Source organism: Dermacentor silvarum, chromosome 1 (assembly GCF_013339745.2).
Source record: "Dermacentor silvarum isolate Dsil-2018 chromosome 1, BIME_Dsil_1.4, whole genome shotgun sequence".
Lineage (NCBI taxonomy): Eukaryota > Metazoa > Arthropoda > Arachnida > Ixodida > Ixodidae > Dermacentor > Dermacentor silvarum.
The window spans coordinates 283,057,537-283,201,715 of record NC_051154.1 but is presented as its reverse complement, the minus strand read 5'-3'; the positions used below and the strand labels follow the sequence as shown (position 1 = coordinate 283,201,715).

Genomic DNA, 144,179 nt, shown 5'->3' with positions numbered 1-144,179 from the left:
TAAAACTTTTCTCAAGGTAACATTATAAGAAGTGATACCCAAACCAAACAAGATCTAAAACAGAGTAACAAAGCACCAGGGGCCGAATTCATAAAGCTTTTCGATCGTAAGTGCTGCACCATATTGGCTGACACCTGCTTCTGCGAACAGCTTTAGCGTGAGAACGTTTTTGTGAATCCGGCCCCAGTATGTAGCATACAGTAGTTACCATGAGCCTAAAAGAAAGAGATTTTGAAATTAAAGGCGTGTAAAATTGTTATACATTACCAGGAATTTGGGACATCGCCGAACAGCGCCTCTAGCGGCCACCTCTGAAAACATACGCGTTTTCTACGGGAGAGCGTCGTTTTTTTCCAAATAACTAATCATAGAAGCCATGTTTTAAAATATTCCCGTGGAAATAGGCTCTTGGCGCTTAGCCCGAAATAACATGCAAGTGGTACCATTACTTACGGCAGAAAACTAGTTCCAAATTGCGGGCGAAGTTTCAGTTATGGGAGTCTATTGAAAAGCCAAAATTTTGGAGGCTTTTTTGGCAAGTAAAAAGCAATTTGCGATGAACCTATTGCATTGACTGACGTATTCCTGGGGATTTATGAACTTCAATGATTTATCAACTTCAATGAATCAGCTTTCAGCTAGTTGCAGCAGCAGCTCTTGAAATGGCAAAGAAGTCGTTCCAAAATCGCAGTTTTCATAACAAGGTCGCGGAATTTATTGTGGTACATATATAAAGCTAGTTTTCGCCAACAGCAGCATTTCGAAGCGGTAGCCGAGCGTGTTGAGCGACCACAGATCAAGATCACTGATAACCAGGATCGTGAGTTCGCAGGTTCGAGGCCAGCTCTGCCGCGGTTCTTCTTATCACTTTGTCGCTGCTTAGTTTGGCAGTTTTCCACCCGATGGCATATTCCGAAATGCAGGACATTTGGTTACGGTTCTTGTTTAGTTTCTTTCTACTGTACCAACGTCTTCCTAAAACAATATCTGGCTGGTTTAGAGAACATGCGAACGTGTTTCCAATCATCTTTTGCACTTTAGGTATATTTAATTTTGAAAAATAAACCCAGGTAACGTGTTTTGAAAGTACATTTCTTTCTTAAAGTGGATATTTATGAAGACATTACTAAGAAATATTTTGCCTTTTCAGCTACGTCTTGGGAAAGGCGTGTTTTGTGCAACTCTTGTGCGGCTTGAAACGTGCCACAAAAATAAATAGCGCCCAGTGTGTGCAATTAAAAGACACAGAAGTAGAAAAGTTGGCTGCAGCCCCAGACGTAGTATATTTACAAAGGAATGCAGTTGAAGCTATTTGACTGAGTGTATTTGCATTATATCAAAGGAGAATTTTTGCGTATACCTGACCTTCAGTGCAAATGAAGGCTATCCGAATTAATGCACAAGCTTGTTTGCTTAGTACAAACCAGTACCTCGAAACATAAACATTCTACCCTCAATATGCAGCGCACGTGTCCTATCATTTGAACCATTCCCATATACCTTCACAAAATTCCAGAAATACTAAAAGTCTTCATATCCTTTTACCCTTTACCACAACTTACGCAGAGGAGTATTGGAAATTATGCGAAAAGACTCTGGGACGTGTTAATGTAGCCTGTCGTGTAAAAATAGAGAACGACTCCAATCACAGACCACACCCTTTTTGAATTATGCCCACAAAGTTGTGCAAGAAGACACTGTTTTCGGCTACAATTACCGAAGTTGCCATATAGCATTCTGCTGTTCTGTTCTTGACTAACTCTATTGCTGAATCAGGTCACAGCACCATGATATGATTACTGGTGCAATTCTTTAGTAATTATGTGCGAATATTCTCCTACCATAAATTTAACGTGTTTGAATAACTGAAGAAACATGAGAAAGGACCATGACGGTTTGCAGAAATGTTCCTTTATTATAATCGTTTATGACCCATATCGGTACGGTCGTTTTGTCATGATCACGCCAGCGTGCACTGAGCATCATTTATCATTTTGTCTACTGCCTATAAATAAAATACAAAAGTGTCGTTCCTTGTGTGTGAGTAGCACAATGGCAGTTGAACCTTGACATGGTCCTACTAAGCCAAACCTTCCCTTTTCTGCCATGGTGCCACAGGACATGTCAATTTCACACTTGATTTTGGCCCCTTCAGTTTCCTAGAAAGCATAGGGAGGTACACAAGACGAATAGGCGAAATTTTGAAGTAGTCCTGAGATTTCAGTAAAATTTCATAGGCAATGTTATTATCCTTTATTTGTTTACAATTTTATTACACCTCATTGGTGATAATAATGACACTACATAGTAGTTCAATTCTTATACTTAATACATCATGTCTGAGGTGGCTGTCCTGAAAATTAACCAGATGTAAGCATTGCATGACGTTGCCTGGAAGGCCATTCATTAAAAAATATGTGCAGAATAAAGAAAATACAAGTGTTCAATGGCACCGTCACCGTCAAAAGTTTACGCGGCCGAGATTCTGCCAATAAGTTCATTTTCAACGCAGCTACGCCCACAGCCTGTAAAAGTATGCAAAACTTTTGTTTACTCTTGACTAGTATACGCTGTAAATCCGAATGCCACGATGCGTGCCTCAGGTGTAGAAATATAATATTTTTTCAGCTTGAGGCATGCGAAAGCTTTGGACGCTGACTATACGTTCTGAAGGCCAGGCTGCTTTTTAGCTTATACGTGATGACAAGCGCCGAGCTCTTGATGATGGAATATTAGAGCGTAGAATTGTAGAACTTGTGCAAGGTCAGGTGACTTCACGACGCAAACCTAGCGATAGAAGCTCAGCATGCTTTTTGTTTATTAACACTGATGATAAATGAATAGTCAGAGTAAATTAATGTTACTGCCCGTTTCTGGACAGACTCGAGTGTAATGCATACGTTCTATATCACTGAAGGTTCCATGCTAATTCCATACAGGGCATTCATATTCTAATTTTGGCCTGTCTTACGCCTACCGAATCTTTAGCAATGAGAAGAGGTAGGCAATTGCTTCTTGGGATGTAGCCGAGGCCATGGTAGATGTGATTAGTAATGCGGTATATGTGAGTAGGCTGACGGGATTACATGAAGTACGCCAACGTACCTAGGTTAAGTCACGGTGGAAATTACAGAGCCCTTTATTGTATTTATGTTGAAGTCATGTGAGAGTGTCTCTGCTAAAAAGTTATAAGTTTAATATCACGACTGAATAGCCTTCTGTTAAGCTGTTGGTAAAAATACTCTGTACGAAGTTCAATTGTGGTTTAAACTGCAACGTTATCAGCGTTTCCAAAAGAAAGCGACTACAAGTCCATCTTTCTCGGGCGTTCATTTCACCTAGGGTACCACTGCCTGACTCCTGACCTTTATATATTTAAATCTGCCCCGATGACGTTAGTTACGTTGCGGAAAAAATAAATACCCTTTCTAAAGAATGAGCCATCACATGCTTCGCGACCAAGCACGGTAGGTTGGCGCAAGTCGTCATGTGTGATCACGATAAGAACGACCACCCGTCGTTAAAAATGACTTGTCACTCCCCGGTTTTTCTTTTTTTTTGTCAAGGACGCGACAAACCCGTAGAAGGGTAATCCCGACTTTGGCATGATGCTTGAGACTTTTCTGGTTCCGGACGAGCGCGTTCTTTGTGTATAATTCAGGCGCCTGGCATCGAAAGGCTTACACCTTTAAACAGCGAAAGGCTTTCACAGTCACTTCGGTAGCTCCACGGAAAACGCGGAAAATCAGTCCACTTTCAGCATAAGCGCTCTGACCCAAGACACATATTTGCGAGAAAGGAGCTCCATTATTACCCATAGCGAGAAATGTATCCACAAATTACACCTCATTATATCGATGTGTTTATGAGCCGCACTCTGGTGCCTGTATTCTGTATTATGACAAAAAATATAGTTTGTGCAGTGTCAGTAGCCTAAACGTAAAACAGGAAATTGGGGTCATCACAAAGACTGTCATATATCATAAATTGCAAGAAAAAAAACTAAAACTGTACTTCATAATACTCGCAATGCAAACTTTGATGCATGTGATTCATTTCAATTTCCTATCTGTTCCGACCCGCCGTGGTTTCTGAGTGGCTATGGTGTTGGGTTGCTGAGCACGAGGTCGCGGGATCGAATCCCGGCCACGGCGGCCGCATTTCGATGGGGGCGAAATGTGAAAACACCCGTGTACTTAAATGTAGGTGCACGGTAAAGAACCCCAGGTGGTCCAAATTATTCCGAAGTCCCTAACTACGGCGTGCCTGATAATCAGATCGTGGTTTTGGCACGTAAAAGCCGATAATTTAATTAAAATTTTGAAACCTAGATGTTGCTAATCGTAGTGTTTAGGGGAAATAAACATGCACTCTTAGCGCGCGCAGATACTTCGCCGGTTTCTAGCGAGGGGAGCTTCGCGCCGTGACACAGCAGACCCCTTCAAGCATTGACAGTGCAGCATGCTGCCGGCCGAAATATACGGGCGGTGGGGTGAAACTCGGATGTGGCAGGGGCTGCCGTTGCAACGCGAGGATAATTGGATGTGACGGACGTTCGCGCCGAAAATTAAAAGATTGTTGATAATAAAGCGACAGCTGTGCACTATGACGTAGCCAAACATGGCGGGTTTTATTGGTGGATCATGAACGCTATCACAGAGAAGGTTTACTGCAAAGCGTTATATGGCGGGCAGAGGCGCGGTGGGGTTTAAAGCGATAGCCCTGTGGCGGCCCATGGGCAAAAAAATTGTACCTTAAGTATCCTTACGTGATTTGAATGCGAAAGCATTATGACTCCTCTTAGCCATTGCCAATAAAGACTTCTTAAGTATTACAACCTGTTTGCGATCCTTCCTTCGCTTTCTTTTCTCTGCGTTCATTAATCACCAGACCACAACCATTCAGAACTCATCGCCAAGTAGGTACGAGTTGATATGGTGATCCACTTTAATCCACCTTAACCAAATTTAATTCCAGTTTACTTCAGCTTAATTCACTTGACTCCACCTTAAGTCACCCTTCTCTAACTTGTAACTTTATTTCACTTCACTGTAATTCACCTTAATTCACAATAACTACCAATAATTACTACTAATTAACGTCGTCATACCATTTACTATCTTCTCTATTACTACTGATTTCATTCAAGACGCTGATGAAGTCACATTGACTTTTGATACCACTCGTTGTGGATGACGCCGGCTTTTCTGCCTCATGGCTCATGTAATGCTTTCGCATTAATGACTACTGTAGACGACAACGGTCCGTCTGTACGGCGCAGAGTAAACAGCTTTCCCACTTTCATTGCGATTTGCGCAGCCCCGGTGCGCAGCGTCCCGTCATGCTCAGAGTTGCTGCAGATAGTTCTTGCGCGGCGACGAGGGGGACCGTGTATACTGCTCGAGTGCACGCGATAGGAGTGAGACCGCTGCTCCGGCCTTAGCGGCCAGATGTTCTTCCTGACGCCGTGGTGGGAACGCGCCTTTGCCGATACGGATGGCACAATAGCTGAAGCAAGTGGTATACCGGCGTTGTTTCCGCCATGTTCTCTGCTCTGTACCGAGTAGAACGACTTATATCGCTTGTCACGGCGGACAGCGGCGGTGCCGGTGGCGCGAGGAAAAGAGAGGCCCTGCGTATTCAGGTGCACTATCCATCACCAGTACACGGGAGCCCAAGCCCAGAGTCCACTAAAGTTTCTTAAGAGATTTAATAGTGGAGAATGTGGTTTATGGTAAATGAAAAAAATAATCACGATAAGTAAGCCAAAGAATGTTGATTCCACTGTCAATCTGCATCAAATCGACAAATTTAACACATGAAAACTTTTCTATAATCGCAATGGAACATTCGCATCACTTATGCTAAAACACTGCGTTGGATCTCATGTAAAGCTGTCATTGTTGTGGTACTTTCTCTATAATAATTATTTATTAATAATGTAATAGTAGTAGCAGTAGGGGTAGTAGTAGCAGTAGCAGCACTGATGGGACTTCAGACCACCCCCCCCCTCCCCCCCGAAATTATTTCGTGCTGGCATGAACCGCCGACCAGAACAACCACCGGCGCCGGGAATAATTCTGGATTTTGTCCACAATGTCCTTTTCACGCTCGAAAACAGATTTCGGCACGCACATTGCGAACTCGGGCTGGATTTCGTCGCAACGCCCTTGGCACCTGAACTCGCATAACGCAAGGAGCCCCATCCGAGCACAAACTTTCAAGGGTTTTTCGATAGCGAGCGGGCGCGTTGCGGCATTTCGCAGCGGCCGCGGAATCTACGGAGCGCATGGAATTCAATTCCGAAACTTTATGGGTATAAAGTTCTCATAAACTTATGACGCGAAAGGTGCACTCACATTTCCAAAGGCGTGCTTTAGATTTTCAATTCTGGAACTTTATGGGTTTAATGTTCTTATAAACTTGAGCTAACTGCGCGCACTGGAGCCCTCGTGTCCAAGCCGTTTCAGAAATGGAAGGCCGCGCTCGCAATCTTCCACACCAGAACAACCACCACACAACAACACACACGAAAATACTAAATATGACCGTGACTGCCAGCTGGCAGCTGATAATTTTCACCAAACATTTTCAGGAAGGGCGCCCGATGTGATCAATCAGGTGGACCAGGGCAGGCAAAGTGAAATAAGAGAACACAGAAGAAAGTTAACGATTGAGGCGGTTCTTTTTTTGCGGACGACAAGGTCTGGCTCTCCGTGGCCATAGGGACAGTGGTCCTATGGATTTAAGCAAATCCCCTCTGAAAATATTGGTATTTTCAGAGCGCTTCTTCATTTGCGATCTGATTGTGGAGCTAGATATCTGAAGAACCATTTGGATGTTGCCCCAGTAATACCTCGCATTTGAGCCCAGATGTACAAAACCAAATTATAGAAATTTGTGGTGAAATTATCAAAGAAAGCCTAGATGCAAAAGTAAATGGTGCAGGCCGCTTCTCCATATTTGCTGACGAAACGACGGATATTTCCGGTATCCAACAGTTTACTGTTCGTGCAAGGTACCTAAACAAGGATGCCAACGAGATCGAAGGAGTACTTTTAGGTTTTAGCACCGGAAAAGATGCCCTCTCTCAATTGCGACTGCAGGTTCTATGTAAATGTGTAGAAACGGCTTCAGATTCTAGCCACCGTTCCAGTGACCACTTCAAGCGCAGATAGTATATTTTTAACATGAGATTAGAAAAACTACTTGCGCTCTACAATGTCTGAGGAACACATGGTTAGGCAGGCAAAGTAAAATACGAGAAAACAGAAGAAAGTTAACGGCCTATTTTTGAGGCGGTTCTTTTTTGCGGACGACAAGGTCTGGCTCGACAAGGATGCCGACATCCACAGGGACGTCGGCATCAACGTGTCCGAAGTCATTGACCGCTTCACTAAACTTCCCCGCCGAGTGAAGTTTGTCCTTTAGATTGGGAAGCGGCAAAAATCAATGCAAGTAAAGGTTCTGTTCCTTCAGGTCCATAAACGCGTAATTATGAAAACGTATGACTGTTCATTAGTTTGTAAAACCGCAGAAATTATCGCCGTTTATTCAAACAGGTAGCATCATAATCAAAGCTATCGTGTGAAAACGAAAATTACGAGAACATCAATAACCAATTTTTACCGACCTTGTTTATTGAAAGCCGGCCCTCGCGGCGCTTCCCAACAAACACACTCGGATATTGGGTAGTTTAACTTGCCGCATCATCTGTGGCTTTCGTTTGGTCTTTTCTTTCCTTTTTAGCTACCCGCTTTTACTTCTGTTTTGAGCCGAAGCAATACCCTTCCTTAATTTTGGGTGCAGAAAATTTGTCGCCGCTCTGCAGGCAGTTAAATTACACACTTTCGTACTGATTTTTGCATTATTCCTATATTATCTACCCATATGGCGCTGTCGCGACCGCCGCATGGCCCAAGTACATATCACGAGTTCCTTTCAGACACAGCGCAAAAAAGTACGCACAACACACACGAAGACACGACAGACGCGGACGAGCGCTACTACCAACCGTTTATTTCAGTCAACAAACCCTCCGATTTATAAGGCGAACCACGTACACCAGTGTCACGCCCCTTTCCCATGCAAGGTGATAAAAAGGAATCTAAAAAAGTTAACAGTACTATGTCCCTCAGGTAACAGAGTTCAAATAGTTCAGTTCGGCACTGTGCAAAAGAATTGACGCTTCGCTTATACAAATATCTGAGTTCATGTGGATGTAGAATATGCTTCTAGAGCCACTCGAGCCGTGTAGTTTGTTGATTTGCCTAGGATAGTGGTCTCATAAAATCGTGCCTACCACACGTAAACCACACGTAATGATGTGGGCAACCAAATGTGCATACCTGTCCTCTTTTTTTCTTAACGTTTAGCGCATGCTGCCCTGAGCCGGTCGTTTATGCACCGTTCGGTTTGGCCGATGTACACCTTCCCGCACAACAAGGGGACGGAGTATACCACTGCCTGTCGCACACCCCACGAAGCGGCTATCTTGGCTTGTTTGGCAACCTTCTTTCCTGTCACCGCAAATTCGAGGGCAGAGCCTGGATAGCTTATTAGGAGCCGTGAAGACCACATGAATACGCTGCCTGTTCGCGACCTTCTTCAGGTTGTGCGAGACCTGATGCATATAACTCATGGCTACGGGTGTCGCCATCCATCGCTGGGTCGCAGCCCTTTCCGCTCCAGCTCTGTTCTTTACCCTCTGCAGGATAGACTCGGCCACCGGAACAACAAGCAACTGAGGGAATCCCGCTGCTAAAAGGCGACCCAATCTGATTGGGAAAGCTTTGCTGCATTGAATGCGGGCATGACTTACGGAGCGCATCATCCAGACATTGTAATGCGATGCCCCTTTTTACTATTTTAGAGTGGGCAGAGTCAAAAGGCAGGAGACACTTCTTAACCCGTGGGAGGTACTCTCAGCAAACATGGCCTACACTAAATTTTAGCCTGAGATCCAGGAATTGTAACCCCTCAGTTCCAAGCAATTCATGAGTGAAACTCAAACCCTGCCCAGCTTGAATAAAAACATCTAAAATACTCCCAAGGGCAGTGAAACCGTCCTCTTTCTTTAAAAGAATTAAAAAGTCATCGACGTACCGAAGCACTTTGAATACCTTCCCCCCATTAAAAGCCAAATCAAGCGCACTGTCAATTATGTCGCATAGAATCGGAGCCACGCAAGACCCAATACACATTACTCTGCGTTGCAGAAAATGCTGCTCGTTAAAAGCAGTAAATGTTACACTAAGATAAAATTCTAAAAGCGTGAAATTATGAACCGACAAGCAAGCGGAGTTTTGGAAATCGCATTCGCAACTCTGTTCAATGCACTTCCTAACAGCAACTAAAAGCTTATCTTGAGGTACTGAATAAAACAAGTCCTCAACGTCCACAGACAAGCCATAATCTATACTCTCGTTGTGTTTCACATATTCAGCGACTTCTTCAGATTTCCTCACGCGGAAAGGATCAACAACCGTGAGTTACTTAAGGCTCTTCAGTAAAAACTGACTAACCTTCTTTTGCCAAGCCCCCCCCCCCCCTTCGCTCACAATGGTTCTGAAAGGGACATCTGCCTTATGTGTTTTTGCAGAAAAGAAAACCTTCAGACTGTTCCCCTTACTATTTCTAATAGCACTAGCAAGAACATTCAATTCCAAGTCCTTACAAAATTTGATGAACTTAGTCTTAACCCTCACTGCACTTTTTTTAAACAGCCACAAAGTTCTTGTCCACTGCCGCTTGGGTTTTTTCATTGAACATGCCTTTCGGCATCACAACAAATCCACCTTCCTTGTCAGCTTCTAGTAGAACCAAACTGTTCTGCCAAACTGAAAGTAACTATGTTAGACCAACTAGCCCAACAGGCGGTCCTTCTGGAACATATCACGATTTCTGAGATCATAGTTTTGTTCTTGCCGGGATCGTCTGTCTTTCTATGCGTAAAGCTACTACTATGTGTGACTGCGCAACATGTCTATTTGTCTTGTTTGACGCATTACATACAGTGACGTTTACTTAAATACGTAGATTTATTGGATACTTATACATATATTTAAACATCATGTTGCGAGGCTTTGTGTATACAAACAGTGCATTTTGTTACCAGTGACACTTTTGTGCCCTTTATCAACTTGTATCTTCGCACTTGTATATTCCATTCTATTTTCGCAATTCTAATCTACATCTTGCAGAACTCACTGCTGCGACTATATTATCGGTGTAATTACAATACACGACCGGTAACAACTGCTCATGCGCAATCTATTGCAACGAAGGACAGCGCCATTGAGGTTTTTCCCTGGCCGTTGCATATGTACAGTCACGAGCAAAAGTTTGTGGACCAAAGGTATGGTATGATGCTTTATAATATAAAGCTTTATTACGGTCCCTCGGAACGCGCGTCAGCACGTAGCGGGCCGCTCCCACGTCGGTACAGAAAGGCCTAGCCTCTCTGCTGCCACGATTTTATTTTTTTTCCTTCGCAGCCTGGGTATTCCGGCTGAAATCAAGAGCGCAAGCCTACGTGCGCGTGATGGACCAATACAACGTATTAAGCCAATTCGGGGCCGTGCAGCTGCGCTTGAATATATTTAAAATTTTTGCTGATGCCATGGTCTCCAAACTTCTGCTCGCGACTGTACAAAAAAGTAAACAAGGTTCTTTAATGACAAAGATTTATCAAAATATTTGTGCCCAACTTGTTCTTTTCGTGGCCTTTACGTTTTTCGCACCAGCTGTATGCACTGCTTTGCTGGTTTGGAATTCTATTTTATTCTGATGTTATAAAGTTGGTGTGATAATTTCATTGCTTATTAAATAGACAAAAAAACGCGGAAGCATTGATATCAGTTACTTCTGCCACAATTTTTGGGACATACGAACATATTCTTTTATGAAAAAATACATAGTTTACTTGACAGTGGGTAGCATTCGGTAGTTTGTTTGCAGCCTCTAATATACAATGACATTGGCAATGGAAATGCAGTTATTATTGATGTATTTTATCCCTCGACAAATTCTATCGGGAGGAGGCCGCGCTGCAACGTGAGCCCCCCTCTCCGAAAAAAATTTCTGGCTATGCCACTGTGCAGTGAAGCAGGTCTTCGAACACTGACCAGTTACAGATGATTTTCTGCATTGACACCCGTCGCTTACCAAGAACTTATAAAAGGTGTTCGGCTGAAATGTAGCAAATTTTCTATACAAAGCCACTAATTTACTTTGTTCACAGGAACCTCCCTGAGAAAACTGACGTCAATCCGAGCTTTTGTTGACGTGGTTTTACTCTTTGCGGTGTCGGCCATTTTCGTTATGGCGCGGTTTCGCCAAGGTCACTGCCAATGGCACCGAAAATATAGCCATGCACCTAAGGCTTTCGCCTTCGAAAAACAGAAATTCCGTGGCAGTGAACATAACTCGATCAGGCACCTGCACGCAAATGCGCAAAGGACTCGTAAACTGAGGCCAACCGAGATTAAGGGTGTCAATCATGCGAATGCATATCCTGAAACATGCGCCCATCGCGACCATTTAGCAAGCTTACATTATTATTTTAGAATCAGCTTTCGAGAAATGAAGTGACAAAAGGGCATTTTTGCTTTTTTGATTCGATCGGACAAAAAGTTCGACGAGGAAAAGATGGACGGAAAGAGGGGGGGGGGGGGGGCGGAGGCCGCTCTTTCAAGATTCTGCACCCGCTTTCTCGAAGCGGGGCTGAGCCTCTAAACGACTATCAATAGCAGCAAAACTGCTGATTCACAGTAGACTAGCTGGCCGCTCGTCTTATACGCGCGGCGGTTATCAGATCAGTTATTCCTGATTCGCGCTCGTCCATGCTTGACGGTGAAAGCTGTTGGCGTGGTCCTTATTTTTATTTTTATTTTATTGTTACAACGTGTATTCTGTTATCGTCCAGTACACTTCGTGCGTCATCGCGCGAATTTCGAATCTTAAAGGTCCGTACGCCACGTGGTGTAAAAGCTGTGAACTAAAGGCGATGTCCGGAATTGCTGGGGTTGTGACACAGACAAGTTACGTTACATGTTTCTCTACAGCACTAACTAAACCTTATTTTCACATGGCAGTTATTTTTACACCAGCTTAATCCTGTCAGCACACAGTTTTGTGGGCAAAAAAGCAAAAATTGCGCGTATATATCGTCAAATAATTGCTACGAACGCGAAGAGCACGCGCAACGCAAGGGAAACTAACCGCCGTGCGCGACGTGTAAACCAAAATACAACAGCGAAAAAGAAAAACTTCCACACACAGGGGGTCGCAAACCTTATATACCAAGCATCGAAGCGCAAAAAAAAAATATATAGTGCGTATTTTAAACATACACACGGCATATTAAATGTGATTGAATTAGGCAACTTGGGGCATGTTCCCGGCGCCATACATTTACGTCTTCGACCTTCGACGAGTTAACGGCTATTGGTTATAAAGATATGCAGATGGGACACTGATAAAAAAATCCTCATCAAGGCAAAGCACTTGGAAGCGCGCCGCGAGTAACACTTTATGAACGCAAGCGTAGATGAGTCTCAGCTCGTGTGACACAATATGGCGGCGCCAGCGGGGTTGTCTCCACCCTGGACGGCGGCGCTGGGCATCGAGGCACCCTATGCCCGACTACCCGAATTGCGCCACCTACCGTACGCTCAGCGCTATTTCTACATCTGACGCATTGCACAGTACAGTGTACTATTCTAGTACACTGTATTGCACAGAGATGTGTTTGGTTCCTCCATCGCTGGTACCCTTACAGCGGCCCAGCGTTCCCAGCTGCTGTCCCTCTTGGGACATTTCGTTCGTCTTTCGACGTGGGGCAAGCTTCCCTGGGTCGGACTTCAACTGTAGCGCACCACATTGACATTGGCTCTCACCCACCATTGCGACAACGCCCGTATCGCGTTTCTGCCAGCGAACGTCGTGTGATTAACGAGCAAGTCGACGACATGCTTCAGTGTGAAGTAATTCGACCCTCGAAAAGTCCATGGGCTTCTCCTGTCGTCCTTGTTACAAAGAGGGACGGCTCCGTAAGGTTTTGCGTCGATTATCGCCGGCTCAACAAGATCACTCGCAAGGACGTATATCCCCTGCCACGCATAGACGATGCAATTGACTGTCTGCAAGGAGCCGAGTTATTTTCCTCTCTGGATTTGCGCTCCGGGTATTGGCAAGTGCCTATGGAAGAAGTCGATCGGCCGAAAACAGCCTTTATCACGCCCGACGGCTTGTACGAGTTTAACGTCATGCCTTTTGGCCTCTGTAATGCACCCGCGACATTCGAGCGCATTATGGACACAGTTCTGCGAGGCCTAAAGTGGCACACATGTTTGTGCTATCTTGACGACATTGTCGTCTTCGCGCCCGACTTCCCCACGCACCTCGAACGCCTCCGGCGTGTTTTGACGTGTTTATCGAACGCCGGCCTACAATTAAACATAAAGAAGTGCCGATTTGCTGCACGGCAACTCACGATACTTGGCTATGCGTATCCAAGGACGGAATTCTCCCCGACCCTGAGAAACTTCGCGCCGTTGCCGAATTCCCCAAGCCAACGTCCATCAAAGAATTGCGCAGTTTCATCGGTCTATGCTCTTGCTTCAGACGCTTCATTCGGAATTGCGCCGCCATCGTATCGCCCCTCACGAAGCTCCTAGGGAGCACCGGGCTCCTCACCTCGTGGTCATCAGAGTGCGATGAGGCGTTCACGAGTCTTCGTCGTTTGCCGACTTCCCCCCCCCCCCCTTCCCCAATTTTGCGCCACTACGATCCGACGGCCCCTACAGAGGTACACACAGATGCCAGCGGTGTTGGCCTTGGCGCTGTCCTCGCGCAACGCAAGCAAGGGTTCCCCGAGTATGTCGTCGCTTATGCCAGGCGAACGCTTACCAAAGCCGAGAATTACACCGTGACAGAAAAAGAATGTCTCGCGATCATCTGGGCTCTTACTAAGTTCCGGCCATATTTGTATGACCGCCCATTTGATGTCATCACGGACCACCACGTACTATGTTGGCTGGCGTCATTAAAATCCATCCGCCTTGCTTGCACGTTGGGCACTTCGCCTGCAAGACTACGACATCCGCGTACTCTACCGCAGCGGACGACACCACTCGGACGCCGATGCCCTCTCGCGCTCTCCCTTGGCTGACAACAATACACAGTTGCTGTTTGTTGTTGTTGTTTTTTTAGCTGCACCAAATTTTTAAAATGAGAAAAATATATATCTTGTTCACGTTATCTTTACCATTCGAGTGCACCGATTGGCGGCCTCTAGATACAGAGCAATTTCCGCAATTACGTGCGTAATTAGCAAAGTTACGCTAATTAACTTTCTAATTATCATCAATAGGTGACTACAGCTGATGAGTACTTTGAAGCCCGTCCTCGACACTACCTATCCCAACGATCAAATTTTCAATAGCGGAGTTCATGTGAGAGCTAAGCGACCAATTAGTTCCCCCTGGCAGGCTCCTTGAAACCGAAACTGGCCGCAAAAAGCGTCGTTGTCGTCGATGTCGCCGCCCCCCTGCCTTTCGTCACGTCTCCGAGGTACGCGCCGGTCGGGTATTTACATTTGCTAGTAGGTACAGCGTTTGACCACTGGCGCCACGCTGCGCCGCTCGCGCGTACCATGTTTCGAGCCGCCGCCGTTGGAACGGAGGAGGCGTTGACGGAGAAAACGCTGGGCTGGTGGTGACTTAGCCTGCTGTTGGGATCAGTGGTATTATAAACGCATCACTGTTTTGATGATCCAAATATAATCTCACTATCAGGGAGGGAGCAGTCTACCTGACTGGAGCAGTATTTTTTTTTATTTGGGGTGTTGCTACGCTGCGCTCCGCAACACCCCAACGACCACCGCTTCGCGTCGGCGCCCGGCACCACGGCTGCCGCCGTGGCGCCGGGGTTCAAGCGACCGCGCTGGCAAACAGAGAGAGAGAAAAAAAAGGAAAAGCGTGATAAGAAAAAAAATGTCGCCAAAGCGGGTTCGAACCAGCGTACGCAAGATGCCGAAGCGAGCGCCGTAACCACTCAGCCATACAGCCACACTTCGAAGGGTTGCATTCGTGCAAACCATATGATTGCGTTCGAGCGCCCTCGGTGAAAGGAACCACCTAGCACGGCCGCCTGGATCGGCGCGCGCGGCGGGGTTGCTACGGTCGTCCCATTCGACGCGCGCCCCATTGAAAACATGTAATTGAGGAAGTTGCCCCGCGCGCCGTGAGGCGGCGCTGTGTCCCACCCCTCTGCTGACGGCGTCGCGGCCGTGGAGATGCTTGGAGAGATGCACATTTGACATCGTGCACCTGGTGAAGATAGGTTGATTGTTGGCCCAAAGTGGACTGACAGTTGCAAGAAACTGCACGAGAATCAAGGCACGTGGTGATAGATTCTTAAGCCGGCTTTACACAGCGAGGGTGTTTCTTTGTAGCATAATACGATAGAGATGCAGCTAACGCATAGGCAGGGTGTTTATGCGACTTTGTGTGGCGCATTGCATGCGCCTTGAGACGTATTCTGGCGAGTGAGTTGCCGCTGTGCCGAAGCGCTTCCACTGACCATGCTCGTCATTCTTTTCTTGCGCTCGCTGTTCCCTTCAAGAAGAAACGTATTTCATCATCGTGGTCACTGTATGGCTACGTTCTCGGGTCGAGCGCTGTGTTCACAGAAGTCTTCATATACAGAAATCCCGGTGGTAATAATAATTTTGCAGTACATTTTCTCCAGCCTGATGTACCGGCCGAATTAATTATTCGGGGCCCTTGCATGCGCGTCGCATTTACACTGTGAAGTTCCCACGATACATCAGTGGTGCTGAAGCGGCTTTTCCTTCAAGCCTCGAACTACTATATGTTACTTGGAAGTGTTGCTGCTGAAGGCCCTGTGTAACTAGCATATATGCTTTCATATACATTTCACATTGTTGTACCACATTGAATTGAGGCAAGTGATTTGTTTTTATAATCTCGCCTGAAATTCTGCGTGTAATTTACTGTATATTTCAAAAACATGCCGTACTGCTGCGTGCCGTGCTGCAAGTCGAGCACCAAGAAAAAGCTTGGTCTAAGTTTTCACGCATTTCCAGTGGAGGAAACTGGAGCAGTGGAGCTTTAATTTGTCCTCACTTAGAGAGCTGCCCTCTTTTTGCTTGCCAGCTAGGCAAACGAAAAGCATGCATCAGCGATTTCTTCATGAATTGCAAGCAAATTTATAAAGCCCCTACTCTCAAATATTGGCGCAGTCGTTACGGACACAGCGGCTTACCGCAAAAAAACTAATGAGTAACCCACTGAGCCGAAAAGTTCTCCGCGTTTGAAGGAGTACTGCGAGTGCACAAGCGCTGTGTGTTTGCTATCGTGAATAAATTGTAGGTATTGTGAATGTGTTATGCTGGTGATTTCGCCATGCTTCGACATGATTTCGACATGGCATTCAATTATTTACTCATGGCTCAGAAAGTTGCTGAAAAATGTCCGTCCGTGGGTGTCGACTCAGGTAAGCAGCTTGATACTTCGTGCAGCAAGACGCGCGATGAGTTCGCTTATTTAACACGCTTATTTAACACAATAAACACCGCATTCGCATGTACAGATGCAAGACTGCCGCGACTTCAGCTCTCCATTTAAGAGCACCGAGTCATATCTCTCGCTTGCCAAGGCGTATTTTGACAGTCAATTGGTCAAGCTGGGGAAAATGCAAGTCATAAACAAAAGTTTTCAGGCTACGGATTCAAGCAAAAAAAAAATCTTCGTTGCCTCGTCAGTCAGCTGGCATTCCTTCTGGCAGATAGAGCTCGAATGCCTTCTCTCGCGTGCAGGCTTTCCATTGGCATGCTGCGCTTGAGCGCGCGGAAATAATTTTCCCGCAAAACTTTGGCTTACGAGTGTACGCGTTTCGGGCAGCATCATCCTGACAGAGGCTGGAGTGCAAAGAAGAAAAAAAAATAGCGTCAAGGGACATTGGTGCTTTTGTGTGCCTTTTTGTTCGGCACAACTTCTCGCGGTTTCTTATGAAGCGATATTTTCATTATAGCGCGAATTATAGCGCAAATCGTCTCGCGCGCAGCCGTAGCAAGGGAGTTGAGGGGTGGGAGGCGCGCGCCGCGGTGCGGCGAAAGCAGCGGCCACGCCCCTTTCCGCAATTACACCCTCTCCGTCCGAATGGGACGGCCGGAGCAACCCTGCCGCGCGCGTCGATCCAGGCGGCCGTGCTACAGTGTACTACACTCTAGCCGTGCACCTAGAAACGCGGTACGCGTGAGCGGCGCAGCGTGGCGCCAGCGGTCAAACGCTGTACCTACTAGCAAATGTAGTGTTGCGCGCCCGGTCCGGCCTGCGAGCAGCTTGCATTAGCGAGTTTTAGAATAGGGGCCCCAAAAGTTTGGGGCCCCAAAGAGCTTTGCGGGTGTTAGCGTTGGGGCATGCAAGAGCGATGAGTTTTAGAATAGCGCTTTGCGTTTGCGAATACCGTCTTGCGCTTGCAGCGCCACTACGATGTCAAAGAAAAGCTATAATAAATATTAAAATAAACTATATCATTTTATGATAGGAAGAGTAATTTTGACTTTCGTGGTTTTGCGTTTAATTGCAATTAAGGTGTTAATCTATTAGCAGCAAGCGATTTATTGCGGCTAATTTTGAGTAACCAACTTGACGTGCCTTCACCAGCCAAGCTAATCCACGTTAGGCCTACGAGCCATGAAATCGACAATCGAATTCAGAATCAGCGGCGTCTAATGAATCAATCTTCATTACACACGTTAGTTGAGAGAAAGCGATAACCGCAGTCACTTCTCCTAGCTTACTAACTTCACGCGTTACCAAGAATCAAGCCGAGTTTGGTACTCGGAGAGCCGCCGCTTCGATGGGTGCCGCCATGTTTGTTGACGCAAAACTTTTGGGGCTGCTTTTGGGGCTCCCGCTAAATCGGCGAAATAGCGTGCCCAACGCAAAACCCAAACGCAGTTAGCGTCTCGCGCATGCGCAGTGGTGTCGACGCTATTTCTTTGGGGCCCCAAAACGCTTGGGGCCCCTATTCTAAAACTCTCTATTATCTCTTTGCTATCTGCGGCGTTCGCCGTCGACGCTACAGACTGATATGACGCCGTACCTGTAGTATCTAAAAGCCCAAGGAGCGGGGTTCGGGCTACAGCGCAACGTGGCGCCCGACGGAATGACGAAGTAAATTTGGCGGCCCGCCGGCATTGAAGCGTTAGGCCAACGCCGCAAACAGCAAGGAGATAACGCAAGCTGCTCGTTGGCCCGGACCAGCGGTGACGTCGGAGACGTGACGAAAGGCTAGGGGGCGGCGACATCGACGACACAGACGCTCTTCTTGCGGCCAGTTTCAGTTTCAAGCAGCCTGCCAAGGGGAACTAATTGTTCACGTAGCTCCCACATGAACTCCGCTTTTCAAAATTTGATCGTTGGGCTAGGTGGTGTCGAGGACGGGCCCTAAAGTACTCATTTGCTATAGCCACCTATTGTTGATAATTAGAAAGTTAATTAGCGTAACTTCGCTAATTACGCACGTAAGTGCGGAAATTGCTCTGTATCTAGAGGCCGCCAATACGTACACTCGAACGGTAAACATAACGTCACCAAGATTTACATTTTTCTAATTTTAAAAATTAGGTGCAGCTAAAAAAAACACCCTGTATATCTCGGTTGACTGTGTCTTCCATCGACCTTCGCACCATCGCTTCTGAGAAGCGCACAGACCCCTGGATTGCGTCGCTTATAGGCTGGCTCTCTGACCTATCGACCAGGTCAACAACCCGCGCGTTGCGCCGTCAAGCTCACCATTTCGCCATTCGCGACGACCTGCTTCACCGGCGCAATTACAGCTCCGACGGCCGCCAGTGGTTGTTAGTAGTGCCTCGCAGTCTGCGTTCCGATATTTGCGCAGCTTTCCACGCCGATCCCCAGTGTGCCCACTTTGGCGTTTTCAAGACTTACCGGAGCCTTCAACAGTGGTACTACTAGCGAGGGATATACAGCTACGTTCAAAACTTCGTACGCTCTTGTCCCGATTGCAAGAGCCGGAAATCTCCCCGCCTCTCGCCAGCTGGGCTGCAACCTTTACCTTGCCCCACCCGCCCCTTTGGGCGCTTCGGTATAGATTTGTACGGGTCCCTTCACATGACATCGGCTGGAAACCGCTGGGCTATTGTGGCAGTCGACCACCTTGCGCGATACGCTGAAACTGCGGCGCTTCCCGCAGCTACAGCGCGCGACGTTGCCTCCTTCCTGCTTCGTCGATTCATCCTACGTCATGAGCCAGGAGCCACCCCAGGAGCTGCTCAGTGACCGCGGACGTGTCTTCCTCTCCCAAGTAGTTGAAGCTGTTCTCAAAGAGTGCCACGTTGTTCATCGCACAACAACCAACGGCGTACCATCCTCAAACCAATGGACTCACGGAACGATTCAACTGTTCGCTCGGCGACATGCTCTCATTGTACGTCTCCTCAGACCATACGAACTGGGACGCCATTCTGCCCTTCGTCACCGACGCGTACAATACCGCTACGCAAAGCACTACTGGTGTTTCGCCATATTTCTTATTGTACGGCCGGCACCCATCGCACACCATCGACACAATGCTACCATACCGGCCCGACGCATCTGAATGTGCGCCCATTTCTAATACGGTGAGACATGCCGAAGAGTGCCGCGACCTCGCCCGGGCCTTTACCTCAAATGAGTAAGAGCGCCAGAAGTACACTCGCGGTGACACCATCCCTGCGCCCACCTTTCTTCCTGGAGAGCTTCTGTGGCTCTCAATTCCTTCCGCTGCACCTGGTCTGTATTCCAAGTTAATGCCGAAGTATGAAGGTCCCTACCGCATCGTCGAGCGTGCATCACCCGTCAACTATGTGATTGAGCCCGTTGAACCATCTTCGGACGTGCGCCGTCGCGGACGCGACATTGTCAACGTCGAGCGCCTCAAGCCGTATTATGATCCCCTAATAGTGACGAACTGTTAGGTCGCCCGACGGCTCCCTTTTTCGTCCCCAGGGTAATTGTAAGAAGAAGAGGGACGATGCAGTGGGGCATCCTTACCACCGCTGTCTAGTGGGGCAGTCTCTCCAGTGCATCGCTCGGACGACGACGCTCGCGCTCGCGGTTCCCTGAACTGATCGAACGATCAGCCCTAATGCTTACGTGCAATAAACGCCTTTACAAAAGTATCAGCTGGCCGCTTAGGTTGGAGGACAGACGATAAGATTCTCGCTCGCTTTGGAACAACTTGTCTTTTCTTGCTTTTGTTCGCGGTATTCTGCGTTAATTGTGGGTGAGTAAACTTTAGTGAGAGATGTAATATGGGTGAATGAAAGCCTTTTACCAGTAGCGCACCCAGGATCTTTGCCCGGGGGGGGGGGGGGATTTTTTGTGATTGGGGGGGGGGGGGGGGGCAAGCAAATAGTTTCATAATATGCAATTGCCTTGCTTTAGCCAAATGAATCCAACAGCAAATAAAATGCCTTATAATTATAATAATAATGACAGCAAGGATGATGACGATGTTTATTTCTTCAGCGTTTACTCAAAGTAATTTAAGAGTGAATCAATAAACACAAGACAGTGATAGTGTTTTTCTTAATCAGGAAAATTCGACCTCAAGCTACCTCCGGAATTGTAATGACAATGTGAACAGAGCACTGTAGGTACACGTTGGACTGGTGGGGCTGGACGCATATGGGGGGGGGGGGCGTAACTCGGCCTCAGGGAGGGGGGGTTACAACACCAGAAACCTGCCCCCCTCCCGTCGGTGTGCCACTGCATTTTATGTAGATTTTAATTTAATAACGCATTATTTGTGTAGTCGTACCCACGTTTTAGACGAAGCCTTGTTCTCCGTTGGAACGGAGAACATGCTGCGCTGGTGGTGACTAGGCACGACTGTGGCTGCTGCTAAGAGATCGATGCCATTCCTAAATAAACGCATCACTGTTTTGATGATCCAAATATAATCTCACTATCAGGGAGGGAGCAGTCTACCTGACTGGAGCAGTATTTTTTTATTTGGGGTGTTGCTACGCTGCGCCCCGCAACACCCCAACGACCGCCGCTTCGCGTCGGCGTCCGGCACCGCGGCTTCCGCCGCGGCCCCGGGGTTCAACTGACCATGCTGCCAAACAGAGAGGGCAAAAAGCCGTGATACCAAGAAAAAAAGTTTCTAATCAAAGCGAGATTCGAACCCGCGTACGCCTCATCCCGAAGCGAGCGTCGTAACCTCTAGGCCATACAGCCACTTTTTTTCTTTGTTACATGGGAGCAGAATCGGCACTAACACAAGAAACAAGGCGCTACAGGTACATATTCAAAAGTCAGGCAAGCATGTGCACGCGTCCAATAAAGGCATCCAGTCCGGCGCTGTTTCTTGAGCAGCGTACACACTACGAACGTAGGCAGCAGATTCCCGAAAAAACGACCGAGTGCTTTGCGGTGGTTCAGCGTGCCTGTCACACATTCTACTGCGCCATAGATTATGTTGACCAAGTACTATGAACATGTCATATGGTGGGTTACAGGGATCTTTAAAAGGTTAGAAACGAATTGTGTATGGCGTGATGTCCAAATCTTTTTTAAGCGTTCTTTGGAGAATGTGCCAGAAGAACACGGAATCCCTACAATCGACAAAACAGTGATCAATCGTTTCAGCATGTGGACACAAACGGCAGTTTGTAGACCATGGCACGAAACAGACCCTTTTTTCTAACCAGGTTTTGACAGGAAGGGTTGCCGAATGTTAGTTAAAGAAAAAAGTTTTGATCCCTGGAGGAATGATCATTCTACGGACACGCTTAAGTACATCTAAGTAGCAACATTCCAAATAAGGCGCACGATAACGGGGAACAGGAAACAATGTGTCTATCAGTGCAGCAGAAATTTCTTCACGGGATGCAGTGAAAATATAACCCCTTCAGTCACGACGTACACATTTGTGTACGCGACTTATTTTCGCAATTTCTCTGCAGTGGTGTCAATGAATAGATCGCGAACATTAAGCTTATAGTAACTTGAAAATTCCGCTTACCTAACGCACCTCCATTTTATTTCTGAGTGCAATGTGTCACTATAGACGACCGCTTTGGTGAAGGCACTACCGTGTTTGACGGGCTGTTCGACGTGAAGCGGTTTGGTAGCAGCTGTGAAATAACTTTTTTTCCTTTCTAGTAATGCTTGAAGCGAGTAATTAAATTGTGTATGTAATTCGAGCGGTTTACTAAATTTCTTTTATGAAGAAACGTAGTATGACTGACTGATCACTAAGCAGATATTCTATAACTCTATAATTATAATGAGTCATCATAATATGCACAAGGAGTCCTTCCACTACCTAGATTTGCTTTCAATGGAGCATGCAGTACCTTGGCATAAATATTTGTAAATTTCATACATTTATCGAAAGTCTATCATAATTCGTGACTGAAGGGGATAATCCAAGCTAAAGCGAGCTTTAAGAAAGTGAAAGCCTTCAACAACCTCTTTCAAGATGCCCCAAAGAGCAGGTGGTGCATCTCTGACTGATGACAACACAACTATTTCTGGAAGGTAATTCATTAATCGAAGTTGTAACATCTCTCTTAGAAAAGGACTGTTTACGTCACGGAAGAAGAATAACCGTGAGACAAGTTGCCTAAGAAAAAGGTGAACTAGGCCAAGACCACCACTCTCAAGAGGAAGAAAAAGGTTATCACGACGCATGGCTTCAACACGTGAGCTCCATACATAGGTAGCAAACACACGATGGAAATCTTCGAAAGCTTCAGCTCGGCTAAATATGGACAACTGCCGCCCCTGCCAGTTGTTAACCTTACGTTGTACTTCTGCAACTTCCGCTGACCAGTGTGGATTACTATTGCGATATTGAGAGAGGGGTACACCTAAGTACTTAAAGTTTTGCCTTCACTGAACACCTGCAAAGTGAGTTGGCATTGTACACCATAGACCGAACCAAAATCCTACCTCAAGTCGACAGGTCTTGGCGACCGTCTGTAGACTTCGTGCGAAGTGTCAAATGTGCGCGAAACTGTGCTCTCTCTATTTCCTTTCTCTCTCTTTTCATCCCTATAACCCCTTTGCCCAGTACAGGGTAGCAAACCGGACGTGCGTCTTGTTAACCTCCCTGCCTTTCCTCGCTTCTATTTCTCTCTCTCTCTCTCTGAACTCTTCTCAAAGTTCACAGTCGCACCAGAAGCTGAGCAAAACTGCTGCGTTATGGCAAGAGCAGTCCCCACACTTTTCTTGTCAGCGCAGAAGAAGGCTATGTCATCTGCATAGGCAAGTGCCCGGACCTCATTAGATAACAATTTGAACCCGCGAAAGGTATGATCCTTCAAAATTCGTGCACAAAGCGGTTCCAGGTACAAAGGGGAATAATAGAGGAGAGAAGGGACTACCTTGCCTTACCGATGCCCTGAGGTCGATTGATTCAGATAGACAACCATTAACTATTAGCCTTATTGTGCCATTAGCATAACACATGGAGATGCCTTTAAAAAGAATATAACCAATGTTTATGTGCTCTAAAACACTAAACAAGAAGCAGTGGTTAACTTTATCAAATGCTTTTGCCAAATCAACCTGAACTATTGCAACCTGACCCGCACTTTCTGTCACACAGACCGCGCCACGTGGATATTTGTCTGAATTGATCTTCCTCTAATGCCAGATGTTTGATGGTCTCCCACCAATGATCGAATTACTTCTTGAAGGCGACTAGCTAATATCTTAGCAAATATTTTGTAATCCACGTTGCAAAGCGATATGGGGCGATATCCTTCAACTTTCTGCAATTTTGTTGCATCACTGCTTTTTGGGATAAGTACGGTGTGCCCTTGATAGAACGTGGCAGGTAGGTATCCAATCCTGTAAGCTTCTTCATACACTTTAAGCAGAAAGGGAGCCAATATAGAGCAAAAGCACAGATAAAATTCCGCACTCAAACCATCAGGGCCAGGAGTTTTGCCTTTAGTTAGCGAAGCAATTGTCGCTTCCACTTCCTTGATACTTATGTCTCTATCAACGTTGTCGCACTCTTCTTGACTGAGCTGTGGCAGCAACTAAATAAAATTTGCGTTACAGCTTCACTCTTAATTACTTTATGAGACTGAAAAATATTCTCATAATGATCCGTGAACGCTTTCATTATTCTATCCTGGTCATTAACAATCGCTCCGATATACTCTATCTCGAGAACTTGCTTCGACAGAGCATGCCGACGCTCATCACCAAGCGAACGACTACAAGGCTGTTGCTCCAAATAACGACGAGTACCCGCTCGAACTAGTGCACCTCTGTATCTCTCAGTGTCCATTGTCTGCATTTGTACCTTAACGTTGTAAATGTCCGCAATGTACTTGCCAGGATGCAGGCATTCAAGTTCGTGTAGCTTACCTAGCAACTTGCACAACTGTTTATATTTTCCTTTTTTCTCAAAAGACAATATAAGCTTCTTCAATGGCTATCATTTTAACTTCTTGCTTGAATATCTCCCATTGCGCAAAGAGAGATAAAGAACTACGACTTGAAACGTCAATAAGAATTTCCGGGACGCGCTTGAGACAAGACTTATGTAAGAGTAACTGATTATTAATTTTCCATAAATCCCAGTTCATCCGCGAACTTTGACACTGCCGGTTGCCAAAACAAACCGACACCAATGATCACTGAAGAACACAGGGTGCTCATTGTAGCCGTATAGTCTAGGGTAATCATAGATAAATCCGATCAAGCCTTGCATGAGATGTACCTTGAAAATGTGTGTAGCGAAAAGGGACTTTTTCATGATCCCCTACATCAACAAGATGGTAGTCACATGTCATGTCATTCAAAACGTCAACGCTGGTATCATGGCGTTGCCTTGTAGACGACCGATCCTTTCCACTACACACACCATTAAAGTCACCCAAGACAACCAATACACGGTCATTGCGTAAGTGCTGGGTCAATGAGAGAAAGTAGTCCCCTCGGTCACGCGCCTTACTTGGCGCATACACGCAAAGAAACCTCCAAACATGACTATCAATAGTGACATCACACCATACAAGGCGCCCTTCCATATCAGTGCACAGTCCCAACACGCTGCATTGCCGCGTTTTCCTCACAAATATCATGCATCCTCCAGAGACACCAATGGCGTGGCTCACACATACTTCATACTCCGAAAGAAATGGAGGTACAGCAGCGGCTGTGCCATCATCGGATTCAATTTTTGTTTCCTGAACTGCAATAACATCTAACGCTCGGCTGCGCAACAAGTGTAATAACTGATCCTGCCGTCGCTTACTACGTAAGCCACGGGCATTCAGTTTTACAAACGTTAAGGGAAGGGCGCCCGCCATGATTCCATTGCTGAGGCGCAGCGCCTACACGTAGCGCTGCTACCTTTGTTTTGCCTGTCCCATCCCTTTGAGGAGTCGCAGCTGCAGGAACTTCTTGAACTGCAGCGGCATCTGCCCACACAGGGGCTCCATGAAGGGCTTTCCTCGCCTTAGCCGCGGCGACCTTGGGCTCTTTCCCAGAGCACTCCAAATCATCTGCCGGCGCTGGACGCTTCATGGATGTCTCAGTCATTTGAGTATCCTCGGCAGGATGAAGCTGGTCCCGAAATGGTGATGACTCGACCCACGTTGCACAAGGGTCCTTTTCACGGTTGGTCACTGTATGTTCTTCAATAAAATTCGCTGTAGCTGTGTCCGCAGCTGCCGATACTTGCACTTCCTCAGCCCGGTGGTCTTCAGCAGGCGCTTCGCCAGAGGCATCTACGACTTTACTTACATCCATGAGGTGGTTAACGATGGTGTCATCGTCCGCCGGTTTATTGCCACGAAGCTTGTCAGCATACGTACCAACGCATGCCTCTGCGTTATGACCATAACGGTGGCACTTCGCGCAGCGTGGCGTTTTGCACTGTCTTCTTATGTGCCCTACTCTGTTGCATCGAAGGCACGAGGGAGGTCGTCCGGGAATCAAAATAAGCATTGAAGTCCGAAGATCGTCAGAAGATGAGGGATTGAACTGGTGGAGAGGCCTTCTTTGAGCGTTAATTCTACATCGCGATTCGTCATCTGCCAACTGTCCATGCCCTCGCAACGCCACATTTATCTGGTTATGGATTGTACCATGCCATATGGTTGCAATGCCTCAACAATACGCTTCTGTTCAAGGTGAGGAGGAAGCCACAGAAGCTTCATTTTGATGTTCCGGCTTTCTGGGTCGATGACAAGGCACTTCAGTCCTTTGACTAGTAGCTCACCTTTATCGAAGAGCTTCTGCTTGGAAAGGCTGTTGGCACAGGTGACGAGCCACGGATGGCTCATCTGATACTGGCCTGCTCCGAGAATGTCCTTGATATCGAGCACCGAGAGCAGGGCATCACGAAAATCCGGGGCGCGGTACGGTCAACCAGCGAGGTCCGCGTGTAGGAACACTGAGTTTAGAACGGTGTTTCCCGATGGCAAACGAGGAAGAACGATCTTGTAATTACCGGTAACGGCAGACGTTGCAAGAGATCCTCAGCCTAGGGCCGATGCGCTGTTTCCAGCAGAGCACATTTTAAACACGGCCGTCCGAAGCGGCTTCTTCTTCCAGGCCATACAGCCACGCTCTCAAAGCTTGCATTCATACAAACTATATGATTGCGTTCAAGCGCCCTTGGCGAAAGAAACCACCTAGAAACATGGTACGCGCGAGCGGCGCATGGCGGCTCCAGCGGTCGAGCACTATAGGCTTGGGCGCAAATAGAAGCACGCGTGAGCAGGCGCGGATCCAGGGGGGATGTCCGGATGTCCTGACCCCCCCCTCAGATTTCTGCATCGCCCCCTCGCTGACAGGGGGATTGCCCTGTCGCAAAAAAAAATGGCCACCAGGATTCTTCAAAAGTATTTTTCGCAAGTACCAGTGGTATCAGCCATGCAGAAGTAAAGCTAGCTCGCTCACAAGCTTTGTTGTATTCCGTAGGGGTGTGGTGTCGCTAAGTTGCCGTAGTTATTTTTTCTCATGAACACCTTGGACCTCCTGGTGCCTGCCGTGCCTTACTCGTCCCGTCGGTGGTGTCTAATGAACGAGGGGACGTCCCTTTTGCCAAACACGCTGAGGTCCGCTCGAGCGCCTTCGTGCCTCATTAACTTAGTTTCCCTTTGGGGTGTCAACGGTTGCCTTATTGGCTGTCATAGGTTCCGCGACCAACCTGCTTAATGAAAGAGATCTCTTGCTGAAGTGTTCATATATAAATAATAACAACTAATAGCTAAACTAAGAACTACGCATAGGCAACTTTTTTTTAACTGTAGCACTCATTGTGATCCCAGTTACACGTTGACAATATCCAGTACGAGCACAGTGCCGTTCGTACGCTACAAGTTTTTCATTAGAGAGTAATAGTTGAGCGGCTCAGCGGGCCAGCGGGCCCAGCGAACGAGCGGAGACGCCAACTGCGCATGCGCGGCCCGCTGGGACATCCAGCGTGTTCACGGAGCGCGCCGCTCGCCCGCTCATTTCGTCTCTTCAGCGGAGCGTGCGCAGCGGACGAGCGTGCGAGCGTTTTCAAGAAGCGGCAGCGAACGCGAACGTTCTTTTCGCATAATATTTCTTTTCTTTTTTTAATATTTTTCTTTTTTTAATATTTCAAATAATATTCTTTTCGCAGTAACTTCAATTTTATTCGGCAGGTAACGCAGCAAAGTCTCTGCTTGATCGAGAGTAACTTCAACCTTGTTCAACAGATGGCGCAGCAGTACTATCCGCTGAAACGAGCGGGGCGTCGCTCAGCTATTACTCTTCTTTTCATCTTGCGCTCCGCTGTCCCCTCCGCTCCATCGCTGGGCCCGCTGGCCCGCTGAGCCGCTCAACTATTACTCTCTATACATAGTTTGCACGTGCGTCACTTCCGCACCGGTCCGCGAGCCTGTCCGCCATCTTTAGGCACCTGCTGGCCTGCGGAAGCGTGCTGGGGCAGGCTGCGCGCGCTGATGCGTTGTTGATCCGAAGTTCCTTTTCGCGTCGTGATCATGCCAATCTGCGCGATTTTCGGTTGCCGCACAAGAGGTACCACTGCCGCGAAGCCGAGCTACGCAGAACCGGGCGTAGGTCCACACCAAACGTAATAACGTGGCAGTGCGAACGCACAAGAATGCTGTCGGAGAAACGTCGGTGCCTGTGGCTTTCCCGGATAAATCGGAAGGACCTGAACAACGTGCGTGTCGTCACTTTGTTTCGGGCGAGTATATAACACGCCAAAACACTGCACATCACGCATGATCGTAAAAGGGCGGCAGCGAAAGCCCCGTACTGGTTGGTGACCGCCCGCTCCCACACGCATAGTCGCCTTTACCGCTCTGAAAAACGCCCGTGTACTTGTGTTGTAGTGCACGTTAAAGAACTCTGGGCGGTCAAAATTATCCCGGAACCCTCCACTGCCGCGTGTTTCACAATTAGATCGTGATTTTAGCACGGAAAACCCCAATTTTTTTTTAACGGCCTACAAACTGCTTCGCATCGTCATTTCTTGGTATGTGTGCTTCGCTTAGCGATATGCTAAGCAATATTTGAATGTCTGCATGCTTTCAATATAGTGGGCTACTTCTATTTAACGCAACAAAATTCACATGCACGGACATGCACCTAACTTTAAACCAAAACTCGCAGAAAGAAACGAACACACGTTTTGAAGCTTGGGGAAAAAGTGCATATAGGTGAACCATTGTGGCAAGAAAGCTTTCCCTGAATGAAGCAGCACAAAAAATACTGAGATAGTTTTCTCTGCCACACGCCAAGAAACATATATATGCTTTCATTGACTCACCTCGCCGAGGACGATGGTAAGACCCGACGACGGGCGCTTCGCTGCAACCTTCCTCATCCAACCGCTCGTGAAGTAATTGTGCGCCTTCAGCGATTTGTAAGCCTTTATTTCGTTCAGCGTGACGTAGCTCGTGGACGGGACAAGATAATTAATAATATCCACTTACGTCGTGGCCGGGTGTGGTATCCACGCCAACGTGCAGCTAGTATGGGTGCACGCCGTCGCACATTCCGACCTGTTCTTTGTAGCGAGCCCGCGTCGGCCCTACAAGCTCGTCCATGTAGAAAGGGCAAATTCAGGGCTCCGGACTTTTGCCATCGCAAAGCTTTCACGATAGCAAACACGCGGCGCTAACACGTAGAAACGAACGCCGAACACAAACGCAGCGGGCCAGCGGCTAGTAGCGAGGTGCCTAGCGATGGCGGACGGTCGGGGCAGGCGGCGGATATGACGTCACGTGCAAACTATGTATTGTAACTTCGCAGTTTTATTGTCGTACATTAAGCATAGGAGGCTCAAGCTCGCCGGATCCGTTTATCTGAGTGGGCGTTCTCGTGGAGCGGGGCGAAGCCTCGAGCCGCGGCTGCGAAGTGGGGGAGCGTGACGTCAGAGGCCAACGCCAGCGCGCGGGCCTAGGATGACGTCGCGTGGTTAGAGAAATGAGAGCAGATGCGCGCCTTGTGTAAAAAAAAAGGATGACGTCGCGTGGGAAACAAAACATGAAGACGCTGGCTCGTGCTCTCGCCTACTACGCCACATCGTTATTCTTATAGGTGGCGTCTTGAGTCTTCATACGCGGTGATTCGCATATCGCCAACAAGCAGCGTAGTGGTTGCTGCGTTGGAGCGGAGCGTTACGCCCGTATTCAAGAACGATCCTCTAGTCAACACAACACCACGACTCAAGAGAGAAGATGGCACCGCCATCAGTCCACAGAAGTGGTCACTCAGCTTTATGATCATTCACGGGAATTCATGAGAATTGTCGCGTCTTTATTCTCGATTATTCTGCGCATGTACGACAATTGAAATTTGGAGTCTGATATCTCGGAGCACGGACACGCTAGAATAATTCTTCCAACTGATACTGTGTAGAAACTCGACTGTCTCTAAGTTTTCAATACAAACATACCCACTTACTGCAGTCAACAAAAAAATAATTGTTGAATTTTAGTTATTTGGGCTGCTCACAGCGATAATTATCATCTCACTTTGTGCCCCCCTAGCCGCATAACTTATTTGCACAGGTGGTCTTCGCGTGCCTTCCAGTGCCTAACTTTAAGAAAACCATAAAGCTTAGCTTTGAACACCCTGTATTATCAGGCGCAGCCGCCAAGCACATGGCTGTATTCGGTAACGTCCTTTTCCTATAAGCTCGGAGAAACCGATACCTGGCTTCGCTACAGGTCTTCTTCCTCTTTCTGGGGTTTTACGTGCCAAAACCAGTTCTGATTATGAGGCATGCCATAGTGTAAGGCTCCGGATTAATTTTGACCACCTGGGGTTGTTTAACACGGGCGTTTTTGCATTTCGCCTCCATCGAAATGCGGCCGCCGCGGCCGGGATTTGATCCCGCGATCTCTTGCTCAACGCCTGAGCTGACTGAGCCACCACGGAGGGCTACAGGTGTTGCTTTAGCCGTATAAAACGCGGGTTTATCGTGAGGAAAAACGGTAAATTTCGGTAAATAAGAAAGGCTACTATCATCATCATCTTCTTCATTGACAGAAGCTGACCCCCCCCTCCGAAAAAACCTGGATCCGCCCCTGCGCGTGAGGGAGGACTATTGTAACAGGTGAACTTTACGAGCGCGCTTACTGCATACTCCAAGAGCTGCATTGCATTGCAAGTGATAGCTGCGTCAACGCCCGCCGCTATCGATGGGCGCTCTCACGGTGGGCGCTGAAAAAAGGTATTTATTGATAATGATCAAGTAAAATATAGTTGTCTCTTCTTTTCTCGCCATGCCTATATAAAATTTATTGGAATTTTATTTTCGTTGAATGAATCTAACTGCGTCTCGTTTTAATTAAAAAAACGCTTTTTTTCTTTCACAGTGTTTATTCCCTCCAAACATAGTCACGCTTCAATCGCTGCTCCCATAACCAACACTCTTAAATTCTCGTAACGTTGCCCATCACCACCCTTGCTGATGTCGGTGACAATTGGTCCTGAACCGCTTTTCACCCGAAGCTTCGCTCTAGCCACTGTAGCTTCGCGTCCTATGTGGATTGACCTTGGACGCTCCATCCGTAGCCTTCGTACTGCGATCGGGTGCGCTTCTAGTACGATGGAGCCACTCAGCCACCATCTACGAAATTCCGCACGGACGTGGAATTATGCTGCGTTTTGCAGTTTTGCGGCGCCGAAGAGCCACTTGATGCTCTATTCTCGACACGCATGGCGGCTGCACGACCGCCATTATCCGCCATCTTGGCTGTCTCATTGGCTGCCCAGAGGTCACTTGTTTTGAAATTTGTGCCGGGAAACGGAAGTTTTCCAATTTTGCGCTTTCATCAGAATGACGAAACGTGACGTGCATCTGCAAATTTTATCGACTAATACTTTTTTGTGGTCCTTGGCACCTATACTGCGACTTTAGCGCTATAAAAAGAAAGTGGACGGTAGCGTCAGAAGCCCGTGCAAGGCATCTGCAATTTCGCGAATTCGCGAAATTGGTGGGGTTCCAAGATAGCCGGCATGTCAGCTTGTGGATTGGCTGAAGGAATATGCCGTGAAGAGCGTCACAGGAAGGGCCGGTCCGTAAACGTGAATTTGACGTTGCGTTACGTTGCGCTGAGCCGCCATTGCAGAGATTTCCCGCCGTACTATGTGGTGCGACAAGCCGCGCGAATTATGGCAATGAGCGGCCATATGCAATAGCAGTCGAGAGGCATGCGCGTATCGCCGCATTTGCCCTGTCATTTGAGGACACGAAAATCTTTTCTTCACAACGCGTGCTCATAGCATTTGCATCGCTCTAGGGTGGTGTTGGCATTTGTGTTTTGAACCGTCATTTTTATTAAAAACACGTTTATTTGAAATAATATTGGTTGAACACTAACAAACTTTCTGCAACTTTTTACACTTTTCACTACTGCATTTGTATCGAAATCAATATTAATGAGTTTTCCCGACATCAAATTCTATAACAATGGCGCCTTTTTTATTTATAAAATGTTACAGTTTCGCCCTAAGGGCGAAGCAATGAATGCGATAGCAACACAGCAATGTCATACGAAGTAAGCTGAGCGGCTTTGGTAGCAATATGAATTGTAGTAAACATGAGCTGATTAAGTAAGCAGGTGTGCTGCGGCGTAAGTAGACCGACATGAAGAGAGACTCGATGACCACGAGAAGGCGCGTGTGAAACGGTGGTGTTGATGAGAAGCGTTTCCCGTGGGCAGCGCGTGCGAAGGGACACACCTGTAGCGCTGCACTGCCGATCCGGGCAGCATTGCATGTGTAGCGTGCGTTGGAAAATGTGGCCCGACTATTACTAACTGAATGAACAAGCGTGGTGTGAGCGCGCACAAACAAACATGAATAGATCACAGTGAATGACTGCAGACAACGACTGTCAAAACGCTGGCAGCAAGCGCATACGCCACAGCGGGCGAAGGTACGTGCGGTCTATCGCTTCAACGGAAACTGAGCGGCGAATGCACAGCGCGCATACAAAGGTCAGAGCCGTGTGGAGATAAGAGACGGTGCGGGCGAGCGACGAGCGCGGTTGTTGGCAGAGTAAAGGCCAACCTCCATGCAGCGAAGTTTCGCGACGAATTTCACGTGACGAAAAATCCAGCGCGAAGCGCCGTCGCGAATTCATCACACAACACTCCATGCAACCAAGAACCGGCCAACGCCGCCGACCATGCGGTCGACGCAGCCCGCGAGGAGTCATTGTGGCCAGACGAGATAGGCTACGAAAGCGACGTTGGCGAATGAAAGCAGAAGGCAAAACAGCGCCTAAATCAATGTTTTTACACGTAAAATAAGGCGCCTGACCTGAAAAAGTGCGCATAATAAGTGCTCGCTGTTAGTCGGAATCTATTTAGACTGTAACTTTTTTTTTTTTTGCGAATACCGTGACACGTCGGTATTTGGCCGATACTTATCCCTCGTCTGTCACCCTGTGTTTGTTTAAGGCTCTGCGCTCGCGCGCAGCTGAGTTTTTCTCCCGTCAGCTTCCGCCTTCGAGCCTGCCCTGCCATTGAGGAAACACGGAAAGCTATTAGACAGTAGACAGATTTAGTATAGCGTACGCAACTAATAGCGTACGCTATACGCTATAGTACAGCGTACGCTAAACAGCGCACGCTTATTACAGTTTTAGTTGGCCTGCAAGATCTTCCGATCTCAGAGGCCATATGCCATCGTCACGCCTATCTCTCGACTTCACCGACAGGTGGCGCTGACATCTCGAAGGTTTCCTTTGAGATGTCAGCGCAATCTATAGAGATACAGCAGGGGCTTAGGCAGGGGTGCCCTCTGTCACCTCTGTTGTTCATGCTGTATTTACAAGGATTAGAGAAAAAATTAGAGAGGAGCGGACTTGGCTTCAACCTTTCCTATTTCAAGCAGGGAGAATGGATTAAACAGTCATTACCAGGACTGATGTATGCAGATGACATTGTACTTATGGCTGACAGCAAGGAAGACTTGCAGAGATTAATGGACATCTGTGGTAAAGAGGGAGATAGCTTAGGTTTGAAGTTTAGTAAAGAAAAATCGGCAGTCATGACTTTTAATGATAATCAGGGCAGCGAGCATAGAATACAGGAGGTTACGCTGGAGGTGGTGGATAAGTACAAATATCTTGGAGTGTGGATAAACAATGGGGCTGAGTACCTAACGGAACATGAAAAATATGTGACGGCTAAAGGTAGCAGAAATGCAGCTGTGATGAAAAATAGGGCACTGTGGAATTACAATAGGTACGAAGTGGTGAGAGGGATTTGGAAAGCGGTGATGGTCCCTAGTTTGACTTTCGGCAATGCGGTCCTGTGCATGAGATCAGAGGTTCGAGCAAGGTTGGAAGTTAAGCAGCGAGGGGTAGGTAGACTGGCTCTGGGAGCACACGGAAATACACCAAATCAGGGGGTACAGGGTGACATGGGATGGACGTCATTCGAGGGCAGGGAAGCCAGCAGCAAGATAGAATTTGAGGAGCGATTGAGAGAGATGGGAGAAAAGCGGTGGGCAAGGAGAGTTTTCAGTTATTTGTACATGAGGAATGTTGATACAAAATGGAGGAAGCTGACCAGAAAACTGTCAATCAAATATTTGGACTGCAGGAGGGGTGCAGACCAGGAAACAGCGGTTAAGAAAAATGTTAAGGAAACAGAGAGGGGTCTGTGGAAAGCAGGGATGCAGACGAAATCAGCACTGGGCACATACCGAACTTTCAAGCAAGAAATTGCCAAAGAAAATATCTACGATAATTCTAGGGGAAGCTCTTTGTTGTTTGAAGCCAGGACGGGAGTATTGCGGACTAAGATGTACCGAGTCAAGTACCAAGGTATAGACACGTTGTGCTGTGCGTGTGGAGAAGAGGAAACGGCTGAACACCTCATACTTTTCTGTAAGGGGCTTAACCCTACAGTGCAAGGCAACGGGGCTGATTTTTTCAAAGCATTGGGGTTTAGGGACAGTGAAGGCAAAATAGACTTTAAGCGGGTAGAAATAACCAAGCAGAGGTTATCTGATTGGTGGATAAAATTAAGGCAGGGGTGAAATTTCACCCACCACAAAGTACAAATTATGTTAATGGTCATGGCTAGGTGGCGTATGCCACCGCCCGATTTAAAGGGTTCAGCCTCATCCATCCATCCATCCATCCATCCATCCATTCCCTCGTTAGGCTTCGTGTTGTTCGAAACGAGAAGCGATCTCGAAAACTCCACAAGGTTATCCATAATGCACTGTTGTCGAAGCGGCCTGAGACTAAGCGAAAGCCGTTTAGGCAGTCATTTCCTACGAACGAAGCGAATTCTCCAAAATCCACGCCAGATTCAATTCGAAGCGGGAAGCGGGGACCGCCGCCATGTTTTACGTACGTGGCTTGCGAGAAGGTTCTTTTGTCGCTTAAAGGGACACTAAAGAGAAACCGGAAGTTGAGCTTAAATGGTAGATTATCCTTTCACGATCACAGCCATACCATTCTTACTGCAAACAGATGTTTAATAAGCGAGAAAATAGCGAAAAATTGAAGGATAGGTGCTGACGCCCCTTCGAAATTCCCGCACTACACGTTCGTGACGTCGGAGATTACAAATGCAGGTCGGTCGCGATTGGTCGAGAGCAATTTATCGCTGTTAATAAAATTCAAAATGAAATACACCTTAAACGTACATAAACAGCATTTGCCGACTTTTTAAACCGTTTCAAGCGAGGAAGTACAAGTTTAGCACAAAAGTAATTAAATAAGAAAAAATGGCATGGCGATACATGCGGCCGTGATAGTTTCGTAGTTTCGTTTTTGGTCAATGCATTGTCGCGTGCGCCTGTTCCGCTCTACGGTGTTTGGTTGCGTGTTGCGTGGCTCGAAAAACGTTGACTTCGCGGGAAACAGCCAGAAAATGCCTCGTGTGTGTAGTGTTGAGGGCTGTATAAATGGCCCAAGGCGCTTGCTCAGGGGCAGCGGCAGTGTTGACTCGATTGTGTCCTTTCATGTGGTGTCGCGCAGAGAGCCCCGGCTCCCCGGCGTTCGCAATGGCTCAGTGCTCTGCCGATGATAAAACGGCAAAAGAGCCAGAGAAACCGATGGTGTGCTCTCTGCATTTCTCGCCCTCGGATTATGTGTATAATCTTGCCCTCGGAAAGTATCTTGGCGTGCCCCAGAGGCCAGTCTTTTCTCGAGCAGCTGTTCCCTCAATGCAGCAAACTGGCGGCTCGGTGAGTGCTGAATATCATTAAATAAAGCCACAAAATAACCATACCGAGTACGTGCGCAACTTTCAACGCTTGTTCTGTCGGGAACGTCGTCGCCTGGCGGACCGGACGCTTCGTCTTCTGTCGACGAAAACGAAGCTCTGCTTTCCACCGGCGCGGCCGGCGGCTCACCGCCATCGCACGCGGAAACACCTACCGCTCGAGCACGGAGGATCATTTCGCGCTCCGTTTCACTGAATATCGCTGAAATGTAGTCCTGCTTCCCTGGCGAGCTCTTCGTTGCAAGGTTCAGCGGCAGCAACGGGATCCATCGCGGCGAACGCAAACGCAGCGACCATGCATGCAGCCATGATGCATCCAGCCCCTCGGCCGTTTACGCAAGCGGTGACGTATCATGGCGCATTCTGATTCGCTGAGAGCAATGAAATCTGTGACGACACTGCTTCAGCGCCAAATCTGGGGTGAGAAATTGAGGAAGAGATATTTGGTCTTTGTTTACGAATTTCTCAGCTAATAACTCATATTTTTGCCCCCAACAAAAACTGCATGCATTCCTGAAGGTCCCTCTTTTATTCCAGCTGAACTTTCTGTTTCTCTTTAGTGTCCCTTTAAAGTTGCAAGCCGCCCACATGCCGCACCTACGCGGTGCTTCAGCTCGCGTTTTTCTGGGATGTGCCAATGATTTACACCCTGCAAACGTCAATCAAACGTCTTTCCAAAACACGGCGGTAAGCAAGGCATCATGTTGCGGGTATGCATGGGCAGAGCATCACCGGGAAGGGAAGCCTCTAACTACATAGAGTACACAAAACAAGCAGTGACCCATTAACTAGAACATTGAGGCAGAACAACCAACAAGGAGGTGAAACAGCGCTGGAAAACAAGCGTTTGAAACGAAGGTAGGAAATAGCAGAACAGTAACCAAGCGTCAACAACCAAAACTCCCGTCGACGGGCGACCGACGGAGGTCAACCTCTGCGCTGTGGTCCGATTGGTCCACGCTCTCTGCCGCGCGCGACGACTACCGGCGGCGGCGGTTCGCTGGGCGGCGATTATCTGGAGAGAGTGGATCGGCGGCGAACAGTCATTTTTTTGACGTCGGGCTGCGGGCGGCCGTCGCCGAGCGGTCGCCTCCGAAAGTTCGTCGCTTTTTCGCTCCATGGAGGTTGGCCTTAAAAGTGCGCCCCCCCCCCCCCCCCCCGCTCCCTCCGGCGTTGGCTTCCCGCTTCCTTGCTTGCGCGTGGGAGATTGAGTGCGTTCGCTCTCCGTGATAGCGTGCGTCCCCGCATGCTTTCACACTCTCACACTCTCAAGTTCAACAAATGGCCACAGACGGCGAAAAAATCGACCGCGCGGGCGCGGCTAATAAACCAAGCCTAGTGCGTTTTCAAAAAAATTGCCCCAGTGAGTTCCGTCGTCTCCCGCTAGAGGCGCCGTAGTAAGCGCAATTTCAACCTACAAACTTACTCCCACGCTTATCGAAGTGTTATTTTATGACAAAGAGTACACATTTATTATTCCTAATTATACATCCTACTTTTGAGTAGTAACACTATTGTTTTTTTTTGTCATTATAGAGGCAAAATAACGTTCATCATCATCGACCTCCCACGTGACCTCTCGCCTGGATTTAAAATTTTTACCGGTATTTTCGGGACACGGCAAGCACGGATTCATTGGTCGGTGCACTTACGCTGGTTGCTTATTTGTGCTAAAACCACTTTATTACGCTTCGATACCTCGCGTTGTTTAACTACGGGTGAAGTGACGTGTTTGCGAGCTGCGATATAAGCCCGAAAGCTAGGTTTTGATCGTGAACCATGCGGAACAAGTATGCATCGAAACGGGAGCCGGATTCTGCTGCGACTGAGGATGGCAATACCGGTGAGTCGTTTAACATTGCTGCTTGAATCGTTATTTAATACTCGTCTCGTTAATTCACAGGCGGAGACAAGTTAACGAACTAAATCCTGCATTACATATGGGTAGTCGGGACCCTACGTTGCCGTTTCTGAAATAAACCTGTAGTTGCGAGAGCGTCGTCATACACACAATCACGAAAGAAAGAGAGCGATATCGGAACGCGCAGCACGTTTCTCATCTCGTTGTAGCCGTGGCCTTGGGCGACCGAGTAGCCTTATCAATGTTTTTTTTTTTTTTTTTTTCGAGTCCGCCGGCAATTTCTTTCGTCCACAAAACCGATAAACCCTTTGGTAAACTAAAGTGAAAGTACTGAATTTAATGTATTAAACAATTGCACGCATAATAATTAACCCATGTTTTCGTACTTGTTGGTTCCAAGTGTTCTTGCTGTTAAGTTTGGTTTACCTTAGGGCATTTATTTTTGCAGTAGTGGAGCGGTGCATCGCGGTCATGCAGAAAAAGAATGCGTCAGTTGTAATAGATGAAATTCATGTCTTTCATGCGTTCGCTTGTGGAACCAGCAGTGTGAGCTCTTCTAGTGTATAAATGAGCGCAAAAATGTTCTCGTTTGTGATCCTAATAATACTTCAGGTGTTCAAACGCATTGTAGTTAGGCAGACATCAATTTTATGGACAGTATCGAATCCCGGCCACGGCGGCCGCATTTCGATGGGGGCGAAATGCGAAAACACTCGTGTACTTAGATTTAGGTGCACGTTAAAGAACCCCAGGTGGTCTAAATTTCCGGAGTCCCCCACTACGGTGTGCCTCATAATCAGAACTGGTTTTGGCACGTAAAACCCCATAATTTAATTAATTAATTTAATTAATGAGTACCAATATTTGGTTACCTAACATGCTGCTTAAGCTCCCTAAAACAAACAGTGTACATTTACATGTGTTGTGCGGTCAGAAACCATTACAATATATATATATATATATATATATATATATATATATCACAGCTCTTTGCATTTCATATTGTGAAATTGTGTTTTTTCAATTTTTGATGTCAAAATTTCTCTTCCAGACATGAAGTAAAGAGGACGGCACAGTGTAAAGCAACACACTACACACACTAAAGAGAAGCTACTGCCTGTTACAACCAGGTCATCGTGTGGACTTTTGCTGCTATACTACAAGGTAAACAACACCGGGTTCAGAAATAAATATGCTTGATATACGCTGCATTGGCTTGCTAGTCTTGAGATACATTGTCATTTGTTTGTAGCAGATGATATGAATGTTTCTTCATATTTACGGTGCAGCATAATGGATTCAAACATTGAAAGCACTACACGAGTTTGGGTAACCTCTGCTGTATCTCATGTGTTACTGTTCTGCCCCAACAGAGTCTGCACCAAGCACATCTTGGCACTCATCACAGGAGCCCTCATATATCTACACCAACAGGAAGGGGCTGGAGCTGAACTCACAAGGTTCTTACACCACGAACAAAGAAGCGGATCCAGAAGTATTTGGATGAGATACCAAGTCTACGTAGGACTGTATCAAGACTGAAAAGCGCCTCAGCCATCATTCCACCAGCACGCATATTGGCAGAGTCATCCAGGTACCTCAACAAAATAAATTCTTCATGTTCAGATGCACCTGCAACCTCTGAACAAGCATGGACGATGCTGGCCAAAAGAGTTCCATCAGTTTGCCCTTCCTTAATCAGCTTCCTGGCCTTATCAAATTCAATTTGTACCAAGTATATATTTTTCTATGAATGCAAGCTTTTTCATTCCCCATTCTTGCTAGATATCATTCTTCTTCCTTATCCAAACATAAAGGTGAACTGATTCTTTGCTCATACTTAAGGCCCGTCATTGTCTATTAGCATAACATCTTTGTAGCAGTATTCTCTACTGTACGTTGCCATGTTAAATTCCTCTCCTGAAATAGCAGATACGGCATCGGCATGTGTCTTGCATTAAGCTTTGCACCGTGTGCTATGTAGCATTTCACTTTTCTTAATGTTATTGGCCTTCACTGCTTGCAGAGCAGAGTGGCTTGCTGAATGCAAGCTTTCTTATTCCCATATTTAATTCTTGGTCTCATTCAAAACTGCACTTCTTGCTCAATAGCCTGGGTTTTTGTGCAAGCTACACTGAAGTGGTTGATTGCAGAATCTGTTGCAGAAACTTGGTCGTGGTCGCTGTGTTAAGTTTTTCGGATTTGCAGGGCCTGGTAAGTTGCATTGGGAAGCAGTCTCTCGAGGTAAGCACCTGCTCCTGCAGTCCGTACAGCGACATAGACTCCCAATTTACACGCACCGTGATTGGTGCTCCCCATTCCGTCCTTTCCTGCTGCAGCCGTGTGCAAATTTTGCTTGTGGCCTTCGTTGGCCATGATTTGGCGTCAACAGAGAGCAGCATACATGTTTACATGGTCTGAAATTGTATGAAGGTGATAGCCACATGGGTGGAAAGGCCCACAGAAGTGGCTGCTGAAGGTGATGCCTAAGAAACCAACTTGTCCATATTGAGACAAAGTGGGGCACCAAGTGTGATCCACATATTAGCGGCCCCGAAAGAAAAGAAACGTGCAGGCTGGAAAGGAGTTAACGCTAAAATGCTGGGTAGTCGATGTCGCTGTGTTGGCTGCGGCAGTAGATGCATGCGTGAGCCGAATGCTTCGCAATGCAAGTTGCTTATCTTCAACGATGACTGTCGGTGTAAACAGGTGGGATATGCTGCCTAATCGGTTTGCGTTTCTTGTTGTCGCTTGTTACCAGACCACCATGTGCAACGAAGGCAAGCACAAGCACTGTGCCTGTAGTTGGACTGCTGAATGCGCCTAAGTGACCCGTGTACGTCATTCCTCACTGTTACCACGTGGATCTTAGCCAATGTATAGTGTATTGTCTGACCCTTATGCGGTGATTGAATGCGGAATCTCATTTTGCTGTTATCTCACTTGTTTATGGTCGCGGTATTACGTTTCTTGGATGTGACGGCCTGGTCATTTGCATTGGGAAGCAGTCTCTCGAGGTAAGCACCTGCTCCTGCAGTCTGCGCAGCGACATAGACTCCCAATTTATACGCACCGTGCCATGATTTGTGCTCCCCGTTCCGCCCTTTCCTGCTGCAGCCGTGGGCAAATTGTGCTTGTGGGCTTCCTGAGCCGCAATTTGGCATACGTGCTTACATGATCGGAAGCGTATAAAGTTGATAGCCACCTGGGTGGAAAGGCCCGCAAAAGTGGCTGCCGAAGGTGATGCCCACGAAAACGACTTGTGCATATTGAGAGAAAAGGGGGCACCGAGTGTCAGTGACATATTAGCGGCCCCGATAGACAAACATAAATGTGCAGCTTGGAAAGGAGGTAATGCTAAAACGCACGGTAGTCCATGTTGCTGTGTTGGGTGCGGCAGCAGATGCCTGCGTCACCCGATAGCTTCGGTATGTTGCTAATCTTCAACGGTGACTGTCGGTGCAAACATCTGCTTGCGCTGCTGGTTGTCGCACGTTACCGGACCGCCATGTGCGATGACGAAAGTGCGCAGTTTACGAGCTCGCATTTATTGTTTCAGCGTATCTCAACATGCAAGTTTTATTGCTGCTCTTGTACGAGAAGGTGCACTGCTTGTCTTCGACCAATAAAGTCGTACGTCCTGTTCACTCACTTGTGGCTTGTTTGTATGGGCGTCAGTAGAGGCTCTTTGGTCTCCTGGCAATTAGAACGCACAAGCTAAGCGGCAAGGCACGCCGCAACGCCAGCCGGGCGAGCGCGGCGCGTACCAGCGTGCGCGACCGGTAAGAAACGGCCATATTGGATTTTGCACAAAAAAAATACGATTTCCGCTTCCTGTTTGAGCAGCGCCATCTGCCGGGTACCCCAGTGAGTTCCATGCGCTGCCGCTTCTTATTTTCGTACCACTGTGGAAGCTACAGTTTCCCTTCTCTAAAGTTGGTCTTTATTCTATGGCTTCCCCTCGGGCATACGGCGCGCGGCGAAGATTTTATCTATACGGAACCTGACGGCGACGGCAGAAATCCGGTTGAAGTGTCCATATAATTGCTATCGCAATAAAAAGAAATGTACGCAAGGCGAGCGCCTTGAAGTTTCCTCTCGCGGTTTGAATAAGCAGCGGAGTGAACAAGAGATGGCAGTACCGGCGCTTGCGTCGCGCAAGCGGCTGCCTGTGGCGCGCGCAACGCTATCGATGATATTCGGCCGCTTCTCAGCCAGACGAGTCGGGCTGAGTCACTTGCGTTTCACGAGATAGCGATAACGCGGCCTAGAGCGCGGGCTCGCCACCACTGGTACGAGGCTTATGTTGTCTCAAGGTCGAAAGCAAGCGCGTGGGCGCTAATATACGATGACTAATTCCCTTTCCCGAGGACACGCATCCTAGATAATATGAAGCAGACGACAGCTTGTGCGCATGCAGACGACGGAAGCGAGAAACGATTTTGATGGAATTATCGTACGCTTTGAGCAGCTGCTTTATTTTTACTGGGGAGGAAAACTGTTTTGCTATACAAGAACGCTAGGTTCAATGCCTACATTACAGTTTCTTAGGCGAAGCGTCAAATTTGCGTCACGTTACGAAAGCATGGATGGATGGATGGATGGATGGATGGATGGATGGATGGATGCTATGAGCGTCCCCTTTGAAACGGAGTGGTGGGTTGCGCCACCAAGCTCTTTTTATTATTTTGCCTAATGTCCTACCTTTATTTTATTGCGATAGCAATTATATGGACACTTCAACCGGATTTCTGCCGTCATCGTCACCATCGCCGTGAGGTTTCCTATAGATAAAATCTTCGCCGCGCGCCGTATGCCCGAGCGGAAGCGTGCGGGGACGCGCGCTATCACGGAGAGCGAACGCACTCAATCACCCACGCGCAAGCAAGGAAGCAGGAAGCCAGCGCCGGAGGGAGCGCGGGGTGTGTGTGTGGGGGGGGGGGGGGGGGGGGCGCACTTCTACTCTGTGATTTGGTGCAACAGAAGGTCCCTGGACTGATGTACGCAGGCGACATTGTGCTACTAGCGGACAATAAAAAAGATTTACAGATACTTGCGAATATCTGTGGGAACGCAGCGACAAATCTAGGGCTTAAGTTTAGCACAGAGAAATCAGGGATTATGATCTTTAATGAACACACGAGTAACTTCGTGGTGTCAATTCAACAGCAAGTAATACCCATAGTGAAGCAATATAAGTACATCGGCGTACACATAAACGAAGGGAAGAATTACTCAAGCAACCACCAAGATAATCTGAAAATAAAGGGGAAGCGGAATGCAGCAATAATGAAACACAGAGCACTATGGGGCCACAATAAGTATGAGGTGGTGCGTGGAATCTGGAAAGGAGTAATGGTGCCAACGCTAACATTTGCAAATGCCATTATATGCTTAAAATCGGATATATTGGCGGGTTTGGAAGTTAACCAAAGATCAGTAGGCTGGTTGGCTTTGGGAGCACACGGTAATACGACAAATGAGGCAGTGCAGGGTGACATGGGTTGGGCCTCTTTTGAAGTCAGAGAAGCACAGAGCAAAATTAGTTTTTGAAGAAAGGCTCAGGAACATGGATGAAAATAAATGGGCGGCTAAAGTGCACAAGTATCTCTACATGAAAAGCGTGGACACAGAATGGAGGAAGAGGTCAAGGAAGTTGACAACCAAGTACAGGATAATCGAAACTGTAAATAGACAACCAGGGGTCATCAGAAAGAAAGTGAGAGAAATAGAGACCGTGAATTGGATGCAAAGAATGGAAATAAAAAGGACAATGGAGATTTACAAGAATGAGAAGAAAGAAATTAGAAGGGAAAATTTGTACGATAACACAAAGGGCAGTGCCTTGCTATTTGAGGCTCGAGCCGGTTGCCTAAGGACGAAAACATATCGGAACAAATATTCGGAACTAGATGAGACATGTGTATGCTGCAGTAAAGATCCAGAGACCACTCAGCACATCCTAATGGAATGCGACGGGATCCACCCAGCGAGAACCGTAGGTAACGTGCAACTCCCAGAAGCGCTTGGGTTTAAAGTGGAAGGAAACATAAACAGATCAGCCGTAGAGATCAGCAAGAGACGATTAGAGTACTGGTGGAAAAAAGCAGGGAAAAGATGGATACGACCTGATCTCTTAAATAGGCAGCCGTACAAGGTAAATTTTTGAAAAATAAAAATAATGAGAGGTATACAAAAATGATGGATAAAGAACATGTATAATATACCTGATTAAATCAAGCAGGCTAGGTGACTATTTGTCGCCGCCCCGTTTCAAAGGCGATGCCAATAAATAATCATCATCATCAACAACCGCGCGCGTCGCTCGCCCGCACCGTCTCTTATCTCCACACGGCTCTGACCTTTATGCGCCGTGCATTCGCCGCTCAGTTTCCGTTGAAGCGATAGACCGCACGTACCTTCGCCGCTGCGGCGTAGGGGCTCGCTGCCAGCGTTTTGCCAGTCGTTGTCTGCAGTCATTCAGTGTGATCTATTCATGTTTGTTTGTGCGCGCTCAAACCACGCTTGTTCATTCAGTTAGTAATAGTCGGGCCACATTTTCCAACGCACGCTACACATGCAATGCTGCCCGGATCGGCAGTGCAGCGCTACAGGTGTGTCCCTTCGCACGCGCTGCCCACGGGAAGCGCTTCTCATCAACACCACCGTTTCACACGCGCCTTCTCGTGGTCATCGAGTCTCTCTTCATGTCGGTCTACTTACGCCGCAGCACACCTGCTTACTTAATCAGCTCATGTTTACTACAATTCATATTGCTACCAAAGCCGCTCACCTTACTTCGTATGACATTGCTGTGTTGCTATCGCATTCATTGCTTCGCCCTTAGGGCGAAACTGTGACATTTTTTTGAGAAACACACAAATACAAAGAATTCCAGGCATCAACCTTTTTGAACAATTACTGGGAACTCTGTTTCTGTACGTCTCCGTTGTTTGTGGTCTCCCTACTTTTCTGCCACCAAACATCCAACGCCTCTTACTAATCCAACTTTCCAGCTTTATTTGACATTGTGTATTGATGCAGTTTATTTTGAGATGAAGCTTTTGTGAAGAAGTTCTTTTCTAATGTTTTCTTTGAAATTGTGTAAGAAGACCATGCTAAATTTTGTTGTGTTATTGTTTTATTTCTGAAGACATCTGCGTCACATTGAGATGCTCAGCGGCCTGCGTGCCAAACTGTATTTAGGAGCAGAGGCCCCATGTCAGGCTATATAGCCTTTAGCCTCTGCTCCCGATCCTGTAAGAATTCAGGACAAATAAACTTGAATTGAATTGAATTGAATTGAATCCCTACAGCTGACATGTTTACTTTGCCCGTGCTATCCCTGAACCCAAGGACTTCAACGAGGTCAAAGGAGCCTAGACACGCAGCTGGATAGATTTCTTCACATTCCAATAAAACATGTTCCACCGTTTGTCTAGCTTTACCACAGCAAGCACATGCGGCGCCATCCTTGGTGTACTTCGCTTTATAACTGCGCGTTCTAAGGCATCCTGATCGCGCTTCGAAAAGTAAGGAGCTTCCCTTTGAGTTATCATAAATTGTTTCTTTCCTGATTTCCCTTTTTCCTTTGAGGTAGTTAGTCATAGCAGGTTTCTTTTCCATTGCCGCCACCCATAACCTTGGCTCAGCCTCTCTCACTTTGCGTTTGACGTTCTCTGTTGCCATGTTGCTGGCCATACCAGTCACATATTTGCTGGTAAGCTTCCTAGTTCTTTTCCTCCACTGTGAGTCAATGTTTTGCCTGTACAAATACCTGAATACTTTGCACCCCATCTACTTTCTTCCATTTTCCTCAGTCGTTCTTCAAAATAAATTTTACTCTGAGCCTGCCTTGCTTCAAAATTTGTCCAGCCCATATCACACTGCACAGCTTCATTATCTATCCTTGGGGTACAGTGTACTAGAAGAGTTGTAGTGCGCTCACAACGTGGCAGAGCTTGACGCACTTCGTGTCGCTGCTGAAAGGTGGCGCGGTTCGCAGCGTCACCTGAAACTTTCCTACGCGTCGCGGTAAAACAGCTATCGCGTGTTGCTGTTTTCACCGTATAAAAGTGAAATGCACGATGTGCAGCGCACGAAAGTTCTTTTGGTGCACCTTCTCAGTGTGCAGTGAAATAAATTATTGTTGCGGCTGATCTACAGAGGGTTGGCGATGTTTTGAGCCGGAGGCATGGATGAACTAGCCTTGCTATTCATGGCTGTTCTGTTAAAGGCTTGATACGGCCGCTGCAGTCACGGTAGCAACAGGCACTCGAGTTCTTTTCTGCAGCTGATCGATAAAATGGTCAGTGTGGTTTCGCCACAACGACCGCGCATCCGCGTTTCCAGCACCACCGCGCCGAATGTAACCGCCACTTCGTTTTTTTTTCGCAGGTAATTAAGGCGTGCAGTGCCTTAGACATTTTCACGTTGCCCCATCTATTCACGAAATTTAATATTTAGGTATGACTGCTGCACAAGTTAAGCTGGTTACCTGGTTATTTATGTATTAGATCTTTCGTAACATTAATGCGACATGAAATCGAAAGGATGAAAATACCAGGTACACCCGTGAGCAAAAGTATACGGACCACAGAGTCGCCGAAAAAAAACTCAATTTCTGCGCAATTAACATGCATAAACTGAAATTGACGAGTACACTGGAAAGCTCGCAATGCCAAGACGACTGTAGTCCTCAATTTCAAGCTGTATTCGCAGGCAGTTGAAACAAACGGCTTTATCGCGCAATCCCTGGTCCGTATACTTTTGCTCAGGGGTGTACATTTATGCAATAACAATGTTTATTTACAACCAAATAAAGAATGATCCCGGAAGCGCCGGGAGCAGCCGATGAAAACTCCGAATAGCTACTGTCTATAGTGCGCTTCGGCTATTCTTCGCGGGTGCTTCGTCCCTTTCAAACCTTTTCCTTTTGTTCCTGGGCTTCGGTGTCGTCTTCGTCAGGTACTGTGGTAAATTCGGAATAATGGTGGGAACAGCGTTTTCTGATAGCAGTGGCAATTGTCACGAGGAATGCACACATCTTTAGTCCCTAATTATGAATGGCGGTTCGAAGTGTAACTCACACACCCGCAAGATTCCTCCAGTGTCTTATCTGCACGGTTGAGGTTCCTCTCCCATTCCTTTCGCCGTTCTTCATCGCGTGGAACGGTGAGCAAAGACGCCTTTGGTGCACCTTTCACGCGACTGTAGCCAGTTCAGCACTCGGGTGCAAAGCAGTAATTTCGACGGCGGCTAGCCATTCTCACTCACTCAGAGTGCACATTGAGTAAAGCGTCAAGCACAGAGGATACTGCTGAAAACGCCGGCAGGACTTGCAGTCGAGAGCCGACAACGTCGTTATTAAGTGGTTCGTTTTCAGAAAGGAAAGGTTGGCGCTATCTTCTACAGCCCTTGAGGGAGAACGGTCAACGTCGCGATCCAACAGAACGCACTCCATACCAAGCGAGGGAAGTTTTCAGGAGAAACTGGCGGCAGCGCCTCTGGCGGGCGCCGGAACAGTCGACGCTGAGTGCGCTGCGGCGACGCGGCGCAGGGATACGGCAGTGAGCGCACTGCCCCTATAATAGTACACTGTACTTGGGGATACATAAAATCGGGGCCATCAGCGCCATTTTGTAAGCGTCGCGGCTACGTCGCGCCTCGAAGAAAATGGCGGAATGTCCAGAATAGCGGCTATGGATTGCGAATCTTATCATAGCTAGAGTGTACTAGAACTATTGAGTGGCGCGACCGAAGCCGGCGCGCCTTGCATACCGCGTCCCCTTTTTTGGAGAAAGTAGCGGTGGCGCTGGCGTCGCCCACTCTTGAAGCAAGCGGGCGCGCTCCGGCCTGTGATGGCTGTGTGCGTGCGCGCGTGCGAGCTCTGCGGCACATTTGTGACTCAAAAAAAAAAAAAAAAACAGGAGGGGGGGGGGGGGGGGAAGTATCGTTTAAATCGCTGTTATACACCTGGGTGCAAGGCTGGGTACGCTCGCATTGGCCAAGGCCGCAAGGTATCGCTTTTTAAAGCTCCCAGAGATGAAGAGCGACGACTTGCGTGGGAGAGAAATGGGTGCACACTTAATAAGCTCGTCGGCACTGATTGCACTGTGTCCGAGCTTCACTTTTAGCCTCATTTCACCGTGAGAGACTACGGGCACATAACGGAACTGAAGTTCGAGTGCCAAGGATGAAAACAATTCTTCGACCTGACGCGGTGCCGACTATTTTGCTGAAGGTGCCTTGACGATTTCAGACACTCTTTACGGAGACCCACGAAGGAGAGCGCGTTAAAAAAAAATAAAAAAAAACGGAACAAAGCTTAGAAATCTTTAAGTCTGATTTAAAAACAGATATCGCAGTTGTGTGAACTGCATCTGTTAGAGCATCTCGAGCGGTAAAATGTTATATATCAATGTACAGCTTCGAAGAAATATTTACAATGTTGACGAACATTTTGGAAAATTCCTGCTAAGAAATTGTGGATGTCTTTCAGGGCAGTGTATAATACATCAATTTTGCGCACTGCGTATATCCAAGTATACAGATGATTGCAGTATAAAAATTTTTGACATTTTTGTTTAGTACTTAGTTAAATTTGATGCTTGCCTTTTGTTTTAGTTTAACAATATTTGTATAAAAAAGATTGACAGCTTTAATAACCACTCTGCTTCCTACACTTTGATCATTTGAAAGTTTTATTTCAAAAGGCAACAAACCCCATCAAGAACGGTGCAGTGGATGCCGAGCAAATTGATATTTTTTTTTCGCATGCACTTAGGTATAGGAGGTAGGTGTAAGCTTCTTGCAGTTCGAATAAGGATTCTGATTACAGACAATATCTATACCTTCGGCAGAATTGCGACTAAATGAAAAAAAAATTATACAAAAACGTGTGCTCGTTTATTTTTCTCGGGTGAATATACGTTTCACTGTCTAACAAATGTTATCGCTCCGTGCAGGACGCATGTATCGGAAGTTTCTCGAATGTTATCGATGGTTGTATCGGCTGTCTGTTAATTGTCACCGAACCTTGCGTAATCTGATTGCATGTATTTGCGACGCGAATTGTGTAGTATTTTCTGGAAGACACGCTGGCACCAGCGATTACTCTGGAACCTTCGATGATTCATGCGTAGAGAAAGAGTCAAGTATAAAAGCCGACGCGCTCGACCCGCTGATCAGATTTTTAACTGTGTTCGTCGCTATCGTTGTACTTTGAATGTAGCCGGTTTTCCTGGGCACAGGTTCTCCCACTGAAGAGTTAGTTTTGCCATTCATGGTTTTGCTGCTGTATTCTCGACCGTCACTATCACTTGACAATACAGTTATTGCAATATACTGCTCACGCACTCCGCTGTGCTCATTAGAATGCGTCTTGTACAGGAAAATTTATAATTAAGCAGGCAATAAAATGAATGACGGGCATTGATCGCTCCAATAGCAACGTTTGATCCAATTTGCAAGCAGCAGGTTAATAATACGTTTTCTATAATAAGGTTATTGTCGCGCTTCACCAATCATCTTACAATCATTTTGCGCGTCATTAAAAAAAAAAAAAACTCTCCGATCATGCCAGGTGCTCGCCCGGCGCAGAATAATTGTAGCCGGGACAGTAATGTAGTTCAGTTGCGATGAAACATTAATTTCTACGTTCCTTTCGTGGAAACTCTCCGTTTCTGCAAACGCACCGGTAAGCTGCCGCCTGCGAGGCCGGACGACGCTTTCAAGAGTGGTCGACTACAGCGCCGCCGCTACTTTTCCGCACGAAAAGGCCCTCTCCACGGCCGCCGGTCGCGCCACTCAAAATATTCTAGTACACTCTATCATAGCAAAGCTGTGACAACGGCAATAGTTGTGTTCTCAACATCTTGCTCGAGGAAGTTATTATTCTTTTTTTTTTTAGGCGAGGATTTGTTTTGTTGTTTTGTGTGAAGAGAACGCGATCCTGTAGCTTGTACTACGTTTCCAGTAAAGCGTTACAGCGAACTTCAGGAAGTTTGCGTTGAGGTTGTTACTGCTTTCGTGATAACGTTCAGTGTACGCGAGCTGCAACATGCAGTTTCATGTGATAACCGGCGTGTAATGCAGTTTATGATGCGAATGTCGCCGCGGTACTCAATCTTCCTTTGATTAAAGCTGTTATATCGATACATGCGGCGCACAACGAGGAACTACTGCGTATGGTACATCAGCGAAAATCGGTACACCGGAGTTTCAGGTGCTCCCGGGTAACGTCGGTAAATCGTTCTATGTAAGCACAACATATACGCGCCAGCGTGAAAAAAAAAAAAAAAAAAGCCTATGGGGTCGCATAGCGGTACGCCTTCCTTGCGACCTAGACACGCTACCCGTGTAACTAATGCAAATTAGTAGGTGCTCATTTGAAAATGCGTAATTATCAAAGCAATTGCATCTCTTATCAGTGTCTGAAGAAAATTGGCAGTTCAGAGGCGAGCACAGTTTTGATCACTTAAAATGCAGGATACGTCAATTATGGAATAACATGGGAAATTACATTCATAATGCAGTAGCTAAGTTAACGTTAATTTACACAGAAACATTTGTTTTCTTTCATTAGTTTACACAGCACCAATAATTAAGCGACATGTTCGTAGACAGCGGGGAGTAATCAGTTATGGTCAGGCCACGCAGCACTTTACACAAGCCATACCTGCACATGGTGTGCAAATGTGTTTTTATTGTAGTAAGCATATCCTTCAGTTCCTTATTTATCGTTTTTTTCTCTAAGAGAGAAAAAATGAGCCAACTACTGCAATAACTACAGCTAAGCGAAGCAGCAGTCACGTTGCGCAAATCTTGAATGTAAAAGAGATAACAGGAACGCGGGAAAGGTAGGCCACAGATTCGTAGTGCATGCTCGCGATAAAGTACAAAGCTTGATTTTAGGTTCGCTTGACCTCTGGACTGAAAAGAGCGTGCACAGTTTTCGCCTTCGCCGAACGAAAATGTGCAATGAAAAAGTGCGCGCCGGCTGCTCATTTATGCGCATGTACAGCGGCAACAGCTGATCGAGCAAGTCAGTGCACTGCTGCAAGCCATGTGTTAAAGGTGCCAAACTGAGCAGGTTGTAAGTTTTCGGCAATCCTGGCGAGGTCAGCGTGACGTATTCAACTTCGCCGGCCACTGTCTCGCACGCTCCAAACACCGGACTATCTACCCGCGCCTTAACAGTAAATCAAAGCAGCAGAAACGTGCTTGTACTTTTCCAACAATCCAGCAGTGCACGAGTACTTCGGTTCCACGACCAATGGGTTCAATAATACATCGGTGATTTTCATCAGAATCTCGTGCGGGTACGCCGTCACGCCAGAGGTTTGCACACACCGTGCGACTACTTCAGCCTCATTACCCACTCTGCCTTTCTCAGATCGGCTAAAATGATTTGGTAGGCGTAAGCTACTCGCTTTCCTTCCACAAAACTGCGCAAACCGGCATCACACTGCACGAAAACCATCAAACTACAGTGTACTGTACATCAAATACAGCGGTTGCAGCGACGCGGGGACCTCCATGCATCCGCCATGTTGCACAGTGCAGCCAGACGTGGCCAGTTTTCGCAGCGCCCCCTACAGTTCAATTGAGTTGCGAATACCGGCATTCCCATGGATACCACAGCGCAGCAGCGCCAGTTTTTAGAAGCTCTATGGGCATAACCATAGAGCTCAATGGAATTTTCGTACGAAACTCTATGGGCACAGCTACAATCCATCATCATCATCATGGGCACATCATTGATAGCCACTACAGTGTACTAGAAGTACACTGTAAACAGCCACCGTAGAGTCTAGCCATAGCGTGAAACTCTATGAGTCTAGCCACCGTATCATTGATGTCTTCCTTGATTAGTTTTGTGGCTTAGCGAAACAGACTCGCTCCCATCCGAAAAAAGGAATTAAAAATAGAAAAGTAAATAGTAAAAAGTAAAAACATAAAAAGACATTAAAAAACCTTTAACTAAAAGGTTTCTTTAACGGTAGCCATATTATTATGCGTAGAGAGAGGATGGAGCTGTGGGTAGAGCTCCATAATTTCGACTGGACAGCACGGGCGAACAAAGTGCGCTCGATCTACATCTAACTGACATTGGAAATGCGCTTGTCGTTTTAACATGTCTTTTAAAGTCCGTCTTAGCCGCCGTCGAAGACTGCAGTCTCTTCAGAGGCGCATGCAAGCGGGACATCGAGAGCTATAGCTACAAGCTACCTTTCTCACCAGGATGATCCCCGCGAAAAAGGTCGCCGTTCCGTCAGCATCTAGACCGCCGTTACGATGGTCTACCCGCATCCATCAGGAAGCTAACGAACTGTCCGAGAAATACTGGTCCGGGACCAGATTGTCAGTCGGAGGACGCCAGGACCAAGCTTCGACCTCGAGCATGCCACAACACCACCGCCGCCGTGATGCAACATCGCGGCAGCCCGAGTCAGCTAAGCCTACCGTGACTGCTTCGTTGAAAGTGCCTCTGGAAACTTTTCGTTTGCAGGAAAAAATGGTGGCCCTTTTAGAGAATCGCCCGCGTCCGTCCACGAGCCGACCCAATGCGCGGAGCGTCCAGAAACGCAAAAGAACGAACTCCGTGAATTCCCTGAGCGCCTGCGGGAACGAAGGCCAGCGCAAAAGACCGCGTCGTGAGCAAGCGCCGGCACTCGCCAGTGAGTCTGTAAAGCATCGTCGAGGCCGTTCAGATAACGGCCGAGAAAAGAAAAGAAACAAAAGGAGCGTCGGCCGCTCGACAGCTGTCCATCCAAACACTGGTGAAAGCCGGCTAGGGCGTAGCTCCCGCATTAACAACAAACGCAAGCGGCAACGCTCGACGAACGTAGACGCCGAGAGCGTGGCGAGGGCTGGCAAGAGACGACGCGTGTCTAGTCGTGCCGCCGAGCGTACCGTCAGCTGGATGGACAAGCGCAAGGAGGATCGCCATCCTGCAAACAAACAGTCGATGTCGAGCGGGGTACCACGTGCGAAGAGCCGTCGTACCGACGTCACTACCGTGGTACCAGGTGATGTGCCGGTGGCCGAATCAACGCGAAGCAAGGCGCGTGGCGGTCGCAAGAGAACTCATTCATCTGCTAACCTTTCCACCAGGGCTGACAAGCCCGCGCCAAAGAAACAGCGCCGCTCAAGGAATGGACCTACACTGACACGCATGAGCAGGCGTGCACTAGCCGCATCGACACTTAGCAGCCGGCGCAGCGGTCGCAAGCGAATGCATTGGAATGACAGCCTTTCCACAAGGGCCAGCGGTTACAAGCCCACTGCGAAGATGCAACGCCGAGCGAGGAATGGGCATACTAGCTCCGACACGGGAAACGCGAAGGCGGAGCTACGAGCCACGGGACGAAACCGCGAAGAGAGGATTCCGCCGATAAAGTGTGCCAAGAAACGAGGACGAGTTGCGAGGTCGTCGTCGGGAAGTGCTCCAAGCCAGAAGAGGTCCCGGTTTCCCTCAAAATGAGAGCGCATAGCACTGGCACTGCGTACTGGCAAGCATGCCAGGGGAGCCTCCGCAGCATGGAGGCCGATGTGTTTATCAATAAAAGAAGTGAATTGAATCATATTTCAGTAGACAATATTTTCTTGCTTAACATTTAACTATTCACTTGACAACTTGCAGGACCATGTTGGTGACAGCCAAGTTTTGTCCACAATATTGCAAAAAGAAAACCTTCTTGAATGAAGGTTTGCAACACTTGTCAGATAATTTGTTGGCCTGCCTTTTTCCAGTTCAACAAACTGACGATACCAGAGCTATAGACAAAAAAAAAAAAATAGTGGGGATAACTATGATTGAAATAATAATGTATACTTGTAAACTGGCACAATTAAGGTTTTCTATGAGGGTGCACAAGTGCGTTATATGCTTATCTCTAGCTATGAACTGAGCTACGCAAAACTTGCAGCATGCTCCACTCTTATGGCAGCACCTAAACAGAAAATCGCAACACATCTGACTCAGAAACGAGGGTCTTGTATGAAGCACCACGCAGACATTTGTGAATAGTTGTGCAGCCCGCATATCTTCCTGCCATATAGTCTGAAATGGGTGTTCCCTTTAGGAGTGGGCTGTACTGCACATTGCTGATGTTGATGCTTTAACACATATCGCACGCCCACCAGGGGAATTGGCCGCACACTGAGAAATCAAATGACTAGCAAAAACATGTAAAAATAAAAAAATTAAGCAAAGATGATGTGGTATTACAGAAAGAAATGAGAAAATAATAATAATGAAAAGGTCATGCAAATAAAAAAAATTGCAGCACTCACAATTACCGCCAACAATGCAACCAGCTGGATGCTTCAATGAACTAGTAAGATTAGTGCAAATTGCTTTGTGGCTATGACCATACTGTAATTACCATAATGACCATACTGTAAACCATAATTACAAACCATATAACAAGACAGAAAAAAAAGGTCTCTTCAGCATTATAAAATAAGCAAGGATTCTGTGTTCTCTAGACTTTCTGGCAACATGCCACTATCTCCTGAAGCTACCATCCTTCACTCACATAAAGGATGCAGGACAATGCAGCTGTTCGACACACTATTATCAGGTTCATGTACATGAACTTGACATCTCATGTAAATGAGATGGCAGAGTACCTTCATTAATAAAGCCAAAAAATTTCTTTTCTGGAATTTCAATTTGTTTCACAGCTGTTGCCTTACCAAGTTTTTAGTACATTATGCCATTTTACATTTCCTTTGATGTTTTCTAAACGTTTTCTTTCTAAACAGGACCAACAGTCATTTTTTCTAGTTTCATCTGATTCTTGGCCAATCTCCCATAGTGGATGCATGCCATCTTTAGAGAAATACAAAACCTTGCTGAACTCGACGGCCGACTTTAACTTTCACTTGGGTTCTTGGAACAGGATTGGAAGGATTAGAAGTATTTAGCACAATGGGGGTGCACTCAAGCAGATCTATATACCAGAATACTGGAAGGTGTATTCAAGAGCAGCAGCACTGTTGGTATATTTCAATGCTGTGATCAACTACATTGTGCCTGAAGAGTTCTCATTTTACACAACTATATTTTTCAAAAGCAAGGAAAAGGTACAAAACTGATTTCAAGATGATATACATTGCTTGGCTGAAATGCTCACTACCAGCATGGAAAAAAATAAATACCTTCAGAAAATGTTCTACGAGTGGGCCTAGCCAGGTGACGTCGAGTTTACTCGCGTCTATCGTGGACCAAATAAAGTTCACTCACTCACTCAACTTGTGGTATAAATGACTCAGTAATGTTGCTTAGCTGGATAGCACCAACTGTGCTATGATCGCCTTCTTTGTAACCCCTCTTACAGGGAACCAGTGCTGTCCAAGAGGCACTATGGCAGTTTGAGTGTCTCACTAAAGTATGTCCATGCCACCCAATAAGGAAGCAACAAAAATGGTACTGCAATATTTTGAATATGACAGACGCATGCCTGTATCAATGCTTGCCAACACCCCACGTCCAGCCAAGCTCTGTCCATGGGCAAGTGTGTTTGTTCCAAGGATGCCCATTCAGGTCAAACGCTGGACGTGCACATCCCTCAAGTGGTGAATCTGCTAACATGAAATCACAGCCTGTCCAACTAAATACTGTTTCCTCCACCTGCTAGGCTGTGCTACAGTGCTGCTGTTGGCACACAATTTTTAGCACTGGTTGCCCATAGAAAGAATGGGCAAACTGGGAAACCAAATCTGCTGCTTCTGCATAAGATAATCACATGGTGCAGGTACTTACTATTGCATCGAACACAGCTTCTAGTGCATCATTACTCTGCATGTATTGTCAACTGTCTTTGTCTGATGCAGATATCTGCAACGCAATGTCACGCACTTTACCAGGCAGGCTACAACTGCATGACACTAGTGCAGGTACAGTATTGCAGTGTTGTTTCGTGGTTAACTGCCCAAAAGCACGTCTGGTCTACAATCTTTTCTAAGAAGCTTGTCCATGAGAAATACTTTTTGACATTTTTCAACATGTATGGATATGCCAACGTCGTCTTTTAAAGGGCTGGGCTGCAAACAGTTAAGCGCGGTGCTTGTGCATGTGCCGGCAATCCTGTCTACAAACCATCAAACTGCTGCATGACATGAGAAGAACTGAAATCTAAAAAGGAAGCTTGTGCATGCTTCCTCTCAAGGGAGTTCTGCTTATTCAGATTTGCCTATTCGGACACACAGCCTGCAACGTCACTAAACATGGTTTGCGAGTTCGGTAAATCATCTAATGCAGAACGTGCAAAACCACCACTTGAAGTGTGCCGTGTAGCAAACACGAAGAGAAAAAAGCAGGCAGGGCTTGTGACATAAACATGACGTGGTCTCCAGGGGTGTAGCCAGGGGGGGGGGACTGATGGGGCTTCTGCCCCCTCCCAGAATTTTTTCGTGCTGGTATGCACCGCCGACCAAAACAACCACCGCATAACTGGGAATTATTCTGAATTTTGTCTACAATGTCTTTTTCACGCTCGAAAAGACATTTCGGCATGACCATTGCGAACTCTGGCTGGATTTCATGGCAATGCCCTTGCACCTGGAGTCACATAACGCAAGGAGCCCCATCTGAGCACAAACTTTCAGGGCTTTTCGATAGCGAGCGGGCGCATTGTGGCATTTTGCAGCGGCAGCGGAATCTACAGAGCGCATGAATGTCAATTCTGAAACTTTATGGGTATAAAGTTCTGATAAACTTCTGACGCAAAAGGTGCACCGACATTTCCAATGGCGTGCTTTAGATTTTCAATTCTGGCACTTTATGGGTTTAATGTTCTTGTAAAATTTGGCCAACCTGCGCGCACCGGAGCCCTCGTGTCCAAGCCATTCCAGAAATGGAAGCACGCGCTCACGATCTTCCACACACATGACAATACTAAATATCACCATGACTGTCAGCTGGCAGCTGATAATTTTCTCCATATATTTTCAGGAAGCGCGCCCAATGTAATCGATCAGCTGGACCAGGGCAGGCAAAGTCAAATAAGAGAAAACAGTAGAAAATTAACGGCAGTTCTTTTTTGCGGGCGACGAGGTCTGGCTCTCCATGGCCATAGAAACAAACAATGGTCCTATGGATTTAAGCAAAGTCCCCCCGCTGAAAATACTCAAATTTTCAGAGCCCTTCTTCACATGCGAATTGATTGTGGAGATACATATCTGAAGAACCATTTGGAAAATTGACCCAGTAATGCCTCGTATTTAAGCCCAGATGTACAAAACCAAATTACAGAAATTTGTGGTGAAATTATCAAGGAAAGCCTAAATGCAAAAGCAAACGCTGCAGGCTGCTTCTCCATACTTGCTGACGAAACGATGAATGTTGCTGGAATCGAACAGCTTACTGTTTGTGCAAGGTACCTAAACAAGAATGCCAACGACATCGAAGGAGTGTTTTTAGGTTTTAGCACCGGAATAAAAGCCCTCTCTCATTGCGGCTGCAGGTTCTATGTAAATGTGCACAAACTGATGCAGATTCTAATCACTCTTCCAGTGACCACTGTCAGCACAGAGAGAATAATTTTTAATATGAAATTACTAAAAAACTAATTGTGCTTTACAAAGTCTGAGGAATGCATGGCTAGGCTGGCGCTTCTATATGCCCACAGAGACGTCGGCATCAATGTGTCCGAAGTCAGTTTGTCCTTTACATAGTGAAGCCGCAAAAAACAATGCAAGTAAAGAGTTCTGTTCCTTCAGGTCCATAAACTCGTAATTATGAGAACGTATGACTGTTTAGCTTTTAAAACTGCAGAAATTTTCACCGTTTCTTCTAACAGTTAGCATCGTGATCAAAATTATCATGTGAATACGAAAATTACGAGGACATCAATAACCAATTTTGACCGACCTTGCTCATTGAAAGCCCAGCCCATGCGGCGTTTCCCAACAAACACACTCGGATATTGGGTAGTTCAACTTGCCGCATAATCTGTGTCTTTCGTTTGTCCTTTTCTTTCCTTTTTAGCTACCTGCTTTTAATTCTTTTTTGAAACGAAGCAATACCCTTCTTTAATTTTGGGTGCAGAATATTTGCTGCCGCTCTGCAGGCAGTCAAATTACACATTTTTGTACTGATTTCTGCATTATTCCTCTATTATTATACCCATATGGTGCTGTCGCCACCGCCGCACGGCCCAAGTACATATCACGATTTCTGCGATCATAGTTTTGTACTTGACTGGATCGTACGACTGTCTTTCTATGCGTAAAGTTTACTATCTGTGACTGCGCAACATGTTTATTTGTATTGTTTGATGCATTATATACAGCGACGTTTGCTTAAATACGTAGATTTATTTGAGATTTATACGTATATTTAAATATCTTGTTGCGAGGTTTTGTGTATACAAGCAGTGAACTTTGTTTCCAACGACACTTCTTTGCCCTTTATCAAGTTGTTTCTTTGCATTTGTATATTCCATTCTATGTTCGCATTTCTAATGTATATTTTGGAGAACTCCTGCTTTTTATATGTACTCACTGTTGCGACTATAATACCGGTGTAATTACAATACACGACCGGTAACAGCTGCTCCTGCGCAATCTATTGCAACAAAGGACAGCGTTGTTGAGGTTTTTCCCTGGCCTTTGCATATGTACAAAAATCTAAACAAGGTTCTTGAATGACAAACATTCATCAAAATATTTGTCCTCAACTTGTTCTTTTCATGGCCTTTACGTTTTTCATATCAGCTGCATGCACGGATTTGCTGGTTTTGAACTTATGTATTTCTAAGTTCGTGTGATATTTTCTTTACTTAATAGACAATAGAACGCGGAAGCATTGATATCAGTTATTTCTGCCACAATGTTTGGGACAGACGGATATATTCTTTTATAAGAAAATACATAATTTACTTGATAGTTCGTAGCGTTGAATAATTCGTGTGCAGCATCTAATATACAATGGCATTGGCAATGCAGGTATTATTCATGTATTTGATCGCTCGACAAATTCTGTAAGGAGGAGGCCACACTGCAACGTGAGCCCCCCCCCCCCCTGAACAAAATTTCTGGCTACGCCACTGGTGGTCCCTCAGCTGCAGCATAGGAGAAGGCAGGGAAGGAATGTCACTTGTGAACACTAGCTGAGACAAAGGAAGAGTGTCCATGTTGCCACTGACGCCTGCCTTCTGGCAGCATGGTGTTACATTTCACTTTCGTTTACCTCCTTCTCACCAATAATAAAAAGTTCTTGGAGTCAAATGTTCCCTAGACAGCGCTTTACATCTTCGAGTGTACAACCAGACTTTCTAATGGGACCTGGCAAGGGGACTTCTAACAATGATAGAAAATATCAGGGTAAGTCCAAGTGGGAAGTGTCAGAGGAAAGTTTTAAATACAAGTATTATTCAAAAAACAATAGAAGCAGTTGCGATACATGCAAGTGACACTGTAGGTGCTTAAGGGCAGAAAAAGAAACCATTAGGCAACTCAGACACATAGCTTATTTGATTATTATTCAATAAGGAGAAAGCTAGTTTTAATAAATCCTGTTAATAATGCCAAACTGCAAAGCTAACAGGCAGGCAACAATTTTTTAGTTTTGAGAGATCCTGCATTTTATCATTTACTCATATTACTGTGTGGAGAAGATATTGAATAAAACCCAGGGCCATCGGAGCAGTAGTACAAGCACTTACTGCAAGGCCAAAAGGTATATAATGTCTTAACGTGAACAGAAGCTACACAAGCCCAGCTGACCATAGATGTAGCTGAATTACGAGTGGAATTCGCTCAACTGGATGCAAAGCTTGAAAAAAGGAAGACTTCCATAGTGTTAGACGCCTTATCACGGACCATCTACAACAGAAGCAGAGCAGCATGGATAGGTTGATCGGGAAAGTATCGATATGTAAAATCACAGGAGACGGAACAACTAATCTGCTCTTTTTATAGTACTACAAATTCAGGTGTTGGCAACTTGGCAGGGAAGGCGGAGGAACAGATTACAAACATGCAGTTAATAAAGTTAATTTGCTTTGTGTAACCATAGGGCGAGCTCACCGGATAGGAACTTGTCGCGATATTCCTTCAAGGCAAGACAATCGGTACGAGTCAATGCTCATAAATTGAAGGGCTCGAGCTATAATGGGTCACAAGATTTCTCCCACACAGTTCGTGAGAAACAAAGCAAGTTGTGCGATTATGCCGAGCAAAACAGGCAGGTGGGAAGCAAGCGTTACACGTTTGTAAAACATGAAGGCAAAAGCCTGTCACTGCACTGCCTGGTAGTAGGCCAGTGCCATAAGTGCTTTCGCAGAGGGAGGGGCAGACATCGCTGGCATGATAAGTGAAATCGAAGCTAGCTGTGGAAGACGAAAACAAAAAACACGCAAGCAGTGGTATGAACGCGAGGGGCAGTATAGGAACGCTGGCATGATGAGCAGCACCGCAGCCAGCTGTGGTAAAAGACCAAAACAAACTGCGAGAGCAGTGGCACAAGCGCGTCTCTGTGAACACGTGACTTTTTTTACTCACAGAAGCATCGACACGGGTTTTTTTAAAGGTTGTTTTAAGGTAATTGTGCGATGAGGCATATAATGCTTACGTCTTAAAGCTGTACATAAGTTTACAGGCTTTATCTTGGTAATAGATGTTTCGTCTGTGATAGCTGGACAGGTGCGGTGATTCCACTTTGACGGTCGCGCCTGTCCGGTGTTACACAGCCTGTCGGCATTTTGCGTGCGAGCTGCAAGAGCTTAAAAAACAAGGTAGATGATTTTCACTTCCTTCTTTGGTCCATTAAACCAATGATTGTTTTAGACATCGAGTCATGACTTGACCCATCTGTCTCTAATGCAGAAGTGTTTCCATTAGATTACCGGTGCTTCAGGCGTGATTGTGCCACACATGGTGTGCTTGTTTAAGTACATATTAGCCTTCCTAGCATACTTTTGAATTTTTCTGACAGATTGAGAATGCATCTTTTGTCAACCATAGATGATCAATTGAAAATGCCTTGTTTTTGTGTAATTTTATTGTCCTCCTAATACGTCTGATCAATCAATATGCACCTTTGCCAAGGTGCTTGGAAGTATTAAATGTGATCTGATGATAGGAGGCAATTTCAACCTTCCTAGTATTGGTTGGTCATCAAGCTATCCCAGGGGCACTGCTGGTGGAAGCTTCTAATTCATGTTTTTATATTTACTGGATGAACACGCATTCAAATAACATGTTCATCAGGCATCCCGTAATGACGGGCCTGACCTAGCTTGACTTGCTTATCCATAATTCTCCCATTATATCGAATGTCCATACATTGCCTGTACTTGGGGGTCACGGCATGATCCTGGCTACCTGCCATGGTTGCATATTGGCTAAGACGTGCTGCTAAGCACAAGGTCGCAGGACCAAATCCCGGCCACGGCGGCCGCATTTTAATGGGGGCAAAATGCAAAAAATGTTCCTGTGCCATGCATTGGGTGAACGTTGCAGATCCCCAGATGGTCAAAATTAATTCCGAGTCCCCCACTATGGCATGCCTCAGAATCAGATCGTGGTTCTGGCACGTAAAACCCCATAATTTAATTTTAATTTAACGATTCTGGCAGATGTCTGCCTTAATACGTACCACCCAGCCACAAGTTAAACGTACCACAAGTGTATTCGTATTCTAAAGGTCATTACGATGCCATAAATTCGGCCTTTCAGTCATATTTCTCTACTTTTGACACACTAGCAGATTAATCTAATATGGATGAATTGTGGTCACTTCTCAAAGAAAAAGTATTTGAACTTGGGGAACACTTCGTACAGACACAAATTCTATCGCGAAGACAGGGCCATGATAAACCTTGGTGTAGCAGAAAGCTACGAACTAGATTTGCAAAATAAAACGTGTACTGCAACTACAACAGAGTAAAGTGAAAAATCAACTTATTTAAGACACCTAAAATCTGACTTTTATTGCCTGTTGGGATTGGCTAAAAAAATCTACTTCCGTAATCTTGGGAAGGATCCTGATCGTGAACAGATTTGGAAACAAGTTAAGTGTCATGGTAAGGACTATACTTGTATACCGCCCTTGAAATATAACAATAGTGTACAATTCATGATGACCTAAGTAAGGCTAACCTGTTCAGTTGCCATTTCTCGTCCGTGTTCAGACGATGCTTTCCTTCTAAAAATAGACAATATGCCTAAAGTTGATTTTTCAGTGTCAAGTATTTGTAAGCTGTTAGTAACAAAGGCATGTGGCCCAGATAATTTTCCTGCGGCAATTCTCAGAAACTGCTCAGGGATGCTGTGCCGTAGTATTTCAAACGGCTGTTTCGAAAAAAGCTAAGCAGAAGCTGTACTTCTCAATGAGCGGAAATTGCAGCTTGTGGTGCCATTCCCAAGAGTGGGCCGAGAGAACCACAGGCCGGTGTCCCCGACTGGTTTACCATGTGAAGTTAAGGAGCACGTCCTTTATACTTGTATAATGATGCAGCTAACTTCATGCAACCTCGTTAACCTGGTGCAACATGGTTCTAGACAGCGTCTTTCATGTACAACACAGCTTCTGGGATTTGCCTATGATGTAGCAAGAGCCATAGATTGAGAATTAGTTTGTAACTGCATATTACTGAATTTTAAAAAAGTGTTCAACATGCTATTTCAGTCTTCTGATGTCAAAACTACGACAATATAAACTCAATGAGAAAGCAATTCCATGGATAGCAGAATAATCAACTTCAAGAATCTCAAAACAGTCGGTGGTACTCAATGTTCATTTGTCAGAATATGCCGAAATTACCTCTGGAGTACCAGGTTAAGTGCTGGGGCCACTGCTATTCCCATTATGTAATGACATTATTGGAGGCATAGAGTTCACTTTCTGAATTACCGCTGATGACTGTGTGGTACATAGGTTTGTGAATAAATTGCACGATTCCGAGTTCGCAGAGCGATCAGAATTTAGTTGCAGATTGGTGTGATGGGATATGTTGCTCAACGTAAAAAAATCTGTACACGTCATTTTTACAAGGAAAGGTTTCTTTAGCAAGTTTACGTACAGCATAAAAAATTCAAGTCTAATACCCAGTCAGTAAATTCAAATACTTGGGTGTAGTTTTCACCAATGTTACTAGCTCACGCATGCACAGCTCACGGAGCCATTGGGGTGATGTTCAGGTCTGTAACGTTACTAGACTAGCTTCAGTTGTAAAACTCGGCGGCGTTGCTCGGAACCGCCACCCGGCCGCGCCTTCATGGCACTACCGTCGCACCCAGCTTCACTTCCCCACTAGCCGGCTACACGAACTGGCCAGACGAAACACGCAGTGCAGCGTTGGTGTATTCTGCAGTTGGTTGTTGACGGCGGATTTCAGGAAGCATGTCATCCGCAATACTGTAGCCTTTGCCGTGTTAAGGATATTAGCAGATGATGCCGACGTGCTGCGTTCCTGACTGCAACAAGCGGCTATCAAACGAGACGGCGGATTTCAGGAAGCATGTCATCCGCGAAACTGTAGCCTTCGCCACGTTTGTTAAGGATATTAGCAGACGATGCTGACCTGCTGCATTCTGAGTGCAACAAGCAGCTATCGAACGATGTCGACAGTTCGGCGCACCACTTGTGTGCTCCCAGCAATGCGACACTTCGCTCGGCGTTGAACAGAGCGATTCCTCGTGCCGACCGGGAACTCTCTGCGAAATCCATGGTGTGTGATTTGCACTTTCATGAGCAGGACATCTAATCAATGGACAGACGGTTGAGGTGCCACAAGACAAGTGGACACTTGCCGAGGGTGCGGTGCCGAAAGTGTTCGTGAACCTTCTCTCGTATCTGTCGAACCAACCGGGGAAAAAAAAATCGCAAACGAAGAGAGATGATTGGTGACCTGTTCTGGGCCATCTTAGAAGAGCTCTCAGAGAATACGCTGAGTCATGTTGGGTGTTCCCTTGCACTTACAGAAACTGAGTGCACGCATCGTTAAATTTTTAACAGTGGAGCTGTTTACGCTTTTTGCTTCCCCGCATAGTGTTCGCAAAAACTCGCCTAGCGATGATGTCACTGCGCACAGCTGCGCCTCGCATCACCTTGCGATAGCCAATCAATAACTAATTGATCAATAAACAATAAATTCCAGAAAATGCTAGGGATGACTTGGTAGTGCTCAGTCTAGCCCAAATACGTGGCCAATACCTTGCGACAGCCAATCAATATGTAATCGATCAATAAATTCCGGAAAGCATAACCCGTATAAGGCCAGGACCAGCTAGGTGCCATCAGCTCCGCTGTTTCTTTAGCTTTGCGCCACTTGTCCAAGCTACGCTAATTACTATTTAGTCACGCGCATGCATACATGCATACTTTGCATAAAAATGCATTCTTAGGCAAGGTTCCTGGAGCAGCAGTCTTGAAGTAAAGGCAGCGAGGAAATGTGCCAAGCTGCTGCAGGTGGAGTTGATTTCCACGTAGGCCCAAATTATTTGCCTAGATTATGTCCCTTGTGACAGTTAGCTATATCGTAGCTATATATATAGGGGCATACAGTTGTTTTTTACTTCGTTTTCTTTAATAAAGCATTCATTAGTTTACAAGAAAGTTGTGTCGTTTTTTTTTTGTGGATAACAAATTTGGTCTCGCTAGGTGGCGTATAACTGCCCCAGACCAAAGCGTTAAGCAAGTAAAAGCAGCGAGAAAACGTGACAAGCTGCTGTATGGGAAAAACTGCGTGAAAGGTTTAGGCGGCAGGAAGAAACACACGACACTTAAAAACGCAGCTTGTGCGCTTTGTCGTATGCGTTTCTTCCTATCGTGCAGTTTACCTTTTTTTCAGTATGAACCAACTAGCCCGATATATTTTATCGCTGTAGGTGGATACCGATTTCGCATGGTATCACTAATTCGGACTATCGGGAGAACGCCAGCGAGCATGAAACACGCGCAAGCTGCCCGTCCTCATGAGCTCAAGGCTGCGGCGAGGCGTCAGCAGTGGAGCGCCGTGGAACGGTGCCGGCATCTGGCGGCTGGCCAAGGAGTAGCGATAGCGACGGTAAGTGCACGGGCGGAGAGTTTTACAACTGAAGCTAGTCTAGTAACGTTGGTTTTCACATCACATTTTGTTGAATACTCATGCTGATTACACTTCTAGCAAGCAGCTTCCACTCTTGGATTCTTACAGACAAATGTTAACTAATTTCCAAGTAGTCTTAAACAACAGCTGTATTTCACACACATCCTTTCAATGCTTGAATCGTGTCTGTGAATGTTAGGACACGTGCACACATAGACTTCTAAGTAAACTTGCGAAAATTCAAAACAGGGCAGTGCACTTTGTAACTGGCAACTATAACAGGACATTGAACATGACAGCAAATAAGCAATGCAATGGCAACCGCTTAAAGATAGCAGGAGTCCGAGGTTAAAGTTTTTTTTCAGATTTATCACTTGAAGACAGGAATAGACCGTGAAAAGTACTTCATGCCGCCCCATTACAGGAGCCCTGAACCACCCCTGGGGCTTGGTGAAGCAACATAGTCCACTGGTACCATATGCTGCTGTGAACATCTCAGCCAAGTTTTGCCGTCATACGCAGTGCATGGAGCTTGCAAGCGGAGTCCAAAGTCACCTTTCTCTCAAACACTCTCGCATAGGCGCCGACTACGGGGGGCTCCAGGGCTCTGCCCCCCCCCCCCCTCCTGCTCCTAAAATGTCAGTGCCAGACTCCTGTTACCCATACCGTTTATGGTTTCTTTTGAGCTGCCTCTACATTTTCCCTTAAAATGTTATTGTGGCTAAAAGCTAACTGCATCATTGTTGACGCAGGCGTGCACGACTTTTATTCATACTTTCGCTTTATTTCTGAAAATCCAGGCAATAAGAAAACAAGAGCATTAGAGGCACCAACGGCGGCTCCCTCATTCGTATTTTTTCACCCCCCCCCCCCTTCAACATGTTATTTTAATTTCCAGTGTGAACACCATGCGCAGGCACATTATATTTCAATGTGTACACAGGACAAAATTTGATATTTTGAAAGAGAAAGAGGCAGTCAACTAACAATTATTACTAATGATATGGATAGCCTATGTCTAGAGAACCAAGATTTTGCTGTACGTTCAACTCACTACAGATTGATTTGCACACTTTTTTTGACACTGAAAAAGACCTGCAGACTTCAGTGACCCCCTCGGCAGAGTCTTTTATCAACGGTGTGTGAAATACACGTGAATGATATGTGTCTCAGCATTGCTTATCTTTCCAGTAAGTAATGCAAGCGACTCATGAAAAAAAAAGAAACATAATTTACAACATATATTGAGAATGGAAACATCGCAACGTGCATGCAGAGACCATAAATACATATAATTAACTTAGTAACCGAAGTGAGGCAAAGCCGGATTTAATCGAAATCAGAATTAATAGCAGTCATACACAGCAGAGCTTCTACTAGGACTCAGAAAAAAAAGAGGCTGCAGTTTTGCCGGAAAGGCGAAGCAGTATTAATGATAGCAAAGCAAAAGACAATTACATGAAGAAGATTCTTCCCGTATAAATCCACGTAAGAGCCGCACCCCCAACTTGAAAGCAAATATTTTTTTTATAATCCAACCGAGAAGCAATCGCGTTCAGCGCGATTCCGATTGTGCTCCACTGTGAATTTTCCCGCGCAGCGTACTTTCGCGCGCCGCAACTATAAAAAAAAAAAGTTGGTTATAACTTAAGAAGACAGGAGAGGCGCCCCACCCTGACCACTGAAGCGCAGGAGCCGATTTCCACCGTGACTAAAGAAATAGTCCCGCTGACGCGACTTGGCTCAGCTCGAAGCGCGGGCTGCCAAGTCCTCTGGCAGCGCTCTTGACGTCAGTCTAGAGTGCACGCCCATTGGTGGATGCTCGTGTGCATCCGCCTTTGAGGGGCAAATGCCGCTGCCTTCTAAAGTTGTACATGACTATAGATGGGGAGAGGAGGCGATCGCTGAGGTTTACGGCGGATTTCATACTCGTAGTTGGAAAAATTAAATAAAATGGCCCGGTCCCTTGTAAGGCTCGTCAAAATTGCGGCAAAAAAGTGTGGCCCTCACACGAGTCTGTACGTTGGTTATAACGCCTATATGAATTGTAGTAACATTTACTCACTAATTAAAATAACAAACATCGTGTAATGCACGGACCATGTAAACCTGTAAATATCCAGTTGGATGACCACGAGCAGTCGCTATCCCAACGCAGGCATTATGATAAACGCCGGCAGTGCGGGGAGAATGGTTCGTACAGCCATGCGATTTACCGCGACCCCAAAAATTGGATTCATCATCATCATCATCTGTATATTTTTATCTCTATTACAGGATGGCTTCTGTCCGCGATCTCCAATTACCCCTGTCTCTTAACTTAGGCTATGCGATCTGCAACACTTGGGGTGCGGAAAAACAGTCCAAGAAGGAAGACAGCACGCATGAAGTTAGCAGCCATCCCTGCTCGCCCTTGATTATTGCACCTCCCCAATGATTACCAACAATTGGATACGGCACACGGGCCGCATAAGCGTCAACCGAATACAGTAAATTGCAGCTGCGGCAGGGCTGCAAAGACGTGTGCTCTCCTCCCAATGCGTGAATTTGATCACGTGACCTCCAACTAAACCGAATATTGAGCACATTGGAAGATAATGTCCATCAAGCCGCCATCCTTTTCGGCTCAGTGTTACGGGCTTTTTCTCGCACCCACAGTGAGTCACTCACTCGTATGACTTTTGGACTTTATACGGAATATCACGGCGACAACAGCGAAAATTTGCCTGGAGTGTCGATACAATTGCTGTTGCAATAAGAGGAATAGAAAACAGGCGTCGAGCTTGCTTCCACTGCGGCTGCGGACGTTGCAATGTGCACTGGCTATAAACACAGCATGAGCACCAATGACAAAACCAATAGTGGGCACCTCGCTTATCGGTACTTCGCCAGAACCCGTCCAACGCTAAAAAGGAAGCGTATTTTCCACCGTATAAGCACCAGCGGAAACATAACATCGGCGCGCAGGGAGACAGTGCACGCGAAGGGACCAGCCATCTCGGATGGCCCAAGCTTGAACTTGGCGCAGATTAACTCCAAACTGAAGCACGTAACCCACATATGCATGGCAGAGGCAGGAAAAGTAGAAGTTGAGGACCCGTGTGTTCTAGCCACTAGGCGAAAGAAGACTCCACGCCGCTATCAAGAAGGTTCCTCAGCTCACGTTTCCATCAGCGAGTGACATGTACCACCGGAGGTTCTATGGACTTGACATAGTGCTGTCTTCGTTAAACAACAGGTATCCACCTGATATGTGGCAGCATAAGTCCCACATTGAGCAGCTTGCCATAGGGAAGGAAGACGCATATATAACATAGTTCTACGGGACGACCTTGAACCAGGACGCCTGATTTTGCAGAGATATGCTCATTGACATTTTAAGCCAGCAAAGGTCGGCCTCATTGCACACATTTGGGGACGTCATGCACATGTTAACAGGGGGCAAGGGCAAACACTTGCAAAAACTTTTGCCGGAAATGGCCAAGGTAAAAAAATTGCGTTGTCCATACCGGTCTCGTCGACCACATCCGAGAGGTCCTTTTCTTGCCTTCGGCAACTGAAAATGTACTTGCGGTCGACGACTGGACACGCCTGTTTGAACCATCTGGCAATTTTTTCACACCCACAAAGAACTTTCCAGCAAAATCAATTTGATTAAGATTGCCGACGACTTCCTTTCCAGATCAAGTGCCCGAACGAACACTTTTTCAATGATGGTGAAATCATCGCATCAGACAACGAACTGATGTATTTAATAGGAGAGAGAAAGGCACCAACTTACAAGTCAAATCAAACGACCTGGCTTAGAAAACAACGCAAAAAGTTATACAACGGAATGAAAATGGGGTCCATAACAGCGCAAGCAGAGTGATGCCATTTGGGTAAGAAAAGACACGTGGTTGCGCTATTTGTAAAACTCCCTAGTCTATCTGTGCATTTTCCTTATTAATTTTTATTCGTCATAGGCTGCATTTGCCTCTCAATAACAGAATCCACGTTGTTCCTATTTGCTATAGAGCCCTTTCGCACTTTTGAGATTTCGCTGTCTTATTCATTTGTTATGTTAATTTATTTGGGCACCTGATAATTTTTCCTCTATAATCCTTTGTTCTGCCTCCGGAAAATAAACGAAACCAGTGGCATAAGGCATGCTTTGACATGTAATGAAACTATGGCATTATGGAATCACATTATACTTATGCTAATAATTCTATAGTCATAAGTTGTGTTCAGAAATTGTTATATATCGTTTAATGTTTATATACCTTATGTCTTATATTCTCAATAACTGACCTTTTGTCAGGAAAATATTTCTTGGGTGTATCCTTTGTATTAAATCTTTTACAAGGCGTTACATTGCTTTTTCATAGATGTATACTTGTGCTACTGAATACGCACAAAACACATGTCCCTAACATGTTTAACTGAATTAGCTTGTCGCATGCCTCACCCAAGAGACGCCAGTCTCTTGGCAGTGCGAGGGGGCTCGGGCTGTAAAACTGAATTGTCTCCTACTCAGAGGTCTTGCAAATACTCATATAAGCTCGTCACTTCAGTGAACAATCTTTTGAGGTCACATGAAGTTTCCAGTGTAACAGTTATTAAAGGTTATAATATATATATATATATATACATGGGTGCGGTTCAGAAAGCTGGTCAGGCCCCCCCATCGGAGAAATGAGAACTTTCCGCCTATGTGCTCTCGTTTAAACAGATGCCATGATCCTCACTCTTTTCTGGCCGCTTTATTTCTTATAATAAAGCGCATTCCCATACACGGCTGCTATAGTTCGCTGCGGTCGCCTACACCGTGGCTGCTGTGGGGTGCCGCCACGAGTCCACTGGTTAAGTGCACTGCAGCTCGCCGAGGACGACCGCATTTGGCTTGCATTTCGCATGTCGTAGGTACCAAAATCGGAAGTCATGGCATCTACGTTAACATGCAAAATTAAATTTGAACTGTGCGCCACAGTAACATTTCGAAGGTGGAGCATTATGGCCCCACCCCACTCCGCCGTAGCCTTCGCAGTGCAAGCCATTGAAGAAGGAAGGGAAGCACAGCGGAGGCCCCGCTTGATTGCCAATAACTCCGCTTCTGCTGCACATTGATGTACTTTTTGCGGCAAAGTATTTCTGAAATATCCTATTTTCACTTCAATTGCCTTCTCATAGAAAGTGGTTCAGGGCCCCTTTAAGAGTCAAGAAGGGATCATATCTAGTGAAATTCCTTTTAGAAGTAACACTTTTAGTTACTTTTTTTTTCGTACCATTCAAGTTTAGAAGTTTCTTGCACAAGATTTTTGTAGTCCTTTTTATCATGTTTTAAATGAACAAGACTGTTGTTACGGATTAACTTGATGTCTCCCTCCCACAGTAATGTCCAATTCCTTCCGTGCCTTGGACGAGCTGGGTTCGTCCACATCCTCAGCTCTACCAACAGTACTTTTCATTTTCTAGCAATGCCATGGATGAGCCTAGGTTCCTCTTTGCTTTGTTGTGCTTTTAGTAGATGGCAGCACACTATCTATGGAGCAGTGCAAGAAGCGAATTTATTCTTTACAAATAAAGCAAGTACAAGTAAAACATGTATAATGGCGTCCTTGAAAAAAATTTCCCCATTTTTGGTCAGCATTTGGGATAATAGCGTGGCACAGAAGGGGTTAAAACGTGATGCAGGCACCTAATAACTAATGATTAAAATAAACAAAGCGGGCAATCAATGCTTTCAAGTCCCACACCAATTTAATGACGCAGTAAAGTGCTGTGTACACAGAGACCCTATGCATTTCCTTCTCGTATAACTCATTACACATAGGAAACATTTTTCAGGTAACTAATTAGCTATAAACGAGGCTGCCTTGAACCAAATCATTACAGCAAAGCACGGAACACAACGATATGGTGGAGGCAGAAGTCAAGCATATGTTCTACAAGCCCGGGAACACCGGCTATATTCATATGCACATCCTCTTCATTTGCTAACTGCAGTTATTATTGTAGCACAGTTTACTAAACCGCTGACCAAACCAAGAGCAGGCATAGGTATCCCTCTTAGAATCTCTTTACTTGGAAATTACACAATCTACCAGGGCTGCTGACAATATTGGCAGCTGAAGTCTGTAAAACAGCGCCAGCATGTTGCTCGCATGAAACTTTCATAGCAGTGCAGCGCCACTCATCGTTAACAGGTCGGAAAGCAAAATTGGAAGCATGTCAAATGCACATATAGGCTACACAGCAAAACGGTTGTGGGGATCTTTGTTATCGAGGGGACAATTACAGTTAATTAACCACCCCCCTCCGTGCCCTAATCATGCCAGTGTCGCTGTGTAACCTTGTACAGGCTTCTTGTACACTAACAATTTTCCATAGCCACATGCAAAAGATACAGTTGCTGAATGGACGATTTTTGGCCATTAGCAACTATACTCCATCTTGCCAACTACATTCAGTGCAGTGAAGCCTAGCGCTCATGCGCTGGCCAACCAGTTACGAATGCTCTGGAGAAGGGAGGGGGGGGGGCTTGCACATTGCGCACCACTGATCATCTCATGAAGCTTCCATTCAGCTGGCACCATGAGGGGGGAAATCGGGAGGCAGACAATAGAGCAGCCCTTCCTCTGGTTGGCTGATTCAACCTGTAGATTTTGCTGCACCGCACGTAGTTGGCGAGATGTAGTTGCTTGGCCTGACAAAGCTGGAAAAAAAAAGAGGAAAAACAACACATACACAGGGAAATTTTTTTTAAATTCCTCCTTTTATTAGCAATGTCACCTGCAATGTGTGCCAACCAGTGTTCAGCTATGTAGGTGGAAGATATAATTACATTCGAGGGGAAAAAAAGGAAACAAAAAGAGGTCCGAACCTGCTTAAAAATCGAAGTACAGCATTTTTCTTTCACTGCCGGCCGACCGCCTCTTTAGGGAGGAAAATAAAAACTCGTGAACAGCCTACGTACAATGCAACAATAATAGGGTCACAGGAGTGCTGCACAAGTTACACATGCAGCTGCACCGTTTGCTGCTTCGAAGGCCTGCAAGTAATCCACCCCAGCAGCAGCTGTGCACACACGTACAGCATGACAAAATGAGCGCACACCATTTCACCACTGCTCAGCCGGTGGTACTTGGTTGTCTGAAGACCACAAACTATACAAAACCAGTGCTGGGCTAGCAGCAGTGGCTACAAAATCTCGTGTGGTGGCCCTCTTTAGGCATCTGGCCTATCTGTAGCACGCCGTCTCTTTATCCGCAACACAGAGTGGCTCCGTAATACTTGAAGGGGAGGGGGAAAGAAAGAGGTGCACGACTATCACATCCTGAAAAACCGCCCGACATCGAGTGGCCATGAACAGGACTCTGCAACCAACAACGGACAACAAAGTGAGAAGCCTTTTTTTTTCCTTTCTTGCCCCCATTTTGTTTTAATGTACAATCAAATGAATCACTCACACATACACGCAACACACAAAAGCAGCACACAAGCGCCATAAGGAAAATAGTTCATTGACCACAGTCGGTCAATACACATCATTCGTCGGCGAAAGAAAAAGTAAAGCCCAGTAGAGAAATCTCAAAGCAAATAGCCAACATTGCCCATCTCTAGTCTCTCTCCCCCCCATCACCCCATACCTGCCCTCAACACCCATAAAAACGCATGTTGCTCGGTGTTTTCGGATGACGCTGGAAAGGCAGATCGCAGCACAAACAAAAAAACACCAGTGTCATCCGTGCATGAAATCATTCCTATCCGAGCACCGGCCGCTGTCGGAACATTGCGGTTTTTCGTTTCTACAACAATAATGTAAGCTACTAAGATGGGCCTTATAAAAAGGCTGCTGATGGCCCTAAGGTTGTTGATGTCATTGCTATATTTGAAAGGAGTTGCATGGTGGCAGGAATTATATACGACCTTCACATTGCGAGAAAAAAAATAAAAGGAAAAATAAAAAAGAGACTGTCACTGCTACCCAAACCATGCAGTGTAAGCAGCTCTGAAGCAAATAAAAATACAGCTTGTGCCGAGCCTCCCAGGGAAAAAGCGAGGAATGTTTTAACAGAGGCAATGCACAAAGACCAGAAGCACAGTTAAGATGCAACACTGCACTGCAATATTTGCATCCCTCCTTGCCAAAACTGATGCAGAACAAATTTTATAACGGAAAAAAAGAAAAGGGCATTCATTTACAAACTTCACATAGCAGGAATGAGAGATAAAAAAAATCTGACCAGGTTACGCAAGCAGGAAGCAGCCTTCCAAGCACTGGACACTGATTGTGCCTTATGTCCACACCTCAGCAAGGCCCTTCATTGTGAAGCCGCCTGAATGGTGCGAATGCGGAAAAAGTAGGCACCTTAAAGTCTGACTAGACCTGGTACTGGAGAGAAAAAAAAAAGGAACAGAGAGCACAGGCTGAAATGTTAATAGAAAGGCGAGTTTCAGCTGCGACTTCCTCAAATCCCAACATATACTCCAGAGTTCAGACTTTAAGATCTCCAGCCGGGGTATGCCCTGCTGCCCAGAGATGGTGCCTGTCGAACAGAGGTTATATGGCAGCAGGGTGGCATGTGCATGGGGAAAAGAAGCCACACATTTATTTCTCTACCCCTGGTACACATGAGCGCACACACACACAAGAAAAGAAAAAAAACAAAGAGAACAGGGAGGCATAAAAAAAAAGAGGAGAGAGCTGCGTGAGAGACCGAGGGCAAGAACAGAGTTAAGCAGTGGCAGCGGCAGTACTGGGGGCCTGTTACGACAGCGGGGAGTAAGGGAATGAGACTAAAGAAAATAAAAGGGGCCGGCAGGCTGCCATCCTCCCTCCTCCGTCTGGTCGCCGCCACTGTCCTCGCTACACAAGGAGAGACCCGTGTGTGTTGTGTGTGTATGTTCGATTCTTCCTCCAGCTCTGCCCTGCTCCCCCCCCTAACCCTTCTTCTAGGCTCCTCCCTCTTTTCCCCCTTGGTAGTAGTAGTCCCGTTCGAAGCAGCTTCTGTCCACCTCCACTCCTCTGCTTCCCTTGTCCTCCCGTGGTCGAAAGGCAGTCCTGGACCGCATAGAAGTCGTCGCACACTGCAAAACATGAAGGAAGCAAAAGCAAACAAGGTCTATTGGTCAAAGCTTGCTCGCAGCAAACAGTGATAAAATGGTCACTGACTGGCCTACGGACCTTTCCAACGAGAGCTCCCTGGGCAGTGCCATAATGCCCTCTGGACTTTTGTAATCATGCGCGAGAACCCCCGCAAAAGCACTGCAGAGGCAACCGTGCATGCCTTTGTATTCCCTACCAACAGTCTAGAGAGGAGGTTCCACTATAGAAAAAAATGTTTGCCATCATACTCAGTGAGGTTGTTTAATTACTCTTGGAAAAGTAAAAATATTAAAGGAGGAAATTTATGCGGCCCGTTCTTTGTACTGCGAAGAATTTTAAAAGTTCTGAGGGGGCAATAAGTTAAAAATGTTTGTTCTTTTATTACAAGCCACCAATGCAATAAATACATTTTGGTTTTAAAATTGTATGCCACCCTTCATTCAACATGCAATGAATATTCATTACGCAATGGATAGCAAACAGGCATCAGCCGCCACGCCAGCTGCTCCATTAATGTTCTGCTGTGAGGCCAGGGTTCATGTGCAAGAACAGTGGAAAGACGTGCTCTTTGACAGAGACTTCAATTGTGACACAGAAGTGTTGGTGTGGGACGAGACTATGCGAGCTTCATCCGCCTCAGCTGCACAAAGAGCACCCATGTTTATGACTGTTCCGTCATGCATACCTTTACACAAGCACAACAAGCTCTAGCATCAGCATTCGATAGTCAATTGCCGCAATGACCGGCAACCTATGTTGCTGGCAATGACTGCAGGCTAACACTGCCTCTAGCAACACAGCATTACTGCCACCACTGGTACAAAATATCACGGAATGTTGAACTTCAACAAAACACGCAAGTCAGAGCTAGGCCCTCCCCACACCAGCGTGACTGACATGAGAAACTTCTTTTTCCATAGTAGCAAAGTCAAACATGGAATAATAGGCGGGTGCTGCGAGTTTTCTTTCCATGCCAGGAATCAAACAGTAGCTGAGCGATCACTTGGCCACTTACAACATTGTTGTACAGTGAAACCCACAGATCGGTTATAACAATGAGAAGCTGCTTCACCATCAACTTTTGTATGTTTTCTATGGTGACAACCCGCTTGTTAGAATGCTCCTATGCCGCATTATCGGTTCTAACGATAATGCGGCACCGGCCACTGGGTGTCCGTGCCGAAAGGGAATGCGAAATCCTTGAACAGACAGAAGAAAACAAGAAATTAGAGCGGCTGCACGCCGCCATGCACTCTTTTCCAGCCTTCTCCGCATCGCGACCCTCGCGCTCTCTCCCGACTCCCTTCCACCCCTTCGAACATGAATGGGCTGCCTCCATAGCTCTACGTGGCGCCACTCTGAAACACGAATGGACTGGGCCAACTGTGCTGATAGCGTACAGATAGCACTGGGCTCTGCTCCCACATTGCTCGCTAGCCCCTCATTCTGTGCAGTACTGCTGACGGATGAAGTCGCTCGTGCTAGTCTTTGTTGGGTTAGTCCAAGTCGTTCCGGGCCCCATGGTTTCTCAGCCTCATTCGACTCGCCCCCAAAACGAAAGACGGCTGAACCGCATCCTGCATTGCCGGTGGAAAAAAAGCACACTGCTATAGATTTGGAAACAAAATGCTTCTAACCAATGAGGTAATCGTCGCAAATGTGCTTTCATCGGATAGCGACGGCGACGACAGCAGCGATGCGATACGGCAGGCTGCTTTAATGTTTTCCTCACAGCAGGCCCTGCAGATGATTCAGTCCCTCCGGGACATCGTTTTCGCGAGATCTTCACGAGAGAAGGATGCTTACTTTACTTCGCATGAAGTAAGCAAACTGATCGACCTGGCGTTTTCTTGTGCAAGCCAGTGAGAAGTACGTTGCGAGATGCTTATGGTGATGATGCCCCAACGTTTCTTCTGGATTTCTCAAGCTGAGATGCTGCCGCGGCAACCATCTCGCATTCTTTAAAAGGCTCCTTTTGGGTCCACCTAAGTGATGCATCAGTGGAGCTTGCACACCACTTGCCACCCGTGACCCCGTTTTGCAGTTATATAGCAGTGCCATTCTTGAAAGCCAAAAGCCTTCTTACATGCGATCGGAGCACGCAGGAAGCAGAGTTAAACAATTGAGTCAACACAATCAGCAGCCAGATGGAGGAAGGTGGTGGGGAGGGGCACTGGCCTCCCCGCCATTATAGTTTTCTCACAACAGCTCTGCCATCCACGTATTCCGATTTTGTTTTCACGTAATCTGGTTATAACAATTATCACTTACAACAATAGAATTTTTGTGGCAACCAATGCTTTAGTTAGAGGCACCTTGAATATTGCTATAAGTGGGTTCGACTGAATACACATACGCGAATACATGTTTTGAGCTGCACCGTAAGTAATCCAAAAGCCATTCCCACGTTATCTGATCAGTGTTGGCAACAAGAATGACGTAGTCATAACTAAACACCGTGGTCGGAGCAGGAAGAAAACAGGCATTTGCTGTGCACGACACAAATGCTTATTCCCTAATGAAGTTGTTGCACATACAATTAAAGATGACAACATGCGCACGACCTGACAGCCTCACAGATCTACTGCTGTTAAGATTATGATATATAAAGGGTAAAAGAACATCGGGCTGCCACATTCATCGCCTTCAGCCGGTAAAAGCTTGCACACTACAGTAAAAGCTCTAGTTCGAATTCCGCGGGGATGCTACGAAAATTCGAATTATACAAAATTTGAACTAATGAAAGTGAGAGCAAAAATCACTTAGCTAAGCGCGTGTATAGTCCGACGTAGCATGAGGGCACGAATGCTCCGTCACGTTGGCAAGAACAATGTCTATAGTTTGATGCACTGGCGCAGCCAACGCAACCCAGGAGTGGGACTGCCCAAAGTCATTTCGGAGCAATTTTTGGAACAAGTAAACTGCGATTTGGAGCAGTTTGGAGAAGACAAAATTGCATTTTGGAGGAGTTTGGAGCAGACAAAATTGCATTTGTGAGCAGCATGGAGCAGACTAAATTAATTTTGGAGTAATTAGGAGCAAATCAAATTTTATTTTGAAGCAGTTTAGAAAGCAACCGAATCTGAATTTTGGTAGAATAATGGAATATGGCAGCACAATTGGAAACTATGACGAAACACAGAATAAACCATCACGAAGCGCATAGTAGAATCGCGCTTTGTAGTTATCGCGTACAAGAATATGGAATAGTGGGTCGAGCAGTGGCACGGCGCATGCTTTTCTGTAAAGCCGAAAACATCGGTGGAACTAAATATTCCTGCATCGACACGCTCATGGTGATAGCGGAAAATGTTCTCAAATTATGCAGTCCAATCGAACGCGGTAAAATAATTTCAGGGTCACTATATGTCACCGCAGACCCAGATAGGCCGCAGTAAACTTTGGGCGGGTATAACGTAAAACTATTCCAAACTGCTTTCATTGCAATACCAATTATATGGACACTACAGTGCATTTTATTGCGATAGCAATCATATGGACACTACAGTGCACTTCACTGAGATAGCAATTAAAGGGTCACTCCAGGTGCATTTTTGCCGTTGCCGTGATGCTCCGTATAAAGTCCAAGGGCAATAACACCGTGGCCGCGCGCCATATGTGCGAGTGAAAGCACACGAGGGGAACAGACGATCGCAGCTCAATCTGGCGCGCGCGTCTTTGTGCGTGCTGTGTTCTCACCGCTCAGTTTGCATTGAACTGATTCGACAGCATGAAGGTCACTTTGCTCGCTGCCGCTCTCGCGCTTGCTCACGGCAGCAGCAGCCAACGTCCGCAGACACAAAGTGTGATGTGTTCATGTTTGCTTGTCCACGCTGACACCATGCTTGCTACACAAATTCAGTTAGTAAGCCAATGTCTATAAGTTTATAGGGCCGACAAAACTACTATACTTCGTATAACTGTCTAGTAATTTGCTAGATGCCATTAGTCTGTGCCATTAATCCGTGCTGGATGAAAATGGCTGAGGCCTCGCCCATATGATCGTAAACACACACCAGAATAGTTTTAGGTTATACCAGCCCTGCAGACAGAGACGCCCGCCCGCTGCGGCGCGTGCCTCCCTAACATCTAGTTCACTCGTAGCGCCCTCAGCCTACTTTTCGTTGTTTTGCGGCGCAGCAAGGGAGCGCCACGCCACTCGGCCTACTTTACCATATTCTAGTACACACTAAATACAGCTGCCCTGGCCGTTCTGACAGCAGTGACAACAGCCGGGATTGGCCGCGCGTGCGCTGGCCACTTGCCGGAAGCGCCTAAAAGTCCAGTTTCATGAGCGCGAAAACTACGAGAAACTGTGCACGAAGCGCCGTCGGCGGTGCGCAGAATGTGGATGGCTGTACTCTTTTTCGGAGAATGAGTCCGCTCACTGTTCGTGGCCACTGCCGGAGTACACATGACAAAGCCGTTCTGGTGCAGCATGGCACAATTTCGGTCAATCTTCCGTCTTCGGCACAGTTTGGCGCATGAAGTAGCGTTTGTATCAAAATGGCGCAGGAGTCCCACCTCTGCGTAACCGGACGTCGAGATGGCTCTTGCTCCATCCGCGTGTTCCTACAATGATAGAGGTGCCCACGCCGTTTCACCGACAGTCGCAGACAGCCGTTCAAAGCAGCATGTGGGTTGGGGATCGTTCTGCGCATGCTCCGAAGAGAGCAGCCGACAGTGCACGCGTTGATGTACGAGGGGACGGCATTTCAGCTGGTGCAGTGCAAGCGGCGTAGCGTGACTGGCCACAAGCGACGCTTGCCTGCATACAGAGAACGTCGGGACTATAAACGCGCATTTATAGTTGACGTTCTCAGCGCGTGGGCAAGCGTCGCTTGTGACCAGTCACGCTGCGCCACATTTATAAGCCATGCGAGCGCCTACAGGGGTACCACTGAAAGCCACATAGCGGCGGCTGTTGGAACCGCAGGCAGTCCTTGGGCCGGAGACGCCTGCTTTCACTGCAAGCATGGCTGAAGTGCATGCGTTCGCTTTGCCGCTTGTGCGCGTCTAGGATAGTTACTTCTGCGGTAACAGTGTGCGCAAGGGAATCGCACTGTACAATAGCGGACACGTGTCCGACGTCACGGCTGTCTGGGACGACATTGTCTCCATACGCGCCAAGTTTTTGTCGCAGACGAACATCAACCAGCTTGCCTACGAAGTGGAGCTCATGCTAAGTATGCCACTTTCATCATAACGTCCCGGCCGCATATAATGGCTTCAGTTGTTGACCCGTCAACCAACGTTCTCTATGCATACACTTGCTTCGTTTACATGCAGCGTATTTTTTTTACAGTAGGTTGAGGGAGCCCCGTTGTGCCCACGAATGGTTCGTACAGGTGCGGCCACATGAAAAGCCAGCGATGGTAAAGCTTGCAAGACGAGTTTGAGAAAAATAGCGCATATAGGATTCCCGCCATAACTAAGGGTTGATCGTTTTTATGCTTGCGTCTTACCACTGTCTGCACAGCACGGATTTCACGTGTTCTGTCGTTGAACAAGCGAGGTTTCAATGATTTCAACGAGAGCACGCGAGTGTGATATCAGAAGAGGCCATAGCTGAAGATTTGCCACCCTGGTTAGCCAAGAGCATATTGCTTGTATATTTTATGTTATTTTTAGTATCACCACCATTTTTACTCGAATCACCCTCGCACCCAAATGCAGAATTAAAGCGCAGGTTGTATCACTTGATGTAGTGGCCTGAGTCTTAATACCTCTTGGAAGTGCCAGGCTTGGTACGTTGGTACACACTTAGAAATATACTTGGAATGTAAACAGGACTTCTCGGATCGTTTATCTCTCGCCATTCAGACAGTGTTGGCTGCAGATGCGGCTGTTTTTCGATGGCTCCCAGGGGTTCCCATCCTCTCTAGGAGAGCCCATTAGGTTACAGAAAGGTGCAAGAACCAAGCAATTAAAAAAAAATACATTGACGCAATACAGTCGAATCCCCTTAAAATGAACGCTGCTACAACAAAATTTCCGCCACAACTAAGATTTTCCGATTCCCCGTCAGCTGCACATAGAAAGTAATACAAAAAAGGTCTCTTCATAACGAAGGTGTTTTATTCGGTATTTCCGCTTCAACGAACTTTTCGAGAACGAAATTGGAACTGAACTGAAATTGGAACTGCCGAGCAGTCAAATTAGAAGGCCCTTCCAAAGCTGTCACGATCGTACCGCTTGAACGAGGTTTCCGCGAACGAAATCAAATTGAAAGTACCGATTTACGCCACTGCAATCCATAGCCATGCGTGGTCATCACGCGCTTGCACGGGATCACCACAATTGCTGCTGTTTTCTGTGGTGTGTGCACGGTCGGAACGGCTACACCAACGAAGAAGCGTAAATTTCTCTCGAGGAGAAGGCACATGATCGCCAAGGCAGAAAGTGGAAGGAAAAAATTTCGCAGTTTCGCCCGAAAGGTGAAGCATTGATTGCAATAGCAGATTAGTAGACAGCTATACGAACTAAGGATAGTAGTTTTATCCGCCATATAAACTTGTACACATTTGCTTTTACTGACTAAATTACCAAGCAAGGTGTCACGCGTGCACAGGTAAACATGAACACATCTCATTCGATGACCACGGAAACTCGGTGTCAACACGCTGGCGTGAAAAGGCGCGGCAATAGCAGCGAGCGAATTGACCTCTGTGCTGTCTCTTGCTTCAACGCGAACTAAACATTGAAAGTACTGCGCACACGACTCTACTGGCACACTTTGTGCACGTTGCAGATTGCCTTCAAGATACGGCGGCCGCGCCGCAGCCGCTGTTGTCAACATGATGCCAAAGTCTCGTCATCTGGAGAAAATGACAACCCGCTAGACACACCAACTCCGGAGAATGCGTTGGAAGTAATGGATCCTTTTGACCTCATCTTAAAGGTTATAAGAGCCCACGACAATGACATTGCGATGGCTCTTTTAACGGACTGTGAGACTCGCGTAACACTTTTGCTTGCCGTGAAGCACAAGAAATCCAGGCCGACCAACTTCTGGAAATAAAACTTCCGGTAAGTGCAAGCTTGTCAAGCTTGCCGACTTTGTCATAAATATGCAATGAAATTGTGATAATTCAAACCACTTCATTGCGATGGCGCATGTGCCGCAAAATGAGTGTTTCGCAATCGGCCGGGCACACGTGTTGGGTTAGGTGTCGGCCGAAATGTACGAAAAATGCTGTAACAGCAGCGTAAAATGCCTTCTCTTGTGAAGTTGACACTTTATTGACCACCTTCGGTACGTTTCACCTTTGCCCCCACGCCACTGCGAAGATTTCTCGGAAAATGGTTTCGGTTTCGTTCGCGGCTTTGCCGTTTGGCGTACGTATATACATACTAATTTCACACAACGAAGTTCCGCACAACAAGTTTTTCACAAGTCTCATGAATTTTGTTGTAGTGGGACTCGACTATATTAACAGTTTGAAAGCAAATGAAATACGTATATACTAATTTCACACAACGAAGTTCCGCCACAACAAAATTTTTCGCATATCTCATGAATTTTGTTGTAGTGGGACTCGACTCTATTAACAGTTTGAAAGCAAATGCAAGACATGGTACTAAATATTGCTTGTAAACCACGTGCTACATTGAAATCATTTTCAAAGCAGAGACAAAACTACACTGAAGCAACATGAACATATATTCACCCTGCAACGCGATTTATTCACGTGTAAACGTCAATGAATGCGAGAAACGTCAGGCGAACGTCAAGAAGCGGCGAGGCGACCAGCAGTCAAAATCCGGGCAAGCGCAAGCTCGGGGCGCGTGGTTAGCACCAACACTGTGGCTTGCTTGCTGACTGCTTCGTCGTCGTCTTGTCTTCTTCATTACAACCCATTTAATGCAAAAGAATAAAAAAAAAGCACTTGCTAGCACCACTAGAAACTAAGAAAAAAAAAGTTTTAGAATCGACCAGAATGCATGACACAGCTGGGGTAAAGTGAATTTACATTAGTTGCAGACATCAAGGCTTCAAAGTTCAGGCATTTCCCATTACTGCAAAATCATGTTAAGAGGCAATTAAAACGAGGTTGAATGCCCTGTCAAAAGCCTTTAATGATCACAAATTCCAGGTTCTACAGTCAACATGCAGAAAGCGGAGGCGAGCGTACGCCGAATATTCTACACCACAAGTCGCATTTAAGTGCGATCAATAGGTAGAGCAACAGCAGATTCCGTGCAAGGCATGGGTGATTGTGTGACACTTTTCTGAATGTGCTGTCACCTGCTTTTTAACATTGAGCCCTTTGTTTAAAGTGTAAACACAATGATCTCTTCACAGCTTCGCTCCGAATTCTCTGGCTTGGGGTTTCGCATTTGTTTATCAAAGTGGGGCATCGCGTCCCATCAGTAACAACCTAATGTGTATTGTATATCTTCAGGACTGTAGACGAGGCGACCAATTTTAAACGTGGAAGCATTCACTGAAGGTGCAGCGACATAAAGCAAAAAATTAAAACACAGTAATCGCTTCAACACTGCAGTAAACAAAGTGAGACTGCTTATCTGCGTCGAACAGCCACGCCACCGCCACCATCGCTTGTGAAGCAGAACTTGAAACTTATAGAAGTGTGTTCCTGGCGAGTTTTTGTACTTGTTAGAGCAGCCAACTACGCAGCAGTTGTTTCGAGACATCACTGAAGGCTGACAGAAGCGTTAATTCACGATCAAGAACGCCAACATGACAGCACGCGCACAGACGGTGACGGGAGTAGTGCTTGCCAGAGCCCGCCTACGCTTTGCAGTCTTGGCAACAGGCGGCGTTGTCGGCGCACAGGTGAGCGTCGCTTGAGGCCATCCATGCTACGCCGTCGGCTACTCTCTACGGAGCATGTGCAAAACGATCCCCAACCCGTGCGCCGCTTTGAGCGGCTGTCTGCGACTGTCGACGAAGCAGCGTGGGTTCGTTTCAGAGCGCACGGCGCCGGGAAAGCTGCGCGGCGACATCAGCGAGGCCAACGTGTTCCTGTGCACTAGCACTCTACCCATCCACGATGGCGCGGAGTTCGAATTATCAGTGGCGGTGCGATTTCAGTGTGAATTAGCAGGATGCGTTACTGCTTTCACACACTGGTGGATGGACTGCGGCGGCTACTTCGAATTATCCAAAATTTCGAATTATCGAGTTGTGAATTACCGAGCTTTTATTGTATTAATTTAAAGGGACACTAAAGAGAAAAATGATTTGTTTTGTATCAGTAAATTACTCTTCTACAATATCAAAAATGGCACTCTTGCCACGATATGACGCTAGGTAAGGCAGAGAAAGTACATTAACAAAAGACAGGTGGCGATGCACGTCATGGATTTTGACAGTGTTTTCTAGGGCCTAGTTAATTATTTAGCAGTAAAGATAGACTATATTGTGTTCTAAAGGAGTCAAAGATTAAACATGGTGAGTTTCGAGATTTTTTGCTGCGCAAATGTGTTATAAATACGTAACGTATTCTGAAATATGCGACGTCACAGTGACATACCGACGCTGGGGGTTCCGGGCGAAATTCGAAAACTGAAACTTTGACCTTCATTTTCTCTTCTAATAATCAACCTATTTCGAAATTAACGACAGTTTTCAAAGAACGCTTTATCCGTTTAAACTGATTTAGTGTTTGATTTAGTGTTCCTTTAAGAATGCAGTGCAAAATTTAAAAAATTAAATTATGGGGTTTTACGTGCCAAAACCACGATCTGATTATGAGGCACGCCGTAGTGGGGGACTCCGGAAATTTGGGCCACCTGGGGTTCTTTAACGTGCACCTAAATCTAAGTACACGGGTGTTAGTGCAGACAGAATGAATAAATTCAATGCGTCTGCAGCTTTGGCTCAAACCTTATGTCATCTACCCACTCACTGCTCGCCATAGTGGCCAAAATTGCGGCTGTTTGAGCCATGCCTGTGGTCACCGCGGCCATTGTAAGCAAGTGAGCAAACGCCGATCAGAAGGTGCTCAATGGTGACCGCTGTCGCGCGACCAAATATGGCGGCACCCATGGGTATAGTGCTGTAAAGGGCCCATAGATCCACAAGTAATGGTTGAGAATGCTCTAGTGTGGAGGGTCTCAAACTTTCTGGCCTTGGGGAACACAATCCGCCTTCCTAAAGTGCTGCAGAGCCCCTCCCCTCTCCCTCACTAAAGCATACAGAGAACGGAGGGGGCAGGGACTCATTCCTTCTGAATTTCCCTAACTAAAACTAAAGTAGCACCACTGCCAGATTTGAGTATAGCCTCCGTAACTTACAGTTCAAAACATTATCTTTAACCTCGAAAGCCACCGCTCGTGATGAGGAACTCAATACATACACAAGCAATTGCTTTTTAGGGGCGAAGCTCCTCTAGCCGGGGCTCTGTCCCTCATGCCGTGTACACTAGTTCTCATTGCTCCCGCTAGAGGCGCAGCTGTGCTATAATTCAAAGGGCGCCCGCTAGATGGCAGGTGTGTGCAGGTGTGTGCCGCGCTGCCGCGGCGGCGCGGCACTCACATGCACTCCCCGGTTCCACTGCACACTCGGCGCGCGCGCTAGTTAGAAAACACCTCCATGCAGCTACTCATCATGAACACCCCAGAGGCAAAAGCAGCAGCGCGGCAGGCTACCCGAAACAGCCGAGGACCTCCAACTACCCCTAACCACCTAGAGCCACAACAGGGAGCATGCTGCCGTGAAGCTCTCCAACGCGATCGTCGTCATGGCCGTTTACCTGGCGCCAAACCTGTCCAAGGAAGACGTCATCACGTACATCGATACAGAATTTAATTTAAACACGGTCCCTTCGTGCTCGTCGGAGATTTCAACGTGGACTGGTTAGTCCCACACATGATGTCCTGTTACGATCTCTGGTGCATCTCGTACAACTGTAAGTGTCCCACCACCATCAGAGGGACCTGTATCGACATTGCCTTCTCCAACTTTGCATTGCATCCTATAATGCAAGATCCCCTCGCCACGTACTTCACTGACCACAAAGCTGTAATCTTCAAAGGGAAACGGGTCCCAGAGCTCATTGGGAGCAATCCTTCTTTGTGGTCCGTAAAGTAAAATATTATGTATCCAACACATGTACATTATGTATATAATTGCATCGATATGTAAATGATTACATCTCAAGTACATAAGTCTATATTATTGCATCAATATGTAAATAATAAACATTGTGTATATAAGTGCATACAGTAGCCGACGGATTTTTCGGACTCCAAAAATTCGGACTTGTTGGATATTCCGGACTTCATAGATGTACCGGCAGGATTCCCATAGAGCTAATGCATTTTCGCGACCGATTTTTCGGACGCAGATAGGTGCCAATGTTCGATTTTCCGGACTGAATCGCTCGCTCCGAGCCACGCTACCCGATCTTGGAGGCCGCCATGTTGGATTTTCCGCTGGCTTGGCCGGACTTAGCTTCCAGTGCCCCCTGTATAGCCTTCAAGATTAGTACACGCACGGCATCCTCTCGTCTCCGAGGCCATGCCCGCTCTTCCTTGGCCGACAAAATGTTCCAAAAAGCGGCACTTGCTTTTTTTTTTTTTCTGGTCAGCTCGGCACTATCGTCATATCACTTTAAGCGGAAAGTGTCGGTTGCGCCGTACGCTGTGCGCGGGTGAAAGCTTGCGAGGGTCAGCCGGCAACCGCAATTTAATCTCACGCACGCGAGAAAGGAAGGCAGCCGGAGGCGCGCGGACTTCGTTCGCTCGCGGGGCACGGGGAGAAGGCGGCGGAGGCGGTGGGGAGTTGCATTCAGCTCTTGCGGCTGCTGCCGACGGAGCTGCCGCGCAGGCACCGTATCTTGAAAGCGATCTGCTATGTGGCCGAAGTGTGCGCCCGCGATCTGCGATGGGTACAAAGGGCGTGCGCCGAGTGCCAGCAGCTTCGTATGCGCCGTTATTTTTTTCTTTTTTTTTTTCGACGTTCGCGTTGAAGCGAGAATAGACAGCGCGAAGGTCAATTTGCCCGCGGTCATCGAGCGAGATGTGTTCCTGTAACCTGTGCGCGCGTGACACCGTGCTTATTTAGTTAGTAAGCGCATATTTACAACTTTATACGGCCGATAAAACTAACATCCTTACTTCGTATCGGTGTCTATTAATTTGCTATCGCAATCGATGCTCCGCCTTTTGGGCGAAACTACGACATTTTGCTTATGCCGGCCTCATAATTTTTTTCTCTTGGGGATGGGGGGGGTTCGGTCGGTCTGTTCGGTTTTTCGGACTGCTCGATTTTCCGGACTATTTTTCAGTCCCCGCGAAGTCCGGAAAATCGGTCGGCTACTGTATACATTCACCCTATAACAACGTGTCACCTCTTTATATGATGTGTGGGCGAATGTTTCACTGTTTTACCGATAAGCGTTGGAGCTTCGCCCCACTCATCAGCATTCACTTCACGGAGATGGCATGGATTTTTTTTCTTGCACGTCACTTTGTGCGATAACCATACAGCCATCGCTCTAGGCACCATGTGCCATTAACATCTTTATGCAAACAAAGTGTCAGGCTCATAAAAGTTTAATTTTTTTTACGAACAAATGCCACATGTCACTCACGAAGCGGAATGGTCCTCGATATGCTTATTGTGATGCCAAGCCTATGTTACACTACATGCCTGCGTTGCCCAGCAAGTAGCGGTTGCCCTCACACGCATCGAAACGCTTGGAACAGACGTACGGCCGCAGCAAACCAGCCTATATCGAAACTGCGCCATGCTGATGCACCCGAGCCACAAATAACGTGTTAATGCACCCTACGTGTCCATTGCAATATGTCGTTCTGGCAACAAGAGTCGAGTGGATCTCAGCTTCTGGAACTTCGAGTTCAATTTCCACTCGAATGTTACAAACTGCGCTCATTAGCATGAATTGAGCACTCAGCATGGTCACTGTGGGCCCGCAAGTAGCACAATGATGAGTCTTGCGTGCTGCTGCGGCGTGGGTCTTTCACTGCTTGCAGACTACCAAAGCACAGATGTGGCATGCGATGGCTTTGTGAAATCTAAAATGTGATGCAAATTTCTTATCTGAATCAATCAATTGCGGAGGGTAAAAATGGGATGGAGTCGGATTTGTTCTGATCATTCTTGGAACCCTAAGATGCCGTTTGCAGATTCCAGTTTGACAACAACTGCTCTAGTAAACCTGCACCATTGTGACTGAAATCTGAAAAGAAACATCGTAATTCATTACTGCAGTTGCAGAGACAAAAATAAAACTTTAAACACCTGCTGGCTACACTGCAATCATAAGAAAGTAGGAGAATCATTCAATGCTCCGTTTTTTAGCTGGCACCATAGCTGTCTTGATGGTGTGCACGCTATATTAATTATTGGCTTGTCAATATTAATGTATATATATAAATTTAATGTAGAAGAAACTTCTCACGAATGAGACAATAAAAAATCATGCAGATCCCACACACTGTGGGAATCGATGTAAGCAAAGCTTTCTGTGCTGTTTGCTTTGATTGACGATAATTAGTGGTGATGTGGACGGCAAATTTTATTTTCTTCAGCGTTTAGTGCAATATGAGAGTGGCGAGTTCATGTTAAATGATACCTTGTGCGCACGACTGCTGTTTGTCTGCGCAGTACACAGGCATTGTTGAGCGCTATTGTTCACAACCTCCGAGAAAGTTAGCATTGTCATTGCCTCACATGTCGCATTGCATCATGGCAGAAGTATTAAACTAACTGAATTATGGCGTTGTACATGCCAAAACCACGATTGGATTATGAGGCACGCTGCAGTGGCGAAGTCCGGATTAATTTTGACCCCCAGGGGCTCTTTAAAGTGCATCTAAATCTAAGTACATGAGCGTTTTTATATTTCGCCCCCGTCGAAATGTGGCTGCCGTGGTCAGGATCGAACCCGCGACCTCAGGCAATGCCATAGTCGCAAAGCAACCTAGGTGGGCACAGAAATATTCATTTGATGTGCCGCCGGTTCCCTAGTGTCGCCTAGACGCTACGGTGCTTTAATGCAACTTTGCACCTGCATGCCCTGCGCGAGTTGTCCGCTTGTCAAATTTGCCCGGTGCTTATTTTTCAGAAATAGCAGAAACGTACCATACCATGTCTTGAACAGAAATTTATCCAGATTCTCCGCAACTGCTGTCATGCCTAGTAGTAGTAGTGTTTCCTTGCCTTCTTACGCTGCCTTTTCCCTCTCCCACCCTCTCACTATGTATGGGAGTTGCAAGCAAAAAGTGGCAAAGCTTTTATTAACTCACTTCGTGACAGCATCGGTTCCACCTATTCTCTGCCTCCTCTCCCTACCTCCACTCTACCAGGTAGATAGAAATCTACCTCCCCTCTGGACTGTTGCACATTAGTACAAATGCAAGCACTGCAGTTTCTGCAATGCTTTTGCGGGGTTCATGGATAATTACAGCCATCAAGAGGATATTGTGGTGATGCGATGGAATGGTCCGAACGAGTTCCTTGCGTCGCCTTTTCTCTCTGCCACACTCCTGCCAAGTACTATATGCATGCTCTAAACTCCATCCTGACGCAGCGAGCAAGACAGCAGCAGAAGCAGTAGTGGAAAAGTTGCTATGCTCCACGTGCATACCCGCGTGCTGGTTAATTTCCACAAGCCGCTGCTAGATGGCACTAATTTTCCTGTTGACAATGGCATTATCATTAATGTATTGCACAGTCGACACCAAATTGAAACTGGTGACCGACTCCTACCAAGCGGCATTGGTTAGGCCTAGCCGGCAGGTGGCTCTAGGCAACAAGCCGTTGCGAGAAGCTTGCGCTTAATATGGTTGTACCAGTAGACAGCACTGACAATCAGGCATGAGATCACGTGCAAGGGTTGAACTGCCGACAGTTCAGCTGGCAGCTACTACTAACGCCTACCAAGTTTGTTGTGAATGCTTACTGGACGGAATGGTGTAAGCTTGCGTGTGAGCATATAAGCTAATAAAGCCTAACTGATAGTAGAGAGAATCAAGGTTATACACAGTATCTGCACTTTGCGACGATCCAGGAGACACATTGGGCTACCGTGAAATTCCGAGCAAGCGCCCCCACCCGTGCGAGAGCCCCCCCCCCCCCTAACTTCACTGCAAATTTCAAATTTCCGCGCTGTTCCGGGAAAGCGCCCCCCCCCCCTCTCGCTCCGCCCCAACACTGGCCTGCCGCATCCAGTCCACGAAAATGATGGCAAATTCGGCGAATCGCATCAGGGTGCCCCGATGAGCCATTTCATCGAATCATGGTCGTACCCGGGCGCTCCAGTGGGCACACGAGTGCATCGGGGCGAACTGCGACTGGCGGTCTGTAGTTCACGGACTGCCGGTCGACGGCGAGATCTGCCTCTCGCACGGCAGAGAGGAGTTCCTTGCGGCACAGCGACGTGACCACTTGGTGACAGAGGAGTGGTCGCGGCTACGCTCTGGCATCGCCGGCAGCTTCACCGCTGCTAATCACTCGCCACCGATATCGTCGCTAGGCCTTTTTCAGTTCACTTCGAATCTGTAGCAGACGGCGCTTCAGTACGAATAGCCGACGCTCCCAAGCAGCAATGTTTTGTTACCGTCGTTGCCGCTTTACCCTCTCCTCGCAATAATTTCACACGATGAAGAAAACATGCTGATATTTGCGGCGCCACCAGCTGCGATGCGAGCATGGCCGAGCCGCGGTTCGCTGTCCGCCGTCGGTAGCCACGCACTGCAGCTGAGCTTCACTTGTATCGGAACTCTCATTAGTGCTAAACGTTTCCCCGTGGACATGGTTTTTGATAAAGTGAACATTACGCCTCACTTTACTGTCGCGGACATAATTTTGCCTGGAATAGAAGCTGCATAACCAATGTTCGGGTCGCCGGTCGCGGCGACGCGCCGGTGCAGCGTCGATGCGCTCTTTCTGTAGTTCTTTCGGTGGTTTTGAGTAACGATGGTGTTGGGAGTGATAAACACTACTAACAAATCTTTGGCTTAATAAAGTTCATGTTCAATAAAATTTTAATGCTATTCCCACTGCGCTTTTTTTTTTGGCGGGAAAATTTTGTCGTGGCCATCTTGAATTTTGGTGCCGTTCCCGGATAGCGCCCCCCCCCCCCCCAACTTTGCCGGTAATTTCGACTTGCTCGAGGGGGGGCGCTTGCTCGGAATTTTACGGTATGTGAAGGGCGAATGCGAAACGTACCCACAACCTTGGCCATTGTGAAATTTCAAGTAAGGTTCACTTTAAAGAACCACCCCTCGAGCTTGGTGAAATAACATAGTCCACGGGTAGCATATGTTGCTGTCAACATCTCAGCCACTTTTTGCTGTCATACGCGGTGCGTGGAGCTCGCAAGCGGAGCGCGAAGTCACTTTCTCTTAAATGCTCTCGTTTCAACAGAAGCCAGGATCCTCACTCTTTTCTGTGCGCTTTATTTCGTAATAAAGCACATTCCAATCCGCGGCTGCTATTGGTCCCTGTGGTCGGCTACATCACGGCCGCCGCGGGGTGCCGCCACAAGTCCACTGGCTAAGTGCACTGCGGCTCGCTGAAGGCAACCACGTTTGGCTTACATTTAGCGCGTCGTAGGCACCAAAATCGGAAGTCGTGGTGTCTACATTAACATCCAAAATCAAATATGAACTGCGTGCCACAGTGACATTTCGAAGACGAAGCGTTGTGGCCATGCCCTACCTCGCCGTAGCCTTCACAGTGCAAGGCAGCGTAGAAGAAATGGGAGCACGGTGGAGGCCGTGTTTCATTGCCAATAATTGCGCTTCTGCTGAACGCATTTAAGTACTTTTAGCAGCAAAATATTTCTGAAATAGCTTATTTTCACTTTAAATGTCTTTCTCCACTTTGATAAAAAGTGGTTCAGGGCCTCTTTAACACAGCGCAACACTGAGCAAGAGTTGGTAAACTAATTTCCCACAAAGCTGAAGCTCTGAAAAAAACAAAAAAAAAACTGATTTTATCGTCGCAGTTCACTTTTTCAGAAACCCCAACTACTTCAGACACTTTTGTGCAATTTTTTATGTCCAAAAAATGGCCGGTGACTCTAAATGTATTCAAGTCAGCCAACAGTAATTATACTGCAAAGCATTTTGAGCTCAGAGCCTTCAGTGAGTACCTATAAGCCTGCGTCGTGTAAGGCCTGCAACCAGTAAAAATTAAAAATACCGTCGAACCCGTTTACATCGAATTACTCTGTATATCGAACATTTTTGAACACCGTAATTACAATGACAACATATAGCAAAAAGTACGGTTACATCGAACAAAAAGTCGCAGGCCTGCACGGCACATGCAGCACAGTCACAGCGCAAGCTGGTTGAGCGGCGCAAGATTAGCTCCAATTTCGGCACCACGCACAACAGGGTCTTCGCGGCAAAGTGTCTTCGCCTCGATTTTGACGAGAACGATCTGAACTGCACGGGCGGCGTCGACGGTGAGCTGCGGCTTGTAATGCTCTCTGCACAGCAGTCTGTTGAGCCCGATGATGCCTGGTTGTAGCCATGCATGTAGCTCTACGATTCGCTTTTTCAGCAGCGGTTTGTACCTTGCGAGGAGATGCCATAACGTGTACCGAAGAAGTATCCAGAATACGTGGTGGAGCACATCTGACATCGGGATAGCGTTGATTGCGCGCCTCGTCCGAATCACATATCGTCGCAAGCGGCGGATGCAGGCACGTTAACTAGATGGGGCCACCACACTGGCGGAGGCTCGGGTCGTCTGCGCCTGCACACCTGCCTATAGGACGCGTATAAAGGGAAATTTTTCTTCTGCCTGATAGCAAGCGCTTGCGTGGCTCAGTGGTAAAGTATCCAACTCCCACGCGGCGGGCCTGGGTTCGATCCTGGCGGAGAGTGGTTACTTTTTTTCGCATTTCTCAGGGCCACGTGTGCCTGCATGCGATCGGCTCGATTGCTTCAGTGTTCTGGCATTCGTGAAGTTGCAAGATTGTGCGTGTTGTCGCGTCCTTGGAATGCAGCGCTCGTCCGCTCTGCAAGAGATGGCTGCCGTCAAATGGCAGAACCTGCCAATATCCGCAAAGCTGGAAATCATTAGAAGAGTTGAACGCGGAGAAAAGCGGTTGTCGCCGCAGCATACAGCATCCCAAAAACTTCGCTGTGTACGATACTGAAAATTAAGGCCGATGTTAGGGCTAAGGCGGACAAGAGACCAGGGCCGGTATTTTGTAGCGATGCCTTATGACTTATTCTATACTAGTCTTATCATCCACCACTCACGGCCGGCTGATCCCGTTGATAATGCAAGCATACAGTGGCTCTGACCACTGACAAAGCGCGAAAAGGCATTAGCACCGGAAAGGCATTGCTACGAAATACCGGCCCAGGTGCTACCGGCGCCCAATGAGTACTCACGGCTACATATGAAGACGTGGAGGCCGCAGTGTGCAAGAGGTTCATGGATGTTAAGTCGCGAAATATCCCGATTTCTGGCCCCAAAATGAAGGATTTCACTTTCCTTCTGAACAGACCTGGCTTCAAAGGCGGTTCGGGTCAGCTGCAGCGTTTTAAAGAGCGTCATAACATTGTCGGCCGGGCTGTCACCGGTGAAAGCCGCGCGGTGGACGTCAGCAGCGTGCAGAAGTGGATTGAAGAGAATTGGAGCGACAGTACGACAAGTTACCACTGCCGTGATATATTTAATGCCGATGAGACTGCTTTGTTCTGGCAAATGCTGCCGAACAAAACGCTGGCATGTCGCGATTACAAGACCCACGACGGGAAACTTAATAAAGCCCGAATATCGGTGTTACTCGCCACCAAAGTCGATGGATCGACCAAGCTTCGACCACTCGTGATCAGAAAGAGCAAATTGCCGCGGTGCCTAAAGAACACACTTTCTGTTCCGGTGATCTACAGGTCCAAGGGGAAAGCTTGGATGACAAGCGAATTTTTTGGAAACTGGCTTAAATCCTGGGATGATGACCTGGTAAGCAAAGACAGAAAAATCTGCTTACTCATTGATATTTGCTCTGCGCATCGTTGTAAGGTAAGCGACAGCAATATCGAGCTTCATTTCCTGCCGTCGAACACAACCTCGGCGCTGCAGCCCTTAGACCAAGGTGTCATTCGTGCACTGAAGGCAGGCTATAGAAAGCGCCTTGTGCATCGGCTTTTTCTAAACTTTCACACTGGCTGGGAGTTGAAAATTGACCTCCTGGGCGCAATAACAATGCTCAATACATCATGAAATGACGTCAAAAAAGAAACAATTCAGAATTGCTTCCGTCACTGTGTTTCCGGCGAGGCTGACGCAAGCTCATCCGAAAATTGCAATGAACCAATTAAGGAAGTTGATTTGTTTAGCCAGCTGTCCGAGTTCCCGGGTGCCGTTTGTGATGGGATTGCAGCAACAGACTTCGTCACTGTCGACGACCATGTTGCGACCACCGGAGAACTCGCTGACGAAGACATCGTTGCCGATCTGGCTAGTGATCTTGCTGGCAACATTAACTGCGAGGACCCAACCTGTTCCAACCTACCCACGTGTTCCGATGCACTTCATGCAATGAGCGTTGTTCGCTGTCACTGCGCGTCCATAGAAGGCTGTGGGCTGAGCTTTTCCGAGTCACTCGACAATGTTGAAAAGTGTGTGCTCAACAATGCTTTAAAAATGAAAAACAGAAGAAGATAGGCTACTATTTCTCGTGCCAATATGCCCACCGCACATGTATTTAGGAAGTAAAGAACATTTTTTAATGAGGTGAGTTTTGTACATTGTCAAATTCCTTAAATGTTCTATATCGAATTACTCGATATATCGAACTAATTCCAGTTTTTTTGTGAGTTCGATATATACGGGTTTGACTGTAATAAAAATAAGAAGTGCAAGCCTTATGAGTAAATATGGTAGACCAGGGTTCGTTTTGGCAACAGCCTTTTTGACATCTAATTAAACTGATTCTCAATTAAAATTTACAGTCTGTAATGCATGGAGACGCCTTTCTCGAATTAGAATGAAGTATCTGAAAATGCATGGGCATGGTTGCACAAAGCAACTACAGTTAAACCTGGATATAACGAAATCGACAAATTCCCGAAAAACTTCGTTATAAAGAGGGTTTCGTTATATGCAGGTTCGGCACGAAAATTCGAAAAATAAACGTTTACCCTATTTACTCGATTCTAACGCGCCCTCAATTGTAACGCGCACCCGTTTTCTGTTTTCGTCGAAGCACTCATCCTCGGAATGTCACACCAGGTACCGGACGCGTGTCGTTTCGCACAAGCGCGAGGCATCGGAAACGAAGAGCGAGCGTCACGATGGCGTCGTGTAGTGTTACAGTAGAACGTCGCTGTTACGTTCCCGGGGGCTCCGTTTTCCCGGCTGTTACGTCGTTTTCGACCGGTCCCGGCACAGCTCCATTAGAACTCAATGCATTGGTAACCCCGCTGTTGCATTGCAACTGTGGGACCGCTCCCGCATCATACGTTGCGAACTGCCACCCCGTGCTGGCCTGAGCGGCCATTTTGACTTTTCATGTTGCTTCGCTTGTCGCTTCATGTCGCTTGGCATAGTTGTCGCCCCCGGCACCTTGGGCGGCCGCCGCCCAAGGTGCCGGGGGCGACAACTATGACGTATTTTCGGTTTCCGCCAGCAAAAGTATGGCCCTTGAGATCCGTATTTGCTATATAAAGATGGTGTCCATGACGCGTTGTGGCCCTAAAATTGGTTTTGGCTCATAGATATTCCGTATATAAGGGTACGGCCACGCTAGCAGCAAAAAACGCGCGCGTCATGCAGCGAGCGGCAAGTTGCTGCGCGTCAGTGCCTTGCCGTGAGGCCATCGTGGCACGCGCGTCTTGCGCGCGCGGCAGCGCGATAAGATCTCCCGCGCTTTCCGAACCGGCGAGCAACACTGCGAGCGCTCGTTGTTTCATGCGAGAGACGACGATCGTCGATTGAAAACCCGGGGCGGACCGGTGGCGATCTGGTTGTGATGGCTCCGTGACGTCACCCTCGTCGTTCTTGATTAGTTCTTCATCTCGCGGCACGCGGCATTTGCCGCACCCATTTCGCGCGGCACGGCGCAAGACCCCCGATTCCTGCCGCTTTTGCCGCGCACGGCATGACGCGTTGCCGCGCGTTTCTGACGCGCGTTTTTGCCGCTAGCGTGGCCGTGCCCTAAAGTCCAAGGGTGATAACGCAGTCGCAGCACGCCGTATGCTGTATGTGCGAGTGAAAACGTGCGAGGGGAGCCGACGACCGCGTCTAAATCTCGCGCGCGCAAGAAAAGCAGGGAGGAAGCGCGCCTTCTTCCGTTGCGCTCGAAGCACCGGCGAGGGGGGGGGGGGGGGGAGGAGGGATAGCGGGGCGGCGCGCGGTCGCGCAGGCCGTATCTTGAAAGCGATCTGCGTTGGGGCAGAGTCTAGCAGTGTAGGTGCGTCGGCGGCTCGTAGCTTTCTGCGTGCTGTATGTTCTCGGCGCTCAGTTTGCGTTGAAGTGATAGACAACAGCACGAAGGTCACTTCGCTCACTTCTCCAGCGGCGCTTCCACACGCCGCCAGCGTTTGCAGCGCGTGTCCGCGATCATCGAGTCTGATGTGCCACAGCGTGTACCAGCGCGTCGGGAACATCAGCTGGAAAAGGAGAGTGCCGGCTTGGCGGGCTAGGCCAGCTGCAGCAAGCGGCAGGATCAGATTTGAATTAAGGGAGGGGGAAAGGTCACGCCCGCGGCGGCAAGATCGCCGGGTCGAGGGATGCAGGGCCGCCTCGCACACGCACGCACACGTGCGCTCGCTTCGCATTCCATCGCGGCGGAGAAGGTGCTTCCGGTTGCTGCTCACGCAAAAATGACAAAATTTAGGGCGAAATCTCTAGGTGGTCGGAGGAGAAAATTCGTTATATCGAGGGGGTCTCCCGCTGCCACTTCGTTACGTAGAGGTCTCAAATACATGTGCTTCTATGGAGTAACGGCGGGGAATCGAAAAACTGTTATATCCAGGAATTCGTTATAAGGAGGTTCGTTATAAGCAGGTTTAACTGTAACGCAACTTGCCCTGCAAGCTGCAATGAAAAGCAATACTGCATGCAAATATAATGCAACACAGCCAAACCTTGTTACAATGAAACAGGTTAATATGAACTAATGGATATAATAAACTAATAATTCTCATACTACCCATTGAAGCCCATTCAGAAATGAAAAGTTTGACGGCAACCCATCTTGCCAGAAAAATAGATGCTATTCAGATTCGAAGTGAAGCACCAACAAAAGAGGTTGGCCAGTGCTTCTCTTCCTAGTCTTTGAGCAATAGAAACCCATGAATTCAATTCTCTTTTTAAGAAAGCAAACATTTTCTATAAATGAATATAACAAACTTTATTTTATTTCATAATAAAGATTTAGTGCTCATTTCGTACTGACTACGCTGAAATCTGAAGTGTTTGGCGCTGCTAGTAAGTTGTCCAACGCAGCACTTCAAAACTCCTGCAAGCTGTTGGCTACCTGGTGATGCACCAAAGCCGGCCGCACTGCTGAAATGGCAGCCATGCCCGCACTCTCCTGCCCTCTATAAATGCCACAACTCTCACACTCCTGCGGTCTTTGTACACAGTTGCTGTGCCTTGGTTGAAGGTCATGCCCTATTTACCTGTAAGGAAACACATCAGTGGTGTGTGTGGCTTGTGGTAGATGGAGGGTGCATGCTTCAGTACATGCTACAGCATCTAGTTTGTAGAGCTGTGAGCTCTAACCGCAGCCATGTTAAACTGCTGCACCCAAGCAGTCAAAGTCCTGGTACCATATTTTAACACACATCATATCAATTTCATCTTTTTCGGTCTTTGTCATGCGCTCAAACAAAGCCACACCACAGTTATGACTGAATCAGCCACTCAGCGTAACAAATAATAAGAATGTAAAGTTAAATATACAGTAGAACCTTGTTGATACGTTTTTCAAGGGAGTGTGAAAAAAAAAAAAATGTAACAGCTGGAAAAACGTAACTGTGATGAAGGCCACCAATCGCCACAGCTAGGTCAAACAGCTGTGAATGGCTGCCAGTAGTTATTAGACATCTCAGCACTCGTACTGCGACCAAGGACGGTGCGCGCATGCATGTATAATTAAGATACATGCACAATGTTTTGTGAGAGTGGCCCTTTCAACTCTTAATATGCTTGACCGCAATATTTTGCACATGCTTGACTGCATAACAAGCCTCCATTGTGGCGAAGCACACTTAAAGGGGTTGAGACACCAAATTATGAGGCTATAAAAAGACTGCTATAGGCTTCCTCTGTATGCAAGGACACTCAACATAGTGTTGGACACAGCCAACGTTTAAAATGTATTTTAATTCGCTTCCAAAGAGTGCCTAAATGCTAGGGGTGTGCGAATACTCGAATACGAGTCGAATTGTAACTTCTCGAATAGTTCCGATTCCCGAATCGAATCTTCAAGTATTCGGTTACTCGAATACTCGTTATATTCTGCGAGGCTAGTTGGCGGACAATATGCGAAACACACTCTAAATACACAAAGTTTGAATGCCATGAACCTGATAGCACACAGATTTAATTGTGGTCATGACACAGCCGAACCATGAAACTGAACTGAAACAGCGTTATGTTTGCGCCGCTCGCACAGGCTGCACCATGTTTCATTTCCTTCACAAGCAAAAATTGTATACAGTCGCTGACGAATTTTTCGGACTCCAAAAATTCGGACTTGTTGGATATTCCGGACTTCAGAAATGCACCTTCCGGGTTCCCACAGAGCTAATGCAATATCGCGACGGATTTTTCGGACGAATTTAGGCACCAAAGTTCAATTTTCCGGACTAAATCGCTCGGTCCGAACCACGCTACCCGTTCTTGGAGGACGCCATGCTGGAATTTCGCCAACTTGACCAGGCTTGGCTTTCAGTGGCCCCCTCTATGGCCTCCAAAATTGGGACACGCACGCGCGCACCATTCTCTTGTCACGGAGGCCACGTGCGAAATAACGGGGCTCGTTTCTTCGACCTCCATGGCGATCTCTGTAGCCAACGCCGTGATGCTATTGTCGACTGTATGCGGAGACGGCAGTCCTGTGCAAATCCAAGCAAATCTGATCGCCTCCAAGCGTAGTATGAGGCAGGGCATTATTAAACATTTTTTTATACCACTCTAAACCTAATAAATTTTCTTTTTTAGGGTGAACAAGCTTTTCGGACTTCCGATTTTTCGGACTAGTTCTCGGTCCCCGCGAAGTCTGGAAAATCGGTCGGTGACTGTATACGCTTGAGAGGAATCGGAGACTGCAATTCGCGAGCACAAAAGGAAACTGCACCAGCGAACCGTGCACCACGGCGTGCTGCGTTGGCTGCGTCCCGTCGCTGCGTGGCCGACGAAGGCGGCACTCTCGGCCACAGAGCCAACCAATTTCTCTCCTACATTTGCAAGCCGGATAGAGGTGGCGCCAGTGTCTCCCCCCCGTCACCCCACGCGCACCGCGTCGTTAGCCGTTGGCGTCGTTTCGTCGGGCAATCCGAAACCACCAAGTCCCTCATGATCGAAAACCAAGCCGGCGTGTTCTGCTCACGAATTTCATCTGGGTTATCTGTTGGAAAACGTAGTCCTACGTCAGGGGCGACATGACTGAACGAACGAAAAGTGCCATTTGAAAACATTTCGTAAAGAACTCGGCCCAAGAGGCTACTTGCGTGCAAAAGCTGTGATATGAAACTCCTAACGCCATCGAGTAAGACGACGCCACTTGCGAACCATTTCAAGAACAAGCATTTTTCTTTGCACAGTGTGTTTTTGAGAGACAGCGGGAAGCAAGGAAGACCAGAAGGCGCACAGCCGCTCATCAAAAGTGCGCTGAAGTCGGGCAAGGACCTATCGCAGGGCGAGAGAACGGCGATAACCACCAGGATTGCCCGAATGCTGGTGCTCAACCTTCAGCCTTACATCCGTGTTTAAAATCGAGGTTTCAAAGAGCTGATGAACCACATGGAGCCGTTGTACAAGATACCCAGTCGCACGACGTTTTCGAGGACAATCATTCCGGCGTTGTACAGAGACACAGTCACGGCTGTCAAGGAGAGAATGCATGCGGACTTCCAGGAAGGCATAGAGTCGATCTCGTTTACAAGTCGAGCCGAAAAATTAGTCATCTTGGTTTTCTTCAAAACTGTCCTTGCAGGGAAAACTAAGTTAATACTTCCAAATTGTATAAAACCTTTAACTACAAGGACAACTAGACATAGCCATGAATACTCTTTATCGCCAATTTTCGCTAGAACCGATGCACACAAGTACTCTTTTTTCCCACGAACGGTGTCTGAATAGAATTTGTGGGGATTGAGGGTTGCGCCGGCATGATTGCGCGCGCTTCGCCTGCTCTGCCATCCCTCGCCATCGTTCCCCGCTGGCCTCCTTCTCCGCCCGCGCCGCCTAACCGGTTCCCGCGGTGGCGCTGCGCACGCGGCGGTTTGCGGTGAGGGCGGAGCGCTGACGTCACGACGCGGCCGGTTGTCGGTCGCTAGCGGTGAAGCGTGGACTTCTCTCCGGGACCAGCGCACGGTACCTTCATGCTTTCCTCTCGTCCGCCGACACCTTTGTGACTAGGACTGGAGCTCGCGCACGGTGCCTTTGCCCGTGCGGGGAGCGCGTACTTTGTGCTGATCCTTTCCCGACGCTAAGCCGACGAGCGGTGCCATTAGTGCTCGCGCGAGGTCGTACCCCGCCGAGCCGCACTTGCCGAAAGCCTAAGCCGAAGGATATTGCCCGTGCTCTCGCGAGTTGACCCATTGGTTATCGCCAGAGCAAGTAGCATAGCCGCCGGGACTTTTCCTAGCGGTGTGTCCCAGCTTGAGCCTGTGCTCTCGCCGCGACGTGCTATAGGCGCCTGTTATTGTATTTTCGCCCTGGTGCGGGACCCCTTTGGCTCCCCGCCGCGCGGGCGTTTGTGCAGTGCTGGTGCCGACGGTTTCAGTAAACGGTTTCCGTCAACTCAGGGCTTTACTGTGTTTTTGGCGTGCGTCGCTCGGTAGCCCCTTGCGGCCTCTGAGCTCGCGTGCGAGCGGTGCTGGAGGCGACGGCTGACGCGGCCCTGTGGCTCGCTAAGCTCGAACCCGCGGTGGTTGGTCTCCTGAGAGACACCGAGAACCCACAAATTCTTTGCCCCGAAAGGTTTTTGAATCCGCTGAGTTTATGAATGAACTTGAGTCTCACATTGTAAGCTTCGATGGTTGAACGTTGTTACGGTCTTTGTGTTCTCTTGATTTTTGTTGTTGTTTATCTTCGTTACATTGTATTTATTCTTTGTAGCCCGTCCTGCTAGGGCCAAATTACTGGCCTGCAGTATTGTGTAAATAAAATAAATAAATAAAAATAAAGTGACATGTGGACGTCGAGGTCTAACCAAAGTTACATCAGTCCATACCTTCCACTACTTAACCTCCAACTTCGAGGTAAGAAGCTTTGCATTGGACAACCGGAGTGTGACCGAGAGTCACACTGCTTGCAACATCCTGGAGCACCTGCAAGCAATGCTGGATAACTGGGAGCTGCCACTGCAGAAAGTGTCAGTCTATGTGGTGACGGACAATGCACGAAACTTCCGTGCGGCCCTTAGGGGCATTTCTTGCATCCCAATGCAGTGTATGGGCCATACACTGCAACTAGCTATAAAAGATGCCAAGGAAGAAACAGCAGCAGTTCCTGCCATTCTAAAAGAAGTGTCGCGCAATTGTTGGTCATTACAAACACAGTGCCCAAGCTGCGGCAAGACTGCAGGATTGCCAGCGACGGATGGAGCTCTCAGTTTTGGAACTTATTCAAGTCGTGGAAACAAGTTGGAACAGTGAGCATGACATGCTCTCACGTCTTGTGCAGCTGAAAGAAGCCATCTGTGCCATCTGTTTAGAGCTTGCCACCTCTGAGACAACTGTGCCCAACCTGACACCATAGGAGTGGAAAGCAGTGGCTGGGCTCGTCAAAGCTCTTGAACCAATCGCATCGGCGACCAAAGATCTTAGTGGCTAGAAATATGCAACTTTGTCGTCAGTAGTACCATTTCTCTATGAAACACAAATGGTCCTGAAAGACTGCATTGCAGCCGATGATGGCACCTCAGAGTTTGCAAGAAACTTGTTGAAAAGCATGAGGACAAGGTTTCCAGGGCAGGACGCGCAAAAGGAGTATGTGTTGGCAACCGCCTGTGACAAAAGGTTTAAGAACCTCTTTTGTGCTCAAACATTCCAGGAAACAAGGCTCGTGGAGCTTGCAAGAACTGAGTTGCAGAGCTCTCCAGGAGAAGCACCAAGTGACTATACTGAAACGTCAACATCTACAGCTCACAAGGAGTGTGTCAGCAGTATCTGAGACAGCATTAAGAAGCTGGCAGCGTCATCAGAAAGAAGACACTCCTCCAAAACAGCCATCATCGAGGAGTTTCAGCGGTACCTTCGAGAGCCCACTTGCAGTAAGGACCAAGACCCTCTAGCATTCTGGAAAGACACAGGCAAGCAACACTTCCCAGGACTGTGCAAGATGGCCATGAAGTACATGGGCATTCCAGCAACGAGTGTACCAAGTTAAATGTTGTTTTCGACGGCTGGCAACATTGTTACGGTCCGGAGGGAGAAGTTGACTCCAGATCACGTACAACAGCTGCTTTTTTTGCATGAGAATTTGTAAATATTCGAGCTTCTACTAAATAATTTTGCAATTCGATATTCGATTCGATATTAGGCTTTTTTTTTTCCTTGATTTGATTCGGTATTCGATTCGAGACTTACTATTCGGTATTCGCACACCCCTACTAAATGCTCATTCTCGCGATCGAGACCCATCGCTAGCGCGATTGGCACGGACGTCACCGTGTTGGAAGCTTAACGAAGTTTAGTGATGTCATACCACATTAGAGTGACGTACAATGAGCGGTGACCCACAACACCGGGCAAGCCTAGAGAGCCTCGAGTCTAGAGTGCAGTGAGCCGCATCGGACGCAGACGTTGAGTCGGAATCGGAGCTGTCGCAGCTAGCCATGACAACTGTCGGCATGGTTCCGTTTGCCTGAGCTGGTACAGAACGTGTGTGAAAGCAGACGATGCAGCAGTGCGTGCGTCACAGCTTTGTGGCCCCACGTGACGAAGCTTCCTAGACTGTCCAACTCGGCGCCCAGAAACCGAAAATCATTCACATAAATAATGCGATATTAAATTATTTACCGAGAATATATGAACCTTCGAGCATGTATTACGATTCCTGGAGCAATAAGAAACGTTTGAAACAAAGAATCCGCAACCCACAAATTTGATATCTCAACCCTTTTAGGAGAACCAGTGATTATGCTACGCATACAGTGCAGACCACTTATAACAATATCAAGAAATACGAAAAATCCCATCGTTATAACCGATCATCGCTATGTATATATAAAAAAAATGCCGAATATACCTTTGTAGTCCCAAAACCAAATTTGCCACTTGCAATAAGATATTAAGGTATCGACGTTGTAGAAAGTAGGCTGTGAAGAATAAAACGTTTATTTCTAATTCTAAATAGCACCTCAATCATTCGCGCTGAAATAAAAATCTGCACTTGCTTTCACAGAAGTTTTGGATTCACAACGCCGTGTGCATCGCGTCCAGCTGCTGCGCGGGCACTGGCGGCTATAATTTAGCGTGCATTAAATGAATGAGCAACCAGATCAATGACATTGCACTTTGGACGAACATTGGGGTCAGTGTCAATGATGGGCCATTGTCAATGATGGGCCATTGTCAATATTGTCGTCACTGCTGCTGCTGTCGTCGCCTGTGTCTCACAACGCCGCCGTCTGTCGGGACGATCGCCCCGGCAGAGATCTCTTCTCAGAACGAGGCAGTACTACCTGCACTTAGAAACTCCTCTATAGAAGCACCACCTATTTCATCGTCAGTAGCGACGTGCTCCCAGAGTTCGGTAATGTCAGCGGCTTCCACCGTGTTAGTTTCACCCATGAGGGTTTCGTCCTGGCGCACAAAGCCCGCTTTTTCCGTTGATCGGCATGGCCACTGCTTCTAGCCTTCATGATCGTGAAGCTCCCGGTTGTCATAATTGTCCATATCATCGACTGCACGAGGTTGTACTTCTTTGAGTCTTGCTAAATTTGCAGCTTCGTCTCGAGAGACACGGCTTGGCGCTTTGTTGGCACACCTCCCGCTCCTTCCGCGTCGAATTTCTGCACTCACTGAGCGGGAGATTGTAAAGGCAGCGTAGGCCGCGCAGGCGCCACTCACTTATCACTTTCTTCCCCCCTCTCCTCTGAACGCTCGTGCGACCGCCGTGGACGCGATGCAGCTGGCGCCATCTTGTGCACGCTGCGCCAACTTGCAATGCTCTCCGTGGCTTTCGTTCGCAATCGGCGCGCAGGCGGGATGCGCAGTGCTGTAATGGTGGCAAATACAAACTCGCGTAGGCAAACTTTCGCCCCGTCTTAGGAACAGGCAACTTAGGAAACGCAAATTTCGTGATTATTCTGCATGAAAAATGCTGCCCAGAAGCAAGATTTCGATGGTTATATCCAATATGCAGTGAACAATGTATCATTATGTTTTTTTTTCACAGCCCTAATGAATAAGTTGATACTCTTAGGTCGACTCATCGTTATAACCGATATATCATTATATGTGGTATCATTGTACATGGACTGCACTGTATCATGTTAGTGAACTCATGTGAAAACATGCATTTTGTTCCTAAACTCAGCTTCTTCTTATATTGCCATACTTGAGTAATAGTTTTTTTTTCCTTTTTTTCAATTAGCTGTTCTGCCTAGATGCATACTGATACAGTATAGACCACTTATAACGTAACCGCTTATAGTGCAGGACCGGATATAGTACGGTCTTTTCAGACTCCCGTTAATTTTCCCATAGCACTCCATGTATATGCATACCGCTAACAGTGCAGCCACGCGAGACGAAATACCGGTTATAATGCGGCTTCCGTGGGAAAATCGCATCGACAAGGGCATTAGCGAGCACGCTTCTCAGCGAGGTGCGCTCATCGATGGGAGAGGAGCTCAACGAGGGCGATGCGGAGGAGGAGCACGAGATGTGGAGCACGAGTCCTAGGGCGATAAAATCGTCGCCATGCACCGTATGCGCGAGTGAAAGAGTGCAAGGAATGTGCGCCTTCATGGAGAGCAACACGACTTCTATCGTGCGATAGGCTGTGGAGGTATGGGAGGGAGGGGGGGGGGGGGGGGGCGACGCTGTGCTGCAGCATCAAATGCGTATCTTGCAACCGGGCACAAGGGGAAACTGGCGACGCAATCTCCCACTCGCAAAGAGCAAACCGGGAAGGCAGCACGGGAGGGAGGGAGGGAGGGAGGGGGGGTGGGGGGGGGGGCGGCTTCTACTCTGCCAACAAATGCGTTCGCACCTGTGCCGGCTGTCGGTATTGTCGCGCGCACTGTATCTTGACAGCGATCTCCACACGGCTCTGACCTTTGTATGCGCTGTGCTTACGCCGCTCAATTTCCGTTGAAGCAATAGACCGAACGAACCTTCGCTCGCTGCAGCGGCCCGCGTTTTGACAGTGGTTGTCTGCGCTCTTCGAGTCTAATCATGTTTGCTTGTGTGCATTGACACCACGCTTGTTAATTCAGTTAGTAAGCGAATGTGTCAAGTTTATGCAAGCGATAAAACTACTATCCCTACTCCTTATAGCTCTCTACTAATTTGCTATCGCAATTGATGCTTTGCCTTTCGAGCGAAAATAAGACATTTGTAAAAATTATTACTTTATCTGCTTCATGCGAAGATTGTGGGTACAGTAGCTGACGGATTTTTCGGACTCCAAAAATTCGGACTTGTTGGATATTCCGCACTTCACAGATGTACCGTCAGGATTCCCATAGAGCTAATGCATTTTCGCGACCAATTTTTCGGACGAATCTAGGTGCCAATGTTCGATTTTCCGGATTAAATCGCTCGCTTCGAGCCACGCTACCCGATCTTGGGGGCCGCCATGTTGGATTTTCCGCTGGCTTGGCCGTGCTTGGCTTCCAGTGCCCCCCTGAATAGCCTTCAAGATTGGTAGACGCTTGCTATCCTCTCGTCTCCAAGGCCATGCCCACTCTTCCTTGGCTGACAAAACGGTCCAAAAAGCGGCACTTGCTTTTCTTTTTTTTTCGGTCAGCTCAGCACTATTGTCATTATCACTTTAGCGGATTTTTTTTTTTTTATGTTTCGGTTGCACCGTACCCTGTGTGCGGTTGAAAGCTTGCCTCGCGCACGCAAGAGAGGAAGGTGGCCGGAAGCGCGCGAACTTCGTTCGCTCGCGGGGCACGGGGAGAAGGCGACGGAGTCGGTGGGGTTGCGTTCAGCTCTTGCGGCTGCTGCCTATCTTGAAAGCGGTCTGCTATGTGGCCGAAGTGTGCGCCCGCGGGGGACTCATCTTCAAAGCAATCTGCGATGGGTACAAAGGGCGTGCGAAGAGCGCCAGTAGCTTCGTATGCGCTGTGTTTTTGTTCTCGACATTCGCGTTGAAGCGAGAGAATAGATAGCGCGAAGGTCAATTTGCCCGTGGTCATCGAGCGAGATGTGTTCATGTAACCTGTGCACGTGTGACACCGTGCTTATTTAGTTAGTAAGCGCATATTTACAACTTTAACGGCCGATAAAGCTAACATCCTTACTTCACATTGCTGTCTATTAATTGCTATCGCAATCGATGCTCCGCTTTTTGGGCGAAACTGCATCATTTTTCTTAAGCCGCTCTCGGCCTCATAATTTTTTCTTGGGGGGGGGGGGTGGAGTTTTTCGGACTTCGGTTTTTCGGACTGCTCTATTTTTCAGACTATTTTTCAGTCCCCGTGAAGTCCGGAAATTCGGTCGGCTACTGTACTTGGACATTAACCTTTCAACGTGTGTAAATTTAAACGGATGCAAAACTCCTAGTTGCACGCTTCTATTCTCGGATACGCGCGGCTGTTTGGTCTACATGTTTTGCATACGTGCAGGGCTTGAAAAATGGTTGTTTTGGTTATAGTGCGGTACCGCTTATAGTGCAGATATTCACGACTCCGGTGACTTACGTTATAAGCAGTCTACACTGCATACATGTATACTATATTGTCCAACTGCCACGCTCTCAAATGAGAGTAGCAGTATTGTAAATAAATAAATCTCCAAGAGTGATCGCCCGAGAATCAAGTCATCTTCCGTGACGTCGAGCTTGTTTGAGATTTAAGTACATCTTAAAGACTACACAACCATTCATTTGGGGTCAGTACAAGGCCCCTTCAAGTTCCACAGAGCCTTTCCGACTGGCCTCACATTAAAGAGGGCCTGCCGCTGGTCCCGCCATCCACAAATCGTCGACATCCAGACACCAAAGTGCAACGGGCTTTCCCAGCTCCTCAGCCATCAAAGTTGCTCGTCTATAGAAGCGGCCGTCATACCGAATGCACTGCGTCACCATAATGTCGCAAATGAATGGAGTTGAACTGCAAAAGGCCGTAGGGTATTGCAGCATTGTAACTAGTCACAAGCACAGCGAAAACAGCATCAATTCCAACCAAAACCAAGTTCCGACTTCAGTCGGCCTTTCTATGAAATGGATCGAGACGCAAGGTTAAGGTTGCCAACGCAAGCCGAAAAGCTAAATCGCGGGATTTGGTATATTTGTTTTAACTCTTTCCTTACCCCTGGGAAATTGGCTGTTTTTTGTAGGTTTGAGTTAGGAATTTTTTGTGCGACAGCCAATAAGTTTACAGTGTCATGCAGTATACAAAAGTGAAGGTAAATGAACGTGCTTTCTTCTTTTTTCTGGGGTTTTACATGCCAAAACCAGTTCCGATTACGAGGCACACCATAGTGGATGGCTCCGGATTAAATTTGACCACCTGGGGTTCTTTAACGTGCACTACAACGCAAGCACACGGGCGTTTTTGCATTTCGAATCCATCAAAATGCAACCGCCGCGGCCAGGATTCGATCCCGTGATCTCGAACGTGCTTTTAAATAATTTTAAAAGAATACAAAAATAATTCTTAAACAAAAAACCCCCAAAAATTTTCAAAAGAAATTCAGTACGATATAACATCTCTGGCAAAAAATTTGTTAGAGAAATTCCAAAATATAAAATGGTTAATACAGTCGAATCTCAATAATTCGCCCTCGAACGGGCTGGAAAATTTGTTCGACTTAATGGAAAGACTTTTTAGAAGTATTCGAGCACCATAGCAAGATGAACAAATGATGCGAGTATCGAAATTTCGCGGTGCGCAAGCGCATAGCGAGTTGCGCCCACGCCGGCCAATGCTCGGTTCCCGATAACGGCAGAAAACGAAACTTCAGGAAGCAGAAGGCGCCAACATGGCGACGGGCACGCGGAGACCATCGAAGGTGAGAGAGGAGGGGGGCAGGAAAGCGGATTTAGCCTCGTTCACTCCGCCGCTTCGGTGGCTCTCTCTACTCCCTCGCAGCTCCCTCACCTTCGACTGTCTCCGTGCGCGCCCGCCGCCGTGCCGCCGCCGCTGGTACAGCCGTCTTGGCGCAGATTAGCCCGCTCCTTGAAGTTTCATTTTCTGCCATTATCGGGAAGTGAGCGTTTGCCGGTGTGGGTGCCAACGCCGCCGGTCCAGCCAGCCCGGCGCCAGCTTAGGCCGCTCCCTGAAGTTTCGTTTTCTGCTGTTATCGGGCAGCGAGCATTTGCCGGCGTGGGCAGTTCGTTGGCCAGACTGGGCCTCTGCCGCTGCATGAAGGGGTCTCTCTCCTAAGCTTTTGCTCTATGGCAATGTCGGAGCAATGCCGGTCGGAGGCGCCGCCGCTTATTTGTTGCACTGCTGAGAGCATTGTCGGTCCGCGGTATGTTCGAATTACCGTCGCAAATGCTTTCGCATTTGAATTACCGAGCGTTCTCGCCCATTGAAATACACATAACTTTGACGGGACCAGAGCGCCAGTTCGAATAAACCAGCAGTTCGAATTAAGCGTGTTCGAATTAACGAGATTCGACTGTATAATTAGAATTATACCCATAGGTATAGTACTCTGTGTTAAGAAAATTACATGACGCATAGTGAAATATTCAATTTCTTGGTTGGTCCTACAGTTGACGTCCGATTTCCCGGACCCTCAAGGGACCGCGAAAACGTCCGGAAAATCGGGCAGTCCGGAAAAACGAATGCATGTGAAACACACCTTTTTGGTAGGTATTTTTCGCTGACTGAGAGGGTCACGGCCGGAGTACAAGATTCCCACTGCTATTCAGCCAATGCATCGTTTAGGTGGCTCTGAAAAGAGCCATTTATAAAAAAAAAAAAAAAAAAAACGACGTGGCCGGCGCTACCTCATAGGTCAAAGAAGTCGCTTATTTTCGTTTGCACGGTCCGCTTGCCCGCGATCATGTCTGCCTCAATTTCAGTCAACGTCATGTTGCCGCTGTACACCGATGACAGTGTCATCAGTGCTCGCGTCAACTCCGAGCTCGTTGGCTGTGTAGGAGCTGGCTCTTTATTCTCGTGTCGGAGTCGTCGGAATCCTCCGTAACTTGACGAATGATTTCGTCATCAGTCAACTCCGCACATAGCTCGAGGTCTTTGTCAGCGTCGGCGAAGCCCTCAAAGGTTATCCCGGCTGGAATCGACACGCCGGCAGCGGAACTCGCTAGGACAGGGGTTTTTAAGTACGTTCATCCCAGGGAACCCTACTAAGCTTCATAAAGTGCCAAGGAACCCCCCCCCCCCCCCGAATTAACCGAATGTCGAATTGTCGAGGGTATCAAGAAACACAACAACTTCTCACTATGTCAACACGCTTTTAATTACTCTAGGAATCGTCAAATCTTGTTTCTATTTAGCACAAGACCAGGCGGAAGCTGAAATTCTCTTCATCTCATGACTGATTAGCGCTAGCAGCGGCGAAGGCCTCGTGACATCCTTTGCGGCGCACGTTTTCATCCGAGACGCGCTTTGCACCAACGGGCGCACATCCCGATTATTTTTTCGCCACTCAGGTGCTCGGCAACAAATTGTCCGTCCATCGCGATGTAGCCGGTGCTTTTATCTTCGACAGCTTTGCACTGAGTCAATGCGAAACTACTGCTTGCTGCAACTGCTGCGGACGAAACCGCGGCCGCTATCGACGCGATCATGTACGGCAACCTTGCGGTTCAGAAGGCAGGCGGCTGACACACGCACCAAGTCAAACGAAACTACCTTTCGCTGCAAGACGTGCGGACGAAACTGCGGTCGCTATCGACGCCGCCATGGGAGGCGACTACGCAGTTGCGAAGGCACGCAGCCGACGCGCGCATCGAGTGAAAACGAAACTACTATTTGCCGCAACCGCTGCGGACGAAACTGCGGAGGTTATCGACGCGATCAGAGATAGCGACTACGCACTTACGGAGGCACGCGGCTAGCCGCCAACGCGGTGTTACGCGCGGCGATGAACCCAAGAATAAAGGCTTTAAAGACACAATTAGGCATGAAGCGCTTCGGCGTTGCTGTCAGTCACGTGCCGCGTACGATTGCCGCTGAGGACCACAGCGATGCGGACTGCGCCGCTTCGTTTCGGTTGGACGCTACGCTGTTCTTGCTCTCCTGCGGCGTGCATTTGCGGTGCTCGGCGTTTTTTTTTTTATTTTTCCTCCAACGTATCGGTCAGTGCGCACGCTATCGGCACCTACCCTATCTACAAATAGGAGATAGGCGCATGGTGGTAAGCTACGGCCTCCGAGATTCAAGTGCGAAAGCTTAGGCGCGCTGCCCGGTCTCAGAGGTTGGGTGGCTACAAGCTGGTTGCGTATTTATTGCACAGTTCGCGCGTTGCTGTTACGCACTGTGACGTGCTTTTTGACACTCGGGCATGGAGGTTCTTTGGATCAAGCGCACCTCGTGTTCGCCGTTTTAGACACTTGTCGAGAGCGGGACCAGGGAAAATTTATCAGTGGCTCGCGGAACCCCGAGCAGGGGCCTGCGGAACCCGTAGGTTCCGCGGAACCCACTTTGAGAACCCATGCGCTAGGACACGCCGGCAGCGGAACAGCTAGGAACTCGGTGGATGCTGAAGGTCGGGAAACGTGATCACTGAAGATAGCGCGCAGCAGCAAACGATCAACCGCAGACACACCGCAGAGCTGGCAGAGCTGACAAAACACGTGAACGAACACAGTGAGGTTTGGCTTGGCTAAGCTACGGCTGGCAACGGATTGACACGTGTGGTTTCGAGGTTACGGCAGCCGCGGCGCGGTGCGGCGGTGCTGCTGGCCACACCTGCGATGCGAGTATGGTGGGTTCGAGGATATGAAACAACCAAAATGGTGGCGTCGGTGGTGACTTTGGGTCGGCGGTTAACAGTAAAAAGTCCGGGAAATCGGATGGCGAAGGCTATAAGCGTCCGGAATTTGGACTTTTTTAATACACTGACTCTATGGGGAACTTCACGGTGCCACAGATGAGTCCGGGAAATCAGGCAGGTCCGGAATTTCGGCGTCCGGGAAATCGGACGTCGACTGTACTTACGATTTTCTTTTTCAAGAAAAGATTAATTTACAGCATAATATTTTATACAAAAGCACGAGTACCAAACGCACATTTAAAAAGTACATTTCTGAAAGAAACAGCAATTACAAAGTACGTAATAAAAATTACCAAACACAAATAATGAAATTCGCGGCAAACTTTCATAATGATAGACTTAAATCTTCAGAGAAAAGATTCTCTACGTCGGTTTGTCAAGAATATGCATCCGTGCATATTTGTTGGTGTTTATATATAGCATAACAACCTCCGTCGTAAAGGACAGGCGAAAACAATGAGAGCTCTCGCCAGCCACTTTGGACCCCTACAGAGCGTCTTTCCGAGGTCAGTGCCCGCATCTCTCTAGGGCCGAAACTAGTGGCAGCACATCTTCGCCAAATGAAGTGAACACACCATAAAGAAAATAATAGTTTGGACACTAACAGGCAGTTGAACTGGCTGTAGATATCAATAACCAAATGGGAGGTGAAAACGAAACTTGCCGGCGGGTAATAGCCGATGTTTCCTCATCCGAACTAAACTCCGACGACGCGACATCGATGTCAGAGTCATTCCGGCTCGAAAAGTCCGAAGATCGCTTCTAGGATCGTCAGGATCAAGCAAAAGTGGTTTCTTTCCAGTGCGCACGGTACCGGATGTCGACGCCATCATGTCGCTCAAGTGCACCTCAGCCTTTGAGCTTGCGCGCCCTTTAAATATCCCCGCCGCGCGATAAAATTGTGAACCGCGCAGACACAGAAACTCTACTTTGTATAAAATCCCCGAGGTGGCGCTATGAGTCCATGAGCGCAGCGTTTTTTTCAAAATGGACGCTGAAAAACTTTGGTCACCGGTGACTGATGCCTAGTGTCGTGATCAATTTTGCCATTATTCGAATGCGAGGGTCGAGTTCAAGCAATGAAACACGTGAAAAAAACCCCGCGTTACAATTGAAAAAATACGGTAATTCTTTAATAATTTAATCTACTTTCCTTGGAGTAGTGCAGGTTCGTGCCGCGGGTTTATTCAGGCGGTAAGTAGCTGTGTTTTTGGGAGCAAGACTGAGCACACCGCCTAGATTCTTCGTTTCTCGATTATATGACGCCCAGATTATAGAATGGTTTGTGTGGTCCCCTCAAAGTCATACAATCGGGGTTCCACTAACACATTTTGGCGTGTATAACCTGCACTGAAAATTTTATCAATTTAGCAGTAAAATTGGGGTGCGGGTTATATGCACTTGGTCTCGAGTAGCGGCTTCACAGTTGCAAAAAATTTTGCCTAGAAATGCGGCTTCATGGCACAAACACTGCGCTGCTGTGAGGCCACATTTCCAGAATTCGTCACTCCTGTGTTGGCTCAGTGCGCACGCGCTGCCTAACTCAATGCTGCATGTAAGCCCTCCATTCGTTGAGCTCAATTCAATTTAAACAAATTTTCGGGCCCCTCTGAGTTTGCATTACCGAGATTAGACTGTACTGAAAATCAACATGCCTTTGGCATAGTTGAATGTTGCCACAGAATGGGACAGTATTCCAAAATGTACTGCATTGCACCTGTGCACAACTTGCACAAGCGCATTCACATTAGCTAGCTTTCAGCTTGCTACAAACCTGAGTGCACTTACCCGGAAGGGGGGAGGGGAGAAGCAGGGGTTCCTAACAGCCACAAGCCTCCTTGTCTGTGGTAGCCTCGCTCGTAAGGCTTGTCGTGGTCCGTGTCTGGGGCTTGTGCTGCACGCCAGACTCGGCTGCATTCAGGTCCAGGCTGGCAACAACAATGAAGAGCAGATTGACAGCGATGAGCAGAGCACAAGCTTACTTTCGCTTAGTGTGTTAATGGCTTCACGACAGATCACACAGTCTGAAAATTGATATTTCAGATTCCATTGAATATTTTATATTTATGCGGGTATCACTCGGTAGCACGAAAGTAAACTTGGGCTTCTTTAGCAAATGGTGTAGGAGAAAAAAAAATTCCGAAGTCCTTCACTGTGGAGGTACCATTTTCATGCACCAGGCATTCTCGCAAATTCACGACTATGTGAAATACGAATACAACGGCTATAAAGATTGCATTCTTTTGCGTGAAACGTATACGTAAAGAAGAGTCAGCTAGCATTGTTTGGGGCTTCTGTGCAAAACGGAAGTGTTTTAGAAAATTTCTCAATTTACAAAACTTTTTAAAAGTTGCTACATTTACGAATTTATATCTGCTAAAGGCACATAGACTTTTAAAATTAGTGGCCTGTAAGAAGTTAATCTGCTGAACAATTGTGCTGAATATTGTTGCTGTATCACAAATTGCCATTTTTAGAGTTTGCCTCAATGGTCTAGTTTTAAAAGAATTAAAAAAAAATACCATCGCTAATTTTTCTAAAAATTTTGTGAACAGCTGTTCACAGGCCCTGAAAAAAAGAACATCAAAAAACATGCTGCATTATTTTGTTTGCAATGCCAGGGATACAGCCGTGCCATGCCATCCGGCACGGCGAGTGAAGCTGCTGGGGACCTCGCCATTGCCCCAAGAGGAACACAGACACTGTCCTGTCACAACAGTTATGAGTGACACGTTATAACAGGTGAAGTGGCATTTTTAATGGTTTCAGTACCTGCTGTTGCTGGACATTTCACGATTGATTATTGGATGTTATTGGCGCAAGGGCCATGTGTGGTCAAAGAGCGCGAATTGTGAATTTCGGATGGTAGATGCAACACAGCTGTACAGAGGCCCAAAAACATTTCTTGTAAATTGCATAAAATATACGTCTTAAAATTATGACAACACGTGAGCTGTAAGATGTGCCATGGGCATAAGAGATATGCAACGAGCGGATGAACATTTCATCAATGTTGATACTTATGAACACTGGGCTACCACAAGCTTGGCTGCAATTCGATTCCCCATTGATAATTTGGTTCCATCTGAAGGTCTTGGCTAATACATTTCTGCGGGCTGTGCCTTCCATTCTTTTGATCTGCAGATGGCACTTTCCAGGTAAATTCAGGATCAGCTTGCCCATACCAACACTGTTAAAGACTATTTTTGGCCTGCTGTTTTCCAACAGCATCTCCTGCAAGCATTTGCAAGCATTTACAGTTAGCTCGAAGCCTGCAGTCCCCTGACAACTACTCTTATGCACACTAACTGGCAGCACGACTGTCACTAGCATTTACGACAGTAGAACCTCTTTCACGTGTTCTGGAAAAAAACTGGAGAAAAAATGTATTAACCGAAAAAACGTACGATCCAAAGTCACAAAAAAAAAATGTTGCAGACTCAACTTTATTGACACACGTGATGTGAAGCGTTGCACGAATCATTGCAGCACGACACCGATACATACCGAGCCAGTGGCGCCTGAGCTGTATACCAAGACGCATGTTGTCGTTTTTGCGGATTCGACAAGCGGGTTGGCGTTCCACAAATTCGGCCTGAATCAGCAATTTCTTTAGGCGGGGCATATTGGCCAGAAGATTTGATGGGCCCACTTGGCAAGAATCACTGCGGCACGCGACTCCGATGCGTGTCAAGCTGGTGGTGCTCAAGTGGCCCGAGATGCACTGTCATTTCCCTATTGTGCAGTGTTTTTTTTTTAAGACGGCGGTGGAAATACGAAATGAAATCAAACCAGTTGGCGATGGCGGAATATGATGCTGCCAGAGCGAAACCTGACGCACCCTTGGCGCCGCCTCCAGCAATGACAATAGCACGTGAGGTTATCGCCTATTTAAAAGAGTGCACTACGCTTCTAAGGCACTCACGGCACTACACCACACATGCCGATAAATGAAGATTCTTACTGCTATAGCGAAGCATGAAGCTGTGAATGAGGCGTGCAATCAACCCGTGAGATCTGCTGGTACCGGAATAGGAAGCTGACCGCGCCAACGTTTTCATGACACAGAAGCTGGTGCAGCAAGTGGCTACGTTTTCTATCGCGCGTGCCTCACGCCTTTTCTTGGTTACATGGGATACAGCGGCCGAAAAATGTATAATGCTATTGCAATTTGCCAACGTAGTAAAGATTGGTGCCGAAAGATTGTGCTTTCCGGGAATATTAAGATAAAAAAGAAGAGTAAGTGTATGGGTCAATTTTTGTTTGCGATTGCGAACGTTGCCGCAGGGAAATCATACAAAACAGGATCGTATCAATGAGGATCTACTGTATTTTGGCGTACATACCAGACCAGACTGTCTATTTAGACACCTCAACACTGGACTTCAGGCCTCAAATTGCTCCTCTAGCAAGAGGCCAGTGCCAGAGCATTTTAGAGACACTGGTACCTTGTGTAGTATGCTAATGCCAGCATGTTTTTATCGCAAATAGCAGCTGATGGTTGCTAATTTTGGCAAATGATTATGGCAAATTTTTCCGGTACTGTCCATGTCAGTTTAGTGGAAGTGAAATCAACAGCCTCCTGAATTTTTAGCTACATTGCACGAGAACACTATAATATGGTCGTACGTCATCCTGAAGGGAACATCGCACTAGACAACTCTTGCACAGGAGAGTGCTTAGTGCACTTGAGAGTACTTCTGCCGGTCTCGCTGGTTATCGCCACTAAAATGACGCGTGATGGACGCTCGCGCGATATAAGTCGAATCTCGTTAATTCGAACATGCTTAATTCGAGCTGCCGGTTCATTCGAACTGACGCTGTGGTCCCGTCAAAGTTATGTGTATTTCAATAAGCGAAACGCGCGGTAATTCGAACATACCGCGGACAGACAATGCTCTCAACAGCGCCTCAAATAACGCGGCGGTGCCTCAAACCGCATTGCTCTGACACCGCCATAAAGCAAAAGCTTAGAAGAGACCCCTTAATGCGCGGAGGCCCAGTCCGGCCAACGAAACTGCCCACGCCGAAATGCTCACTTCCCGATAATGACAGACAACGAAACTTCAGGGAACGGGTTAAGCTAGCTGGCCCGGCGGCGGCGGCACCAACGCCGGCAAACGCTCGCTTCCCACAACGGCAGAAAACGAAACTTCAGGGAGCGGGCTAATCTGCGCACGAGACAGAGACGCCGAAGGAGAAGCTGCGAGGGAGCTGAGAGAGAGGGCGAGGGGAGCCACCGAAGCCACTGCCACCGAAGCGGCGGAGTTGCCGAGGCCAAATCCGCTTCCCTGTCGCCCTCCTCCCTCAGCTTCGACGGTCTCCGTGCGCGCCCACCCGTCGCCGTTCGCTCCCTGAAGTTTTGTTTGCTGCCGTTATCGGGAACTGAGAGTTGGCCGGTGTGGGCGGTTGCGCGCCGCGATATTTCATGACTCGCACCGTTCGTGCATCGTGCTATGGTGCTTGAATACTGCAGAAATACGTCCTTTCTTTAATTCGAACAAATTTCCGGGCCCCTTCGAGTTCGAATTATCGAGATTCGACTGTAGCTAAAAATGCGAGAGGCTGTACATTTACAAAAGCTACAAATTGCAAATAAGGCAACTAGGTGGTGACAACTGGTTGCTCCAATTGTAGAAGCTGTGTGCGATGGTCATGACATACAAAGTACGTCTTGCTTCAAAGTGTTAAGTGTGAAACTTTGCACTGTCTTTTCAGGTACCCTACAAAAAGAGAACCATCCCTTCTGGCATCTTGAAAATCATTATATTATAAATATGAACAGTATTTCAAATACCAAATGCAACCCATTCTTCAAAAAAATTGTGCACCTCACCTGCCATCCTGAATATTTTGGAAGATCTTCTTAGCAGTCTCGAGGAAGGCCTCCTCAACATGCTCACCCCTATTTTTGAGAACAAGAAGGAAAGGAGTGATTTGTGAATACCTTCAAGAGCATATGAACATCAGAGATGTCTCTCAACTGACTTGTGAAGAGGCAAGACAATACACAGCTGGATTCGATTTGCTCACTGTACTCGATTCTAATGTGCACATTCCCCCCCCCCCCCAAAAGTGCACATTTCCCCCCCAAAAAATTTAATAAAATATGCCATGCGAGTTAGAATTTGCACAAAATTAAATCTGTAATGAGTGGTGTCCAAATAGCAGCCCCCAATATCAAATCGCACCTCGGAGTCCTCAGACAGCTACGAGTGCTGTCCACTATTGCTTGGATGCAATAAATCTTTCTTTTTCCAAAGAGGACAAATCGGTATTTCTGTCTCTTGCCATGACAGCCTGGCAAGGAAGCAATCAAGGGATTTCCATTTTGTCTTATTTGGAGGTTTCAAAATCAAGGCGAGAGTTACAATCGACACTCAACTTTCCATTTCTGGTCGTGAAAAATTTTGTGCACGTCACAATCGAGGTCATGTTACAATAGAGTAAATACGATAACTTTGCAGTTTACAATGTACGCACACTTGTATACATCAAGTGATGTATACAAAGGAAGTGAACAACACAGACATAGCATAATGCAGTCACAAACACGGGAACAAATAGGAGAGCACAACTTTTACACAGCTCTGCCCAGTAACGAAGCTGCCCGTAACCTATCTTGAGGATTCACTAGCCGAGCGACAGGACAGGCGCCAGAAGGGGCGAGGACGGGATGTTTTGTTAGCTACCACGATATCCTACAGCACACAGACTTAATTATTAAGGGCACTGTATCCAGCAGCGCACCCATCCCTAAGCAATTGACAAGTAGTCTGGCGGAGGCTGCAAACTAATACTTTTTCCTAATCCGTCACTATACACAACATTTATCCAGATCACTGTAATACTAACTTATGTGTTAAAAAGAAACAGCAAATCTGTTCCATATCCTCTGGGCATGTCCCAAAGCAGACAGAAGTAATTACTACAGAGCAGCGGGAGGTCATGTTGCTCAGCTCGGACTGTTGTCCCAAGACATGGTCATTGCATGAGCCAAGGAAGCCGCCAAGGTCCAAGGACTCATGGCCGCGTAACACCACCACCTCCGGCACTCCCAAATCCCCGTTTGCCAGGTTTCTACTCACTCACCCACAATGCAAACTGACTTACAGAAAAGAACACAAGTAACAGTACCACAAAAAATAACTAATGATCGGATGTAAAAAATATAAATGGTGAATGTTACTTAGCTAACACTTCATCTAGGTTTAGCTATACAAAAAATTCAGAGCCCTTCCCCTGTAGAGAAAATGGCGGTAAGCGAAGCTTGTGGCAAGACAACACTGTCGCAGGCATTCCCCGCATCATTTGCACTAAACTCGGGGTCGGCGGCTCTTCGCTGACATTTCACCTGGGCTTCGGAAGCCTTCACACTAGAATCGGACGACAAGCTTTGCTTACCCTCATTTTGTCGACAGGGGAAGGGCTGGTGATTTTGCCTCTTTGGGTCCCACGTGTGACAAGGGTAGTTCAAGGGCGCGTTACAGGTCCGCAAGCCCACAGGGGTATGTGTCATTGAGCTTGGACCCTTTCTGCACTATCGCCAGGATCGGCCCACATGACAGGGGGTATGTGCCATTGAGCTTAGACCCTTTCTGCTCTATCACCAGGATCGGGCCACTTTTCAGCGTGACACCACCACGACCACTGCCGCCGACAGTTGTGAGCCTACAAAGCTTCGCTTAAAACTCAAATGGGCTGCAGTGCAATTTATGCATTAAAAATCGCACATAAAACGAACTGTGAATGTAGAGCATTAAACGGCTTTACACAATCATTTTGAGGCTAGCATGCTGCATAAATGAACCATAAAGAGCAATAACGGAAGCTGTATCGTAGGAAATCCATGTACTGTCTACGATTCCCATGGTGACTGAACAGCAGCAGTCACCCATACTTCCCTTCTTGGTACAAAACCCTACGGCCTAACCCAAACTGGATGCCATGCTGGCACACAAGCACACTCCTAAAGCATCCTCGCAAGCATTAAAATACCCATGTGCCTCTGGTGGACATCTCACACATTGCCCATCTTTGTTAACAGCAGCGTCGAGGTGAGCCAGCTGGCCAAGAGCAACCACTATACTAAGTACTCTTGCAAAACGACGACTAATCAAGATAACTGCACTGTGCACTTCTCCAAGGTTTGCTTGTTTTCGAGTACTTCAAAGATCCACTAGAATATTTTTGCAGCGAGATGGACTTCGAATGAATGCGGTTCTAGTACATAGCCGTGGCATTAAAGAGAATGAAGCAAAGCTGAAAGACTTACGTTTTTGCGCTAGCCTCCACAAACATTAGACCTGCAAGATGAGAAAAATAAAAGAAAGGAGGATTCAGAGAAGGACAAGAATGAGCAACCATTTCGAGGAAATGAACTAGATGACAGTCTGAAAGCACTAACACAACTGTATGTAAATTTTATCAACTTATCAAGCTTATCAGACTTTTTGATGGTGTTGGCTGTACACGCAGATACAAGAAAGGGACACAGGCCGACAGTGAAAGAATGCATACTACAATGTCAGTGCTTTTTTTTCTCTCTGCCTGTTATATTCCTTAGATATATGCACATTGAAACACCATAGAAATCAACTGTTGCCAACTAGCACAAGCTTCCACACTTGCATGCTGTATCGAACTTTTTCCCTAGTAAAGTTAGAAATGGAATGATTCAATGGTTGGGGAAGCACTGAACAGCAGGGATGCACGACTGACAACTACACTACAAGGCTATCTGAAAATGCCTCCATCGTTGACACCCCAAACACAGTTATTGCATGCATATTTATATACAGTCTAATCTCGATAATTCGAACTCGAAGGGGCCCGATCATTTGTTCAGATTAAAAGAAGTTCGAATTAAAAGAAGGACTTATTTTGAAGTATTCGTGCATGATGTAGGAACGTTGCGAGTAGTGAAATGTGGCGCGCAATCACGTAGTGAGCGAGGGCCACGAAACTGCCCCCGTGGGCCAACGCTCGCTTCCCGATAACCGCAGAAAACGAAACTTCAGGGAGCGGGCGGCGCAGTCATGGCAATGGGCGCGCGCGGAGACCGTCGAAGGTGAGGGATGAGGGTGGCAGAGAAGCGCATTGGGCCTTGGCTACACCGTCACTTCGGTGGCAGTGGCTTCGGTGACTCCCCTCGCCGTCCCTCTCAACTCCCTCGTAGCTTCCCCACCTTCGACTGTCTCCGAGCGCGCCCACTGCCGTGCCGGCACCTCCGCTCCCGCCGGCCCAGCACCAGCTGAAGTATCGTTTTCTGCCGTTATCGTCAAGTTGGGTGGACTGGGCCTCCGCCGTTGTTTCTCTCTGCGACGCAGCCGCAGCGTTCTCCGAGACGTCGGCTCGTACACGCGTGTTCTGGTGCGACGTTTCGCCGTCAAGAGTGAAATTTCCGTCGCATATTTTTTTCGTTTTCTTTTTCTCCGCGCGGCGTTGAGGGGTCTCTCTTAAGCTTTTGCTCTACGGCGGTGTCTGAGCAATGCCGGTCGGAGGCGCCGCTGTGTGATTTGGCGCGCTCCTGAGGGCATTGTCGGTGCGCCGTATGTTAGAATTAACCGTCGCAAATGCTTTCGCATTCGAATTACCGGGCGTTTTCGCCCATATGAATACACATAACTTTGACGGGACCACAGCGTCAGTTCGAATAAACCGGAAGTTCGAATTAGGCGTGTTCAAATTAACGAGATTTGACTGTATATATATATATATATATACATATATATAAAAGTGAAAAAAAACAGCATGGAAATGTGTATGTGGCAATACTGCTATAAGTAATCTGTATATAAATTCATTTACACAAGGCAACAAGCCTTCACATTTTTAGTCATGAAAGGCTGAAGGCAAAATAGCTGTACAGTCTTGCATGGCATCTATGCCTAGTGAAAATTGCCAATTTTACTTATGTCCCTGACTTAGCTAACCAGTGCATAAAACTTCACAGTAATAAAATAATTATCTGCGCATGAACTTCCACAATGCAGTAAACAGTTTTAAAGAGGTGTCCTTAGCAATTGGCTGAGAGTTATAACAGAGTATGAGGTTAAAAAGTACTGACATGATATTTTCAATTGGTCATTTCTTGCGTTAAATTAAGGCCCATGACTCCTAAACCCTAAGGAAAGCCTCGGAACACTAACTAATTTTTAAATATAACACTCGACTTCCATTGATTCAACCCTGACTGGACCAACAAAACTGATCGCGTACCCAGTGGGCGCAATTAATCAAGATGCAGAAAAAATACCAAACACCTGTCGATTAATTCGGCAGTATTCGCCCTATTTTAATACGCCCCTGAAACAAACATGCGGGGCCATGTGCCCGAAGTAGAAAACTAATGTATAAGTGACATTGAAGTTCCTAACAAAGTAGAAATCTTACATGCACCCGATTTTTCAACAGAAAAAAATGGGCAAGGGTCTAATAGTGTTGCACATTGGCGGCCGGTTTCCTATAGTCAGTTTCGCCGCAATACATCCATCTTAAGGCCAACCCCCAGGAAGCGAACAAGCAACAAACTTTCAGCGTCCAAAAACTGGCTGCTCGCCGCCGATCCACTCTCTCCCGATATTCACCAACCAGCACACGCTGCCACCAGAAGTGGTCACACGCGGCTGAAAGCCTGCACAAATGAGATTGTAGCACAGCCGTTGGTTTCCATTAGTCGCCCAAGTCGCACTCATCTGGCCAGAATAATTCCTTGTGGGCTGCATCGGCGGCACAGTTAGCGGCGTTCGCCCGCTCTTGCTTGCATGAAGTGTGGGGCGACGAATATGCAGCACTGGGATTTACCGCTACGCAATATCCGCTGCGAAAGTTCGCTCCATGGAGGGTCAGCACTTATGCGGTAAAGTATACAAATGCCGCAAGAGCTGCTTTCATTTCCTGTCCGACTGCACTGCGCTGGCAATTTTCAGCCCAATTTTCTTGAATAAATAAAAAGGCACAAATAACATTTAGGTGAATATCCTAATCAGACATTGCGAGCTATAGTTCTCGATGGGCGATTTTTTTTTATGTGTGTTCAACGCATTCGCTGTCGCCTAAGCTTTGCTGAGAGAAACTGCCATTAACAGGGTTGCTTTTGGGGTCACCATAGGAGTGAGGCGCGTGCGTGCTGACTAATCAAGTTCGAATTATCTGGCGAAGGCCAATGTTAGGATCACAATAACGATAGTTTGAACCCATAGAAATGCATGGGCGCTAGACGGGACCTTGGGTCGCGATCAAATTGACTGAAAAATCCAATTAACTGGAGTCCAATTAACGAAAGTCTACTGTAACTTTTTCTATAGCCCTTTTCAGTTTCATTGCTTAGGAAGTTCTAAAACACTTGTTTACAATGTAGCTGCACAAAAGTGCACTGTGGATAGACTGCTGACAGCTGGCAACAAAATGAGATCAGACGCAGTTGCAAAAGCAGCTGTCGTTCAGGCTTCCCACATGAGCACTTACGCTATTTCTGCTGTACTACTTCTTTCGTAGCAAAAAAAATAAAAAAAAAAAAACAAGCTCCTCCCAATGTGCTTCTTTCCCACTGCTTACCATTTCATCAGCAAACTGCTTTGCCTCGTCATACGTGACATCTCTCTGAGCTTCAGATCACATTTGTTGCCAATCAAGAAGATGACCTGCACACAAAAATGGGGAAACAATGTAACAGTTGACATGAAAAAAATCTGGAATGCAAGATCACTTTTTTTTTTATTGAGTGAACCACAGAACAAGGCTAACAAAATGAGAGCATAACTCATTACCTGGAAGCAGTCGTAAGCAGGATATCCATCTTTCTGTATTATCAATGTGCACATACTTGACAGCACTGACAGCAATGACAGCACATACTGCGTTGTCATTTCCGTTTCTCTGATCTCATCACCCACCACCGTCCTCTTCACTACCATAGAGATTAGCAACAGAGCTTATGTTGCCCAACCCTTTCTCTTTGTTGCGAAGTTAGCTCTTCTAAAACCCCTCCATACACATTTCTGCCAACCAGGTTAAGTACCAGCATCAAGTGGAACTCACGTCATCTCAGCATCTGGTTCCGACCAGAAGCAATGTCACCTACAGTCTGCCACTGCTGCACGGAGGTGCGAGCATGCACAGCAGTGAAAGGGAAAACCCAGCAAGCTGAAACCCTGTGAGTAAATTATGGAAGTGGAACAAGTGTGAGCGACGAAATCAGGGAAAGACGGTGCGCATCAAATGTTGGCACTACTTGGCAAAAGCGACGGTGGCACGTGATAGGGGGTTGAAGCTTTTTCTTCTCCACGAGCCACACCTTTCATAATGTCAGTATCTTCAGTCAGTCTGCCATGAAATCATTGCTGGTGGCTCGGCCAGAGGAACACTGGCAGCAAGATTAGGAGAGTGCAAGTCTTATTACCAACTTGAACAATCCCACAGTATGTCTGTTGCTTTATTTCGTTACCTAAAGACAGGTACAGAATGAGGGTTTGATTCCCAGTGCACAGAAGTGTTTTCTGTTCCATAAGCAAAAGTGACGTATGACCTAACATGCGAGTTTCTGGCATGTCCTCCGAGATTGCAACGGCGCACACGCGCAATCTTGGAGAACACACTGCTGTGTAGTGTACAAACTGTGGCTGCTGCGGAGTGCCGCGATGAGCCCTCTGCCACTTGGGACGCTCAGCCTACTGTGTGCTCCCAACACCGCCTACGTCACCCACGAGTGGCTGGCTGACAACTTCTATGGTCACGTCACTCCCAACTTGTGGCCTCCTAGTTCTCCAGATTTAAATCTGCTCGACTATTTCGCCTGGGGTGTCGTTGAGAGAGAGAGGCCAACAAACAGTCACATAATACAAAAGACTCGCTGAAGGCCCCCATTGCTGACTCAATGGCCAACATCTCTAAGGACCACCTGATCCGTGCATGCAGCCATTTCCGAAGCCAAATTGAATCGGTTACTGCTGCGGATGGCAGATTCATTGATTAATCGTGGAAATAAACCGTAAGGGAAGTATTTCCCAACGTTTGGTGAAAATATGTTGATTTTGCAGGAGATATTCTTCCCGCCCTGAAAGCCAACATTGTGTTCTCAAATACTACCTCACGCACCCGGTATATGCCCAATGGGATGCACAATTGTAAACATGAAATAAGAAGATGGCCTCGCAGCCCACGGAACTGCTACGATGAAATCGTACGATTCTATCGCTACGATGCAATGAAATTGAATAAAACAACAAAATAATATTTGGCGTGTTCAACATGCGACTAGGCACCTGACAACGCAGCATTTAGATAGCTACCTTCTGTTCCATTGTGATGTCCTTCGTGTCTGCTTTCCACTTTGCTCGTTGCGGTTGAGCCGCACGTGGCACACAACACAGCGCTGCGTGCTCGAGGAGGTAAGCGAACTTCGCCGCGCTGGCTTGGCCGGCTCCTGGCCTCTGAGAGTGCACCGATGCCAATGCAATCTCAGAGGTCACGCCCAGCCGCCAGCCCGCGTGGCGAGTTGCAAATCGCGCGAGGGAGAAGTGAATGCACAGCCTGGGCGTGACCCCAAGATTGTGCCAGAGAGATCTCAGAGGCCAGGCCCAGCTGTGGCTGCCCGAGCGGCGCACCGCAGTGGAAGAGAGAAGCGAATGCACTAATCTTTCCCACCACCGTGCGTAACGCGGCTCGCACCGCCAGGCACGCACAAGAGAGAGGAGTCAAGGGGGAAGTGCGATAGTGAGCTGCTGCTTGTGCACAGCTACACGCGGCGGCGAGAAATACCAGTGTTGCTTGATGGCGCATTCAATGTGGGGACGCGGAAGTTTTGAACTGCAGCGGTGAACGAGTGCCAAATTCCATGGAAAGCGATGTACTCAGTGCGCAACAGTTGAGTATTTTTTGTTGTAGGAAACGAATCTAGTTCGTTATATTCAATGGCACGAAATGTAACTTCGTTAAAATGAGGTACATGAATCTCTATGGGGATTTAAAGCGGAACTTAATTTACTTCGTTATATCCTGTTTCGTCATAACGAGGTTCTACTCATTTATCACAAATTTAGCCAAAGTGAAATTTTGTTGCAGTTGGCCTTTAACCCCTGGACGAAGACAGTAGACGCACACTAGCGTGCACTCAGCGCTGGTGCTTGTCTATATATTAACTGCCATGACAAATTCCGAAAATTTTTTTGAAATGCATAGTTTGCGCCAATTTTTTTTCCTACAAAATATGATACCAGGAATGCCTATTGCCTTTCTACTGGTCTTGTTGAAAAAAAAAAGAAAAAAGACAGCAATAGTCATTGTGTATTATATTTACGTGTCGAAATTACGAGACTGCACATGTACACAAGCAAAAATTGTGGGAAGGTCACCACAAGTTAACTCTTTATCAGCACCAGAGGATGCTCATTGTGATGACGAGCCACCTCGTCTGCTACCTGCCAATGACCCGGCTATCAGGATCCCACATTTTCACAGGTGTACTCATATTTGAAGCTTTTGAACAACAAATTATGTATCTGCACTGTGCTTGAATAGAATTGTTGCTATTCAAAATGTCTTAACCTTTTGTCAAAAAGGGTCTGATTATAAATGGCTCTAAATGCCTATTTCAAAATAAAAAGGTGCTAACCTTCCTCTTAATCGCTACTGTAACACATACCAGATAACACAAACTGCAGCCAGTCAGTTCAGAAATTGGTAATATAAAATTAAGAAAAAATCACTGCCCAGTACAGATGGTTAACCGTTGAAGCTGAAACGTGCGGTCTTGGTGTTTACCACTTGGGTTAACCTTGACGGTTCATTAAAGTATTTCTCAATTATTGGTTACGTCGTTTCTTAATGAGGTTACACACACACAATCGGCTGCGACTGAGAGAACGACGTCACTGATGGTATGCCTGCAGTCTGCCGTTGTTGCTTGCGTTCGATGGCTCACGTTTGCTCGGCGGCATGATTAGCAGCATACCCCTCCATTGCCGCTTGCGATTCTCCGAAATTAAATTTCTTCAAAATCAAATCTGTCCGTTACGTAAGACATTGAATGGCTCATACCCCCGTAAACGCAGCCTCCCCAGTTAGACGACAGAAGAGAAGTGAAATTCTACGCCGGAATGATGAGCGGCAATTCAGCCAGCTGTGGAAGAAGACGACGAACACGGGAGCAGTGACACGAGCACAACCCGAGGGGCGCCAACGAGCCAGCTTGCAGAAGGCGACACTCGAGCCAATACTGGTGATGATAGTTTTCTGTGGACAGGCGACTAACAGGCACTTTTTCGATTCGGTTAGCCATATAAAGCTTCACTTTAAAAACGTTTATCCTTCGTATTGCAGTTGAGCTAAACCTGCAGGTTGAACCTGACTCTCTTTCAACAAGGCTTTATACGTAAATGAACAGTCCATAAAGCACACTCAAAGTTACCTGCCTGCAAACAGTGCCCTGTCACCAATTTATTATATATTTTTTCAGTTCTTTCGCTGTTCATTCAAGACAAAACGCGAGCTTTGCAAATTGTCATCGCTGTGTATGTTAATGTTTTAGAGCATCACAATCATAAAATTATAAGCAAGAGGCAGCGTAGCACAGTAGGAAAGGCATGGAAACCTAGCAAATGCAATGGAGGAGTGCCTCCTATTTGTGGCTGCAATGACTTGGGTGTCCAGCGAAAGAAAACATTTTCTTCCCTCTAACATCGTAATAAGCAGGTGGGGTAGCTGTTCTTAAACATGTGCCAACAAATGAGGACTGTCCCAACTACAGAAAATTTACCTGAATTTGGGGCAAAATGAAAATGAGCTTCTTGCATTGAATTCGGCCTTATCTTTTTTTTTTTTTTCACTAACGACTTTTCCCTAAAAATGGAAGTCCTTTCTACCCTTGAGATACGCTAATATTCATAAGTGTATTGCTTGTGAAAAGAATTGGGGTAACAAAGAGGCTCTATTTATAGTAGCAACTACGTGAAGCCAACAGACAATGAAACCAGGGAAAGTGTAGTGCAATGTAACTATTATTTTAAATTGAATTGTATAAGTAATTATGACTGAGGGTTTGATGAGCTTATGTTCTTAGTAAAGGGAAGCAAAAGTTGAACTGCTGCTGATGGAAGTCATACTTGCAATCTCCAGCTCCCACAGGTGGCAAGCTGTCGTTTCTTTTGCATTTCACTTTTACTATGCTTGCCGAAACATGCCTTTTCCTTATTTCTGTACTACTCAACATGGAATAAGGCCCCATATCACCTTTTATCCGTGGTATCTTAGTTTCATTTTATGCTTGCGTTATGCTAGAAATTTTGTTTTATAGCACCTTTTCTACTGACAGGGCAAAGGCATGCTACTTGTAACTACGCTTATCAGCCCGGTGTGAAGACAACAGTATTCCCACATTCTTATGCTATTTGGACAAACAACGCAAACCTAAAAATTAAAACATTATTATAATAAAAGATTAGAAACATTGCATTAAAATACAATTAGAAAAACCACTGAATCAATACTATCACTGTTTGACTCTTATTTCATCTGTCTGCAGCAAGACATATACCTACTGCTACAAACTTTACATTCTATGCCCACCAAAACCACTCAGCTTTAAGCAAAAGCAGATACTTCCAAAAGACAGAAGCAAAAGTGGTAAGTGCAACCAGCACTCGAGCAACAATGCCCAGTTTCAGCATCACTCTGCATTTGCCTACTTAGCAATTTTCATAATGGAATGCACTCACACTATCAGGACATGTGCACAACTTGTCCTGCAAAGTGCCTGGTATGCGCTAACCATACTATAAATGGGGCGATGGTGAAACCTAATGCCAGTACTGAACATTCCATGCAGGAACAATGCCTGGAGGGCAGCACGCAGTGCAGTGGCACAAACAAACAAGGACTCACTGTGTTGGGGTTGGTGAGGTTCCTCGCATCAGTTAGCCAGCTGCTGAGATGGTTGTACGTGCTGCGCCTGCAGACCCCAAGACACGAAAAACATGTGGCACTCTTCAATGTGCATTCAAGACCACAGATCCTAGCAATCAGGCAGGGGCCACTATTTTTACATAGTTCCTAATGAAATTTAGCAGACAGCTTATGAATGAATGAATAATTTCTGGAGTTTAATGTCCCAAAGCTACACTAGGGCTATGAGAGATGCTGCAGTGAAAGACTCCAAATTTATTTCAATCACGTGCGGTTCTTTAGTGTGCACCCAAATATAAGCACATGAGCATGTTGGCAGTCCGCCCCTCTTGGAATAAAGCCGCCATGGCTGGGAATCAAAACCCTTGACCTGAAGAATGCCATGGACAATGAGCAACCACATTGGGTAACACATGGCTTTTTACACTCCATGGCAAGCAAGTGGGATACATTTGCAAACACAACGATCGACCCTCAACAAAGTACAATGACACTCGACAGAAAGTAATGATGGTTACATCTCTTCATGTAAAGGCCTGACCTTTCTGTAAACCTTAAAGGGTCTGAGGAAAAAAAAAAGGAAGGGGGGGGGGAGAGGATTCTAACATTTAATAGGTTCACCACTGTGTAAGAGCTGTCATAGTTTTGCACTAAGTCATGCTGTTGGAGGCCAGACCAGCAAGCTTTGTGCTTACGTCATGTGATTAATCACCTGGTCACTTTCATTTCACAATGCGCATTCTACAAGGGATTGAGGGTCTATGAGTAAGACATCTTCGACCAGGTTTTGGGACAGCTACAGGTTATCTGCAAATTTCCATAACCAACCCTCCCGCACCTGATAAAAAATTTTAGATGCAGCAAGTTTAAACAGCATCCAAGAATTCCCTCATGTGCGTACCTTTCTGTCTGTGTCCTCCGACAGTGCTTTCAAAAATAAGCAAGTCACATGCTAAATTATGCTTTATCGTCCTGTGTTCCTGCTCTAAACAAATGACACTTGCTGCCTGTCATTCAGTGTGGGCCTAAGACATGTAGCCAGAAACTTCGTGCTCAATACCAAAACTTGGCAATCATTAAAGGGTTAATAATGAGGGAGTAGAGGGAAATACATGCCAATGATTAGTAAAATTTAAGAAAGGCTGCCTTTACACACTTTGAAGTAGCAATCGTTATGTCTTGTATAAGAGAGAGCAGCAAGCAATTAAAACTGCCACTTCTGGATTTCTAGTGCCAAAAGAGAAAAAATGGCACCGAAAAGTTCCGCTTACGAGTGAATGGGAAGCCCAATTTTGTTAGTCACAACCATATGAAGCCAACTGATAATGAAGCGAAAGGGAAATAAAAGTGGCCAAAAAAATAACTTGCCGCTGGAGGGAGCCGAACCCACAATCTCCCCATTACGCATTCTTTGCACATTGTGTGCTGTGTATGTATTAGGGTATCGGACACTGGCGTGGCCCTACAAGTGTGTGCCCGGAGGGCCTTATAGGGACTATCCATGGTGGCTAGACAAGCAATGGCATTCTTCTGGCCAGCATACGAGCATGGGCTCAATTTGGTGGTCCCATTCTGATGACGGTGGAATAGATAGAAGAGAATACAAGAACACCTATACATCAAGATTCCAATGTGCATTAAACAGCTGGTCAAAATAGGAGCTTCTGATAGCCAAGACACATTCTCGAGTATTGCCAAATTCCCACCAAATGACAAAAATGCAACAAAGTGAACATGCTGAATGAACGAATAAAAACAACAAAGAGCGCAACAATGTTGAACTCACAATGGTGTGAAAGTGACAATGGAAGAAAACAAGCACAAGACCATCTGCCACTTGTCTCATCACCTAATAACTTTACTCTTATGCAATGCTGAATTAGCACTATAATGTGACAAAGCAGGTATTAGAAAAACTATTGCCAACCAGGCCAAATTTGAGCTCACTATTAACAGCAAACCAGATTGGAGGGTTAGTACTAGTCACTTGTGGCCCGCATGTCAAATTTAGCAGCCTCCTAAATTTTCCACGAGTTCTGTAATCTGATGTAAACAAATTATTTTGAGAAAATAGGCCTCCAAATGGTCAAAACTATCAATGAACGGTCACAGAAGTGCTGCCTGCCAGCTGGTAAGCCCCTTCATGGTCAGACATCATTTTTTTTTTTAAAGATAGTGGGGCAACAGCAGTGACACGCATCACTTCCATATTACACGGAAACAAAAGTTTCTTGTGCAGCTACAGTTAGACTCAGGGGCACTGTTATATGTTTACCTATTTTTTTGTGGTTGACTTCTTAGAGATTTCAGGCCATGTTTTGTAGCAATATTAATAATAATAATAAAGCAAGCCACCTAACATTTGGCCCACGCTTCATTGTTTGCATTTCGTCATACTGCCATCAGAAAGCTGCTTTTCACTATGTTTACACGGGCACCAGCTGCAGTCTTTCTAACTTATTTTGTCACTGAATTCTCACAAAAAAGAGCTGGCTGCCTGAACTGGCATGCCTCGACAAGATCATGCACAAAGCTTCACTGTAGTACTAAAAGCTTGTTATTTAGCTATGAAGGAATATATTCCCTATGTGCCAACCTGTGAAAATTAAAATTCATAAAATTCGTGACTCAAAAAGAAAGGGGTTTACTTTTTGAGCACCTTGAAGGCCACGTTGTTTCAGTCTTCGTGTTCTACAACATAGATGGCAGCCATTATGTCAATGCAGGCGCATTTATTGGGCGCAGTCAATGGGGCATTTATTGCAGCCTATTTTCTACTATATAGACGGCAGCACTATGTCAACGCTCAAGACAATTTTTGCACCTTTCGGGAGATTTGAACAATGGCATCTGCCGTTGACAGCTCGCACGTGAGTTGCGCGTGCAAAAGAAAGCTGCTTCTAGACTGTGACTGTCCTTAGAAGTGCTAGCATGCACAAAAAACTTTCTTCGACAAAAGAACATTGCTTTGCAGAATAGCCAATTTTGAAACTGGGTAAAATAAACTTTTTTCACTCGTTTCTAACTGAACTGTTTGTGGCAATCACAAATGCATATATGTTGCATAGTGAACAGGTAAAATGAAGTTTCACACTTTAAACATAAAGCAAATTAGTTGAAAAAGCTTCAGAAGGGTTTTCGATGGCATGAAGTTTGGAAATAAGCCATGTACAGTGGAACCTGTACATGGGACACTTAGTGGAACCCTGATTATACGACTTTGAGAGGACCATGCAAAACCGTCGTATAATCCGGGCGTCGCATAATTGAAAAACTAATAATATATAAGAAACTAAGAAAAACTAAGAAGAAAAATGGGTTCAGACCGCCTGAATAAGCCCACGGCACGAACCTGGACTGCTTCCAAGAAAGGTAGATTAAATTACTTAAAAAATTACCGTATTTATTTGATTGTAACACAAGTTTTTCCTTTTCATGATTTTCGTTACTTGAACTCGACCCTCGCATTACATTCGAATAACGGCAAAACTGACCATTTTAAAACAAATATTCTAAATTCCGCTATGTTTAGCGTTACGTTGGCAACCTACAACTTCACGTCTCGATCAATCGATCGTCGCTGAAGTCTGAACTTATTTCTGGTTGCAATCGATGTTGTTTTCGCTGTACTTGTGACTTGTTATGATGCCCCAATATCCTATGGCCTTTTGCGGTTCGACTCCGTTCATTCGCGATGTTATGTTGAGGCAGCGCATTCGGTATGACGGTCGCTCCAAGAGATGAGCAATTTTCATGGCCGAGGAGCTGGGAAAGTCTGCACCGGCTCGGTGTCTCGACGTCAAGGAGTTGAAGATTGGCGTATGGCGGGACCAGCGGCAAGCCCACTTTAAATGCTAGGCCAGTCGGGTAGGCTCTGTGCAACATGAAGTGGCCTGGTACTGACCTCAAATGAAATGGTTGTGCAGTCTTTTAAGAAGTACTTGAATCTCAAACAAGCTCGGTGGCACGGAAGATGACAATTCTCGGGCGATCACTTTTGGAGATAGTTTCGCTTTCGCGAGACTCTGCTCGTCCCAGCATCCTCGAAGTATACTGCTGACAGCTCTGTTGGCGCTGATTGCGAGCTTAGGACAGCTCCAGAAACACTTGTCGGGGACGCTTTTGGTGCCGAGTCATGCGAAACTTCGCGAAAGTGAAACTATCTACGAAAGTGATGGCCAGAGAACACCGCCCAAGGAAAGCTGTCTCTTCTTCAGACGACAATTATGAGTGAAGAGAACATCTCCGAATTGCGATTCCTTAAATAAAGGTAACATTTCTTTTTCCGTTCATCTTGTGTTACATTAGCGGTTTTACTTTATTTCGCGTGACTGGAAAGTCGCCCCTCGCATTACATTTGAGTAAATATGGCATTGCACACCCGTTGTCAGCCGCCTGTAGTGTGCTTACGTGCCAGCCTGTGTTTGTTTGTTTTTTTCCGGATGGTGCCAGAGATGCGTCGCACGAGGCAGGTCAGCGTAAAATTGCGTGTAATAATCGAGGTTATTAATACCGGTTTATTATTATATATATTATAATATTAGGTTTTGCCGGGACGAAACTAGTTCGTCGTAAAATGCGGGTTATAGCATAACCAGGGGACATACGTATAACTGAGGTTCCACTATATATATATATATATATATATATATATATATATATATATATATATATATATATATATATAAAAGAAACAAGATAAGGCCACTTTTAGTATAAATAATGAAGCACGTAAGGGGTTAACAGTGGTCAAACTAGCTATGTCGCTGGAGTCAATGTTTCGACAAGGGGCCCTGACGAAGACAAGTCCCGTTGTTGAAACGTTGGCCCCAGACCGAGAAATTACTTGTTCGACCACTGTTAAGTCACTTCAAGCCTCCATCAGCCTGTGAATTGCTTGTTTGGATCTTCAAATAAAGCATTTAGTAGCCAGCCAGTGCTGTATGTGTGCACGTCTCACTTTGTCCAATTTTTCGTGCACTACCTCATGTATTGCACATGCTTGCATGTTATGCACCTTATTTGTGTTACCAAAAGTGTGCCTCCTTTTTCAAAAATTCTTGAGCCCTGACCAAAGTGGAATCCAGTGCGAGCAGTGGAGCTCACGATGCCATCCCTTGTACTCCATAGGTTTGAAGGGCGAGGACAACCCCCCTCGTCTCAAGCTCCGTAGCTTTCAGAGCCGAGAGTACCATGTGAGCTCCACTGCACACCCAAGAGCAGTAAACTCTGGTCCCCTGAATTAGTCCTACACCCCAGAGCTGTTCACACAAATGATCCGAGTGCAAGCCACAATACAACCCCAGGCACCTGGTGATGTCGTAGACCATGAGTGCTCCAGCAGCGCCACGGTAGTAGGAGCGGGTGACAGCGCGAAAGCGCTCCTGGCCAGCCGTGTCCCAGATCTGGAGCTTGATCTTTTGACCGCACACCTCAATGATGCGCGTGCCAAACTCAACACCGATGGTATGCGGGCAGTCAGCCATAAACTTCTTTTCGGTGAACTGGTGCAGAAGGCACGACTTGCCCACGCCCATGTCCCCGATTATAATGTACTTGAAGATGTAGGAGTAGTTGTATGGCCCCGCAGTCATCCTGCTGGCTGTGGTGGTGGCTGCTCAGGCTGCTACTTTTCACTTGCAATCTGTCAATCTCCCACTGGATGGGTCACCTGCAATCATTGATTGATGTGTTAGCACAGGAGAGAAAAAAACTGCACAGAATGAACAGTACACACTATTAACCAGGCATCTCAAATGTTTACTTCAGGCGACTGAATTGCTGAAAGACAAATGGGCATATATATTTTTTCTTTAGGAAGTGCAGTACAGGAAAACATTACTGTACAACACTCTTCCCCAAACAACAGTGGTGCAAGATAACATGCATCTATGAATGAAAGTATACACAGTGGATCCAAAGTTTACAGTGCTCCTATCATGTAGTGGCACTACAATTTTAGTCACAGAGCACGCTGAAGAGGAGCATAAAACTGTCTGGTGTGCGTGGCTGTAGCTTGCCCACTGCCTGAAATTTTGTCCCCATGTGTAAATCTTACTGGAAAAGGATTTCGCTCGATTTGCTCACCTAGCTAAGCAAAATGCAAGAATGATTCCATTAACAGTTCGGTTAGATTACAGGGTTTTACGTGCCGAAACCACGATCCGATGAGGCACGCCGTAGTGGGGGACTCCAGAAGAATTTGGACCACATGGGGATCTTTAACGTGCACCTAAATCTAAGTACGCCAGTATTTTTTTAATTTCGCCCCCGTCGAAATGCGGCTGCCGTGGCCGGGATTTGATCCCACGACCTCGTGCTTAGCAGCCCAACACCATAGCCACTAAGCAACCACGGCGGGTCCATTACAGTTGGCACAGAACAAAACATGGCCAGTGCATGTCTGGCTAGCATCCACAAGCAAGTCGGTTACAGGTGGGTTCTCTGCATTTATTTTTCCTCACATGCACTGCAGTGTTAAGCATAGGAATTGTATTTCAGTTTTATTAAAACACAAAATACCATAACAGTATGCCTTGCCTCAAATGTATTCAACCTCATTGATTCAAAAAGTGGGAAAATCGATAAAAAGCTGCTGTATGGTCCTTGAAATAACAACGAAGCAGGCAAATGGCTGCGTTACAAAACTTCTGCAAACCGTGCATGATGCACTCACTTATCACAAACTTTACTAAATGAGTATTAACCGTTATTTGGGTTAACAATTTGTAGTTAATTTGGTCAAACTGGTTCAGCATGAAATGTAAAAGCACTACATAATGCTCAAAAGACATGGTAAGCACATACAGAAAGTTGCATTCTTACATCTCGTTATGCTAAAAGCTTAGGCTCCAACCGATTCACTCCTTGATCGGGATTTTGCGCAGCTGCATTAAAGCAAGACCTGAAACATTTCTTTTGCAGTGCCTCAACTTCATGCTTCATAGATCTTCCTACAATAGTTTTCAGAATGCACAGCCCACAAAAAAACCCAAATTCTCATGACCTAGGTAACACAACCTGGAATCAAAGCACTGTGTGTACATAGTGCACTGATGGATTTTAAGCTGCATGTTGTGACAGCAACGAAATGAATACTTTTGTGTAGCTTCTGCATTCAAATAAATTTTGTGGGTATCTTAACTAACACTAAATATTAGAAGAACCCCAACTCAGGCAGACAAATGCACAACCTGATGCAAGGCTATAAGAATACAATATGTCGTCACTTCCAATGAAAAAGAACCAGACCGACCTTGAATATGGTCTTCATGACATTTCCACACAGACAGAGTCACAGGTATGTTACAACCTGAACTGCGCCTCATGAGAACACGTGCAGCAATTTCTACTGCGGTAAACGTGCAACTGAAAATAAACAGCTGCCGTTTTAAAATTCATGCCCTACTGAAATGACAATACTGTGAAGAGAAAGCTGCAAATGCTTCATACAACCAGACATGAAAAAACACTAAGCTGTTCCAAGATTTTTAGAAAGCTGGCGTGAACATTCATTGGCCACGTAAGTGAATGAACCTTAATGGCTACCCAACATAACTGAAACAACCCCGGCTTTCTGGTGGGCAGAATAAACTGAGTAGACTTTCTTTAGTCCTTTCAAATCGCACTCCCGTCAATATGTGGCACACCCAAAAGAAACGGATGATCGAGGCCTATAGTAGTTTCAACGTAGGTCCCCGTAAGAACTGTATGTCCCCTGAAGGGTGCACAGACTTGCCGAAGCAATGGAACTTGTAGCACCCATTCCACTATAACAAGAAACACCAATGCACTGAACATCAGTGGAAGCGACATACCTCAACACTGATAACGCTGTGCGTTTAAAAGCCTCCGAGACTGAGCAACGCTGTGCTTCTGCAACTGATTGCAATGACATGCAGTCACAACAGTTCCATGACAACTACCAGTGTAGAAAATGCTCTAGAATTGTTTTTGTTTGTCTGCTGGTAGCCAATGTGCAACTTTAAAGGGACAGACAAACCACTCAGAACATGAATTGAGATAACCCCGCTGATGGAAAGATCGTCTATCATACGGGCTAGAATGGGCCCTGTTTCTCATTAAACGTGGATTTATATTTTTAATTCTTCACTAAAAGTGTCGAAAGATTACCTTTGACGCCCCACGCGGCAAAAACATGAACGTACTTGATGATGATGATGTATGGTGTTTAATGGCGCAAGGGCCAAGTATGGCCAAAGAGCGCCATACCAGTGTTTGTGAGTTTGCAGTGGAGTGATGAATTCTGAGAAATAGATGAGGCGTGGCTGTAAAGAGGCCTAAAATAGTCGCTGTAAAGTGCGTAAAACATACATGTATTAAGATCATGGCAATGGCTAATGAGGTGTGCTATGAAAATGAAGAATGCATTGAGGGAGAATGATACGATTTACGTGCTATAAAAATAGACTATCACAGCAGCATCCTCTGGAGAGAGGATGCGCTACGAACTTATTGGGCTAATAGCGTGTAGTACAACATCGTTCAAGAAACGGAGAACTGCTTTGGCGTTAAAAAGAGGTTCTTCACCATAAACATCGTAGGATGAAGAGGGATATGATAGTGGTATGCTACAGGGAAATGTTTCCTTCTCTCTGTTTCGGCTTCCCGACACTCCAGTAAGACGTGGAGTACGGTCAGCCTTTCCCCACATCTGCCACAGAGGGGAGGTTCAGCACCAGTTAAAATGTATGAATGTGTACCATATGTATGTCCTATTCTAAGGCGGCAAAAGAGAACTTCAGTGTGTCGTGACTTTGTTAATGATGGCCAGTTGCCCAAAAGGGGCTTAATTACATGGAGTTTGTTCAGTGTTTGTTCATCCCATAAGTGTTGCCAATAGTTTCTGAGTTTTTTGCATAGAAATGGCTTTAAGTCTGTGGCAGGAACGGGTATGGAAAAATTGCTAGGTTTTGTTGCTATGGAAGTTGCCATTTTGTCGGCAAGCTCGTTACCCTCTATACACCTGTGCCCAGGCACCCAACATATTACAACCTGCTGATTAGAAGCATACATATTGCAGAGTAATGAATAGAGGTTATTTATAACAGGATTTTTCTGTTTTCGTAGCGATTTCAAAGATTTCACGACACTTAAGGAATCTGTGAATATAATGGCCTTTGGGAGCTTGGCTTTCTTGATGTGTTTAGTAGCCGACAGTAAGGCATAGGCCTCTGCCGTGAAGATACTGGTTTCAGGATGTAAAACGTCAGATTCAGAAAACGATGGGCCAACAGCCGCGTAAGAGACGCCGGCTTGTGATTTCGACGCATCCGTGTAAAACTCTGGACAGGTGTACTTCGACTGAAGCTCTCGAAAGTGCATATGTATGTGCGCCTCTGGGGCGTGTTTTGTTACCTCTACAAATGATGTGTCGCATTCAATGATTTGCCATTGCCACGGCGGCAACAGCTCTACTGGAGCCATTAGGCAATTTTCGAGGATTGGAACATTCATTTCATCGGAAAGTTTTCTGACCCGCATTGAGAAAGGCTCTCTCACTGAGGGTCGATTATGGAATAGTGGAGCACATGCCATATCGTTAAGATGTTTGTAGCAAGGATGTCGAGGGTTAGACTGTACTTTGAGGAAATATGTGAAACTGCTGTATGTTCTTTGTAGGTGAAGGGACCACTCATTTGATTCTACGTATAGACTCTCAATAGGGCTTGTTCTGAAGGCACCTGTGGCTAATCGGATACCCAGATGGTGGACAGGATCCAGTATTTTTAGCGCGCTTGGCGCGGCTGAGTGGTATACCATGGCACCATAATCCAAACGTGATCGAACAAGGCTCTTATAGAGGTTAATTAGGCAGTTCCTATCACTTCCCCATGTTGTATGAGAGAGAATTTTCATTAAGTTCATTGTTTTTAGGCATTTTGCCTTCAGATATTTGATGTGCGGAATGAAGGTCAATTTTGCATCAAGTACAATACCTAAAAACTTGTGCTCCTTGTTCACAGGTATTCGTTGCCCAGACACTTCGATACTGGGATCGGGGACTAGTCCTCGCTTTCTTGTGAAAAGGACACAGGAACTTTTCTGGGGGTTAAGGTTAAATCCGTTTTCGTCTGCCCATTTAGACACTTTGTTTAGGCCTTGCTGTATCTGTCGTTCACAAACTGCGAGGTTACAGGATTTAAAGCCTAATTGCACATCGTCTACATAGACAGAATAGATGATTGCTGGAGGTAGGGATGCACGGAGCGAGGTCATCTTAACAATGAACAGCGTGCAACTGAGCACCCCTCCTTGAGGTACACCAGTTTCTTGTGTAAATGGGCGGGACAATACGTTGCCAATTCTGACTCGAAAAGTACGGTTAGACAGGTAGCTTTCTATAGTGCTAAGCATATTACCTCGAATGCCCATGTGCGACAGGTCGCGTAAGATACCGTACCGCCATGTCGTATCGTACGCCTTTGCCATGTCGAGAAATATAGACAAGAAATACTGATTGTGTACAAAAGCATCACGGATGTTTGCTTCGATGCGAACGAGGTGGTCGGTTGTAGATCGGCCTTCCCTAAAGCCACATTGAAATGGGTCAAGCAGTTTGTTCGACTCTAAGAAATGTACAAGACGGCGATTGATCATTTTCTCAAAAAGTTTGCAAAGGCAGCTCGTAAGTACTATAGGCCGGTAGCTGGTCACCAATGATGTATCATTACCGTGCTTTAAAACTGGGATGACAATAGCTTCTTTCCATTTAGCTGGCAGATACCCAGCGGCCCAGATAGTATTAAAAAGTGTGAGTAGTGTGATTTGCGTGTCGGGGTGCAAGTGCTTAATCATATCGTACATGATTCGATCCGGACCCGGTGCAGAGCTCTGACATGCTGACAAGGCGGCTTTAAGTCGGCAATGCCAAAAGGACGGTTATAAGGGTTATTTGGGCTGCATTTTCGGTTCAGTGGCTTAGATTCCTCTATTGCTTTGTACTTCAGGAAGCTCGCTGAGTAGTGGGTGGAGCTAGACACATGCTCGAAATGTTGACCAAGTGCGTTGGCCTGATCTTCCAACGTGTTTCCTTCTTTATCCACCACGGGCAACGGATGAACTTGTTGTCCCTTAAGCCTCCTTAGTCCGTTCCATACTTTTGCCTCCTGTGTGTATGAATTGATGCCGGACAGGAACTTCTCCCAGCTTGCCCTTTTAGCTTGTCGTCGCGTTCGCCTTCCCTGTGATTTTATGTTTTTGAATTCCATCAAATTTTCTGCAGTTGGGAATCGGCGAAGTATGCCCCACGCTTTATTTTGTTTTTTACGCGCCTCCTTGCACTCATCATTCCACCATGGAACTCGTCTTCTGGATGAGCTACCGCTTGATTGTGGGATGAACTTCTTTGCTGCCTCGATGATAAAATCGGTAAAATACGCTACCGCGTCATCTATACTAAACTCGCTGATAAAATCTCGGGATATAAAAGTCGATTCATTAAAAAGTTTCCAATCAGCAGAGCCTAGTTTCCATCTAGGTACATGTGGAGGGGAGTCACTTTGCGTTACTAGGCTTAGAGTTAATGGAAAGTGGTCACTTCCGAATGGGTTTTTGATCACATTCCATTCTAAGTCAGGAAATAGGGAAGCAGATCCAATCGCCAAGTCTATCGATGAATAGGAATTGTGGTGAGGATTATAATATGTTGGCTCCTTCTTATTAAAGAGGCATGCACCGGAGTTTGTTAAAAAGTTTTCTACGAAACGGCCTCTCGCGTCGCATCGTGAGTCTCCCCACAATGTATTGTGGGCGTTAAAATCTCCCACGAGTATGTAGGGCTCGGGAAGTTGATCGATAAGATTATAAAAGTCTGTTTTCTCGAGGTGATGATTTGGGGGTATGTAAATAGAACATACAGTTATCAACTTGCTGAAAAGAATTGCCCGAACAGACACTGCCTCAAGGGGAGTCTGGAGGGCAACATGTTGGCAAGCTACAGACTTATCTGCTACTATTGCTACACCGCCGGACGAGACGTTAGCCTCATCGCGGTCTTTTCGGAAGATGGTGTATTGACGAAGGAAGTTTGTGTTTATAGGTTTCAGATGTGTCTCTTGAACACACAGCAACTTTGGATTATGTTTGTGTAGGAGTTCTCTTATATCGTCGAGGTTGTGTATAAGTCCTCTAACATTCCATTGTAGTATTTGTGTCTCCATAATGAAGAAAGTGTTTGTGCTGTGTGTTTAAGAGACTAATATTAGCTCACGGGGCCCTTTCCAGGCGCCGTGATGCGCGTTTTGTCTTTTTTGGAGCGGTCGAGAGAATCCCGCCGCTCCTTAGGCGCTGGCTGCGCCATCTCAATAGGTGTTATGTCCATCGCCTCTTGTGAGGCGCTGGACACGCGCCCTTGAGAGCGCTGTGTTGGGCGTGAAGGCCTCGACATGTCGGACGAGACCTTTGGGGCCACCAACCCGGAGGTTGACGGGCCCTCCTTCGCGCACGGCAAAGCAGCGTCAGCTGTTTTCGCCACGGGGGCTGGTGGCACAGCCACAGCCACACTGCTTGTGGACCGGGCCGATGCCGGAGTCTGATGCGATGCTGCCCCCCTTGCGCAACGCATCAGCATACCTTGCTGTATGAAAAACAGAAATACGTTTTCGTGCTTCTTGGAACGATATGTTTTCTTTGATTTTCAATGTAATTACATCCTTTTCTTTTTTCCAGGTTTCACAGGATCGGGAATATGCGGGGTGGTCACCTTCGCAGTTTACACAGTGGGGTGTTCCAGAACAGTTTTCGGAAGTGTGGTCTTTGTCACCACATTTTGCGCAGGTGAGTTGACCTCGGCAGCTTTGCGAGCCGTGGCCGTACTTCTGACACTTAAAACATCGACGAGGGTTTGGAATATAAGGTCTGACACGGATTTTGATATAGCCTGTCTCAAGGGTTTCTGGTAGCACACTAGAGGCAAATGTAATGATCAGATGTTTTGTAGGAATTTCTTTGTTGTCTCGCCTGATTTTTATTCTTTTTACGTCAATGACGTTTTGGTCTTGCCAGCCTTCCAACAGTTCTGCTTCAGTTATTTCTAAGAGGTCGGAATCTGAAATCACGCCTCGGACTGTGTTGAGGGAACGATGTGGGGTCACTGTTATTGGGATGTCTGCAAAGGTTGTGAGATTTGCGAGCTTTTCAAGTTGCAGCTTGTCACGAACCTCAAGGAGGAGGTCGCCGCTTGCCATCTTGCTAGCTTTATAGCCTGGTCCAATAGTGTCCGTTAGGGATTTCGAGACGAGGAAAGGTGAAATAACTCTTACTGGTTTTTCAGGTTTATCACTGTGGATTACGTGGTAGCGTGGGAAGGATTCTTTGCGTGTGGCGAAAAAGTTGAGGGAGACTTCGGTGCGTACGCGCTTTGCAGCGGTACGATCAGATAGTAGGGGAAATGATGCTCTATGCATGCTGGTTGTATTTGTTTCGGCAGCAATGGCAGCCACCCACCATGGAGCCCAACAAGGGGACGCTACAAGTTTGACAGAGCATTGACTTGCACACGCCAGCCGTACATCGCTGCTATAACCCAATGCGCCATAGTCAAGGTTGGATATAGAGCACCAGGTTAACCCAAGCCGCCTGGGAGAAACAGAAAAAATTGGGAAGAAAGGAGATGACAGGACAGAAAGGTAAGTTGATAGGAAAGTAAAAGATTTAGGAGAGGGACAGGAAAAGGCGACCACCGATTTCCCCCGGGTGGGTCAGTCCGGGGGTGCCGTCTACGTGAAGCGGAGGCCAAAGAAGTGTGTTGCCTCCACCGGGGGGCCATAGAGGTCCAAAACTCCCGGCATCGGCTCAACCCCCAGGATCCCCTTTTCCCCGGACACGGCTAAGCCACGCACGGTTAAGCGTGGGAGGGTCCGACCCTCATGTGCTCAGGTCCGTGGTGTCGCAACACACCAAACGCCTGCTGACGCAGACGCCCCTGCGGGGTTGCCTCTTTCCTCCTTTCGCGTGCGAGATTACAGTTCCACTTGCGCCCAATCGTAAGATAGGCATTTGGTGCCGCAGCTAAACGTCACCTCCCCTCCCTCCCTCCCTCCCTCCCTCCCTCCCTCCCTTCCCTCCACGGCCTTTCGCGCCGCGGCAGACGTCGCGCTTGCTCTCCGCCGTGCGTTCGCTCCTCGTGAAAGCGCGGGTCCCTCGCGTGCTCTCACGCGTACATGCAGCAAACAGCGCGGCGACGATTTTATGCGCGGGTGAGACAACTTTAAGGAATATCCTGCAAATTGATGGCCTGGGTCTAGGCCGCGATGGGGGCAGGCGAGAGAGCCTGTCTCTCGGTAGCTTCCCGGGAATAATGGATGGCCCAAATTTGGTCCTGAAGATCAGAGCGAGTCAGCGCGGCTCTCCACCGCGCCCTTAGCTTATCCGGGGAAATGCCATTCTCCTCTGAACTATTTCGCAATCACAGAGTATACGCTCTAGGGCGGCTCCTCTATAATCACATAACTTACATTTGGCCTCAAGGTCCGGAAGCATCCGAGTAAGATGTACCGGGTTCGTGTAAGTTCTGGTTTGAATTCGACCCCAGTCATCCGCCTGAGACCTGTTTAATTTTGGGCAAAGAAGTGGATATATACACCTCGACCTTCTATAGAATTGGGTAATGTCATTGAATGAGAAACGTCGAACCCTATCAATCCGTTCCATCTCCTCCTCGGCCAGAGTCCCCCCCCCCCCCTCCCCCCTGATCGGGGTGGTTAATGAGTCCTCGCGCAACACGATGGGCAGAGTCGTTAAGGTTGGAGTCTTGCAGCTTCAAGTGATATCCGTCCTCTGGCATAATTTTGTATAGCCGATCGAGAATCGCTGATACTGTATCTGTATCTAGGAGAAGCGATAGCCAGAGCGATCGCAACCTCCTCCGCAACCTCAGAGACACTGGTTTTGATTGAGCACGTGAGTACGCTTTCTTGCTTTGTATTAATTGCTACTGCTATAAACGCTTCGTAATTTGAATATTCCGCGGCGTTCACGAACAGCGCTTCGTCGTCATTGCCATAGGCTTTGAGTAGACCTTTAGCTCTGCTCGTTCTCCTGCCCTGATTGAATTCCGGGTGCATATTTTTGGGTGAATTAGGGATTTGAAGCCTGTTCCTGATCTCTTTGGCGAACGTAACCTTGGGAATGATAATTTATTCGTAAGTTTTCGAGTATACTTCTGCCAGTCCGGGTGCTGGAGAGTGTTTCCAGCTGAGCTATCTGCTGAGCTTCAATCAATACTTCTAAGCTGTTATGCATGCCCAGCTGAATTAATCTCTCTGTACTGGTGCTGTCGGGCAAGCCTAGGGCCTCCTTAAAAGCTTTCCTTATGAGCCTATAGATTTTGTTCTTTTCTGCCTTGTACCAGTCAAGGCACGCAGCTACGTAAATGACGTGGCTTGCAGCAAAAGATTGAATGATCCTAACAAAGCTAGCCTCCTTCATTCCCTGATACTTGTTCGTGAGTTTCAACGTTAGTTCCCTTCGACTCAATGTTGAGTCCCAGGACCCTAATTTGTTCAACTATGGGGATGGCCCTGTTCTTCTTCGTACGAATCTGTATCTCTTCGTACTCTCTCTCTTTGATGTACCCCTTGGGTGGCCTGCTCTTGAGGGTGGGTCTGTAAAGGAGCAGCTCTGATTTATCTGGGGAGCATTCAAGTCCCGTGTCTCTAAGGTACTTCTCCACTTTACCTACCGCTTCCTGTAATTTCTGTTCTATCTCTCCATCAGTGCCTTACGAGATCCATATGGCAATGTCATCCTCGTACAAGGAGTGATTGATTCCTTCGACGCCTTGGAGCTTTTCCGGCAACACTATCATAATGAGGTTAAAGAGCATGGGTGATATCACGGAGCCCCGAGGCGCACCCGAACTGCCCATGTCCCTCACCTCTGACTTGAGTTCCCCCATGGTGAGGGTACTACCCAGACTTGGTAGCCTTCCTATTCGTTTGGAAGTCTCGGATGTAATTGTACGCCGTTTCTGCTAGGTTTAGGTTGCTGACCTGAGTGAGTATGGCCGAATGTGCTGTTTTGTCGAATGATTTCTTGAGATCCAAGCCTAATATAGCTCTGGTGGTCCTCGTTTTACTGTGTAGTACTTGCTGCTTGATTTTCAGCATAGCGTCCTGAGTAGAGAGTCCAGCCCGAAAGCCCAACATAGTGTTTGGATATATTTCGTTTTCTTCCAGGCAATTGTGTTATTCTGATAAGGACTACATGCTCCATAAGCTTTCCCGTGCAAGAGGTGAGATATGGGCCCAGATTTGAGATATTAATTGGTTTGCCAGGTTTGGGAATAAGTATGACCTGGGCTTCCTTCCACTGTTGTGGTATAGAGCACTTGGCGCAGCATTCGTTTATGTATTTCGTGATATTCTCTATTGCCTGATCATCCAGGTTTCTGAACATCTTGTTATAAATCCTGTCGGGCCCCGAGGCAGATTTCATATTGAGTTTTTGCAGCACTGCTCTAATCTCTTGGGTAGTGAAGTCCTCATCCAAGGACACATTAGGCTTTCCCTCATACCACCCATGCTCGACTATTGGGTTGGACGGAGCGTATGTAGCGCTTTCCTCGGCGATGAGTTCATCTTTCTTCCCTTTGTGTCCGTGCATAAGCTTTCGCAAATTATGTTTTTGAGCTATTTTGAGATTGTCTGGATCTAGCAGGTATTTCAGTATACGCCACGTCTGGACAGCAGAAATCTGTCCATCCATAGCATTGCAGGACTCATCCCATTGTTGTTTGCATAACAGTTTACTATGCTCTTCAATCTTTGTGTTTAACTAAGTTATTCGCTTACGTAAACTCCTATTGTACTTTTGCTGACGGCATCTATGTTGTAAATATTGTTTCGCCTCTCACATATGTGCCAGATGACTTTCAATCTTTTCTACCGGTTGGTCCGGCGTGATAGTGCGAGTGGCTACGCTTACGTCTTTGATGACGTCTCTAGCCCATTCTTCTATGTTTTCGATCGGCTCTTGCTTCCTGTCGTCTCTTATTTTGCGAAACTTGTCCCAGTCGATCCATTTAACGGCTCTATTATTTTCGGCATCTACGGCTTCTTCCATGTTAATTTCTATAATTCTATGATCGCTCGCAAGGTTTTCGAAGGTGTTTGTCCATTTGACCTTTACCACCTTGTTGACGACTGTTAGATCCAGTGTGGTATCTCTGTTGAGCCCGGTACCTATACCTGTAGGGGAGGC

At 46.8% G+C, this 144,179-nt stretch overlaps 1 protein-coding gene across 1 annotated transcript; it reads right to left on the bottom strand.

Annotated features, from left to right (window-relative positions):
• Nucleotides 1-71,403: 71,403 nt before the first annotated feature.
• LOC119437181 (ras-related protein Rab-14-like) lies at nucleotides 71,404-132,650 on the bottom strand. Its single transcript, XM_037704241.2, is given in 9 exon segments — nucleotides 71,404-73,747; nucleotides 111,843-111,982; nucleotides 115,891-115,959; nucleotides 118,330-118,360; nucleotide 120,245; nucleotides 121,614-121,669; nucleotides 121,672-121,699; nucleotides 126,936-127,002; nucleotides 132,267-132,650. Coding segments are annotated over 8 exon segments (645 nt in total). The 5' UTR covers nucleotides 132,551-132,650; the 3' UTR covers nucleotides 71,404-73,747; nucleotides 111,843-111,873.
• Nucleotides 132,651-144,179: the final 11,529 nt, after the last annotated feature.